The 142,565-nt window shown below is 36.9% G+C and overlaps 1 protein-coding gene across 4 annotated transcripts; it reads left to right on the forward strand.

Moving 5' to 3' along the window:
• Window positions 1-5,799: 5,799 nt before the first annotated feature.
• MUSK (muscle associated receptor tyrosine kinase) lies at window positions 5,800-103,810 on the forward strand. 4 transcript variants are annotated; one of them, XM_069474540.1, is made up of 15 exons: window positions 5,800-5,878; window positions 13,547-13,673; window positions 16,925-17,076; window positions 21,396-21,523; window positions 23,787-23,928; window positions 54,481-54,605; window positions 67,740-67,899; window positions 73,284-73,290; window positions 80,853-81,116; window positions 86,087-86,262; window positions 86,933-86,956; window positions 89,876-90,077; window positions 90,552-90,743; window positions 91,860-92,008; window positions 103,128-103,810. In XM_069474540.1, the coding sequence occupies exons 1-15, from the start codon at window positions 5,800-5,802 to the stop codon at window positions 103,808-103,810; spliced, it is 2,610 nt and encodes an 869-aa protein (XP_069330641.1). The 4 variants fall into 4 exon arrangements, with proteins under 4 accessions (XP_069330641.1, XP_069330643.1, XP_069330642.1 ...); XM_069474542.1 differs by lacking the exons at window positions 80,853-81,116; window positions 86,933-86,956 and adding an exon at window positions 48,778-48,807; XM_069474541.1 differs by lacking the exon at window positions 86,933-86,956.
• Window positions 103,811-142,565: the final 38,755 nt, after the last annotated feature.

Consider the following 142,565-nt stretch of genomic DNA (forward strand, 5'->3'; position numbering starts at 1 on the left):
TCCCTCCTATTCATTCTTCAATCTATACCACTCTGTTTTCTCCCCTCATTTCCTATCATTTCCTAAGACTTCCCTTTATCAAAGTCATAACTGAGTTGTTTGTTGGTAAATTCAATAAAAACATTTCAATTCTTTCCTATTTTACCTCTCAGTACTACTCAACATACTCCTGGGAGTCTCCCTCTCCTGGAAATGCTCTCTTTCCTTCTTTTAACTTTTATGACATTATTTTTCTCTATCTCACTAGTCACTCCACAGCAATCTCTCTTTCCAGCTCATTCTCAGGATGTTTCCTGACTCAGTTCTAGGGCCTCCTCTCCTTCTACGTCCTCCTGTTAGACTACAGTATTCATTTTTATAGCTTTAATTGTAATCTACTTGGTTTTTCATTGCTCTTAAAGTGAAGTTCTTGCTAAGATGTACAAAATAACTGAGTGGCTTCTCCTACCTGCTTGTGTAGTTTTTACCCTCATTTTCTATACCTCAAACACACTGACATCCTTTCATTTTTATCATATCACCATATTCCTTCACACCTATAGGCATTTCCACATTCTTCTCCTACTATTTGTTATGGTCCACTCCCAGCCTGCTGTCTGACTCATAGACTCAGTTCTAGTGGCACTTTCTTAGAGAAGCATTTATTGAGTTCTCAGAATAGATGAGGTTCACTTTTTACATAATTTCATGGTAGAGTATATTTCTCCAAAGTATAATTTAGTTACTTACTTGTGGAATTGTTTAATATTTACTCCCTCACCAGACATTAAGATCCATTGGTTTATAGTGTTCATTGCTGAATGTCCAGCATAGAGTAGGTATTCAATATAACTCATTCATTCACTGAACATTTTCTTTGAAGAGCCCCTTCTCAACCTCATAGGTGTAGGCCACCCAAAACATGGATATACCTCTCTGGTTTCTACCCCAGTATTTCATTCTATCCCATTCCCCCTCATCTTACTCTTCCTAGTTTGCTGAATTTTTGTCATGAAAGGGCATTGGATTTTATCAAATGCTTTTTCTGCATCTATTGATATGATCATATGATTTTTATTCTTTAGCCTGTTGATTTTATGGGTTACATAAATTGATTTTCAAATGTTGACCCAGTCTTTCCCACCTGGAATTAATGCCACTTGCTCATGGTGCAGTTATTTTGAATTTTTTAAAAATATAATTCCAGAACATCTTTTTGACTCCCTAGGGTTTCTGGAATGGATGATCAGTGTGGCATTTTTAACCCACTGTCTATTGACCAGTGAGGCAGAGAATTATGTCATTGCCCTTTACAATAATAGGAGATGCTCCTTGTCAAGCTTCACCAAATATATGAGAACATGGTGTAGCCCAGGAGCCCTAACTTGGTGATGTGCTAACTCCGGCATGAGTAGGGCTGGTCTCATCAGCTACTGTGCAGCTGAATTCCAGTGTCAAGTTCAATGTGGCACAAAAGGGTGCTACTTGCCCTATGAGTCTACTTCCCAGGAATCTTGGCCAGCTTCTGAGATGAGAAAGCAGAGATACCAGGGGTGGGAAGGCAAACTTAATTGGCAGTGACTGTATTATATTAAAGGAAAGACTGGCCATCAGCCCCGTGTACTCCCAACATGCCCAGAAAGAAGCCAAATAACTGGCTGACACCCAGTCTCCACTCTATGGCTGAGTGAGCCAATGATTATAAAGAATGCATTTGCTTGAATGTAGGATAGAAGGCCATTTTGTATCCAGCTTTCAAGAACCTGCTATAAGGCATATAATTAGCTAACAGTCCCCAGATGGTAGTGTTCACCCCAAAACTACACTCTTCCTGGGCCTTTCCTAGCCAATGACTGAGCAGGCAGGAGATTTTGGAGCCCCACTTTTCCTGCCCAGTACAGGAGTTCCCTAACAGATAATCTTTGCTTGGCAGCTCCCCATGGGCATGGATGAGACTTTCTCTCAGCTGCACTGAAGTGTGAGTCTTTTCCTGCCCAGGCTTGATTCCTTCCTCCTCTCCTTTCACAGGCATCAGACCTGCTTTGCAGTCTGAATGTTCTTACCTCCCACATATGCCCTCTCTCCTCTTTATTCTTCACAAACATTTCCCCTGAAAATCTTTGGCCTGTGATTCTATTTTGGCATCTGCTTCTCTCAGTATGTGAACAGATACTTGCCGGAAGGAAGATATGATTCAAAAAAGTCTTGCTACAAAGCACAATATATTTCTGCATGTACATGTATGTATATAAATGCATATGAAAAGATCTGGAAGGATACATAACAAATTTAAAATGATAATTACCTCTAGGTAGGAAATTTAGATTGGGTAGTGGTGTGGTTATTTGAATTAAAATGGGTTATTTATTCATATGTATGTTTGTATAATAAATTACTTCTGGAAGGTTAAACAACAACAAAAATGAGTAATTGTTGCCACAGGGAAGGAGAATGGAGTGCCTAGGGCAAGCTTGAGATTAATTTTTCACTACATACCCTCTTACGTTGTTTACTGTTTTTTTTCTTTTTATACCATGTATACGAATTACATTTTTAATTACTTTTAAAAGTGGAAGGGGGGAGCTGCAGTTTTGCCATCATCACTATGATCACTATGGTATTCATACATTAATTAACATTAGTTCACCACCCTCTTCCCAAAATTGCTTCCCTCTGAAAGATCGAATGTATCCAATTCTTATATATTTGGGAGCAGGAGGTGGCTAGAATCTCGCGTAGTTCATCATATGTGTGAAATGATGACTGCCTTCCAATCAAAGCCAGGGCAGCTTTGGAACAGGGCTATATTCTTTCTACCTGTTTTCTTCCTACTACATGTAGAAATCCAAGAAAGACATTCTATAGGACCTCATTGTTAGAGTATAGTAGCATTATTCTTGGGTCCTGGAGATTTAAAAATTAATTTTCTTTTTTATTATAAGAAGAACATATCTTCAGTATGAAATATTTAGAAAATAAATATACTTATAAATGAATATGTTACTTTATATTTGTAAGCCCATTCACCAGATATAATAACAATAAACGTTTTGGGACTTATCATTTTAGATTTTTCATGTATAGTAACTGTCTTAGTCTGTTTGTGCTGCTATAACAAAATACCACAGACTGGGTAATTTATAAAGAACAGAAATTTATTTCTCAAATTTCTAGAGGCCAAGAAGGCCAAGATCAAGGTGCTAGCAGGTTCGTTGTCTGGTGAGAGTCTGGTCACTGCTTCCAAGATGGTACCTTGAATGCTATGTCTTCCAGAGGGGAGAAGTGCTATGTCCTCACATGGCAGAAGAGCAGAAGAGAGTGAACCTACTCCTGCAAACCGTTCTTATAGAAGCATTAATCCATTCATGGGGGCAAAGCCCTCATGACCTAAACACCTCTCATTAGCCCCCACCTTCCAACACTACCACTTTGAGAATTAAGTTTCAACACGTGGATTTGAAGGGACACATTCAGACCACAGCAGTAATATACATATCCATACTATTTCCCTGAAATGTGATAATAATATATGTACACTTTGTAACTTGCTTTGTAAATTCACTTTTTATATATTAAAATTATATACAAGGGCTATCTGCAAAGTATCCAGCCATTGTTAATATAACAAGAATGCTTACCTGGCTGGATACTTTCTGGACAGCCCTCGTACATACATATTTTTAAAAGTCAATTCATTTCAGATGTCTTTTTATGAAAAACAATACCAATGATCTTTTCTTCCCCTACTTCCTGCTTACAGGAACCACTTTTTTTTCTTGCATGTACCTCTGTATTTCTACATAACATGACTATATTGCTATTTCTTAATTTTTTTTTTGAGGTAGTCTTGCTATGTTGCCCAGGCTGGTCTTAAACTCCTGGGCTCAAACAGTCCTCCTGCCTCAGCATCCTCAATAGCTGAGATTACAGGTGTGCATCACTGTGCCTGACTCGATTTTTTATAATGCAACATGTACTAATCTAAGTTACTTCTAGAGGAGAAGAGAGGTATAAAAAAGATAAATTCTTGTCTTCCATAGTAGGAAGTCAATAGTTAATGCCTAAAACTGAAAAATCAAAAAGTAACATAAGTACACTTATTTTGTTAAGCACACTTATTACAAAAAAGAATCAGCTAAAAGATTTGAAAGTTTCTGCCTTTGATGCTTCTAAACAGATCATCCAACACTCTTGTTCTTTAGATTTATTTTTACCCCCACTTCCAGAGGTATCTGATATACCAATTCCTGAGCCCTTTGAAAGTTCTATAATATAAGCTGGGTTGTTTTTCTTCTTTCTCCAATGGCAGCTCACATTTCCGCAGTATCAGTTCTGCTGAGTCTGTTACTACGCAGCCATGCTCTTGCTAGCTTTCAACAGCACTTCTTTGCTGTTGTCTCCTCTACTGTTCTGTCTTTGTGAATTCATGACTTAAGAAAAAAATCTTTTTGTAATTTTAATCAGATTTCAGAAAAGAAACACATTCAAAACACATTCTGCACCCCTACCTAGAAATAATTACCTGGTTTTTATTTTTCAGTTAACCCCTTATTGTGAACATCTTTCCAGGCTATTATATATTTTTCTGCACCATCACGTTAAATATTTTTATTGTTCCATTATCTAGATGTAATATAATGTACCTTATCTATCCTGGTTGTTGGATATTTCCATTCCAATTTTTGCTATCAAAATTAACAGTAAAATTGATATCCTTGTAACTAAATTTCTGTAAATGGACTCGCAAGGCCAAAGAATGAAGGAGACACCAACACAAGGAAGAAAAAAATCTTAAAACAATACAGTAAATGCAATGGTAGAGATATGCACAGTATACTACGGAAACCCAGAGGAGACAAACCTAATGCAATGCAACTTTGGGACAATATGGAATTTTTGTTCTGGGAAGGCTCCCAGGAAGGATATCATGATCAAACTGAGATAGGTGTGAACTGGGTAGAGAGGAGGGGAATAGCATTCCAAGAGGAGGGAACAGTATGAGCCACTGCTGGAGGGAAGAAAGCTGTATACAGGGAACCATGAGGTTGTTGAGTATTATAATAAGAAGCATGGATTGTTAAAGATGAGGCTAAAAAAGCAGACAGATTCCAGTAAGTCCTCGTATGTCTTGTTAGGAATGTTGGAGTATATTTTTATGTGATGAGGAGCCACTGGAAGGTTTTTGAGCAGGTGGGGTTATCTGAAAGGAGATTGGAATATGGTAAGACATAAGACAGGGAGAAGGTATAGGAGGCTATGGCTGTCATTCAGAGAAGATGAATGTCTGAGAAGATTGAAAGAGGAAGATATAGTTTGAATAAAAGAAGGGAAGAATTCAAGGACTATTTAGTTGCTAAAATCTGTAGGAATTGGAAAAGGTTGAATGTGGGGGTGGGGTGAGAGACAGGGAGGAGTAGAAATGAGAGAGAGACCCAGGTTTCTGGTTTGAGTGCAGGGGAGGTGCGGGGCTGAATCAGAAGGTCAGAAAATCTATACCCCAGGGAATACAGTGAAAGGCATCTGGTATTGTCCTTCTGCCACTGTCTTAAAAGGGATTCTAAAGGGATTTTCTTTCCCTTGTTCCTCCAGCCCTACACTTGCATGACTGGCCTAAGTGGATACGCACCAGTTGGCTGTGTCCATCATTACAGCCAAGTCTGAGAATTCCTGCTTATACTTAGAGCCTGTGGAGCTGCTGACACTAACAGTCATTAGCTGACGACCCTTTTGTAAGAAACTATGCTTTAAAATGTAAACGGTGGAGACATTCTCCTTGCATTGTCCAGAAGGAACTTTCTCCTGCGTGAGCCTGGATTAATCATGAGAGAGCTCGTCAACATTCCACTGGTACACATCCTTACTCTGGTTGCCTTCAGCGGGACTGAGAAACTTCCAAAAGGTTGGTTTGAGCAATTTTGTCTTCTTGTTGCCTTGTTGCAGTTCTAAAGTGTGTGTGTGCCACAATCAGGACTGATTCACAGTATGGTGGGCTTGGGTTTTACTTAGTGAAGTAGGCGTAGGATGTGTGGAGAGGGAGGAGGAAACTATATACATAAGCAATTAGCTGATGGCCTCTCTACTAATATTTCCTTTCTAAGTTCTACGCTAAAATGTTTAGCTGTACAGTGATGCAGAGCCCTCACTTCTAGAGGAAACGTTAGCAGGTAGACTGCAAGTTATCAAGGACTGTTTTGTTTATGCGTATGTCAAATTTCAGGGTGGTCTAAATGAATGATGAAAACCTTTTCACATCAGGTTTCCCAGAAATATAATCAACCCCACTCCCAGACGTCCAGAGTGTTTGCTTCTGAACAAAATCATTTCCATTTTCAGTTTCAATTTTATCAAATTCCTAAAAAACATTTTAGTTACTAAAAAATCAGAAATATAGAAAGACGCACACCATTGGCCTATATAATAAAACCCTGATGACAACGGCTTCTCAATAACTTTGGGGCTGGAGTCATGATTTGGCTTGGCAAGAGACTGCCCAAGTTTTTTTCAGAGCCTTTGGAATGTACCGGAAATAACACCACCTCAGGGGAAAGGAAAGCAACTTAAGAAACTGACAAACACCTGTTGCAGTAGCAAGAATGTCCACAGTGAGATGGTTTCTGGCCAGTGTATTATGAAACTGAGACTAGTGTATTTCAAACGAGGAAGACTAGAAAATGTGTGATTCTCAAAGTGACTGAGGGCTTCACTGAAATCTTTTTGGAAAAGGACACAAAAAGCAGATTGAGTGGTATCAATTTAAGTAAAGAGTTTTCAAACTAAATGTGTTGCAATAGATTAAAAGAGTTCTGTATCTCAGGACACATTCAAATTAATTATTTTCATTTTGTATTCCTTTATCAAAGCACTGAAACAGTTTGTATTGTGTAAATAAGAGAAGGTAGTATCTGTATGTAGATAAGAAACACATCTTTAGATGTTGTGGTTCACTAAAAATTCTGGAGCCACAAGTTCAAGGTTCACAGGCAAATAAGATATAGTTTTCTTCCCAATCTTATTTTATATATTTTTAGGGTTATTTTTGTTGTTGTTGCTTCTCTTTTTCCATTTTATTTGAGCAGAACGGTATCTTTAAATGTATTTAAATATTTAATTTCCAACTAATACTTTAAGGTATCTTCAGATAAAAGAGAATCTAGATTTTTCAAACAGCTAATAATAGCTAGAAAGACTTAACATTGGCTTCATATTATTTTAATACTTCCTGATCACACAACGGATGTCCGGCAAAGCAGCATGTGAATGTTTGGACTTATGGATTCTCTTAAGTCTTATTTGTGTTATTTTAAACCATGCAGTTACATTAAAATGATAGGCTTAAATACTAAAATTTACTAAAGTCTAGTCTTATAAGGAGCAGGACAATTGATTTTGATGGTCCAAATAGGAATTTAGTGCACACACACACACACACACACACAGCCCCAAAACCTCTCTATCTGAATAAGCCCTAATTTATATTCTAGAAAGAAATGATTTTCAGTTTCCAAACTTAACAAATAAAGCCCTTAATTCAAATGCACACTACCTCTATGTTGAAAACTTCAGCATATAGTGGCATAGAGGTAACGAATCCAAATATCCTGGCTCTTAAATAAACTAATCAGATCATTAATATAACTTTGTTTCTTATAATTTATTTACAGCTATAATTAGGTTTTTAAAAAATTAAAACTATTTTTTTTCTTAGTCTATTGTGTTTACTGTAAAATCTAAATCAACATCAACCTTAGCCCAAAACACCATGCCTAGGAAAGCAAATGTCCATTTACTATCCACACCAGTTCTGAGAATAAATGATATCATGAAAACATTTGTCCTGAAGATTTTAAATGTTGAAGTGTGAGGAATATATTGGTAGATAAGAACCGTAATAATATGTTATCATTTTAATACTATTGAAACTAAGGAAAATGTTCGACCCAACCAGCTTCTCTATTCTTGAGAGAAGGTAATAACAACAAGCATTTTTTAGGTGGGATACTTTTTCCTAAATCCTTTATCATGAGTGAATCAAGGAGACTGCACAACAGTATATTACAAAATAAATTGAGATATTTAAAATGCGTAAGAGTATTCAGGGGATTCTTTTCATATTCCCTGCACTCCATTTCCTCAATAAAGTTAATACCCAACTTTATAGAATTAATAGTCTATTGTTTCAGTTTTAGTTTAATTGAGACTCCTGATGTTCAAAAATAAGGGGAAATCCTAATATGCAAAGATAAGGGTAAAGTCCTTGGCTTTCTGAATTATTTCAACTAGTGATATTTTCAGTGATGAATTCAAATTCATAACCCCAAGCAGGAGAATTTTACAAACTGTTACATATGAAAGTAGCCAACATTTCATTGAATACTTGCCTTAAGCACATACATCAATGACATTTAATGTTTTATCAGAGAGTATTAGGTATATGATGGGATGTTAAATTCTGCAGGAGCACTAGATTTATTTAATATGCACAAAGAGCTCCTGTCAAAACCCCACTTTCAAAATTGCCTCATTTACTACCATATCTTGAAGTTTTTGAGTCTAAGTGATATATCTTTAGGTATATTTGAATAACCTCCTCCTTTAACACGCATGTATACAGGGATGGGATTCACAGATTTGACCTATGACTAAGTCAGTACCGGCACAGCTGTCATTGAAATCCGGGACACCAAGTCCTGGCTGAATGTTTTATATTGACGTACATTGAGAGAATTCCTCATTGCATGTTTGGATCAACACAGTTTCTTTAAATATTATGGACCTTGAAGAACAGAAAAAAAGAGAAGTATCAAGATTTCTTTAGACTCTACGTTATTTTCAAAGGCAAAGTAGGCAACTTCTCAGTAAAATAGGACTTGAAGTCACTGGGAGAGAGTGACAAGTGAGGGGTGGGAAGGGGACCTGGGAGGAGTGGTCTCATTCAGGAATTACATGAACCGTGCTGAGGACCCAGCTGGGGCTTGGGACTGCAGCTTTCTTTATGGTGCACCTGACCTGAACAGTTGTCCCGCTTTATCCTGCAGTGCTATACGAACATAGGGGCAGCGAGGACAGATGGTTGGATTAATTGAGGATTGACACTTTCCAGGGTCAGTGCAGCTAAAGAACTAGAGAGTAAAGGAGTTGACGTTATATAGCAACATACCATGGGGTACGGTTGTATAGTGCAGAAAGTGAAACAAGGACATTAAAGGCTTGAAAAAGAATGTTGATATCAAGTTTCTTTTTCCTAGTCCCCAATATCTTTCTGTGTATCTTTAGGGAAAACACACAGTCTCTGTGAGCCTCAGAGCCTTGATAAAATGAAGAAGTGCCTACCGATGCTTGACAAATAAGTTTATGTATTATCCTGAGAGTTGTCAATGATTGGTGTAATGATCACTCCTGGGTAATGTGCATGTTTTAGATGAGTCTCAAAACCCAAAGGAATGCCCACAGGAGAGGCAATTTCAGAAATTCTAACAGGCTGAGAAGAACTTCTATCTGCCTGTGCCCAGTGCCATTCCTTTTTTTTTTTTTTTTCCTGAGATAGGGTCATGCTCTGTTTCCTAGGCTAGAATGCAGTGGCAGGATCATAGCTCACTGCAACATCAAATTCCTGGGCTCAAACAATCCTCCTGCCTCAGCCTCCCACATAGCTGGGACTGCAGGCATGCCCCAGCACACCCAGTTAATTTCTTTTTATTTTTTGTAGAGATGGGGTCTCACTATGTTGTCCAGGCTGGTCTCAAACTCTTGGGTTCAAGCAATCCTTCCACTTCAGCCTCCCAAAGTTCTGGGATTATAAGCATGAGCCACTGCACCCAGCCCCAGTGCCATTCCTGAAGGCAAGGACCAAGACATTTTTCTGTTGCAAAGAATTAATGATACAGCATTAATAAGTGATTATTGAGCATTATTATTAATGAAACTTACAGAGCCATCATAACAAGAAATAACCTTTACTTTATTATATCTTCAGTTAAATAAATGTTCCAGGCCCTAAGATAGTCCAAATGGTGAGCAATACTGAATATCCTCTCTGGAAGATTTAAAAAATTTCCAACACCAGTGTTTTCTCATACTGGAAAAAAAAACTGTATTCATAATGTTAGAGAAACATGAATATTTTCCAAGTCTGAGCCCTAATTTTACTGAAACAGAAAGGAACAAATATCCCTTGTTTCTTTGTGTACCGAATCATTTGGTCATGTCAATTAGCAAATAATCAAAAGTTGGTTAGTTAATAGCCATGCGCTGGAGCCCATATAATCCAAAGGAAGGGAAATATCAGATCCTTCCCATCAAGCAACTAATATTCAAGTTAAGTTATTCCTTGGGTGCAGGAAAGAGTTGTGTTCATTTTCAGGTATTTGTTATTCATGTAGTCCTTGGATTGAGAGAAGAAATAGTGCCCTAATTTAAACGGTCTCTGGCTGAGATGAAAGCTGGATAGTAGAATGAAAGTAAACAAGAGACAGTCTGCTGAGTCAACAAGTGTCATTAAATACAACTATGTGATTGTGTCAGTAAAAATTTGAAAGCAGATTGGGATAATTTGGAAATATGGGCAAAATGGACTTAACTACATTCTGTCTATAGAAATTGATATTGATATAAATCTTTCTTTTTTCCCTTTCTGTATATTATGAGTACTATCTTGAAGACACAATATATTTTAGAATTAAGAGACAGGACCTTTAAACCAATTTTAACCCTGAAGTTGAGCTCTATTTCCTCCTACTTTTGTGATGTTTAGACAAGTTATTTAACCATTCTTAGTCTTCATTCCTAATCTGCAAGTGGGAATATTAATAGTACCTACCTTTATGTTACTTGTGATAAGTGAGATAATGAATGAAAAGTACAATACATGGCACACAGCAGGTTCTTAATCAATTTTAGATGCTAATATAAAAACAGAGTCAAACCTTACGTAAGACTGCCATGTCACTCACTGAACCTTAGAGGAAAGTGTTAACTTAATAAAGTACTTGGTAACACCTCACATATTTCTCCACATCTGACTCTTTTAAGACATTCTAATACTACTTTGATCTTAACTGATCTCAACAGAATTTTGTGTCACCTCACTGGAAAGATAACATTAATAGTTTACCTCTGCCACTTCTGCATCTGTGTATTGCGTGAGAAGAAACTGATGAATAAAATTTCTTTTTTAATAAAAATAATACATGGTATTTAAGATTGATTTCGAAAACACAAAATATACAAAGTTTAAAACAGAGAGTCACCCATACTTTCAGGACTGTTAACATGTTGATATATTTCCTTCCATTGTTTTATATGTATCTTTTTTTAAAAGTGCAAATGTATTGTTTATACAATTCTGTGTCTGCTGTTTTCACTTGGCACTAAAGCATAAGCATATTCTATGTTATTAATACACCTCAAAACATCATTTGCAGTAACCGGATAAATAATATCCTATTTAGATAACAGTTTGCTGGTATATGTTTAAGAGCCCCTTCTCTGAGCAAAAAAAAAAGGCCCTGGTTTGTTACACTTGTTGACTTCTGTATTGTAAACACTCCAAACCATGGCCAGTTTTAAGCTATCAACAAACGCTGTACACTGAGTTGGGAAATAGCATGTGCAGTAGCAGCCTTTATAACTATTTCTACCATACAGATAGATTTATGTAAATAACCTTAAGAACATAGATAATAGTAAAATGTAGTTAAATAATTAGGAGGTGATGAATCTTGAGTATTATATTACTTTTTTTAGTCTAATTTATTTAATTATAAATGTATACAATTTAGTTTTTAATAATGGCTGTATTTAGCACAGAATTCCTGAAAAATTACCAGTTGGCTCTTGCAAGCCTGTATAAGCCAGCTCCAGCAGACCAGCATTAGAAGACAAAACTGTGTGCCTAACTCTTCTTCCACTCTACCACAATTAGTACAATTTAGTACAATTAATCTGTTTTGTGCAGTGAAAGTCATCTATATGCCTTTCTTTTTTATTATTTATTTCTTTTTTTTTTTATTTCAGTGTATTACAGGGGTACAAATGTTTAGGTTACGCATGTTGCCTTTGCGCTACCTGAGGCAGAGCTTCAAGCATGTCTCTCTCTCAAACTGTGTACACTGCACCCATGGGGTGTGAATATACCCATCCTCTCCTTCCGCCTCTCACCTGCCTGACACCCAATGAATGGTATTACTATGCGTGCACTTAAATGTTGATCAGTTAATACCAATTTGATAATGAGTACATGTGGTGCTTGTTTTTCCATTCTTGTGATACTTCACTTAGTAAAATAGGCTCCAGCTCTATCCGGGATAATATGAGAGGTACTAGTTCACCATTGTTTTTTTGTGTCTGAGTAGTACTCCATGGTATACATATACCACATTATATAATATGTGGTCCTTTGTGACTGGCATCTTTCACTTAGCTTACAATTTCCAAGGTTCATCCATGTTGTAGCATGTATGCTACTTCATTTATTTTCATTGTCAAATAATATATCATTGTATGATTGTACCACATTTTGTTTATCCATTCACTCATTTGTGGACACTTAGGTTGCTTATATCTTTTGGTTATTGTGAATAATGCTGCTACAAACATGAGTGTACAAATATCTGTTTGAATCCCTACTTTCAATTCCTTTGAATATATACCTGGATGTGGAATTGTGGGATCATACTGTCATTCTGTTTAATTTTTTGAGGAGCCACCATATTCTTTTCCACAAAAGCTACACCATTTTACATCCCACTGGCAGTGAACAGGGTTCCAATCTCCCTACATCCTCATGAACATTTATCGTTTTGATTATAGCCATCCTAGTGGGTGAGAAGGGATAGCTTGTAGTTTTGATTTGCATTTCCTTAATGGCTAATGATTTTTAGCAACTTTTCATGTGCTTTTTGGACATTTATAAACTTTCTTTGAAGAAAGGTTTATTCAGATCCTCTGCCCATTTTTTATTTGCATTATTTGTCTTTATTATTGAGTCTCTTTCTATTCTATTAATATGCACATGTGAATTCTCTGTAAATCAGATGTAGCTTAAGCATCAGAGACTCTCATAGACAAGAGCCCCTTCTAAAACGCTCCGTGGGCTCTAGCAGTGTGTTCATATGAACATATATTTTTATAAAATTTGAGAAAAATTGTTCTTAAACAACAGTTGTTGAGATTGCTATTCTTTTCTACTCTGACTTCATTTCAGACTCACTTCCCTTGATGCGGATGGCATTGAGGTAGTCATAAAAATTTTATATCCATGAATTTATATATATACTTTTAAAGGGAACTCAAGTTATACAACTTTAGGCTCCGCAAAACCTGGATCTGCCTCTACTCATATATAATAAATTCTAAGTCCTATTCCCCTGAGAGCCTTCTCTTTTAATTCTCAAATCTCTATTTTGGAAGTAAAAACATTCTCTACATTAAATCTTCCTTTCTTGTGGCAAATTTCTGCTCTGAAGAGATACAGTTCTTATTCAGGTAGTTGATGGCATCTGACTGCTTAAGGAAGGATTAGTAAATAACATTCTAGAATGTTCTCTTTTGATTTCTCCTTTCCTTTCAGCTCCTGTCATCACCACTCCTCTTGAAACAGTGGATGCCTTAGTCGAAGAAGTGGCTACTTTTATGTGTGCAGTGGAATCCTATCCCCAGCCTGAGATTTCCTGGACAAGAAATAAAATTCTCATCAAGTAAGTATTCTGCCTTTTTTCTGGTAGGAATGTGCACTGCTGCCTTGCAGTTTATCTCTGACATAAATGCAACCACAGCTCTTGGCTGTAGTAAAGGTTACCTTCTGGAATTTATAAAATGCAAATTTCTTCATTTTATAGATGTAAGATCTGAAGTTCAGTGAGCTTAAGAAAATTTCTTAAAGCAAAACAGTGATTTAACTGATGTGGGAAAGTCAGGACTGTTTTGTGGCTTATTGACATGGAGAAGTCAGATAAGCCCCCAGATTAGAACCTAGAAGAAAATTCACAGTAATTGGGAAACTCCATGATACCCTAAGTCTGAGGGCACGTATTCCAGGACATGCTGGGGAGTTAATAGGGACCAGCCTCATCTCCTGTGCTTCTGATATCCCAATAGAGTGAAGTCTCTTGTCTAGGAATCTGACCTCTAGGTCACCATCACCTTTTGTTGTCGTTGTTGTTGTTGAAAGTTAGAAGGGATTCCTAATACATAGTGAAACAAGTGAAATTCCCATTTGGCCTTTTAAATAAGTGAAATTCCCATTTGACATAAAGATTATGCTATCCTTTCCTCATTACCTCTGATCAAAAATACTCTAAAATCTGTAACAAAGTGAAATCATAGGTTTTCTAGTAGGCAATATAGGTTGCATTCCAGCTAAGTGTATGTTAATCCATTTGGGCTGCTATAACAAAATACCATAGACTGGATGGCTTATAAACAACAGAAATTTATTTCTTACAGTTTTGGAGGCTGCTAAGTCCACATTCGAGGTGGCAGCAAATTCAACGCCTGCTGAGGGCCCACTTCCTGGTTTATAGATGTCCATCTTTTCTCTGTGTCATCCCCTGGGGGAGGGGGTGAGGGAGGTCTCCTGGGTCTCTTTTATAAGGGCACTAATGCTTCTCATGAGAGCTCTACCCTAATGTCCTAATCACCACCCAAAGGCCCTAACTCTAAATACCATCACATTCATTATAGGTTTCAACATATGAATTCTAGGGGGATATAAACTTTCAGTCTACAGCAAATGCTTACTCTAGTATCCATAGTCTAGGATCCGTGAACTTGGATGGGGAAAATGACATTTTTAGTTTCATTTACCTTGAACTGAAATTTAGTGTTTCCTTCTATTATACATGTTGTAATATGGGAAATTACCCCGTGCTGTGGTAGCCTTCAAGTACTCTATTAAGCAAGCTATCTCAGAACTTCTGGAACAGGAAGGCTCACAGATTAAATTAAGCAATTTAAAATAGTTTTTAGCATCTTGTGCAATCTGGATAGGCTGAGAATTTCCCAAATCATCAAGTCCAAGTTCCATTTCTACTTAGTTTTTCCCTCAAATTATCTTTCTCCTCTTGAATTTTACTACAAGCAACAAAAAGAAACCAGGCCACAGCTTCAACATGCTGCTTGGAAATTTCCCAGCTAAATATATGAGTTTATCATTTACAAGTTTTGTTTTCCATGTAAGTGCGGGACACCATTCAGCTGAGCTCTCTGCTGCTATATACCAAGGATCCCCTTTCCTTCCTTTTCCAGAAACATGTTGCCCATTTCCATCTGAGCCCTCACCAGTAGTGCTTTTAACATCCATATTTGGCCGGGCATAGTAGCTCACACCTGTAATCCTAGCACTCTGGGAGGCCAAGATGGGAGCATCACTTGAGGTCAGGAGTTCAAGACCAACCTGAGCAAGAGCAAGACTCCTTCTCTACTAAAAAAAAATAATAATAAATTAGCTTGGTATGGGGATGCACGCCTATAGTTCCAGCTACTCAGGAGGCTGAGGCAGGAGGATCGCTTGAGCCTGGGAGTTTGAGGTTGCTGGGAGCTAGGCTGACACCACAGCACTCCAGACAGAGTGACAGAACAAGACTCTGCCTCAAAAAGAAAAAAAAAAAAAAAATCCACATTTCTACCAACAGACTGCTTGTGGTAATTTAGGTTTTCTCTAAGATGATTTAGCTGTTCTCCGCCATGCTACTCACTTCCTTGTAAGTCCTCAGCAGTGGGGTCTTTAACATGCCTATTTCTACTGACAGTCTCTTCAAGAACGTCTAAGCTATTTCTAGTGTGCTCTTCAAAATTTTTCTCTGTTCTACTCATTCCTCAATTGCAAAGCATGTCCACATTTTTAGGTATTTGTTGCAGCAGCACCATACTTCCAGGGAACAAAATCTGTATTTATTTCTTATTGTTGCTATAACAAATTATCACAAACTTAGTGGCTTACAACAACATACATTTATTATCTTTATAGTTCTGGAGGTCACAAGTATGAAATGAATCTCACTGGGTGCAAATCAGCATGAAGTGTTGGCAGGGCTGAGTTCCTTCACAAGGCTCTAGGGAGGAATCTGATTTCTTGCCTTTCCCGGCTTCTAGAGGCCACCTACATTCCTTGGCCCCTTCCTGCATGTGCGAAGTGAGCAGCTGGTCACTTGGGCCTCTACCTCCATTATCATTTCTCATCCTCTGACTCTTCTGCCTCCCTCTTCCATCGTTTAAGGATGCATGTTATTACACTGGGGCCTCTGGACAATCCAGAACAGTCCATTTTACAATTCTTAACATCTGCAAAATCCCTTTTGCCACGTAGGGTAACATGGATTCACAGGATCTGGTAATTAAGACAAGAATCTTTCATGGACTGTCATTCTGCTTACCACACACATTTGGCATAAAAAACCCGTATTTGGTTTAGAAAAACTCACTTCTATATTGATGATTCCCTTTGAATTTCTTTCATTGTTCTAATTCTCTTCTCAACAAATAGTTTGTGTGTAATTTAATAGCCAATATATGTAAAGCACATATTTTTGCAATTGAAGCCATTTGCTTCCTTATGTATCCCAAGTAAATAGAACTGTGCCTGCCACTTGTTAGCACTCAGTAAGTATTTGTTTAATGAAAGAATTAATATTCAATTAATTGTTAGTTATGTCCAGAAATATTTAACTCTTTCTGCTCATCACACTTAAGTGTGTGCATGTTCATTAACTAGCTGCTACTTCCCAGTAACTATGGAGAGAAGACACATCTTGGTTATGATATACTTTCCTGAATAAAGTAAACTTTACATTTGGTCTTATCAATAGATATCACCCTTTGAAAGAATTTTTGGAGGCCTCAGTGGTGCATTCTACTTCCTCATTGACAAGTCATCAGTTTGATCAATTAATCATAGCTGGAAAAATCACAGATGACACGCTAATCTTCCATTTTCCTCTGTGACCTGCAGGCTCTTTGACACCCGGTATAGCATTCGGGAGAATGGGCAGCTCCTCACCATCCTGAGTGTGGAAGACAGTGACGATGGCATTTACTGCTGCATAGCCAACAATGGCGTGGGAGGAGCTGCGGAGAGTTGCGGAGCTCTGCAAGTGAAGATGAGTGAGTAGGAAAGAGAATCATCTGTTGATTTTAAAGTTGATGTGGTACACTTTGAAACAGCCAGTAAATAGAGACCCCCTCATACCTAGAGGTTCAGCAACAAGACAAGGTCAAATTCAAAGCACAAACTTGAGTTCAGTTCATTTCACACCTCTTATTCCTGCCAGCAACTACCACACTAATGCAAGTCTCTTAGTTCTCTGTCCTCTCCCATTTTCTTGCCTTCATACAGCTCTGTGTTTCCTCCACCCTGACTTCTTTCACTGGGGAACATCCCTCTAAAACCTTTACCCTGTGGCTTTTAAGCATAGCTCTATTACAGCCAAACGCTCTTTTTATCTCTAACCCCTTTGCAGACACTTCTTCTACCTTTTGCCTTATTTCAAACTTGATTTTCTTCTGAGTGACTTTCTGCTTAAATGGAGGCTATTCGATTTCCCCCTCTCGTGTCTACATGACTAGCAAGTGCTGATAGTTAATCTCCTGGCCCTCATTGCTGCCATTAAGCCATTATATTTTTATTCCTGTGCAAAGTCTTTCGTCTCATGAGGGCTCATGCCTTTCTGTCCAACCTCTTCTCTAACTCTATTCATCATGTCATGTGACTTCTAGGTACTCCCCTGTATTTGTCAATGACTTTGACTCTGGGCTGATTAGTTTTCTACACATCCTCACTCCTGCCAACATCCTAAGAGATTTTAAGAGCCGTGAAATAGCGCTACTAGCCACTTAATCTTCATAATTCCTTGACCTCTACAAGTCCAGTGACATTTATCTTAACTCTTTATTTTAACTACCCGATCAATGAGCCACATTTGGCCTGGTCCCCTCCTGGTAATGGTGTGCATTTAAAAATCTTAAACTGCAGTATATCACTCTATAACCATGACACTTCTTTGTGCAACTTTGTCAGGTGAGGAAAACAGTTTCCCACACTCATGACTTGCCTCCAAGTAGAGTTTGTGGGTACAGATTCCCACTGTCTCTTTCTCAGCTAAGCGTGTCTAAGCCCCTTTATTCTCTTACTCACACTACATACTGTCACCAACACAGTCACCTTCTGTCCTTGATTCCTCTCTGTTCTCCTTTCCATTGACCCTTAATTGGGATTTTATTTCCTTCCGTACTTAGTTTTCTTTTTGACTTGGTGGTATATTACCAAACCACTCCCTTCCTAGCATCTTCAAATCTCATGACCTCCTGTGATGCAAGCATCTCTGCTTGCCAACTATCAACCTTGCAATAATGTAATCTTTCTCTTCTCTTCTCTTCTCTTCTCTGACACTGCATTACTGATGGGAAAAATCATGTAACCCTACACATTGGCACCACATAAATTACTGGAATCTAGGTCCACTTGAGACCTTTATTTGTTAGGTTTCTGTGTCGTCTTTCATCATTATCCTTTGTTGTCATTTTTCTGAAGGAAATTATTTGGTACTTTTTCTAGAATGTGAGCATGTGAGATAATTTCTGAATCTTTGCAAGGCTGAAAGTCTTTACTTTGCCCTCATTCTTGGATAATAATTTTGCTGGGTGTAGAATCAGAATTTTAAAAAGCTATTTCCTTTAGCTTTTAGTAGATAATTATTCATTGTCATATGACATCCTCTGTTGCAGATGAGAAGTCTTTTTCTTCTTTCTTTCTTATTTAAATCTGATGTTTATCCTTCATAAAAATTCTAGGATTTTTCATTTTATTTTTAGAGTTCAAAAGTTTCACAAACTTACAAGAACATGTTAGGATTTTTTGTTATTATTACCTCTGTTTTAGGTGGGGTTTTTTGATCTAAAGACCAGGTTTTTTTTTTTTTCAAAATGAGGTACATTTTTTTCTGTTCTTTCTCTTTATTTTCTGTTTTCTCATTTTTGAACTCTTAATTAAGAAATATCAGATTTCCTTTTTCAATTTTTTATGACTTCACATTTTTCTCCTCCTATTATCTACACATCTAGATAATCTACCCTGTTGGAGATTCCTCTAACTTTTCCTTCTCCATCTTTAGTCTTTAGTATGACCATTCTGTTATTCTGAATATTTTGATCTTAAAAACCATATTTTTAATTTTCTAAGAATTACTCTTTCTTTGATGACTCTTTTTTTCATAGCAAACTCTTCTTGTATGATGCAATATTCACTCAAGCTTCTATAAGGATATCACTAATGCATTTTTAAAAAAAAAAAAACACATTTTCTTCATTCCTTGCTTCATTTTTGTTTCCTTCAGAATAAATTTTGATTTTGTTTTGATTTCTTCCTTTTATGTTTATAGTTTTTCTCAAATTGATCTTTTATTGTTTGACCCTAAATGTAAATGGCGTCTTCAGTTAATTAGAGTAGGAAGCTAATCGGGATTGTAGGCCTTTGTGGGAAGGCTGATTTGGCACTCACTGTGTATACGCAGGTGGGGATATGCCTGTCTGCATGCTTTCCTTCAGCATGTGGAGTAGTGAGAAAATCAAGTAAGGATGTTGGAATGCTCTCATTTGCTAGATCATGAAGGCTTGATTCTGAGGATGAAACACACTTAACTATTTCACCACTTTGTGGCACTTTCTTTTGAATGTTTCTCATTCTCTCTGGCACTAATGTTCTTGATCTTGGTTCTATGCCAAATCCTCTTTTCTTTTCCTCTCTTCTTTTTTCCACCCTCTCCTTAGGAGAGCTCACCCATTCACTTGGGTACACTCTGGTGTAGCTAACCCAAAGGCTCAAATTTTGGAATGCTTCCTTGCTGCTTTGGAAGAGCTGCTTCATGAGACCCTCGAGATTCCCAGCCCCCATCACTACTCCAGCTACCCTATCCCCTCCCTCAAAAGCTCCCTCCCCAACTTCCCTGTGGTCCATCAGCTAAGGTCTCCATGCTGGCACAGCAGGATACTCCCAGCACCTGCTTCAAGATGGCCGGTTCTGATTGGTCGGTACTCATGGCTCCACCCTGAATCGTGTTCCCTTAAAGTGGGAATCCAGGACTCCACATCACTGCTCGACTCATTCCTAGTTTCTATTCAATTTCCAACAAGGGTTCTTTCTCCTCACCCCTCACCCAGCAGATGACTAAGACACCTATGTCACTGAGAAGATAGGGGTTTTTTGCTTTAAACAAAAATCTTCACCTAAGACGTTATCTGCGCCTTAGGTTTACCACAGGGATCTCGTTCAGGGAACCCATGGAAGGAATAGATAACGTTCTCTTTGACTGTGTCATAGGAGTATCAAACCCTAAGCTAAGCTTTTGCCAACAACTGTATGACAACACAACTCACAATTGAGGTACTTGGCCAGTACTATATTTAAATGTAGATATTCACTGTTTTTGGCTGGAATGAGAGTTGTGTGCTCTAGATAACAGGAAAAGTGACAAAGTTGATATTTTCCCATAACAAGTTTCAAGGCCTTTCTTGTGTTTTTGCAATAATGCAGGATCACAGCAACTCTAAATGGCAATGAATGCCTATATTAAAAATGAATAGATCATAAAATCTTTGCAAATATTCCTAACAGACACCACCAAACTCCCTACTCCTCTCCCACACGTTGAAGTAGGAGGAAAAAAATCCTTATTTCACACTCTCCTCTGTCAAAGTAACAAATTAGTTATGGCACATGTCCTGAAAGAAAAAAAATTCATCCATTTCTCAGTAATCTCTTCTGCAAAGACAATCCTCTGTTCTGTATCTGTAACAAGATTACTAAGGACATAAGTACAGTTTTATTCTATGAATGTTTCAAGTACTAAAATAACTGGCATTCCAAACTTAATTCTTCTCTGTATTGGATTTAATAACTTCTTCCTTTGAAAGCTTCATATTTGAGAATAAAAATTAGCTGACATAAACTATTTCTTCTGAAAGATTAACTTGAGTGTTTGATAGCACAATAAATTGCACATTTGTTTTGCAGAATTGAGTCCCATTAAATTGTACGACAAAATTTTTTTCAGATTACTAACATAATAGCATCTTGCTTACTTTCTAGAGGATAAATGTATCTAATTAATTATCATCAGATTTAATAGTCAAATTAAGATGGAAACTACAGGGAAAATAGGTCAAAATTCAAAGCTATACAAAAATATACTTATACCAAAATTTCATTTTCAAATTTTTGCATGTCTATAGTATGAATTAAATAATGTTGAATTGCTATAATGGCAGCTTATGTTAATCAACTTGTCTTAGAATTTCATGAATTTTATAATGTAATATGCCTAAAATGATTCTTAAAATGGATGTTTAGAATTAAATAAAAAGTTAGAAACTCTACATTTCATGCAGCCATATTGCCTTATTAATTTTGAATTTTCATTTTCCTTTAGAACCTAAAATAACTCGTCCTCCCATAAATGTAAAAATAATAGAGGGATTAAAAGCAGTTCTACCATGTACTACAATGGGCAATCCCAAGCCATCAGTGTCTTGGATCAAAGGGGACAGCCCTCTCAGGGTAAGTGATTATTATGTTAAAACATGTATATAAAACATACTTTCAAATACATTAATTCTTTGCACACTCACTTACACACTTGCAAACTTCTAGTGTAAATTTTTTTCCATATATATTTCAACCGAATTTGTGTGTGTGTGTGTGTGTGTGTGTGTGTGTTTGGTTTCTTTAATTTAGTATAATATTTTCTTTCTTTTCTTTTTTTTTTTTTATTTCAGCTCATTATGGGGGTACAAAAGTTCAGGTTATACATATTGCCCATGTCCCCCCATCCCCCTGAGTCTGAGCTTCAAGCGTGTCCATTCCCTAGACAGTGCACATCGCACTCATCATGTAGGTATGCACCCATCCTCTCCCCCCACCCCCATCCCCCCCAGTCAGAACTTCAAGCATGTCCATTCCCCAGGCAGTGCACATCGCACTCATCAAGTAGGTATACACCCATCCCTTCCCCCCAGCCCCCACTTCTGTCCCATACCCAATTGGTGTTATTCCCAAATGTGCACTCAGGGAAACCAGTTTGCTGGTGAGTACATGTGGTGCTTATTTTTCCATTCTTGGGATACTTCACTTAATAGAATGGGTTCCAACTCTCTCCAGGAGAACCAAAGAGATGCCATATCACCATTATTTCTAATAGCTGAGTAATATTCCATGGTATACATGTACCACATTTTGCTAATCCATTCATGAATTGATGGGCATTTGGGTTATTTCTGTTTACATATAAGCAAACTCTGTGGCATTCCAGTGGGGCTGTCTAGGAAAAAAACAAAGATGGGAACCAATAACGTTAGGGATCGGGAAGAAGGCAATGCAGAAGCAAAGCTGGAGTCTTTTTTATTTGTTAGCTGGTTAAATCATTTTTTTTTTAACACTGAATCTCTGAGACTTAGGGAGTAAAAACAGCTAAAAATAAACTCCAGGCTTTAGAACTGACAGTTTCTGGGAGGAAAGACAGAGACAGAAATGAGGTTTGAAAGAAAAGAAATGAGAATGCACTGGAGAGAAGTTAGAGCAAGAATATGCAACACTGATAAACAAACACCTTGACAAATCCTCTTTAGTCATGACAAGTAGTCAAATTAAAAATTGATTATTCATATGCTTATTTCATACAGCTTTTGTATCTTATCCCTACATTTACTGATCAATTATTATACTACATCACTATGGTCTCTGTCCATCTTTATATCAACTAACAGTGGGATAATAGACTGTGTTTGTCACCTTACTGTGCCAAGCATATCCCATGGGGAATATGTATGTGTCACTGTATGTCAGTTAATTGAAATAAAGTATCAAATTAATTAGCATTGTTTTATTTAAAATAAAATAAACAATGCTAATTTTTAATGATAATCTATATACTTCTCTAGCATTTCTTTTTTTTTTTTTTTTTTTTTTTTTTGAGACAGAGTCTCACTCTGTTGCCCAGGCTAGAGTGAGTGCCATGGCGTTAGCCTAGCTCACAGCAACCTCAAACTCCTGAGCTCAAGCGATCCTCCTGTCTCAGCCTCCCGAGTAGCTGGGACTACAGGCATGTGCCACCATGCCCGGCTAATTTTTTCTATATATATTTTTAGCTGTCCATATAATTTCTTTCTATTTTTAGTAGAGATGGGGTCTCGATCTTGCTCAGGCTGATCTCGAACTCCTGAGCTCAAACGATCCGCCCACCCCGGCCTCCCAGAGTGCTAGGATTACAGGCGTGAGTCACCGCGCCCGGCCTAGCATTTCTTTTGTTATAAATCTTGGTGCATTTTTTACAATGAAAAACAAGAGTGATTCTATATATGTTACTGAACTTGGACCCAAAAAGAAAACATAAATGTAATGTTTTAATTCTGAAGAGTAATTTTTATATTATTTGTGGAATTTTCCGATTTTTCAAAGGACATACATATATTCTTTTAAGGATACCATATATGGTACATAGTAAACAATGTGGTTAGAAGCAATACTTTTAATCAAACAGACTTGGGTTTGACTTTTAGGAAGTCAAGCAAGCCCCCATGTCCTCATGTGATGAAAGAAAATAAAAATAAAGTATCTCGTGGGATCTTTGTGAAGGTAATTTAATTTGGTAATCTTGCACTATCTCATTTAATACTATGTGGTATATATAATAAATGCCCAATAAAGATTAAAGATAGTATTTTTGATCATAATAGTGATGACAATGACTTGACGAAATACAGCAAATGTATGTTTTTTGATAGAGGCACAGATTTATTCAAATTCGTATCCCTTTCTCTGGCAGGAAAATTCACGCATTGCAGTTCTTGAATCTGGAAGTTTGAGGATTCATAATGTACAAAAGGAAGATGCAGGACAGTATCGATGTGTGGCAAAAAACAGCCTTGGGACAGCATATTCCAAATTGGTGAAGCTGGAAGTTGAAGGTAAGGGGCTGCATTCTTTCCCACTGCAGTGTCATCGGGGGACCCCACATTTTACTGTGAAGGCTGTACCCGGCTTGAGAAAGAAGAGATCTAGGTAGCCCAGTTCCCTCAAGTGTTCCACACGTTAGTCCATGAGGTCAAGGCTATGAGAACAGAAAAGAAAAATTGAAGAAAGAAAGAAATTTTCGTTAGCATAAAAGGTCATATTCCATCTATTGTCCACAATCACTGGTAATTTTGACCAAAATAGACTAAATTCACTACAATAGTAAAATAACAGGACACTATTTTAGAACTCATTTATAAACTTGGACACAACAATTTTAATCTTTTTCAGCATATAGAATAACTTTTAAAAAGACATGAAAAGGGAAAAAGTAACTTTTTTCAGATTGTACTCCATCACAAAGAGTTGAGAAAAATAAAATACTAAATCAAAATGTAGAACCAAAAATGAGCCTAGTTCTATGAGTTATGTTGTCAAAATATTTTCTGAATTATTTTTAAAATCAGCTAATTCAACAACTTGTGAATGGTCTTCGCTGAGAAATCAGAATCCAAACAGGTCTAGATATTCTATTCATTTGTTCATTGGGTTCTTCTTCACCTAAAATGATATCTCAATTTGCTTAAAAATAGGAACTACCAGCACACCTTTACTAAGGGACAAAACCAAGTGCAAAACCTTTTCCAGCTCTTCCTGTTACATGCCATAGAATTAACTTTTCTCATCTATACAGTGAGGTTTGTTGTATTTAATGAAGTTAGGTATTGACAATATTTAGCAGAGTGTCTGATCCTTTGTACACACTCAATAAATGTTGGCTATAAGAATTATCACCTATTTTTCTGTTTTTCTCTTATCTGATGGATAAAGTGTGGAAGTATCATATACCTGCACAAATTGTGCTCCAATCAGGAAAGATTTCAAGAGTTTCTCATATCTTATTTAAATTCCATCCTGCTCTCCTTAGGCCAAAATCTATCCTTTCCTGCATCTTTCCCTTCTCATGCATGTAATTTTCTATTAGCTACTTTAAGATTATTTTTACTTCCTAGATGGACCTTCCTTTCACAGCTTTAGTGATCTCATTTCCCACATTTGCCTCTGATTGAAGTAATATTTTTATTATGTCATTGCATCAATTGCTCATAAAATTTCCATTAACTTCTCATGGAAAAGAATGAGATTGGTGGGACTAGTGACCGTCAGAATATAAATAGATATATTTTTTAGTATGGTTGTTATAATTTAGTATATCCTAAATTATCAGTGCTATTAAAAGCTCAGTATGCAACAATCAGTTGATACTACTTATTCAGTAAAAGCTAAATAAACACACAGCACATTTGGCACACATTCAGACTCATTGAATATCTACCTACCTAGATTCAGTGTTTCCTTGAACTATCTGAGGAATGATGCAGAATTAATGCTACCTATTTGTATAAAATACCACAAAAAGTTAAAAAAAATCTGACCTTTTGATATAGCCCCACCTCTACTGCACTCAAACCAGAAACCCAGGTCTATCTAATCTCCACCCCTCCCCATCTCTCACCCCACTCCTGCCCCAATATTCAACCCATTATAATTCCCATAGGTTGTAGCAACTAAACAGTCCTCGAATTCTTCCCTCCTTTTATTCCAACTAGTATCTTACTCACTCAACCTCCTTCTCAGACATTCATCTTCTCTAAATGACAGCCATAGTCTCCTGTATCTTCTTCCTGTCTTGTGTCTTACCATTCTCTAATTTCTCTTCAGATAGCTCCTCCTGCTCAAATGCCATCAGCATGGATGTCTTTCTGAAAGGGTGTGCAATGGGATAGCTAACATCTTAAAATGTGCCATTGATGCTAAAGGCTTAACCTGGATTATCTTGTTTAATCCTCACTAACAGTCTGTGAGGAAGCTCCTATATTGTGCCATCTTAAGAAACTGAGGAACAGAAAAGAATACTTAATGTACACAAGGCCACACAGATAGCAGTGTTTAAGGAATTGAATAAGGCTGAATACTGTGTATTCTATTAAAGAACAAGAAAGTCCTAGGTGACATTGTCAAGAGAAGTATCAGAAATGAAAGTGAGGGAAGAAGCCAGAATTCTGTAAATGAAAGAGAGAGTTGGAGCTGAAAAAAGAGACAGTGGGTGTAGACAAGTTTTCAATAAATTTGGCAGAGGAAGCAGAGGAGTTAAAAAGGGGAGTAGTGTTATTTTGCAAGATTACGCTTTTACAAAGATTTAAATGTTTTTTTTTTTTTAAATTGAAAACGTTAAAGTATTAATGCGAAGGAACCCAGAGAGAAGGAAAGGAAAATCTGAACATGCAGGAGGGAGGGAAATGTCCAGGGGAATGTGGTGCTTGAGAATGCTCTAGGGTTGCATCCAGGGGCCAAGTGGAACGATACGCTTTATACGGGGGATGACCACATGTCCCAGTTTTCCCAGGACAGTTCTAGTTTACACCTGTTGTCCTGGAATAATTATTAATAGAGTCTCTCTTTTACTTTCAGAAGTATCCAGGCTTCTATGATAAATTATATGGTCACTCTCCTTAGACAGGAAGAGAGAACATCCTTCCTTGTAACAGGAAGAAAGAAGAAGGGCTTTTTCCAGTATAAATCAGGTCATAAGTTTGGCAAATGGAATTTGAGAAAACTCTGTTGTCGTGGTCTCTATTTCCTCTAAGGAGTAGAAATTAAGGTTATCTTTTGAAAATACTTTTGTAAGTGGGCCAGGGGAGGGGGGGGGATGGAGAAAGATTTTAAAATAGCTGTGGGATGGGAGCGATGACTCACAAAGGAAACTAAGATTGCGGGACCATGTTAAGGCTTTAGTAGAGAACAGGATGGTGACTATGGAGTGGCACCCATCTGCATGGTCGTAGGGTTTTCCCCCCACTGTTGCTCTGCTGTACAGGTGTAGGTTCAGAAAAAGAAAAGTAGAAAGCTAAATTGAAAGGCAAGACATAAAGTGTTGGAGTTTTGCCAGAAAAGAAAACGGGGCAAAGTATTTGAGAATATTGCAAGAGAGAGATTGAAGCAACGAATCATGGAATCTTTATGGACCAAATACAACTAGGATTAAACATCTAAATACCAAATATCCTAGGATTTAAACCCAGGATTAAACACTATAGCTCCAGCAATATGACAGACAAGATAATATAAAAATATTCCTACTAAAAATACCCAGAAATGCTGGGTTAGTTGTATAACTCATAAGAATGAAATGTAAATCTCTAAATGTCAGAAATAAATAGGAATTGAAAAAACAGAACGGTAAACTCATGAGCTGGTTCCCCATCATCCTGAAGGTAATAGGAGAGGTGCCCACCTCTATAACCTATGAGACTGGTTTAAAGACCTTTAAAGGAGCAGGAAACAAGGTCTTGGGCCCATGTGAAGTGGAGGTTTAACATTGAGACCCTTGTGAAAGCTGAGAACCACAGAAGAAGAAAGATGGGCCAGAAAAATTCCATCCATGGGCACAAAAAGACAACACAAAGGCTTGTCTGGATTCTAGTTGTAAGGGAGAAATAAACAGGTCTTTGAATAAAAATTCACCACTTAGGACTAGACCTTCCATGGGTCTGATGTTGACTTTAATCCTACCAGCACAGACTGGGATCCGCAGCTGGAGCAACAAACATAAAAATTGGTTCCATACAATTTACCTAAAGGAATATTTACACAAGTATATGTTGAGGATAAAAACTTATTATAAAGCTGCTTATAATTGTAAAATATTTAAAAGAACTTAAATTTGCATCAATAAGAGTCCAATTAATATGTGATGAAATTCCATGCAGCTATTAAAAAGAATGAGATAGATCTATATGTATTAACCTCTAAAAATATCCACCATATATGTGTGACTTAGGCCTGTTTCCCATCTCTGAGCTTCAGTTTCCTCATTTTTAAAATAAAGATAAAAGCAGCACCTACCTCTTATATTGTGATTATTAAGCAGTTAATATAGGCCACAGTAAACACTATATAATTATCTGTTGTTTTTATTTGTTTCATTTATTTAATAAGTATTTGTATAGTGGTTACCATGTGCGAGGTACTGTTCTAAGGGATTTTGAAATATTAATTCATTACCAGTATAATATATTCATAAGTGAAAAAATAAGTTAAAACACAGTATATCTTATATATTACATAAGAGTATATGTATATCAAACTCTTAACAATCATCCTCTCTGCACATACAATTACATGTGGGATTAACTTCTGTTTTATACTTTATATGGCTCCAAACTTTTTGAACTCTTATAAAGAGACTTTTATGTAATAATTTAAAAGAATTAATACATATAGTTATGCTTTGGAAAAAATATTTCTTCTAAATATAATGCTAGTTTGATACAGTGACGTGAACCTTTCTGTTAACTGGTTTGATATGTTATTTTTGCAGTTCTGTTGCTCCATTGTTCTCTGGGACAAACTCAGGGATGGGAGAAATTTTGTCAAAGACAATTGGCCCCTAAGTCCATTAGGTACTCTCAACACTGGGAATTGGCTGAAGAATTTTGAGAGTGGGGTCCTGATGAACACAACATGGAACATGCCATTTTTTTAGGGAAGGAATCAATCCATAAAGACAGTAAGCTTGAGGTCCACAAGAGGAAGTAAATGGGGTCACCTAAATGGAATTCAGTGCATGGGGTCAGAGAACAGTAGCTCCTGCTGAATTCTCACCTATCTGACTCTTCCTTCTTACTTATGGGCAGAAACTTGGAATCTATGATTCTCTAGCGGTTTGGAGAATCGGACATGAAAGTTCAGTTTGGGTTCTGATTTCTCAGTGAACATTTTCCACACTTTGTTGGGTGTTACTGATTTATAGCATACAGGGAAAGGTAAAACAGAAGTAAGTTCCCACAGAAACGTGAAGCACGACAGGTGAGCACTATACAGGTACACTGCTTTGAGGGTGACAAGGAAGTCTCTGTGGTTTCTCAAATTCCATAATCTGGAATGAAGAAAAGAGTTGTCAATCTCATGACCGTGGAGGCTCTTCTTTTGGAAGGGTGAACCCCAGTCTCAGGTACCTCTGTGATAATGGGCTTTAGAACAGGTTTCATGGCAGGATGTGACCAGAAGACATCTTTTTGTCTGATTTTCACCAGAGAAACCTACACATCATATTTCATAGATTCTAAGATGCTCATTTTTCATATTTTATCATATCTTTGTTGTATCTCAGAGTCATTGGTCTCTTAAAATCACCATTGGCTAAATTTTTATTACTTTGTTGTATATTTTAATATCTCCGAAATTGAGATTTATCTTACTGATGTGGTCACACCCAGTGTGTGGCTTCTGCCCTCTAGCTTAGCTGTCTCCAAGTATGAGAATGACTATACAATGATAAAACAAAAAATAGTCAATCATATTGGCTCATAAAGCTTTCCTTATTTTTAACTAGAGATATTACTCCTGCTTGAGATCACTTCTTTTAATTAGTTCCTCACAGACATAAAAGTGTAATTTTCAATAGGACGATTCCATGTAGCCATTTCCTCTCAAAAAATATCTATTTGTTGCGTATTAGTATAGTTAGGTTGAAAACAGAGACTAAGGGCTTTTCAGGGCACATAGAAGGAATTTCTCTTCTAAGGGACTGTCTTGTCTGTTTCTCCAAACTGCTTCACATGCTACTGTTGGCATGGTGTGTATCCAGAGAATGACCCATACCCTTTCTCTCACATATCAGAAACAGTTTTCTCCTGAGTTACCTCTAAAGGACAGAAAGACAGATACTCAATAGCGGAAGAATATGACACTGGAGTGTGCTGATTTGAATGGCAGGGCTCAAATTGTCAAGGACAGGTTGCTACTGTGGTGACTTTGAACGACCTCTGAAGTACAAGGTTCTGATTTCACTTTCCTGTTCTTGATCAGAGGTATATGCCCCCTTTTATAAAAAATTTTGTTCAATGAACACTATATCACAGAAATTGAATCTGTTTAGTGTAATTACGTAATAACGTAATTCTTCTTGTTTTTATAGCCAAAAGGTCTTTGTTATACATTTCTTAATCATTGGAAAAGATGCATTTAAAAATTTATAAATATCGAATTTTATTTCTTCCCTTATATTCTTTGACTTAACCATGATAAAAAATTTATTTATTTGAAGCTGCATGTGGATCCTACTACATTTTGTGAATATCGCATTCAGACAAATCCTGATTTCTGTATAGAAATTGGTTGACTGTAGAGTCCAAATTAAAATGGGTGGATGTTGGAGTATATAAGCCTCCCTGCTGATTGCATTTTCTGGTATTACCTTGTTTACCCTTGGAACTTTAAGCCATTAAGAAAAATGGGCAGATTGGGCAGAAGTGAAGCTGGAACCAAGAGAGGGCTATCAGTCAGCAATCACTGGAGGGAAGAGGCAGCTTGGCATCTACAAATAAGAGGCAGAAAGGGTCTAGAAGCAGAACAAAAAGGAGAACAGAGTCCTTCTAGGTAGAGGGTTATTTTAAGCTTCCCTCATGTTTAAACAACTCCTCAGTTCCATGGGGCTTCAATAAGCAGCCTCCTGTCTCAAAACATGGGAGAAGTATTTGGGGAAGTGGGAGGGGGAGGGCAAGCTATATGGAAAATTTAACACATTGACTGCCACACTACAAAAAAAATTTTTTTTCCTTGTGGCCACGGTGTTTTATTAGGAAAACAGAATAAAAACTTTGAAAACAAAACGATCCTTTCTAATTTAATGAAAAATTTGTTTTTTTATTGTTTTCTGTGTGTGAGTTATATGCAACTTGAAAAATAGTTCTCGTGGCTCCCAAGGTAAAAAGATGTGTAGTTACATATATTTCATGAGCCCCTGAGCTCAAAACTAGCATGAGTTAAATACAACTCACATGGCAGTTAATGTGTTAAGTGGCCTCAGTGCATGAGTTTTTCCATTGCTTGTCAGGGAACCTGGGTGCTGTCAGTCCAGTTTCTTTGCAGTCTAAAAGGCTTTACCATGAGCACTTAGGGCTGACCACATCTATTTAGAAGCTTTTTTTCTGATGATTTTTTTGCAGAAATATGCAGTATATAAGACCACAAGTAGAATTCCAGAAGACCAAAACAAATCATAATTCCTATCTATCTATCTATCTATCTACCATATCCCAGAGGCAGATGTCAATAGATATAACTGTAAGAGATCAGCATTGTTTTCAAAATATTAGCCTTCTTCTGGCTGCCTTCTTTCCTAAAGATCAAATTTCTTGTTGCATCTACAAAAGTGGAAGCCATCATGTAATGTTTACACATTTTATTTGTTTTTTTCTTTGTTTATGCTGCAGCTCTTAATATGACAAATGCCACAGAGAGAGGTATTTAAAACCCCAATGTGTGCTGTGCTCTCAGTGATTGCAGTTTTAATAAAATTTGCAGTGGTCCTGTTCCGGCATCAATCCAACTTGTTCGATGCCACTAACAGGTTTGATTTGCTGTCCTGAGTATATTGTGTATTTTAAAACCAAACAAAAGAAAAAAAATCATAAACCTTTGATATCCCTGAGGGCTATCATTGGGAAAATTAAATCTGCATGATTTAATAGGGTGCATGCTCTAAAAGAAGAGTTTTACCCATTGATTTTGACTTTAGGGGATATTATGTTACAGTTTCATCTAAAAAGTTCTGTAGGGCTCTCAGAAAAGAATGGTAACATTGTCCTTTAGTTGAAGAGTTGTCACTGAAGTTCTCTAAGAAAAAAAAAGTTATGTAATTATTGTAGCACTGAACAGATAATGTTTCAAGTCAAAGGACAGTTAGGCTCCCTTAAATTGCAGTATTGAAGAAAATATGCTTTAAAATAATTAGTATAATGTTGACATTATATTATTTGAAATAAAAAGTTATTGTGACCTGAAATACGTATACTCTAATTGAAGTAAGTTTTTAATTTCATTTTTCAGGTACCAAAATGAGATGTACAAGTTCAAACATATTTACATAGAAAAGGAAAATTTCTTTGTTGGATAAATTAAATATGTTATTTTATCCAACGAAGATTCATTGAGCAATGTTCCATGGGCTATGTGAGACAGAGAAGGCCATGCCTCCCCTGGGCTTAATTTCAAAATGTAACTATTTTTACTTATACAAAGATGTCATGGAAAGTTATTAGCATTCTATGGCAATATGGAGTTCAAATAATGTTACATTCAGTTATTTCCTTCAAATAACAAATATATGACTTTAAGATTTTAATTACTATATTTATTTCCATGAACGATGAACTATATAAGGGATGGTCTTTGGAGGGAACTTATATTGTTTAATAGCACAGGCTCTAGACTCTTGAGAAAACTGCATGGGCTCTAGAGTCTAGAGTCAACTTCCAGAGTTCAAATCCTGGCTCCCTACTTGCCACCTGTGAAACTTCTGGTAGGTTGCTTAATCTCTCTGTGCCTCAGTCTCCCCACCTATAAAATAAGGTTAATCATGCTATCTACTTCATAAGTTGTGGAACTTAGAGGCAGATAATATGTTGATATTTCTAGCTCTTACAAGAGTGATTGGGACAGAGTATTTACTCAAATAAAAGTTATCAATGTTAATTCCAGGGCTAATATAACTTCTATGCCACAGACACAGTGACTTAAGCACTTGTGAAGACAATCACAGCTCTTTTTTCCAGGTGTCATCTTTCTCTTTGAGGTAGAAGAAATAAAGTCTAATGGCAAAAACTAAATTCCTATTTAAATTATAGAGTTCATTTTTATGAACATTTGTTCTAACAGAAGAATAATTGTAGACTTTCAATCTGGAATGAGACCTCAAAGTCATATAGCTCAATTTCTTATTTTGCAGATAAGGAAACGTGAGACCAGATAAATCTTTACTTTGCCCAAGTTAGCAAAGGAACTTCGATGTCTTGATTCCTGGACCAAGACATCTTCCTTTACCTAGTCTTGATCCTTTCCTTTGTTTTTATATTTATGCCATGTAGCTAGTACTCTGCTGGATAGTAACATGCTTTAGCATCAGATAGACCTGGGTGTTAATCCTGACTGTGCCACTGACTAGTTATGGGAGGTTGGATAATTTTACTTGACCTCTGCAAGTCTATTTCCTCATTGTGAAATAGGGCCAATATTACCTATAGCAAAGAGTTCTTAAAATGGACCAAGATAGCATATACACAGTGTCTACAAGGAAGCTCTTTGATTGGTACTGGCTGTTGTTGGTGGTGTTGTCTGTTGTTTACATTGCTATAAAGCTGGATGACTTCTATCCAGAGAATATTGCTGGTTAGACTTCTCGAATTTCAAAAATAGAATGTCAGCATTACCAACTGCTCATCTGGGCTCCAAAGAACATAAATCTACTCTCAATCAGCAATGCTTTGTACCTGCATTCTTGGTACTTGTTAGAGATTATAACTTCGGTTCGGCCCCACTGTGATAAGTGATGAAGGGAAGTTTATCTAAGGAGCTGTATGAATGTATGCCTTTAATGGCAAACTGGAAAAAGGCTATTTTGAGTCGGCATGCCAAAAAAAAAAAAAAAAAAATAGTACAACAACATAAAAGAGAAGGTAGCCTTTATGTGTAGCTCAAGCTTACCTCATATTTTATTCACTACAGAAATAGACATTTGCCAAAAATCTTGTTGAAAATATTGATCATTGTATCACTCACTGCTCCCACACAAATCCCAAGAGAGAAATTCCTTTAAAAATTTAGTGCCTGTGGGGAAAAAATGGTCTCCCCGGGGAAACTGGCATTTTCTTTCCTTTTTGTCATGAATACTGTGTACTTTACTTTCTTTTACCTTATTTTTTTTTTTGCCCTGCTTGGCATAAATCTCTGAATCCAATTTGAAACTTAGTCATAGTATCTCTTACACCAAAATGACCAGAAGTCACCTTCTCACTAATACTAATAAGTTATTATTCATTTAATTTGTGGTCATATCACTGATTACACCCACCTCAAAATCTCTATGGAGAGAATGAAATAACTAAGTTGATGGATTAATGGAACTCTTCTTTCAAGTGGTTCTCAAACATCAGTGCACACTAAGAGCATCCGCAGACCTTATTAAAAGGCATAGTTTCAGGATGCATTCCCCAGAGATCCAGATTTGATTAGGTCTGTGTTAGTGCTTTTTAACAACACCCCAAATTATCCTTAATGCAACTGATCCATGAACCACACTTTGAGAAACACGGACTTCAGGCTTTCTACTGAGAATATCTTTATTCCAGATGAATCTTTAAAATTTAAGGAGAGCATTTTGAGAGGCTGAGGCAGGAGGATCACCTGAGGGTAGGAGTTTGAGACAAGCCTGGGCAGCACAGCAAGGCCCCATCTCTATATAAATTAAAATGATTATCCTGTGTGATAGCATCCACCTGTTGTCCCAGCTACTTGAGAGGCTGAGGTGGGAGGATCACTTGAGCCCAGGAGCTCAAGGCTGCAGTGAATTATGAATGAGCCACTGCACCCCCAGCCTGGACAACAGAGTGAGACCTGTCCTAAAAAAAAAAAAAAAAAAAAAAGTTTAAAAAAGAATTTAAGGAGAAAGTTAGTTATCCACAAGTCGTAGAATGTAAATGTTAGGATAGCTTCAAGTTTATTCATTTGTTGAGTGCCCACTATATTCTACGTAATGAGGTAACTCCCAAGGCTGCAGAGAAAAGTAAGACATGGTTCATTTCTTGAAAAGTTTTCTGATTTAGTAAGGAAGATGGACATGCAAACAGGTAGTTACAATAATTGAAGTGGTATATTTGCAATGATAGAAGTTTATGTAGGGTCATATGCACAGGACAGAGGAGGTAATGAAAGGTCAGAAAAAGCTTCAGTGAGATGAGGTCCAACAGGGATTTGACTGATGAAGAGCAGCTCATGATGCAGATGTTACAGTGAGGGAGGAAGAAGGAAATACAGGGAAAAAAGGCAGATTTATCATTCAAGCACAGCCTGATGCTGCCTTATAACTAGGGAGTAAAAGAAGGACTCGAGTGTTTGGGGACAGTATCTTTAAAAACCAGAATGAACTGTGATTTGACTCACAGGCTAACACTGAGATTATCTCCAATGGTATCCTCTCTTGGACATGATTTTTAATGGTTAAATACCTACCATCTTGTCAACATGAAAACCTATAGTTTGGAGGCCATGACCCTATTTGGCATCCAGAATCTCATCGAAAGCCACAGAAATGTTTGCAACCCAGGCTACTTTAGACAACCAGGATACTATGGTGTTATTTAAGATTAAGGTTATGACTCCTATTTATTTTTCCAGCTAAAATTTCTTATTAGCTAAAAAAGAAATCTTGTTTTGAATAGACTTCAGTTTATTTGCCTGCTGTCAGAACACAGGTATCTTCCTGAAATTAGGTTAAAAATGTTTTTAAAAGTAAACTAAATTGTATATACCACGGTTATATAAGATGCTAGCATTAGGGGAAATATGGGTGAATGGTACATGGAAACCTTCTATACTATCTTTGCAACTCTTTTGTAGATCTAAAATTATTTCAAAATAAAAATGTTTTAAGAAGGTAAACTAAGAAAGACTTCTGTCCTTGTAATTAAGCAATGTAGCATCTCCTCCCATCAAAAACAGAAACTGCTTTTTTTTTTAAAGAATGAAAAAGTGAATCAGAACTGAAGTCCAGTTTTTTTATTGGCTGATGGCTAAACTCCTAATATATTTTCAGAACCAATTTAACAGAAATATAATTGCCCTAGCTCCATCTAAGACTGACATAAAAATAAGAAAACTTCACGTGGCTCTCGTCTGATTTACTTGATAAGCATTTCTTGTTCTTACTCACTATTCACCATCCATATTTACAAGTTGGAAAAATGTTATTATCTCAAAGGCCACAGAAATGTTCCCATACCAAGCCACTCTAGAGAATCATGATATCACAGAGCAGGCAGCCCTTTGAGGACTTGGAGAAGAGAGTCACTGTTCTAAGGATAATGTGTATGTTTTCTAAAGGAGCCCACCTTCTGATTCCTTCAGAGATGGAGCCACAGTGGATAATACTCCTCTGCTTCAAAGGAGACAAAAATGTAAACAGTGGTAGCACACCGGGATCAGGTTTCTTTGCTTTAGCTACCGAGAGTCAGGAAAGAGAAGCCAGGTATTTATTTAGGTTTGTCATTATTATTGCCAGATTTTCTTTTAATGGTTGGGGGAGAAAAGAGGAATCTGTTCAGAAACAAAGTACCACAGAGGCTAGATATGATTACCTTTCAACTACCCATGGGCCAATTTTTTTAAAAAACATAAAAAAAATAAAAACAATTGAAGTGACCCTTTTTGTTCTTTGTAGCACTTGTCTTCTAACAGGCATCTCTGACTCAATAATTCTTAAAATGTAATACTAGATGAGCCACATAGTCTATTTCAGAATAGATTCAAATAATCCATATAGATTAGTATTCAGCTTTTAAAAACAGTGACTAAAGAATGAATTTCTCTTTCTACAGAGCGATTCCTCTCTTCTCGGATAATTCGATTTAAGAATGGAGTTAGGCACATGCTTTTAACTCCTGGAAAAGAGGTAGTCAACATGATCAATATCAGGAATGCAGCCAGCTAAGGCAGGTTGACATTAAAAATAAAATAAAATAAAATAAAACCCTCTCCCTTTGAAGTCAGTAGAAGGAATAGCTTTCATGAGTCAGACAGATATCCTAGAGATCAAAATAGCTCTGGGGAAAAATAAAACTAGAAGACCTGGCTTTAAAAGTTGCCTCCAGTACTTTGTAGTTATGTGTTAGCTACTATATTAACTGCTTTATACAAACCATGCCATTTAATTTTCTCCACAATTCTGAGTTGGGAATTAGTAACTACATTTTCTGGATGAAGAAACTGAAGTTCAGTGAAGTTGAGCAACAACCCAGATCAAACAAATAGTAAGCAGTGAAGAGAGGGTCCAGATCTACCATCCTGATTGTTAAGGGCGTTGTATATGAATATAAGGAAATTATCCTATTAATAAGATTTCGATTTCCTAATTTCTGAGTTTGTCCTTATAAAAAGCCCTGGAATGATGTTCTAAGGCAGTTTATTTTATTTAATTTTTTAAAATTTTGGAATGGTATTCTTAGAGTTCCAGAAGATCAGAGATTTCCTTAAGACATTGACTATAAAGAAAATTATAAACAATTTATTATGAAACAACTATAAAAATAATCTTCAGAAAAGAGAGTCTATTTTTAAAGGCAAAAAAGAGAGTGCTTTATATAAATGGAGTACTTTTTACATTTTTTCTTGATACATACTTTTTACTTCCTAAAAATTTTCAAAAATCATCTTACTCTTCAATGCTGTCACCAAATGAATTGTCACAAAATAATGAAAAGCACAGAAAATTTATATCTGAAAAGTAAATTTAGAGGCCAGGACAATTCAAACTGAGAAGCATTTATAACTTTCTATTTTGAGAAGTTATTTTGTAGCATTTGTATACTTTCTACTTTAGTTTTCTATTTCAATAAATTTATACTGTGCCAGAAAACTAAATTGCATTTAGAATTATATGTAAGAGTATAAGCAACAGTTATTTTTCTCCTTTATTTATGTTTGAAAACAAATGTTACTTTCTCTTTTGAATGTTGACCCTGCCATCAAAATAGGTCATTTGCCCTTCACAGTGCACAATCATAGTAAACTCTCAATAAGCTACTATTTGGGAAAAAACAGTACTGTGTTAGTAGATTCGCTTATAACATCTCTTGTTAATTCTATCAGTTTGGACTTTATGTGTTTTGAAATGATATTGTTAAATGCATATACATTTGCTATTGTTGTAGCTCCTCCTTTGTGGATTGTGTTTTTAACCTTTGGGCGATGTTCCTCTTCATCCCTAGGTATAGAGTTTTATTTTGGGGTTCTCTATTCTGTTCCATTGATCTATGTGTTCACTTTTATGCCAGTACTATGCTGTTTTGGTTACTATAGCTTTGTAGTATAATTTGAAGTCAGATAATATAATGTCTCCAGTTTTGTTCTTTTTGCTCAGGATTGCTTTGCCTACTCAGGCTCTTTTTTGGTTCCATATGAATTTTAGAATTGTTTTTTCTTATTCTGTGAAAAATGATGTTGGTATTTTGATAGGAATTGGATTGAATCTGTAGATTGCTTTGGGCAGTATGGTCATTTTAACAATATTGATTCTTCAGATTCATGACCATGGGATGTTTTTCTATTTGTTTATGTCATCTACAATTTCTTTCATCAGTGATTTATAGTTCTCTCTGTAGAGATCTTTCACCTCCTTGGTTAAATTTCTTCCTAGGCATTTTAATTCTTTGCATCTATTGTAAATGGGATTGAGTTCTTGATTTGATCCTCAGCTTGGACATTGTTGGTATATAGAAATGCTATTGATTTTTGTATATAGATTTTGTAACCCGAGACTTTGCTGAATTCATTTATCAAATCTAGGAGTTCTTTGGAGGAGTCGTTAGGGTTTTCTGAGGTATAAGATCATATCATCAATGAACAGAGATAATTTGACTTCCCTTTTTCCAATGGAAAGCTCTTTATTTCTTTCTCTTGCCTGATTGGCTAGGACTTCCAGTACTATGTTAAATAGAAGTTGTGAAAGTGGTCATCCTTGTCTTGTTCCATTTCTTAGGGGGGAATTCTTTCAACTCTTCCCCATTCAGTATGATTTGGCTGTGGGTTTGCCATATATGGCTTTTATTATTTTGAGATATGTTCCTTCTATGATTAATTTTATCAGGATTTTTATCATGCAGGATGCTGGATTTTATCAAATGCTTTTATGCATCTATTAAGATGATCACATGGTTTTTGTTTTTAATTCTCTTTATGTGGTGAATCACATTTATTGACTTGTGCATCCCTAAGGTGAAACTCACTTGATCATGGTGAATTAGCCTCCTCATATGCTTTTGGATTCTGTTTGCTAGTATTTTGATGAAGATTTTTGTGTCTGTGCTCATCAGAGATATTGCTCTGTAGTTTGTTTGTGTTGCTGTTGCTTTCTTTCCTAGTTTTGGTATCAGGGTGATACTGGCTTTGTAGAATGAGTTAGGGAGGAATCCCCCCTTCTTGATATTTTGGAACAGTTTCACTAGGATTAGCACCAGTTCTTTGTACATCTGGTAGAATTTGGCTCTGAATCCAACTGGTCCTGAGCTTTAGTGGAGGAGGTGGTGGCAGAGGTCTATTATTATTATTATTGAATCAATCTCTCTACTTGTTATTGATATATTCAGGAGTTCTATTTCTTCCTGGTTCAATCTCAGGAGGTTATATATTTTCAGGAATTCATTCATTTCCTCTAGGTTTTCTAGTTTGCAAGTACATACTTGTTCATAATAGTCTCTGATGATATTTCACATTTCTGTGTTATCAATTGTAATGTCTCCTTTTTCATTTCTGATTGTGTTTATCTGGACTTTCTCTCTTCTTTTCTTGGTTAGTCTAGTTAGTGGTTTATCAACATTGTTTATCTTTTTGAAGAACCAACTTTTCATTTCACTGATCCTTTATATTGTTTTTTAGTCTCTATTTCATTTAGTTCTGCTCTGATCTTTGTTATTTCTTTTCTTCCGCTAACTCTGGATTTGGTTTGTTCTTGTTTGTCTAGTTCCTTGAGATGTGATTTTAGGTTGTTAATTTGTTATCTTTCTACTTTTCTTGATGTAGGAATTTAAGGCTATAAAATTCCCTCTTAACACTGTTTTTTTCTGTATCGCACAAGTTTTGGAATGTTGTGTTTTTATTTTATTTCTTTCACAGAATTTTTTAAATTTTCATCTTTATTTCTTTGTTGACCCAGTGATCACTCAGGAGCATGTTGTTTAATTTCCATGTATTTGTATAGTTTCTGAAATTCCTCTTCATCTTGATTTCTAGCTTTATTCCACTGTGGTCTGAGAAGATACTTCGTATGATTTCGATTTTGTTAAATTTGTTAAGACTTGTTTTGTGGCTTAAAATGTGATCTGTCATGGAGAATATTCCATGTGCTGATGAGAAGAATGTATATTCTGTAGCTGGGTGAAATGTTCTGTAAATGTTTGTTAAGTCCATTTTGTCTAAAATCTAATTTAGGTCCAGTGTTTCTTTGTTGATTTTCTGTCTTGATGACCTGTCTGGTGCTGTGAGTGGGGTTTTGAAGTCCTCCACTATTGTTGTGTGGCTGTCTGTCTCCTTCTTTAGGTCTAGTAATATTTCTTTTATGAATCTGGGTACTCCAATATTGACTGCATATATATTTAGGATTGTTATATCCTCTTGCTGAATTAATCTATTTATCATCATATAATAACATTCTTTGTCTTTTTTCCTGATTTTTATTTAAAGTCTGTTTTTTTCTGATTAAGTGTAACTCCTCCTGCTCACGTTTGGTTTCCATTTATGTGGAATATCTTTTTACATCTCTTTACTTTCAGTCTATATGTGTCTTTATGTGTAAAGCGAGTTTCTTGTGAACAGTATATAGTTGGATCATGATTTTTTTCTCCATTTACAAATCTATTTCTTTTAAGTGGAAGATTTAATCATTTATATTCAAAGTTAATATGTGAGGCTTTGTTCTTGTCATATTGTTAATTGGTATCTAGTTGTTTATAAATTCTTTCTTTCTTTTTCTCTTTCTTTTTGTATTGTGGTTTGCTGAACTTCTGCCATGTTGCTTAATTCCTTTCTCTTCTTCCTTTGTGTAATTATTCCATTAGATCTTTGAGTTTTATATTTTGGTGTGTTTTGATGATGATATATACTGACCTTCAATTTCATGTTTGTGACACTTTTGAGCATTTCCTGTAGAGCTGGTCTAGTAGTGATTAATTCCCTCAGTGTTTATTTGTTTGGGAGGGACTTTATCTGTCTTTCATTTATGAATCTTATTCTGGTAAGTTATAAACTTCTTAACTTCTTCACTGATGGATTTTTTTCTTTCAGCACTTTGAAAATGCTACCTCATTGTCTTCTGGCTTCTTTTTTGTTTGTTTGAGACAGAGTCTCACTCTGTTGCCCACAGGCTAGAGTGCCATGGCATCAGCCTAGCTCGTAAGAACCTCAAACTGCTGGGCTCAAGCAATCCTTCTGCCTCAGCCTTCTGAGTAGCTGGGACTGCAGGCATATGCCACCATGCCCGGCTAATTTTTTCTATATATTTTTAGTTGTCTGGCTAATTTCTTTATATATATATTTAGTAGAGACAGGGTCTCACTCTTGCTCAGGCTGGTCTTGAACTCCTGAGCTCAAACAATTCTCCTGCCTTGGCCTCCCAAAGTGCTAGGATTATAGACATTAGCCACTGCATCCGGCCTATCTTCTGGCTTCTAATGTTTCTGATGAGAAGTCTTCTGTTCATCTGATGAGGTTTTCCTTATAGGTGACTTGATGCTTTTTTGTTGCTAATTTTAAAATTCTGTCTTGCACTTCAACTTTAATCATTCTGATTATAACATGCTGTGTTGAAGTCCTTTTTGCAATGTATTTGTCTGGGGCTAGTTAAGCCTCCTATATCTGAATGTCTAAGTCTCTTGAAAGTCCTGGGAAGTTTTCCCCAGTTATTTCCTTAAATAGGTTTTCTAAACTTTTTGATTTCTCTATCCCCTCAGGAATACCAATAATTCATAAGTTCAATCACTTTAGGTAGTCCCAGATGTCATGAAGGATTTGCTCATTCTTTTTTTTCCTTTTTTTCTTCATTTTTATCTGACTGGATTATTTCAAAAGGCCTTCAAAAGTTGAAGACATTTGTGATATGATGCTATAATTCTGACAAAGTTTAAAATCATGTAAAATCTTCTCCATTCTTCTCAACCAATGCAAGAATCTTATCATTCTTTACCATCCCATCGAACATCACCTTCCCTCATCCCCTGCCATCTTCCTTGGTATTATCCAAAAATTTTATTTGTCTTAAAGCATTGAATTGTTGTTCCATAGTAAAATAGTTCTACCAACACATGCCACTAATTTCTGTGGTCATCATTCCTTTCTCATGTCACTTTGTTGCTTTGTTTCCAATTTCTTATTTCTGAAATACATTCTTCATTCATTCTTTCCATGAGATCTTTGGGCAGTAGACTCTCTTTGTCTTTGTTTTTGTATGTTTGAAAATGTCAGTATTTTACTCTGATCATTCAGGTGAATATTAAAATCTAGGTTGATGGATATTTTCCTTCAGCATTATCCTATGTCTTCTTATAAGGATTGATGACAAATTTTCTGTCGTTCTAACTATAATTCTTTGATAGGTAACCTAGTTCTTTTTTCTGGCAACTTTTACATTTTTCTCTTTACCTTTGACAATCAGCACGTTTACTGTAATTTATCATAGTGTCTGTTATTAGTTACCTATTTCCTTGTAACTAATTACATAAAAACTTAATGGTTTAAAACAACAGTAAACAATTATCACTTCATAGTTTCTACAAGTTAAGAATTCCAGGGTGGATTTGCGGGGCCACTCCCTGGATCATGTTTATAGTCAAGATGTTGGCCACTTCTGCAGTCATCTGAAATATTTTCTGGGCTGGATCAAACGTGGTTTACTCACAAGTTGTTGCAAGTTGATGCTGGCTGGTGCAAAGCCTCCATTCTCCACCATGTGGGTCTCTCCACAGACTGTTGAATATCCTCACAACATGGTGTCTTGCTTGCCTTATAGTGGACTTCTTCCACATTCTATTTGTTAGAACTGAGTCACTAAGTCCAGCCCACCTCCAAGGAGAGAAATTACACTGCACTTTTCCAAGGGAAGATTTGTACACACATTTTAAAACCACAACAGTGTCAAAGTATTTTTACTAATGCTCCTCTGTACTCATTGCCACAGTGGTTTACAATTCCACTGTCTCTTGAAAACACTAGGCAGTTTTCAAGTACTTATGAAAAATACTGATCCCCAGGCCCTAGACCAGAAATTCTGATTCAGTAATTTTAGTTGTGTAGCAAGCATTTAATTGTTTGTTTGTTTTAAGCTTTGTAAGTGATTCTGATCAATTTCAAGTTTTAAAAGCCACCACTTTAAATCATATGGGGATTCAGATATTTCTTCAAATCTAGAAAATCTCAACCATTATCTCTTTAAATATAATCTTTTTGCTCTTTCTTCTTTTCTCTGTCACACTCCTGTAAGAGCTTTAAATCTGTTCTGCCCGTCTCTTAGTTAATCTGTCACATTTTTGTTTCTTTTTCTCTCTGGAATGAGGGCTGTATAATTTCTTAAGTACCATCTTCTGATTCACTAATTCTTCATTTGATCTTCTCCAAGCTTGAGTTTATCATATCTGTTGTATATATGTTTAAGTTCAGTTATTATATTTTTAAATTCTAGCATTTCTACTGTTTTTATGATTATTTGTTTATATTTCAATTTTACTTGTTTCATAATTTCATGTTCTTTTTTTAAGCAGAAATATTTATTAATTTTTTGAGGTTCTTAAACTTTCTTTTTGCACTGCTTTATTTTCTTCCAGAGTAAGTTAATCCCCCAAATACTGAATTCATTGATTTTCTTAGCATTTGTTTTGCTTTGCTATCTGTTTGTGCTTTAAAATTATGATTTGCAACTTCAAATCTTTTATCATCCCTCTGAAATAATTTCTCCCTTTTCCAGTAATTTTTGAGGTTGCATTTATGAAGGCTTCCAGTTCTTTTATTCCAAATAAGGTGATACAGAGTGAAATTTTAGGGCCCCCCTTCTGTAACATTTTGTAGTTCAACCCAGATTCGGTCACCAAGACAGCTGAAAGGTTATCACACATTCGAGCTATAAGACTATGACTGCTTCTTTCTTCTTTCCTCTTTCACAAATAAGGAAGCTTTACTCCTGCCTTTTGGTTTCAAGCAATGAGCCTCCAATCCCCTACCCTAGGTGATACACTTCTAGTTAAATCAAATCCCTTTCCCCGTTTAGAGAACCCAAGTTCCTACTTATCAATTGTGTTTGTCTACTTTCTTATATACTGAGATATTGATCTTGTTTTTGAACATGGCTTTGTCTTTTTAGGTAGCAAAAAATTATATCTTCTTTATTACTGCTATGTATTTATTCTAGCTAGATGACTTTGCATTGTGATCTCGTAGCACCATCTTGATTAATAGTCTTCATGCTATAATTATTATAAATAATTATATAAATTCTATTAGTAGGACATATTAAAATATATACATTATTATTTAAAAGAAGTGAAAGGTATTGATATTTAAAAGTGATATTTTTATGCATCTAGAAAACACAAGAATATCAACTCCAAAATTACTTTAATTAACATCATGACTAATACTATTTACAAATAAAACACACACATGCACACATATCAATAGCAGAGATACCCTATTAGAAATTAATTGTATATCAGTACTTCCAACCAGGCAGCCTAGATCCAGAGCCTGTTCTATTAACCTTTATGTTATATGCCACTACATGATTTATTACTTATATTGAGTTGGTCCTAATCATTGAGATAAGAAATGGACTAATATATGTGGAAGCTCTCTGGAATGCCTACGTTCAAAGGAACTCTTTCATACATATCTCAAATTCTTTCCTTTCATGATTTTAGTATTTGATTATTGCTCAAACCTTTCCAAAACACCTCTCCAACACCCTCCCAAGGGAGAGCTAACCAGATCTTATTTGGCTTAACTTCCAAATTCTGTTTGCTTTATTTGCATTTTTTTCTCATTATAATAACTCCATTACCAGAAAGAGGAGGTCCCAATGCCATCCAACAAAGACCAAAGAATGTGTGATTTCAGCTTCCTCTGAGACCTCAACTTTATGTAGCCAAATTCCTATTATCTTCTTGGCTCCTCTCTTGTGGTGAAAAGAATTCAAACCTTCCTACAATTCTGCCTGTTTTCTGGTTTTGTCTCTTTCCACAAGGTCTATGTGTCCTGTATGATTTTACTAAGTATATTCCTTTTATTTCTATCAGGGAATCTTGATAGCTTTCCCTTCTGCTATATAACAATAGAGTTCCTCTTCAAATTCCTTCTCTAATTAACTAGTAGAGTGAATTGAGCAGGAAAAACTTCTTTTACCCTTCTTAGAATTAAATCACACACACACACACACACACACACACACACGCACACATTCACATTCAAAATTGGGGAGATAGACCTTAATAAGAGCAAGAGTAACAGTGAGTGTTGGATATTCATGATTTTCAATGGAATTAATGAGCTAAATGTATTATATGACTGAAAATAAAAATTTTTGCAAATTTATATTCTTAACAGTACAGTATTTTGAAAGAGTCTTGCTATTCTTCAAATCTGTTAGCCTTTGTGTGTGTGTTAGTTTTAGCTCTGAGTACCACAAGAGGAACTGATAAGTTCAAAAGTGAGCAATCAGAACAGTGTACAATAGCTATCAAGCTTAGAAACATGAAATGTTTGATGGATTTTTTTTTTTCATTCTTGGGAATAGAAGCAGGAAATAGGTCTCATAAACGGTAATTATAAGGAGGCTGGTTTTGGTTTGGTTTGATTTAGAGAATATTCTTGTTCCTTTTTTTTTTTTTAAACACAGTTGATGGAACTAGGTTGTTGCTATGGTACTGAGTTCCCCATAAATAAAAGTTTTCAAGAAAATTGTGGATTACTATTTAACTTAGGTGTTGAAGTGAAGTGAATGGATTATATCTCAGACTATTCCAATAAGGGCAGTCATTGATTCTCTATTCTAAATGTTCTACTAGACAATTCCAACAAAGTAGAAGTAAAATGCCCCATTAATCCAACTGGTAATGAACTGTTTTTTAAAATAAATATTTTCTTTTTTCTGCAAGAGACTCTGCTGAATTTTAGAAGGAAAAAAAACCCAACAATAGAAGTCTGATACTAACCCCAGTATGATTCTAACCTTAATCCCCCTAAAGAAGATTACAAATCAATTTGGAAGACAAGAACAATGCATTATATATAAAGCAGTTAAATGAGAATTTAGCAATTAAGTGGGAGTAAAGACTATGAGGCATAAGATTTAAAAACCAATACTCGTACTTGATAAGTGGTGATTGATATGTGATAAATAAAAAAAAACACTTAGTCAAGAGGGATCATGGTAGGCTAGGCAAGCAGGATACATGGAAAAACTAGTACTACCATTTGACCTTGAAATGACTAACAAGCTCATATACCGAATAAGTGTACCGAAGTTTAAATATTAATAGGTGTTACAGGTTTTTCTTGCATAATTTTCTCTAATTTAAAGTAACCTCAATTATGTGTGCACGCATGTGAATGTGTGTATATTAACGAATAAGCATATGCAAATATGTATGTATAAAGATGTACATTTGCATTTATGCATAGAAAGAAATTTTAATAGTGTATAAATGAAAGGATAATTTCTGGTAGAAATTCTAAGCTTCCTCCTAGGAAAATGACAAATCTTAGACTTTCATTCGTCTTGAGTTGGTTCCTATATATCTGCAGGCAAGGCAATAAGCATATCTTTTTAAAACTTTGCACTGCTTCCAATCCCAAACAAATCAGCAAAATGACAAAAAGTCACAACAACAACAACAAAAATGAAAAATATCAAAGGAAAATCAGCATTGTCCAAAACTGGGCCTATTCCCAAATATAGTTCAAGTATAGTCCTGTATAAATCAGTGGAGCAAAACTGAGAGGAGACCCAGAATTGACCTGCACTGGCTCTGGAACCCTGAAAAAGAGTAGTGTACAGGAAGAAAATGGCAAGTGAATAAGAGTCCCAAAATTTACTCTTTAACTTTAATGATATAAAATTCTGGAGATACAACAGCCAAGGAATAGAGATAATTAGTATTGCTGTAGGAGTCCCATGGCCATCCCAACCACTCTTAAGTGTTACTTGGCTGATAACAACAACAACAACAACAACAAAACAGAATGGAAGAAAGAAAAAAACCTTTTCCCCAAGCTTGGAAACACAAGCACATTGTTCTGAACAACTAGAAAGGCATGCCCATCACAAAGGCATTCCAGTGCAATTTTTCAGGCCAGATCTGGCCTACCTATGGACCTATATTTATTTCTTCTGATTAAGGTCTGTGATGCAAACAGGGAATTTGCTGTTTCCAAATATCCAGATGACCAATTTTAAGGATGGGAGAAACTAATATTTACCTAATACCTATGCTTTACCAGGCACTGTTGGGAATGTTGTGAAAAACAATTTCTTCACTTAGAGGTACGCTTGACAATTTATAAATCTCCTCTCAATCATAAATGCATTCAGTTTAGAGGTTTTAAGTAGTCTGTAACCATGATACTTAACAAAACAAACAAATAATGCCACTGACTGGTTAGTGGAAATGGGGCAAGTTCAGATGGTAAAATCTAAATAAGAAATTATAAATTCACTTAAATTTAAGGGGACTGGGTGGTAAGTATGAAAATGAGACCATTTCACTGTGACACTAGGTTAGACTAGGAGACTCAATGTCTGAAAATGAGGTTGAATTCCTGACTCTGCACTTGCAGCAAATCTCTAAGTCTCAGATTCTTTGGAAAATGGGCTAGTTTTGTGTGTGTGTGTGTGTGTGTGTGTGTGTGTGTGTGTAGGGGGATATTCATTATTTATTAATGACAAATATTCCACATCCATAATTCTCTCATGTCAGAGGTTCTTTTTGAGATGGTACTGTCAGCCTTGGCCAGTTGGAGAAGGGAGTCATCTGACTCCCCCATCGTGTGGATGGCCCCACAGATATAGCACAGGTTTTAAACTGGCCATTAAAACTGCCTGTGGCCTTGTCAACTGCAGCCACCATCATCTGGATGAACACATGGTCCTTGGCACCAATAATGTAGTCGTTGGCGGGACATTTCCGCTAAATGTACAGGTCTACAAACTCAGACTAGATGATATCAATTATGTCCAATCACAGAGATATGGTGAGAGTTAAATGTATAATGTGCATGAAAATATCCATAATCTGTGAAGAACTATGGAATTGTATTCTTGTCATTAAAAATTGTTAACAATAGCATCACCATGTTTTACTTATAAACAAATATTGCAGTTGGCTTATCAGTAACTCTAAGAAAGTTCTAAATTACCATGAACAAATGAAACTTTAGGCAAGAAAAATAAAGCTCCATGTGGGGTCTACATCTGATAGGGTTATATTAAACATTCTGGAACAATTACTTTGGTTTTTGTTGTCTCTCTTCTTGGATTTTTAAAAATTTATAAATTCTCAATCCTTTCTATCCAATTTTAGACATTTTACATGGTCCTGAGTATTTTGCTTCACTGATATGTTCCTACAAGATAATGATTTTCTCCTCTCAGCTCTCTGAGCGGCCTCTCTGTTGATACAGAGTCGCAGATCTCTGTTGGTGGTAGGTTCTGTTCTGCAGAAAACCCCTAATCCTCTGTTTACCACAACATGAGTCTATTGCCATAGAAATGATAGCTGAGATCCCAGATTCAACGCACTGACTTCACAGCAGGGCCTGGTAAGAGGAGAAGCTAAGTTACAAGGGGGAACACAATGTATGAGAATAGTGTGCACTCTGTTGCCTTAGGAAAAAAAGGGTAATTGTCAATGTTAATGTAAAAATTCATGAACGAGCTACATCGTTGGGTATGCTGTAGTTTATTTTCTGTATAATACTGTCTGACTAAAAGTAATAATTTGAATCTTATGCCATTTAATTCTCTGCTTTCAAAAGGTCAGCAGTTTCCCTTGATTGCATTTGTTTCTTATTGAAATAAGAAACAAGCAGCTTCTAATTAATCTTGTTGCACAACTGATGTTTCTGTGGCCAAAGATTTCTCTTTTTATGATGTGTTGTTTTGTTTGCGTGTTTATTGTGTTTGTTTGTTTGTTTTGTCTTGTTTCTATTAATAGAAGAAAGTGAACCTGAGCAAGACATTAAAGGTATTTGTTTTTTTCTTTCTGCATGGCTTCTTTTTAAATGTGTGGTTCTTTTCAGTTGTTTATTTTGTTCTGACCTTATAAACAGTTTAAGTGCCATTATTTTGTTAAGAAATAACAAGCAACATATGAAGACTATTAAATCATGGCATTTAACAGAGTTATTAAATGATCTACTTTATTATGTAATATGCTTAGTGACCATTTACATTTCTTAAGGCAAGACTGAGCCAACAGAGATATTTAAATATGGTGTCCCGAACTCTGGAAATACAAACAAAATAAAATAACATAAATCAGTATAAATCCCACATAGATGGGAAAAGAAAGTCACCCTTTGATTAAAAGACTCTTTGGCTAGAGGGATTTACAATTTTTGGAGAAATGTTAAAATGTCATGGTGCCAGCTTAGGTTTTTACTGTCATTATTGCAAAAGCATGAGGAGTATTATGCAGTTGCTCCATCAATAAAAATTAAGTTATCTCATTTAAATTGCACATAGACATATATATTTAGTGGAATATATTTAGAGGACAGTAGCTGGAAATCAAATTTGTTTGGGGAAAACCCTATTGTAGGAAAACAGTTTTCCATCAAAAAAAGTAACTTGCATCCTGATTAAGCCCCCCGCCCTTTGCACTCTAACCTAAGCTTTGATAATTTAGGGATGAAATTCATAGTGCTCCTGTAATAGAGTTTGACTCTCGAAGTTAATCTTAGACTGGTATTATTTTAAACAGTACACCTTTATCTTGGTATCTTATATAAAGTACTTAAAATGTTTTCCAATTTCTAAATACTAGGTTGCTTACAACTAAAATGCAGTTAAAAGCATTTCACCTGGTCCTGAGTGAAATTTTTTTTTTTTTTAGTTTTTTTCTCCAACTTATTCCTATCAGTCATTACTGATTTGAACCATGTAACATAAAAACCGTCTTTCAGGAAAACTAGAAAATAATAAAGAAGCAAGAGAACATAAAGTTCCATGGGAGCTCATTGTGTCCTTTGAAATAATGGCTCAGAAAATAGAAATTGATAAGAGACTTAAGTATTCCCCTGGCACTGTTCCCTTGCCAAGAAAGGAGAGGTAGTTCATCTCAAGCCAAACTACTCATTAATTTCAGGAAGTAATCTGGGTCCCCTGTCTCTTGAGATTTCTATTACACTCCAATGCAATTTCAGAATGAGTAATGCCTTTATCTCCTTAATATATAGGACCCCTTACGATGACAATCAGGAATAAAACTGATTATGGATCTGAAAGTGCTTTGAAAAATGGAGAATGAGAGAGAAAGAAGGAAAGAGAGATGGAGAATATAATATGGTTATGTTGTAAAGGGCTTTGCAATTGCTGGCTGCTTAAGATTCTCTTCTTGCAGTTAGCACTGCAAATCTGCCCAAGAGAAATGAAAGCCCAAAACTCATGAATTCATCCCACGAGAGAAAACCCAGAGATCAGTATATTACCCATATCTATTTTCCATATTGCAGATGAACAATAATTTGCCGGCCACACAAGAAAGGCAAGTGGCAAAGAGGTCACAGTGAATTAGAGAATGGTGGATAAGACTGTGTACAGAAAGAGGAGTTGGATAAACTTTTTTCTTTAAAAATCCATATAAAACCGGTTATGAACATTTTCCAACTTACTAACTAATTTCATACCCCTTTTATTAAGTAGTTTAATTGTTTATGTGACAAAAACACTTTTATGTTTTCTTTCATGCAAATAAAATGCAAAATAGGGACTTTCAGTGCCCATTTTATTTGATAAGAAGCATATCACAGGCCAGGCGCGGTGGCTCACGCCTGTAATCTTAGCACTCTGGGAGGCCGAGGCGGGTGGATCACTCGAGGTCAGGAGTTCGAGACCAGCCTGAGCAAGAGCGAGACCCCATCTCTTAAAAAAAAAAAAAAAAGAAGCATATCACGTTACTTTTTAAATTGATGACTTAGAAACGTATTTTCAGTTTGTGGCTACTACTAAAATAATGGGATTTACTGTTGACCTATATTCAGGCTTATAATTGTAAATGCATTATTGTGTATGGAGGTTAGTCTGGCATTTATTTTTAATTGCAACTGATTTTATTGTTTTCAATGCTTGATAAATGTGTTGGGATTTCTTTCATCACCATTTCACCTTTCATATTTGTGAACAGTAACAAATAGAGATGGGTAAAAATATATCAGCTTTATTGCTGATAAGGCTGGATTGAAACATAAAGATTTCTACTCCACGTAAGAATGAGACTAACATAACTTCTTTTTCTTCCTTCTCCTCACTGCCTCCCCACACTTTCCCCTTTCACTCCTAGTTGTAGGATTAAGAAGCACTGACCTGGTGAAATTTACTTACCACACGTCAACCCCACACCCTTCTATAGAAGCAGGATGGCCCAGAGAAGGGCTGAGATACACATAACATCTACAAGTCCCTTCCCCTCAGTCTCACCAGAGAAGTCATTTATTCATTTATTCATTCATTCAGCAAATATTTATTGAATGCCTACCACGTACCATGCAGAGGTCTGGAAATAGATACAGATACATAGATAGATAATCAGTCAGCCCAGGTTCCTGAACAAAGCAAGCCTTGCCCTTGTGATGCTTACATTCCAGAGAGGAGAGACATTCCCAAATCAGATAAATAAATAAACCAGTGGTTACTAAATAAATCAAAGAGTGATAAGTGCTATGAAGAAACATGAACGAGGGTAAGGGGAATGAGGATGAGAAAGCGTTTATGATAAGGAGACATTTGAGTAGAAACCCAAAAGCATCTGCAACCTGCTTTAAGAAGAGAAAGAAGCCTGGGCAGAAGGGTGGAAGCTATCTTTCAATAGTGAAAAAAAAGGGAGTTGAGTTTCTATTTTGTCTTTTGGAGGGAACGTGAGAGTGCAGGAGAAATCGGCTGTTCTTTTTTCCCTCTTTACCACTGCTCTTAACAAAATCCATGATCAGCCAGGGGTATATATGCCCCCTTCTGGGAGGACACCAGCTGTTTATCAGCACAGTCTCACATTCATGAAGCTACCTACATGCCAGCTGTACTCCTTTACATACCCTCCTGGGCCCCACTGAGCCCCCAGAAGATTCCACTACAGGGCAGAGTAGTATATTAATGAAATTAACTCCAAAGTCATGTCGACCTCTATAGTGATAATTTACTCTCTGTTTTAATTACTCTTCCACATTATGCTTAGCTGCGTTGTGCAATATGGATAATCAGAGATTTTGCAGTGAGCCCAAATGATATTCTAAATAATGTAATACCAGCCAAAAGAGAAAAAAAAGCTATAAATTAGAACAAAATTAAAGCTCTCTGATTACTAAATTTCCAAGAAGAATTTAAAGTCCCCAAATTAAAACTCTTGGCTTTATAAATTAAAGCAACAAAAAATAATCTAGATTTTATTTTTCTCAAATTTTTCATTCAGCTCATCCTCAACCAGAAAGCTTTTGTTCAAGTTCAAGGGTGCAGTCAATGTTATTAGAACACTCTTCTGGCACATATGAGATTGAAATGATCCAACTCCAAATCTCTCAAGGATCCTACTTGTTTTAGGTTCTGAGGAAATTGCAGTAATCTCACAAAAAAACTTAGGATACACAAGCATAGCCCCAACCCCTACAAGAGTTTGTCAGCTAAATGATGCATGTAAACTCAAATATCTCTATTGTTGTTACCAGAAAACATTAGAAAAGAAGAGTACCTGGATGCACCCTTGCTAGGATGCAAGGATATCAGTCTGTGTTAGTTGTCAAGAGTTCACAGCTTGTGAATTAGACTAAGTTGGGAGGATAAGAATTCAAATAGAGCACATATTGTATTTGGGGTAATACGCTTCTTAAGTCTCTTTTAATCTATAATCGTTGACTCTTCCTTTTTTTCCCCTCATGCTATTTATTTGTTGAGGAAACTAAGTTAAATTTTCTATATTCTGAATTTGATTGAATTCCATCTCCATGGTGTTCTTGAATGTACCCCTCAACCCTCTAACTTTTGTAGATTGGTCATTAGACCCTAGGACTTACTTAAAATCAGGCTCAATTTTGGATTTTGGGGGGCAGATTCAGCTGCATATTAAACACTTGGTACTGTTTTATTTTTTGTTATTTGTTTCTTTAAACCACTGGTTGCCTTGAAGATAGCACCTTTCTTGCTTTTCATTTCTCCTGGCTTTTGGGCCCAACATTTGTATATCTGTTAAATAAAATGTTCTAGATTCCATCTCTTAGAGTCTTCAATATAAGAAGACAGGAAGTCAAATTAATTCAAATCTTCAGAAAGCATCTAGTTGTCAAACAAATCATTTCTTCCTTTATCTCTTTGAATTATGTCATCCTTTTTGAGAGGTATTTAACAATCAGGCCAACTTCCAACACAGCTCTGGGCTTGAACTATCATTGTCCTACATATCTCCTATCTAGTATATACTATATTTCCACACTTTACTTTAGAATCCAAACTTCATGTAACTAGAAGAACTAAGCTTCAAAGCATTAATTTAATTTAATTGAGGCTTTAATACTCTAATTTTATGTTCTGTGCTTAAGTCCTAGAAATCAAAATGTACGAGCACAAAATACGATATTTACAGGATAATAGCCTATCATAAAGATTCCACAGTAGTTTGAAAGAAAACTGTATTTGCAGTGAGAAGATCTGAGTCTGGGTTCCTCACCCATCGCTTTTATTACCTTGGGAAAGCAACTTAAATTAACTGGGATTTGGTTCCCACATCTGTAAAATAAGAGCAGGAATCTAGTGTATCTCTGAAGTCTCTTCCAAATTTAATGATTCTATGATTCTAAATATATTCCAATTTATTGTATGTTATGAGCCTCAAAGCCACTATTTAGTTAAAGGTAAAATTTCTTCTTACATCAAAAGAAACTCCTTTTATTTAATCAGTGGGGATTTAGCCTCAGAAAGGAATATAAATTACTCATTCTCTGGCCCACACTTTACCTAAAATATTCTTTTTCTTTTTTACCCAATATGTCATCTTACTATCTGAAAAATTTGACAAATTTTGTCTGTCCTCCCACTCTGATACAGCTGAGGGTGTAAAGCATTAATTAATTATTTTATTAATTAAATAAAATAGCATCTTGTGCTTACTTCATTCAGGAACTCTGCTGGGTGATGAATACAACAGTGAACAAAACAGGCAAGGTTTCTGGTTTCAGACAGTCTAACAGGGAAGGGAAATAATAGACAAGTAAAAAAATAAGTCAGATGATTTTAGACAGAGGCAAGGTCTGTAAAGACAGTACAATAGGATGATGCAAAGGGGAATGGTGGGCAGGGTTACACTTTATGTTAAGTGATTAAGGAGAGCCATTCTGAGGACTGTCACTTAAACAGACACTTGAATGATACAAGTAACCTGCCACATGAGGACCTGGGGGATGAGTGTTCTAGGCAGAGGAAGAGCAAGAGCCAGCTCCTAAGTTGGGAGCAAGCCCAGTGTGTCCTGGAGTGAGGTAAGGTCATGGCATAAAGGGCTTGGAGGCCAGGCCATGGCATCTGGTATTATCCTTAAGACGGGGGAAAGTGCTGAATAATTACACACAGGGAAACATGGTCTGATTTGCATTTTGAAAAGCCACCTTAGCTTGGCCATTCCATATTTGAGGGTCACTCACCACTTCTGTCTTCCTAACAGTTTTTGCCAGAATACTACGGGCTCCTGAATCCCACAATGTCACCTTTGGCTCCTTTGTGACCCTGCGCTGTACAGCAACAGGCATGCCTGTCCCCACCATCACCTGGATTGAAAACGGAAATGCTGTGAGTGTCATATGTGTGGGGACTTGTCTGGGGAAGACCCATTTGTGGTGAATTTCAGGATAGACCATATGTTTGTTATGCCCTGATCTCCATCATCAGTCCCACCTACACCACCTTTTAAGCCTTCCAACATCTCTGTCCTAGGACCCATTGCCATAGAAACTGAACTCCAGTAGTTTGCTTCTTTCCTTGTGTCATGGGGGAATAATAGAAAACCAAATTCTTTCTTTGTGTTTTATTTCCACAAAATATTTTTAGTTGGCTTCTTAGCTCATGTACACTACTTCTTCCCTCATTTCCTAGCTGCTATTGTGACTCCTACAGGGTTGAGGTGGGAGGAAGGAAGGAGCAATAATTGGTGCAGGAAAGTCCTAATTTATCTGACGTTCTTGTAAATTGGCTTTAGACCCTCTGTGCCTGCCAGGTATTTAAAACTGACTCTTTCCCTGTGGATACATTCATGATTCTTCAGAGATCAGGGAACATTAAGGATGACATCAGTGATGCATTCTTCTCAGTCTAACCACCTTCTGTTTAGCCCCCAATTTGTTATTTGATGAGAAGTGTCTGTTGAGGTCTAATCAATCCCCAAAAGGTCCTCTTGGGAGGATGGAAAATGACTCCAAATCACATCTTCTATAAAACTTTTGTATCTACAAACTCTGGGAGCCCAGACCGTTGATCAGAGCTACCTCCTCTTTATTCATTCCATTGGAGATGCTAGGCAGCCTGACTCTGCCCTTTGGATTTTACAGATGGGAATTAGATACTTTTCCACCATGCCTCCAAACTGCAGGTGTGCTGGGGTACCCAAGATCACATTCATGTTTGATGATTCCTTAGAAGGACTCACAGAAATCAGAAAAACTATTGTACTTATGGTTACAGTTTATTCTAGGGAAAGGATACAGATTAAAATCAGTAAAGGACAGTCAGTTTTCCCCTCCCAGTGAAGTTGCACAAACAGCACTTCATGCTCCCAGCAGTGATGTGTGACAACATGTATAAAGTATTGCCAACCAGGGAAGCTCACCCTAGCCTTGGTGTTCAGAGTTTTTACTAGGGCTCAGGTACAGAGACATGGAGTGCTCAACATGACTAATCTTAGCTAGTGTTCAGCCCCTGCAAAGGTCAAGTTGATGCAATACAGCTTAGGATCTCAGGTATTCACTATAACTCACATTGTTAACGTGAACTATCTGGCATGGCCCAAAGTCTCAGATATACAAAGACACTCTTATCAGTCAGGATACTGCAGGGGATCAGAGGTTATCTCTCAGGAGCTAGTCAAAGGCCAGACCTTTCTCTGGAATGAGCAGAGTTTAAGCACTTCAAGTCCACTGAGTTAACCCTTTAACCTTTACTGCACAGCAAGGGACATATAACACCTGTCCATGTGGGCCTATCAAGGACTCTTTTTACTTTAAGGAGACGGGAGAAGGTCCAAATTAGTCTTTTGGGTGGGGTTAGGATGACTCTGAATATGACTAAACAACCCAAACCTTGATAACTCACATAACTGGTGCTCAGCTATTTTCATTTTCCACATCCTCCAGCATAGTCTCTCTCCAACTTTTTGGTATTTTGGCTATAGTGAACATATATTATCGTATTATATTAATGGTAGCACTTTGAAATCAAATGAGTGTCCCAAATTGTGTTTAATGCAGGCATCACAACAAGAAAATGGGGGACTTTTTTTTTTAAAGCAGACAAAACCTTATGGTATAATTCAAAACATGTTAAGTGTTATTTCTACCCAATCTGAGGCACATTCCTTCATGGACTTGAACTATTGTATATCCTCATGACTTTTTCTTCTCCAGGATTATATTAGTCTGCTAGGGGTACCATAGCAGAATTCCACAGTCTGGGTGGATTAAACAAGAGAAATTTATTTTCTAATAGTTCTAAAGGTTGGAAGTTCAAGATCAAGGTTGGCTTGTGGTGAGTCCTCTCACCCTGACTTGCAGATGGCTTCACGCAGCCATCTCTTGTGTCCTCACATGGTCTTCTCTTTATGTGTATTCACCCCTAGTGTCTTGGTATCTACAATTATGAGCACCAAAAATCCCATAGTGTTTTTTCATAACATAATTTTTATGCCTAAATGGTTTTTATTCCTCTCTTTTTTAGACCATTATAAGGTTTCCTCCACTGAATTAAACAACAGCAACTAAAACTAGGGCAAATACTCTGAAAAGCAAAACAAAAATAAAAAACAGACTTTAAGGCTGGATTGTTATCATGCTGTTAGTGCTTGGCATTCCATAGATTTCAGAAGCATTTTGCAGCATGCAAGAAAGATAACCTTGAGGCATCTCCATATAAAAAGTTAATTTTAATACTGTTTTAAGTAAAGTTAAACAACCTAAAATTTCATAAAGAGAGAAGGGAAGAGGGATCAGAAGATTGGGAGTGAAGTTGCCTAGATTTGTCCGCTTATTCAAAGGCATCTTGACACGGATGAACCTTGAGAACATTATGCTAAGTGAAATATGCCAAGCACCCAAAAAGACAACTACCAAATGATCTCACTTATATGTGGAATCTGGGAGTCAAACTCATAGAAGCACAGAGTGGAATGGTGGTTACCAGGGGCTGGAAGATGGGGAAATGGAGAGATGTTGATCAAAGGGTACAAAGTTTTAGTTATGCAAAATGAGTAAGTACTGGAGATCTAATGTGCAGTATGGTAACTAGAATGAACAATATTGTATTACATACTTGAAATTTGCTAGGAGGGTAGATCCTAAGTGTTCTCACCACCCACCCACACACACACACACACACATGCGCATACACACACACACACACACACACACACCGGTAACTATGCGAGGTGATAGGTTGACTATCTTGATTGCGATGATCATTTCATAATGTATATGTATAGCAAAACATCAGCTAGTACACCTTAAATATATACAATTTAAATTTGTCAGTTATACCCCCAATAAGCTAAAAAAATAAAGAATTAGAATTAAAATATTTAAATTTTTTAAAATGGCATCTCAAAAAAGTAATGTCTGCTGTGTACTTGTACCCGGTCCCATCCTTGTCCCTGCAATTCTCTGTGTCCTAAGAAGACTGACCAGCTATAGCCTCAAATTATGGGAACTAGGAAGAAGACAAGGGAAAGGGAAGAAAGGGAGGAAAGAGAAGGGTGTGGAAAACAAAGCTTGTCAGTGTGTGAAATTTTGGAGGATGTGATAAAATAGAGTATCTTATGGCAAAACTTATAATTCACTTATTAGTGTTTTCACTGTTGTTTCTGCTGAAGGTTTTTCTTTTCTGATACCTGAACAAAACAATTTTTCTCATAATTTTTTATTAAAATTGGGTTCATCTTATCTGTCTAACCCTACATCCCTTTGAAATATGGGTAAATCAACATAATGAATGCCACTTTTCCAGTGTGTAACTGAGGCGTGGTAAAATGAGAATTCGATGGGGAGCTGGGAGACTTAGGTCATAAATGCTCCTCTTCAGCTAATGTGATTTTGGGGCAGTCCATTTACCTCTCAGACATTGATTTTCTCATCAGGTGGCTGTCAAAAATGATCTCTAGTGTGACATGAGAGCTAATGTTCACTAATTTTGTTAAGTTACGATAAAGTAACTTTTGGAGTTCCTTTTCTTCTTTACCTCCCTAAATTTCAAGTGTCATTTAAAATTTCTGTTTGGCAACATGTTATGTGGCTCTTCTGTGGAAGCTGCTGTTGTCATCGTAAGCCTCTCAAGGTAGTATAAAGATGCCTAAGAAAATTGGGAGACTGGCAGCAGAACTTTACTAATTTGTCTTACTATGTATAATAAAAACAGTAATAAAGAAGATGCAAAGACACGTTTCTAAGAAGTCAGTGTTTTCAAAAGTCTCATATGAGTTAAGAACTGGAAAATGATTATTCTCTGCTGGAGTTCAGGAATTAAAAAAAAAAAGACCAGGCCGGGTGCGGTGGCTCACGCCTGTAATCCTAGCACTCTGGGAGGCCGAGGCAGGTGGATCGCTCGAGGTCAGGAGTTCGAGACCAGCCTGAGCAAGAGTGAGACCCCCGTCTCTACTAAAAATAGAAAGAAACTATATGGACAACTAAAATATATATATACAAAAAATTAGCCGGGCATGGTGGCACATGTCTGTAGTCCCAGCCACTCGGAAGGCTGAGGCAGTAGGATCGCTTGAGCCCAGGAGTTTGAGGTTGCTGTGAGCTAGGCTGACGCCACGGCACTCACTCTAGCCCGGGCAACAGAGTGAGACTCTGTCTCAAAAAAAAAAAAAAAAAAAAAAAAAAAAAGACTTGAGTTGGTTTTGGTCATATGGAGACCCCCAACTTAATCATTCAGATGTGACACACCAACAGTAGAAGGCAAAGTAGATCCATCACCTCAGCTTCTAAAACAGGAATAAAACAAACTAATAGTGACTTTCCTCCAGGAAGAAAGCAAAAGTACATCTGCAGTTCTTATGGTCATAGGGTATGTACTGCTCTTGCAGCCAAGTTTCATTCTTGGTAATACTACCCACGTCCAAAACGAAATCAGGATGACTTTGTCCCTGCTGACGCAAATCACAGGAAATGGAGGCAAGTGCAGGCATTTGATGTTGTAACAGTAGCAAACCAGAAAGTCCATTGAGGAGAACATGGAGGATCTCACAGCTCTGATATCATTTTTGGTGAACTGGGTGAAGACTAATGCAGAGCTGGGAAATAAAACAGAGTTTGGCACAGAATAAAACAATTTGAACTATGGCTGTTTGCTAACTGCAAGTTAGTAAGCTAACATCACAACACACTACAAAGCACAGCAACGGGTACTCTAGAAGCTGTGACTGCTCCTTTTCTCCCTGTCTGTGAACATGGCAAGAAATGAAATCTTGAACAGTTAGAGGTTAAAGACCAGGAGAAATTCAAGAAACATGCCCCAAAGTGATTAAGAAATATTTTGCTTTCTCCCTATGGAAATGCCATTTATTTTTCATGGGAATTTATAGTCGCAGATGAACTTCAGAGTGAGTGGTTATACTCCTTCTGTTTTACAACATTGGAAAGAGTAGTTTGGTGTGGATAGAGCAGAGCTTACTTTTTGAAAAGAAAATTCTTTGTATTCCATCATCAGATTTATTTACAGTTATATCGATAACTCTCTGTTATTTTGGCATTTGACCACAAAATGTGGAAGAATTGTATGTCTCTCTTGCTTTGTTCAATAAATAAAATTTCTGAAATATTTATTAGAAGATTTTGGTAAAATAAATGGTCAAATAATCTCTGTTAAAGATTATATTTTTGAATTTTTTAATGGGAAGCTTATCTATATTTTACACATATTTTTAAGAGGCAGTAGTTTGGGCTAAAAGTACGTGAGCTTTGAAGTCATTTTATCTTACTAGCTGTGTGAACCAAACTAATTACATTAACAAGTCTTATGTGGAATACTTCAGCAGCCAGTTTTGAAAGAGACCAATATTTATGGCTATGTTAATCAGAAACAATACAGAAAGGCCTCTTAGTCTGTTATCCCTTTTTCTACGATGCATAGACAGACATCATTACAACTCCAAGAATATGGACCCCACTGGACCACATTCTAACAGTCCCACAGGGTGCTCCCAGCCAGCAGGAACTATTGGCAGGACAGGGCCATTGAGGCAAGAACATCTTTTAGAAGTCTTCCTATGCTAAGGTCAAATCATAAAGTTACCAGATTATCCATAGCTGGGAGTAGATTCTCTCAAGACAGCATTATTAATGTATTAATGATGTATAAAAAATACTCCACAGGTCTTTACTGCTTTACCGCCTTCAAAGAGTTTTCATACACATTATATCACGTGTGATTTAGTATGCCTCTTTGATATAGCTTCCTATTCTACTGCCTCTTTTCATAAAATTTATTTTATTACTTTTATTACATATACTTAAGGCTTAGATATGCATGATAGTGAAATGATTACGACAGTCAAGCAAATTAACATATTTATATCCTCACATAGTTACCACTAACTCAGAAAGACAGAATACAAACAGAGCTGCTTCTCCAATTCCTTCAGGTCCCTGCGCCTGAGCAACTTGGAGAAAATAGTATATTTCCTATAAATACCAGGTGGAGTCACCTTAGTTAAGTACTCCGTTTTGCTTAGACATACCTTGGTCAAAGCCCACAGTAACAATATGAACTCATCCCTTGGATCTTTCAAACCTGAGGGGCAAAGAGATCAGAATGGAGGGCAGAAACTTTTTTTTATTTTTAGACCATCAAAAATACTAAACTGTTGGTCAGGATGATCCATGAAGAAAGAAAAAACAAATTCAAACTATGACTAACAAGGCCTGCTGTGCATGACTCACAAACTGAATCAAGCAAGGCCTCAGGAAACAGGAGGAAAAGCATTTAGGAGCCACGTCGTATTCAAGCCATGAGCCTCCTCACTTGGTCTCGTCACTGAACTATTTCGACATCTGGATGAAGTCCAGGAGAAGAGCGGTCAGGCTGTTTAAAAATGCTTTTCTTTCCTACTAAGGATGTTTTCAGTGACCTTGAGGAGGTGTTTAGGAATGACTTTCTTAGGTGTGAACATGAAAATAGTGGAAGTTTAAGCAACATTGGGGGATTACTTGTTTCTAAGTTGTCTACAAGGCATTGCACAGTCCTCCTTTTTCTATATTAAACATATGTATATTTATTGTTTTCTTTTTATTTTATTTCAAAAAATTAAGGGGATACCAATGGTTTTCTTACATGGATACCTTGTATCATACTTAAGTCGGGGCTTTTAGTGTGCCCATCAACATAATAGTGTTCATTGTACCCAATAGTTTTTACCACTCATTCCTGTCCCATCCCCCCTTTTTGTTCCCCAATGTCCTTTACAACTCTTTGTGCCCACTGTGCCCATCACTTAGCTCCCAATTATTAGTGAGTACCATGTGGAGTTTGTTTTTCCATTCTTGAGATACTTCACTTAGGATAATAGTCTCTGGTTCTATCTAAGTTACTGCAAAAGACATTATTTCATTCTTTTTTATGGCTAATATTACATTTCTTAATCCACTCATGAATTGATGGGTACTTAGGTGATTTCACATCTTTGAGATTGTGAATTGTGCTACAATAAATATTCAAGTGCAGGTGTCTTTTGGATAAATGATTTCTTTTCTTCTGGGTAGATAACTAGTAGCGGGATTGCTGGATCAAATGGTAGGTCTACATTTATTCCTTTGTGAAATCTCCATACTGTTTTCTATAGAGTTTTTACTAATTTGCAGTCCTACCAACAGTGTGTAAGTGGTCTTTTATCTCTACATCCACACCAGCATCTACTGTTTTTTGACTTTTTAATAATGGCCATTCTGACAGGGGTGAGGTAGTATCTCACTGAGGTTTTAATTTGCATTTCCCTGATGATTTGTGATGCTGTTGAACATTTTTTAATCTCACTGCTCGTTATTTGGTCTATTCAGGATTTCTATTTCTTCCTGATTCAGGCTTGTGCGTTTCCAGGAATTTATCCATTTCCTCTACATTTTCTAGTTGGTGTGTGTAGAGGTTTTCATAGTACTCATGGTTGATATTTTGTATTTCTGTGATATCAGTTGTAATGTCACCTTTTTCCATTTCTGATTGAGCTTGTTTGAGTCCTTCCTCATCTATTCTGGTTAATGTGACTAGTGGTCTATCAATTTTTTTTTATCTTTTCAAAGAAACAACTTTTTGTTTCATTGATCCTTTGGTTTTGTTTGTTTGGTTGGTTGATTTTTGGTTCCAATTTCATTTAGTTCTGCTTTGAGCTTAGTTATTTTTTTTTCTTCTGTTGGCTTTGAGTTTGGTGTTCTCTTTTTCTAGTTCCTTAAGGTATGACCTAAGGTTGCTAATGTGTTATCTTTCTGTCTTTTTAATGTAGGCATTTAAGGCTATGAACTTTTCCTTTACTGTATCCCATAGATTTTGAATGCTTGTGTCCTCTTTGTTGTTCAGTTAGAGGGATCTTTTGATTCCCATCTTAATTTCGTCATTGACCCAAAGATCATTCAGCAGCAAGTTGTTTAATTTCCGTGACTTTGTGAAAATTTGAGTGTTTCTCTTGGATTTGATTTCTAGTTTTATTCCACCATGACGTGAGAAAATACATGGCATGATTTTCAATTTTTTCAATTTGCTGAGACTTGTTTTGTGGCCTAAGATATGATCAATCTTGGAAAATGTCCCATGTGCTGATGAGAAGAATGTGTATACAGTAGTTTGGGGGTAGAATGTTTTATAAATGTCTGTTAGGTCCATTTGTTCTAGAATCCCATTTAAGTCCAGTGTTTCTTTATTAATTTTCTGCTTTGATGATCTGTCCAATTCTATTAGTGGGATGTTGAAGTCCCCAGAAATTATTATGCTACTGTTTATTTTTTTGCTTAGATCAAGTAGATTTTGCTTTATGAATCTAGGAGCTCCTCTGTTAGGTACATATATATTTAAGATTGTTATGTCTTCTCGCTGAGTTGACCCTTTACCATTATATAATGACCATCTTTGTCTATTTGTACTATTGTTGATGTAGTCTATTTTACCTAACATGAGAATGGCTATACCTGTTTACTGTTGCTTTCCATTTGCATGGAATTTTTGTTTTTCATCCCTTTACCTTGGCTCTATGCGAATTCTTGTGAGTCAGATGGGTTTCTTGAAGACAGCATACATTTAGGTTGTGGTTTTTCTTGCTTTCAGCCAGTATATGTCTTTTCAGTGGGGCATTAAGAGCATTCACATGCAGTGTTAGTATTGATATGTGGGATACTGTTCTGTCCATCATGTTGGATTATATCTCCTTGTTTTGTTTTCCCTCTTGTACTATTGTTTTATAACAGCTGTGAGCTTTAACTTTCAGTTTGATTTTACACTGGTGGCTATCTATTATGTTGTTCCATGTATAATGCACTTTGGAGTATTTCCTGTAGGGCAGGCCTAGTACTGACAAATTCTCTTATTGTTTGATTGTCTGAAAAAGTCTTTATTTCTCTATCCTTTAAGAAGCTTACTTTTGCATGATATAAAATTCTTCATTGGCAGTTTTTCTGTTTAAGAAGACTACAAATTGGGCCCTAATCCCTCTGGCTTGTAAGGTGTCTGCTGAAAAGTCTGATGTCAGCCTGATATATTTTCCTTTGTAGGTTAGTTGTTGCTTTCTTCTTGCAGCTTATTGAATTTTCTCCTTCATTTTGACTTTGGCCAGGTTGAGGACATTGTGTCTTGAATATGTCCTATTTGCTACTAATCTCTCTGGTGTTCAATAACCTTCTTGTATCTGGGAATGTGAATCTCTGGTGATACCAGAGAAGTTTTCCTCAATAATTCCCTTGAATACATTTTCCATGCTTTGCTTTTTCTTCTTCTCCTTCAAGGATACCTATAATTCATATATTGGCTTGCTTCACATATTCTCATATTTCTCTGATTAGTTGTTCATTCTTTATTATTCTTTTTTCTGCATCTTGACTGACAGGGTTAGTTCAAAAGCCTGAGATTCTTTCTTCTGCTTGGTCTAGCCCATTGTTGAAGCTTTCTGCTATATTTTGAAGTTCCCTAAATGACTCTGATTTCTTGAGTTCTGTTATATCCTTTCTTATGTTGTCTAGCTCTTTAGTAACATTTTTTTCATTGATGTCCTGAAATATTATTTTTGGGTTCTTTGTGTTTGTTTGCAACTTTCTTTTCAATGCCATTCATCTTATTTGCCATCCATATTCTGAATTCCATTCCTGACATTTTGACAATTTCCTTTTGGTTGTGGTCTATTGCTATAGATCATTTTGATCCTTTGGGAGTGCCTAACTAGCTTGTTTTTTTCATGTTGCCAAAGTTCTTTTGATGGTTTCTTCTCATCTGAATCCTACTCTGTCAGCTCAGGGCTTATAGGTTTGTGGCATATCTGTTCTCCCTTGCTGGGAACTCTCCTACTTAGTGAGAAGAAGGAGAGGTCCCTAGATGGCACCCTTTTGACTTATTCAGAAAGATTGACCTGGCAAGAGAAGGGTAGATGCACTGAGAGCCTCTATGCAGCTGTTCTGTGTTGTCCCATTCCCCTGTGATTGTCATGGTCCAAGCCAGTACTGGAGGATCTCCATGGAAGTGGTGGGTTGTTCTCTGAGCCACTGCTGGAAGCTCAGGCATGGAGCTGAGTGAATCTCTCTCCACAGAGCCTGGCATTGCTGAGGATTACTCTGCCTGGGTCTTCCCACGGCAGTGATAGTAGCAGCTAGGCAAGGCTCAGGGCTGTGGGAATTCACTCCACCTAGGTCCAGGTGTGATGGTGGCTTGAAGTTAGCAGATACCTGGCAGAGCATTGAACCACAGGGTCAGTTTTGGCCTAGTGGTGGCTGAGAGCTTCAGGGATAGAGCCATGGGGCCCAGCAGCACAGAAGCTTTGGGGAAGTAGCCTTGGAGGTGGGGGCATGAGACCAGGCCTCCAAGCAGCTGGAGCTCTCCCCCTGCCCAGGACCTGCTGAGGCAGTTACTGCAGGGCTTCTCAGGTGGCATACGTGGTGGGAGTCTGCTAGACTCCCCCATGAGGGGGAAGGGTGTCTGGCTCCCAGTTATAGGGGCATGAATACATTTGGTCTCCCTGCTCCCTTCCTAGCCTGGCCAGGGAAGTGCAGAGGTGGCTGTAGCAAAGCCAAGTCCTGTGTAGACCAGATGCTCTGAACCTGAGAGCTCAGAATGGCATCAGCTTTAGTAACCTGGGAATAGAGCTTACCACTTTTGTGCTATGCCTGCATTCCAGTCCAAAGTAGCTGCACAGACTTCCAGATCAGTCTGAAGGTCTGCAGTCATGGTAGGGGCCCCCCTTCACAGCTTGGGCTGCAGTGTCCACAGGGGGAGCATGGAGCTCCAGGGTTCTCTCCTCCTGTCCTTCTCCATGTGTGGATGCCTCCCCAGGTACCTCCTGATCTTGCCAAGTGTGTCACCCTGTCACCTTCTCCTTCATTCTGAGTGTCCCCCATCACTTCCATGATGTGTCACAATGCCCTCTCCAAGAAGGCCCATCCATAGGTGGGCGTCCACCTGCAACCTTCAGTCCTCTCCTTGAGAGCAGCACATGGGCTAATCCTAGTCCACCGTCTTCTGTCTCCTGTTTCACAGCCTTCTTTCTTGAAGGAGAGAACCAAACTGCTCTACAACTTCACTTACCTGAACTGAAAATGGGTTATATTTATAAACAAAACTCAAAATAACATCAAACATACTAATTGAGCATAGAGGTTTGAGTCTTTAGCTTTCTTCTAATTGCTGCTTTGTATTAAAATTCAAGGAGAGTCCAAAATTATATTCAAGTTGTTCAGTCCTTTCAATCAACCCTGGACACTCATATCCATAAGATGTTGCTGTTCTGATAAATATGATAATAATGAATTTGGTTTGAATTCCCGACTGAGTGTATATCTCTTAAAGATATTTTTCTCTCTTCACATAAACCAGTTTTTATCATAAGGATTGAGACTGGGAGTGAAGGTAAAGAATAAAAAGACAAAGAAGCTACCTGGACAAATTTTCACTGCTTAATTGCTGCAAAGAGTGCTTGGGGCCAGGGATATCCAGCCACCTGGTGGCTAGGAAGAAAGCCGGTCTCACCTTGGGGCTTCCTTCCCTCTTGGTAGTCTAACTGTGAAAATCTTCCCTCGCAAAACAGCAAAATAACTGGCTCCAAAATTTCTCATTCCTAGCCTTATTTCCTACAACTGGACAGAGACATTCTTTCAAGGCAGCCAAGCTCAGGCTGCCATGGTACCCACCTCCAATCCTCCAAGAATAAGATCAGGGCATACCATGGGCTGATTCCTTGTCATTCTATTCCAATTTCCCTCAAACTGTCATCATTTTCCTGTTATATAGGTGCTGTTAATTAAAGAATAATTATTGAAAAGATAGTATAGTGCTCAAGAAAACAGTGAAGAAAGACCCTTTAAAAAATATCACCACTAAAAATGATATTTGTCAGACATTTATTTTGTTTATGGTTGGTTGATCCATTAAGGTTATTGTTGCTAATGCTCTTATTTTCTAATGACTATTCATTTGTTCTTTCTTCTTTTGACTAGGTAAGGCACTGTAACATAATGGTTAAAGCACAGGCTTTAGTGTAAGATAAGCTAGGATGCAAATTCTAGCTCTGCAACCTCATAGAATGTGCTGAGCAGCTGTCTTTCCCATATAGTTGGAATGATGATGACTAATAGATAAGCACTTATAAAAATTAGCCTGTCAATTTTGTGCTAATATTGCATTTATATCCTGGCTCATCAAGGACATTTGATTTTCTGGTTTAAGTAGTTCAGCATCATGTATATCATGCCTCAGAAACATACTTGGCCAACCATTTTTCTTGATAACTATCAAGATCCACCCATCTGATGTGAATATGTGGGGAATGGAACAGATGTTGTGAATGTAAGTCAAGAAGTCTGCAACCCCTCCTACTTGACTGTCCTTTTCTTCATGACATAGAGGACACATCTTGGTGGATCCACATGGTATTTCATTCATACCTTGCCTTAGATACCAGTTGCTGTGTCACAAACCATCCCAAAGCTTAGTGGCTTAAAACAATAACCATTTATTAGTGCTTATAAGTGTGTGGGTCACCTGGGTGGTTTTGCTGATTTGGGCCAACAGGCCTGATCTTGGCTGGTTGACTGGGTGCAAGTTGGTCCAGAGTTGCTGTACTCATATGTCTGATGGCTGTTGCTGGCTCTCACCTGGGGCAGTGGGGATAAAGGGACCTTGTGCATTTCATCTTCTAGCAGGCTGGCTCTGACTTGTTCACTGGAGGCCAAAGGTTCCAAAGGCAACAAGCAAGCCACAATGTGCAAGAAATTTACACGTTTCTGCTCAATCATTCCAAAACACATCACAAGGCTAATCTAGATTCAAAGTGTAGCGAAAGATGCTACCCCTTGAGGGAAGAGCTACAAAGTCACAGTGCAAGGACATGGGCATAGGGAGGGCAAATTTGGGGACTATTTTTGCAATCTATCACATGCCTTTTGATCATAATCTTAATTCTTTTCCCTTCACATCTACTGATGCAGTATATTAGGAAATCGTTGACCTAGTTTTATCTTTTATTTTCCCCTACTCCATCAGGTTTCTTCCGGATCCATTCAAGAGAGTGTGAAAGACCGGGTGATTGACTCCAGACTGCAGCTGTTTGTCACCAAGCCAGGACTCTACACATGCATAGCTGCTAATAAGCATGGAGAGAAATTCAGTACTGCAAAGGCTGCAGCCACCATCAGCATATCAGGTAGGACGGCCTTCACAATTGCAGTGTCCCAGGAGAGGAGATAGTTGGCACTATTCTACAACTGGTGGCATTGGAGAAAATCTCCCTTTTCTTTTATATCTTACCTTTGTCCCCTTTGGGCTATTTCCTCCTCCATGAAGACACTCCACAGGTGACCTAGATTTGGATTTTGGCTGATTTGCTGCCTCAAAAACTAAATCCTCAAAGACCTGCCCAAGTGAGGGATAATAGCATCCAAGACCTCATTTATTTCTTTTCTCTCTTTCCTTTCTCCCTTTCTTCCTTCTTTCCTTTTTCTTTCTTTTATTTCCTTTCCCTTTCCCTTTCCCTCTCCCCTTTCTTTCTTTCTCTGAGTTAATAAAACTTTCCAAGGCTCCCAAGCAGTAAGTGGCAGATATTTAACATGGTGGTGCCAATTTCTGCATGGCTATTTCTTGAGGGCATTTTAACCAAGAGCCTGACCCCCATGGTCTTTCCCTCTCCTGTGTCACGCAGGCGACAGCAGGACTTACAGGTGTTTTCAAGGAAAAGAGCTGACACAGGAATTTCTAGGATATTTGTGTTGAGTTCTAAAGGTTTATTTTTAAAATGTAAACGTCCCAAAGGCTTCTGAGAACATTAGTGGAATTCCTAGAGATGGACATAATCCCTGTATCAGGAAATGCCAGGCGTGTTACATTCGCAGTGTGCCTACTGCCCGAGGGTCGGCGGAGAGGTGTTTGGCCTCACATGTAAGGCGAGCACTGGTAGAGCCTGTGCCCGGGGCCAGCTCCCCAGAGCCTGCTGTTTTTTATTACTGCGCCACTTCTTTGATCTTTCCTGCTGGGGAACTTTCCAGTAATGTCTATGATTTTTAATATGGGTGAATAGAGGCCACAGAGAAATCTATAGTGAGCACTGGACAAGGCTGGGCCTCTGGGGTATGCCCGTGGAGGAAAGAGAAGACTGCAAAACTAAGGCTCCCTCTCCCTTCTCCTCTAGCAAAATATCTGCCTACAGTGTCTTGAGACATCAGCATCATAGTGTTGCACAATGTAGGGAGTGAAGTGATGAAATGAGAGTTGTTATTCAAAAACTGAGAAATAAAAAAGGAAAAGACTAAAGGAGTCTAGAGTGGATATGATCAATTAGAAACCTGTCTATTAGTTGGAAAATTGCTACATATCTAGTATTATTCCCTGCTCTAATTCATAAAAACCTACAAGACCCTTTTGTTCAACCCCTGGTCTGTTTTTCTAGTTGGTTCTATTAGGGGACCTGAGCCTCCCCCACTTTTCCCAAAATTTACCCAGACAGATCTTATGAAGGGTGTCTTGTGAGTGCAATTGTATAAGACCTCTGAACCCCCATGAGACATTTCCAATTTTCTCTTCCTCTCTTTGCCCTGTTCTTATCAGTTAGATCTGCTAGATGCTTCCCAAAGGTCCCTCTGTAATCATGGAGGAAACTACTTCCCAACCCTGCGGTGCTCCCTGAGCCGGTGAAATGAGGCCACTTTGGTGAAACTTTAATTTAGGATCATTTCAAAGAAGTGTAGTCTGATGCTCCCCAGATCTCCCAGAGCTTGGGTGTGGCACCTGCTTTTTCCATTTCTGCTTCCAGCCCCTCCTTCTTTTGTCCTCGGATGAAGCTGTCCAGAGGTCCAGAGCTTCAAGTCAGGCATGGTGTCACCCTTGCCATTCTGGCAGTGCTGCTTTCCTCCAAACTCTGCTGTCGCATTTAGCCATCCCCATCCTCCCTAGTGTTCTAGTAGCGCTCACTAGCGTGACCACTAGTACCCCCAGTAGGCATCAGCCCCCTCCGTCACATTCCTGGTGTTTCCCTTTGAAGCATTTACTCCATCTGTTTATTTACTCTTCCCAGCAGGAAAACTGGAAGTGGAAAAAGCTGGGTCTAGTGCTTAGGATTATGTTTAATGATATTTCTAGTGTTTGAAGGACAACAAAAAATGAAGATCAACCTTCATTTCTTCAAAACCCTTCCATGTGTCTGCCCAAAGCCTTATGCATTGTTTGAGAAATGTGACATACTTCTTTCTGACTCATTTACATTTGCTGTTGGTCATCAAAAGGAGTAAAAAAAAAAAAAACACTTTTAGAACCTCTCTCTATGACCCAGGAAGTTGCATTTCCCTTCTACTCACAACCCCAAAAGGTTCAAGTTGCAATTTAAACTCACCAGGTTGCCTGGTATTTGGCAAGATGCCTTCTCTTTGTCATCGTGGTAACATAGCAGGAGCACATGGTTTGCTTTACCATTAAGTGCTTCAGCCACTATAGGTAGACAGCACTCTTATCGACAAAACAGACACCATCCCTGGCATGTCAGGTGGCTTTGTCTGGTTTTACATTAATTAAAAGTGTTTTGTTTTTGTTTTTAATAAAATGGGAAGGAATAAATGAGTAGCAGCCAGTAACCACATTAAATCGTTACCAGATGTTCTGCACTTAGGCATAAAAGGTATGAATGCTTTTACAATCAGGCACCTTTCTTACATTAGAGCAGTTCTACATTTCAGAAGAGGGCCAAAGTTTTACTGACATTTCTAGATAATTTTAAAGATACTACGAATATTGGTGATATTAGATATTTTTGGAATTTTTAAAATTCTAGTTTTGAAATAAGAGCACTTTATAATTGCAAGTTTCTTGGATCCCTTGCTCATCTCCTAGCCACACCTCCCCCCTAAAAGAAAAGAAAATATAAGTGGGGAAATTACCTGTTTAAGATTAGCTCCTCCCAAGTACTATGGATGGATTCTCTTTGGCATTGGTTCATCTTCATGATATTGGATCCCCCTTTTACTTATTAAAACAAGAGCTCTTTCACATATATAACCTTGGCCCTTTGTGTTTCAATAGGTCTCCCTGCTCAGCTGCTATTACCATGAGGTTTGGAGCACATGGGTGCTTCTTTTTCGAGTTCAGCAGTGAGATAGAGCTCTGCTCATCCTATTTCATATCCTTTGGTCATTTTAACGATTAAGGGATCTCTTCAGGTCTCTTTCCCAGTTCACTAAAATTTAAATTATAACTCAAATTTGTAATTTGTGGACATCATTGGCATCATTTCTTAGATGATCAAAATGATAATCCTACAGCCCAACTTCCCTATCTCAACAAAAGAGAAAGAGAACCTATTTCAGAGTGGAAATAGGTATAAAATCTATGATGTTGGTTTAGCCATTGACCAGTGACTTCTCTGGCAACTGGAGTCCTGCAAATCTTGGGCACCTCTTGGTGTTTCCTTCATAGTCATTCGAGTCTGTCAGTTCTTATTTGTGAACATAGTTGGGAAAGTATCACAAAGGAACCCATCCAGCTTTTCTTGCTGCTAGAAGGATGTGGCCTTCTGTCCCTAAGCAAAGTGACTCATGTGGGGAGGGACAACATTTTGGAGCTCATTTTCGGCAGAAATCCTGCTCTATATCAAAAGTTTGTTTTTAAAGTCCATTGTAGATTTCAGAACAACTTTGAATGACTCATAAATTAAATAGGAACCAGAGAGGTGAGATTACATGTATAACAAGTGTATATTGAACCATATAAATTTGACAGGTACACAGAGAAAATGGTGTTTTCTCCAGCCACTGGGGACTGAGAGATCATGCTTTCTAGAATCTCCTTGTCCCTCTGGGAAGCAAATCCTTTACAACTTTTTAGGCAGACTCCATAATTTCTAGGTATTGTTTAGAGATTAAAAACCACAATCTGATCTAGTTTAAAACTCCACTCTCTTCTATAATTTAAACCTCATCTGATTCCCTCTTCCCACAGCCAGTCAGTCATTCATTCAGCCACTTGGAGAATAGATGAAATGTAGTCTGTTGCTGCTGTATACCCGCCCCTTCGTCTTCTCTAATTTCTCCGGCATGCCTCAGAAGAAGAGAATTTACAGGGAAGGGGGCAAATGTCTTTTCCTGAATAGGAGATGTTTTAGCCTTGTGATTGCAAAGTACATTCCCTGTGCCAGTGCTATATGTATATATGCATATGTGTGTGTGCATGTGTGTATGAATTTATTTAATCCCCACAATTCAATGAGATGGGTACTTTTATTATCCCCATTTTACAGATGAGGAAACTGAAGCTCAAGGAAGTGTCCAAGCTCACATAGCTAGTAAATGGCAGAGTCAGTATTAAAAAGCAGCAGGTGCAGTGTTGGGGCTTTTAATGCCTTGATGGGCTATTCACACCTCTGTGTTGCAGGCATCCACTCCTGACTTTCTCATAGGACATACACGTTCTTTGGAGAGTCTTTCAAGAACCCTCTGCATTGCACGGTGCCCTGTTGTGGGAGATACGTTTTACTAGCTCAGCCTCTCATAATCCCCAGCTCATTCAATAAAAGGTCCACAAAGATTTTAAAATGTCACATACTCAAGGTTACAATAGTCACCAACTCTTGCAAATTTAAAAGGGAATGATTAGAAATGCAAACTCATTCTATTTCAAGAAGATTGACTTCTCAGAAGAATGCATTTTAAAGTCCTTAAAATTACCAAAAGAAAAACATCCAAATGGATCTAAAACCTTCAAAAAAATTAGACCTCAATATTAAGAGAAATTCCAATACAGCAAACTGGTTTTAGACAAAGTATATATTTGACTTTTTACTTTTATAAATGAGGGTGGGGAGGGGACAAGGAGGAAGTACCCATAAAGTGCTTGGTAAAGAGTGTGAAGTTTTTAATTTGCTATACAAAAAGAAGATAGAATAATTCAGAAATGCTGGTTGTATCACACCCTTGCAAGGGCCCTCATGCCTTGCGGGGGGGGGAATCTGAGTTGGGGCAGTTTGTGCTGGAAGTCACATAAACTCTCCAGAGGAGAAGCGCAGTCTCCTCAGAGCCCTAAATTTTTACCTCTGCGCATCTCTGGCTGCACACTTTGCAGGGCTCTGTGCAAAATGAAGATGCGGGGCCCCTTGTTCAAAAGATACTAAAGATTTCAAGAGAGTGACAGCTGAGCATTAAACTAAGCATGGGGCCCTTCTGAGTGTGGGACCCCACGTAATACACAGGTTACACACCCACCCTCCCCTCTCCCTTCCACTCCTCTCACTTAGCCGCCTCATCTTGCTTTCTTAATGCAAAGTTCCCTGGTGGCTACTGGAGGGAAACTCTGAGCTGAGAGGTGCCGATGGCTAACTCAGTTTTAAAAGAACGCACTCCCTGGAGACGCTAAGTATTCTCTTAATCTCCTCTGAATATGCCTGTGAATTCGGTATCTGGCTTCCTAGATGAAGCAGAGAATTTTTCAGAAACTTCAAGATTAGCGGTGTCAAAACTGTCTCTTCCAAATTGTAAGATGAAAATGTACTAACTTTCTTTTCTTTTCTCCTCTAATTTGATTTCCTGTGGGAACTTCCTTTCCTGTTAATAGAATGGAGGTAAGAAATGATTATGATACTAATGTTTTGTTATGTGTTTTTTTAATTTGATATGCCATTTATTGAGTGTCTACTACTTGCTGAGCACTGTAACCATTGAGAAACCTGCTAATTTCTAATCCTTTTGGTACTCTTACAAGATGATGAGGGTGAAGATAAAAACAGATAACATCTATTGAATACTTACTATGTATCAGGCACTGTGCTAAGAGCTTTACATGCATTACTTAAATTCATCCTCAAGATGTCCCTATGAAATAGGTACCATTATTGTCTCTATTTTATAGAAAAGAAGCTAAGAGTTACTTTGAACTGGAGAGTTCAAGTGGCTTACATAGCTAGTGAAAGATGGAGCAGGAAATGGAAGCCAGAACTGACTCCCAAGCTCCCCCTCATAGCTCTATCCTGTAGATAAGAAAGTATCACCTATCATATAACATTTTACAATATATAGTGTTATATTTGCAGTACTTATTTAAATTGACTTTCATAAAACTGTGAAATGTGATAACTATTTCTATCTAATTTTGTGAATGATGAAACTGAGATTCAGAATGATTAATTAGTAAAAATTATTTATACTATAATCAAGTTGACTTTATAGTACAAAAAATAGTAATAATGACAATTGCAGCTAAGATTTGTGGTTCATTTATGAGCCCCACTTTTCTCATTTTAACATTTCAGTGACTTTATGGGGGCAAGAACTGTTATTGCCCCAATTTTTTTATATGAAGAATTTAATGGGACAAGAGTTGCCCAGACCACATAGCAAGCAAACTACAAAGTTTCAATCTGAGTTCATGTAGCTAGACTCAAGAACTCAGATTTGTAACTACTGCACTAAACTGCCTTACTCAGGAAGCACAGTTAACTGAACAAGACCTAGAACCCCAACCATTGATTTGAATTCCAGGGAATGAAATAATTCATTGCATGACAAAATTTAGTTTGTTCTAAATCTTGGCCCAATTCAAATTTTGATACATTAGTTTACCTGATGAATCGTTATTGATTTATTATGTGGCTATCACAGTTCTAAGAGACAGAATATTGACCATAAGGACTCTCCAGTGAAGCTGAATATCTACTGAAGAAATATACAACGTAAACGAGGTAAAAGTTAAATTAAAATACAGGCTACCAACAAAGAGATGCCTTCTTTCATTCCCACACCACTCAGCATACCTGCTCTGCATTTTTGAACCAATCACTCTATCCCTGCCACTATATTGGAAAGTAGAGAAACAAAACAAATTGTACATATTCCCCTCCCCAAACGAATTTATATTTTATTAGGGTACACACACACACACACACACACACACACATAAAGATTAATTACAATACAACATAATAATGGAAGCATGTGCAAATTCCAAGAGTTCAAAGGGCAGACATACATGCAAGTAAACTCAAATAAAAAAGTTTAAACTCATTAGTAGTTAAATAAATGCCAATTGAAGAACAATTCCATACCATTTTTTGCTTATAATAACATAAACGCTCTCAACCTCTACCGGTGGAGAGAAAATTGTTATAACCATTCCATAGAGCATTTGGCAATTTTTATTATGCTCACCATTATTTAAATGGTTGTATTTTAATGCAAGTGAACTAAATAAGTCATATTTTAATATAACTGAATGAATTCACTTTTAGTAATCTATCCTAAGGAAATGATTAGAGTTATAAACATTATTCAAAACAGCCTTATATATATTAGTGAAACATATGAGCAATGTAAATATTTACCAGTAAGAAAAATTGATATAAGTGATTCAAAACAAAAACATATTTTTGAAAAATAATGAACGGCATAGGCAAATGTTTATAATACCATGCTAAGTAAAAATGTAGGATACAAAAATACATTTATAGCCCTGACTCAAGCCATGTATCAAAAACATTTATACCCCCTTAATGCTTTAAAATTTAAAAAAAAATATAAAACATATAATTCTGATTACATTTTATGTATATACTGATTATAACTGATGTATTTACAAATAAAATATATAAAATGTTTATATGTTTTGCTAATATTAATTTTAGAATTAGTTTAAATTTTTTTCTTTACATTACTCTTTATTTCATATAATAAATATTAATTTTAATCAGAAGAAATGCAAGAGGATTTTCAGAGGAGGTCATGTCTTTCTTATTGAGGACATTGGGTTTAGCATTTCAAAAAAAATGATACTTGATCTGTGTCATAGAGCAGGCGCTGGCAACCTTCTTCTGTATAGGGCCAGATATTAAGTATATTTAGCCTGTGGGCCATACAGTCCCTGTTGCAAAGGCTCAACTCTGCCGTTTTAGTGCAAAAGCAGCCATAGACAGGTGTAAACAAGTGAAACTTTACTTATGGACATTGAAATTTGAACTTCACAGAGTTTTCACCTGTCATTAATTCTTTTGATTTTTTTCAAACATTTAAAAATGTAGATACCATTCTTAGCATGCAGGCTGTGTATAAAAACAGCCAGCAGAATACAAAATTTCAGTTAGCAGGAATATGTTCAAGAGAACTATTGTACAACATGTTGACTACGGTAAATAATAATATATTATATTCTTGAAAATCACTAAGAGAGTAGATTTAAAGTGTTTGCACCACACCAAAAAAATGATAAATATGCGAGGTAATGTATATGTTAATCAGGTAAATTTAGTCGTTTCATAATATATACATGTTTCAAAACATCATGTACAGGATAAAATATAGACAATTTGTCAATGAAAAAAGTTTTAAGAAGTATCATGTGGATATACATGTATGTATTGCTCTGAAAGACAGTGAAAATCATGATACACATTGTATGAAAATTTAAGCTACTTTTAAGTGAATGTGATAGTGATTTGTCATAACTGACCACATTCCAATGTTTTGATAAGTATCAAAAACCGTTAGTTCATTTTTATATATAAATATTGCTTTAAGAATTTTTATGACAATTTTAGGAGCTAATGGTTCAGGAGAGTAAAGTTTATCTAAATTAAAATTAAGAAAAATGTCATTTAATAAAAACTAAAAACAAAAAAAAAAAAAAAAAAGCAGCAGGCCAAATTTGTCCTGTGGATTATATTTGCTGACCCTTGCCTTAGAGAAGGAATTATGTACAAAGACACTAGTCATGAAAGAATAAAACAGTTCCAGTTTGCTTTGGAGGTTGGAAGTGACGTAGAACCTCGGTCATCTCCTTTATTGGGAAAGTTCAAGGGGAGATAAGGCAGTTTGCTATGTAAGGGAAGAAGATTTGTCTATACCAGAGGTACAGCTATCAAATGTGTCCGTACTTGGGAGGCAGGGAAGTAAGGTGTGGAGTCTCCACTAGGGTAGTGGGGTTGTCATAACACAGGCATGCCGTGGCTGCTCATCTGCTGTGCCCTTGGGCAAAGTATTATGTGTTCAAAGGAAGTAGATGTCTCCCTCATAGAAACTGGGAGATAACATTTAAAAATGTTCTATGGCATGTGATTCATACATAGGACTAAGAAGCATAGTAAGAATCCTTTAAATATTTCATTTGATCACATTGAGTTGTCTGTTATAAAAGAAGTTAAAAGGGGCATTTGGGATCAAATATCCATTGTTGCCTCTAAAAAAAGGAACTTTACATAAAAGGAGGTCAATCAGGTTTACTTTGTCAGGAGGCAAGAGAGGGACTGGCTCCATGTGCAATATTAACTAGCATTTTTAGGACATAATCCGGCAGTTCAATCCAAAATAACCAGCATTCTGTGAACAGATCCCTGTGACCTCTGCCCTACTGTTCAAATGAGCAACAAACAGAACCAGCTGCTTCCAGTGTTGCTCCATCAGCAGTCGCAAGAACTGCAGGCAAAGAAACAACTTGAGCTGGACATGGAGGGGTCTCGTCACTTGCAAAAAACAGAAGGCGCCAGTGGAAATTATTTGCATTCATCTTGTTCCCCAGTTCTTGCTGTGAGCTCCTTTTTAAAGCTTTTTTTTAAGTGATAAGTTCAGTGGTTTGAGGGACAATATGGCCCCATTTGTCTTCATGTCTTGCATCTAAAATTTGATCACTGTGTAAAATTTGAGATTATAAATAGCTGCAAAAGAGGAGAGTAAAAGGAAAAGGAAGTGGTTCAAACACAGAAACTGTGACTAGGGAGTTAATAGATAAACAGATACAGATATACAGATATAGATACGGAAATATAGATATATGGTCTTATATAGCCCCTGTGGATCTAATTCAGGCATAGATGTGCTGCCAAAGCAAAGTCCTTAATATTCCCAGGGACATGATAGAGATGTAGACAATTAACAATAATCACACACTTTGTATTTGTATGGTTTTTCCCAGCATGTAAAGGGGTTTCATAGGCTAGTGGTCATCAAGCTCTTTGAAAGAAAAACCAAAATTAAAACCAAGATCTTCCAATTTCTATTCAAAACCTTTCTCTTTTTTTTCTTTTGTTTTTTATATTTCCTTTTGCATTATATACCTAATGCTCAAAAGTTTTTAAAAAATCAATTTCTATTCAAAATCTATTCTAATTTCTATTTGAAAACTATTCTCCTTTTTTATTTTGTTTTTTATTTTTTCTTTTGCATTATATACCTAATGCTCAAAAGTTTAAAAAAAATCAATATTATTAAGCCACATTGAGGTTTTTCTAAAGATTTTCTAGGGCTTTTATTAAAAGAAGCAGCAGAAATCCAGACAGACAGAGGAATTGATTGTTAGTGATAGTTAATAATCCTTATCTCTGAAACTATTTTTTTTTCGAGACAGGGTCTCACTCTTTTTCCCAGTCTGGAGTGCAGAGGCACAATCATAGCTCACTGCAGCCTTGAACCTCTGGGCTCAAGTGATCTGATCTTCCTGCCTCAATCTCCCAAGTAGCTAGGACTACATTCTTTTTATGTTTTGTAGAGACGGGGTCTTGCTATGTTGCCCAGGTTGGTCTTGAACTCCTGGGCTCAAGCAATCCTCCCACCTCAGCCTCCCACAGTGTTGGGATTATAGGTGTGGGCCACCATGCATGGACTTTGAAGCTATTTTCATTAATTTTTCTTTTGTATACTTTCTTTCTTTCCTATTTTTTTTTAAATGTGTTTTGCTGGTGTAATTAAGGGAAACATCATGAATGTGTTTTATTTTTGAAAAATACTCATGGAAAAAATAAAAAACAACATCATTCAATAGTTAACACATGACAGTAGAACCTGGATGAATAATTCTCAGCTCAGAGACGCTGTGGGAAATGTTTAACTTTTACATGATGCAGTTTTTTTCCTAAGTGAAAAGGGTTACACATGCTCTTATTCATCTTCCCTTTATAACGAGATATTATATCAATATGTGAAACCACTTGATAAACCAGTTTGAGCTGTTTCTGGTTATTACTTATTATTCAGTTTCTTAAAGCACAGTGTAGGGTGGGGAGGGAGTGATCCCTTTCCTCCCCAGCATAAGGGTCACGGCCCACATCCATGTAACAAAGACGTCTGGGTTAACAAGAGAAAAGCATAACAAATTTATTTGATCATAGTTTTACCTGACACAGGAGCCTTCAGAATGAAGACTCAGAGATGCAGGGAAAACTGTCCATTTCCATGCTTAGATTCAGTGCAGCATGGACGGCTGTGTAGAAATACGATTAGACAAAATGGGTCTGATCTAATCTAACAGACTGAGTAGGGACACCCAGCAAGGCCCGTCTGTCCAGATTGTGCTTGGCCTCTCTGTGCAGCATTCCTTTCTCCAGAGTAAGGAGTAGGACCCTTCTGGAATGAGAGTCTTCATTTCTTGACAGCCAGCGGTTACACAGAAAAAGGGGGAGGTTAGAGTAATATTTTTAGGTTTTATGGCTGGCTTTGGGGCAAAGACGTTCTGGTTTCTATGACCAGCTTGGAGGAGGAGGGATTCCAGTGAGAATAGCCTCAGGGAAGAAGGAGGGAGAGACAGACAGGCAGGAGAAGGTCAGAGAGATTTTGCTTCTCCGGCTCTTCTTAGGCCTTCAGTTGAGGGTATCATTTTCTGAGCCCCAACAACAGCATCCTTCTTTCTCTCTAACTTCCTAAGTGTCATCATAGATGGGATTCCCTACAAGTCTGGGTCATAAGTTATTTCTTTGAGTGTTTCCTCACCTTTACCTCGTGCAAGTTTTCATGAAGTTTTGAGTTTTCTTATTCAGTATTTTAAAAATTCACAATGAATGAAGTGATACCATAAAAAATCATCTTGGCTAATTAATAAAAGGTGAGTATGAATTAAAGGAAGAGTCTCTATCACAAAACATTATTTAAAAGTATAGCTATGTTTCTTAAAAGTTCATTGTTTTACCTAAAGCGTTATATCTCATTCTAATGGATTTGCTTTGAAGATCAGCCCATGATGATTTGTAATTAAAGTATCAATTTTTTGAAATTCAAATGGGGTCTCTAAATTTCCCTCAAATTCCAATTTAATTTTCTTCCTGAAAATCTTTTATATAAAGATAATGAAATGCTAAATTCTAACCACTGTACAAATGTAAATGAGAACACAACTTAAGAGTTTTCTGTCATTGTTAACGATACAGATCTGATGATAGTAGACATAAAAATATATTGAGCCCATAGTGCCTGCACATGATAAGTTCTCAATAAATGTTTTTCAGGTGAGTATATGAGTTATGATAATTCCCAGCATTGCATCAAGGGGGCAAGTGGATGTGTGAAAGGAGCACTAGCAGCATCTTCTGTTCTTCTAATTGTCTCCAGTTGTCATAGCAGATAAGCTTTTAATCTTATTTTTGTGCTAGCATAATAGAATTTCCAGGCTTTTCTGCTACAAAATTACCCATTAACAGACAATAATCTGAGTTCAGAATAATTACTTACATCACTCTACAGAGTAGGGCAACTGGGAAAAGAGTGACCAGTTGACTTTCCCCAAGACATGCGATGGGACAATAGCAAAGCTGAAGATGCTACTTAGCTCCTCGAAGCCATATCTCATGCTTCTCCTCCCTACATGACTTTCTTTGTCTTTAGTGGGCTTCTAGGTATGAGTGAGAGAATCTGAGTATGGAAAGTATTGCAAAGATGTATGTGTGCTACAAAACTATCATAACACATAAATGAGCTACGTTCCTAAAGCTGCAAGCTTTTCAGATCAGATTGTTAACATGCTCAGTTATTTGTTAACTATCATGATGAATATGTTTTTCAGATGCATTTCTAGAAAAACCTCAGCTTATTTGCCAGAAGCATGTGAGGCGGCTTAGTTAAGAGTAGTCAGATTCTATTTATAATGTAAATAATAAAAAAAAACCCACAAATCTATTCAGTTCTTGATCATTCCCAAAGCTTTCCACATCCATTGTCACATGTGGTCTTCATAGTGGCCCTCTGGAGGAGCTAGAGATGATATAATTGCAGCTGGAAATGAAGACAATATTCAGATAGAGCATTTCAACCCATTTGCTAGTATAATTTTCTCTTATTTCTGTCATGCAGATGTGGCAACCAAAAAAATAAAAAATGCAGAATGAGTGCCAAGAAATAGCATGTGATTGGGAATGTTGTTTGTTGCTTCTTTCAGTAAACCACAGAAAGATAACAAAGGCTACTGTGCCCAGTACAGAGGGGAGGTGTGTAATGCAGTCCTGGCAAGAGATGCTCTTGTTTTTTTCAACACCTCCTACGTGGACCCTGAGGAGGCCCAAGAGCTACTGGTCCACACTGCTTGGAATGAACTGAAAGCGGTGAGCCCGCTCTGCCGGCCAGCTGCTGAGGCTTTGCTGTGTAACCACATCTTCCAAGAGTGCAACCCTGGAGTAGTCCCTACTCCTACCCCCGTTTGCAGGTAAAATTTCAAAAATAAGTAAATGCAAAAATTCCATTTTGTGTCTGCAAACAGGAAGAGGTTTCAAAAGAGGAAGTTATCATGTACAATAGTAAAGACAAAAGCTAAGTTTCATCCAAAATAGGAGGAAGTCAGGCAAAATTTCTACCATGTAAATCACTAACGATCACTTACAATACAAGGGCTCAGAACTTCTAGAAAATATCAAAAACAGTACAATATTCTATTACTCTTGCTATTTTGCACATTATCATAATATTCATAAATATCCCTGCTTTCTACCAAATAAAAAGAGAAATCCTAAAATAACACAGACCTCATTAGTAAGCTAACATAGAGAAAATAAAGACTACACTTCAAGAGTTTTGACATTATTTGTCAGTAAATGAGATTATGATGAGCATTTAGAATATTACTTTAAAGTAAGTACATTGCATCCTATATTCTGAGTTCTGACACACTTACCTCATTTGGGTGGGGGAGTAGACTTTAAATAGATATTTCTTTAAAATGCCCATACTCTTTAAACATTGAGATTCATAAATGCATGTTCATAGAATTATCTTCGTCTTTATTTACTTCTTTTGTAGAAGAGACAAAAATCAGGCTGGCTTTTGAGCCAACTAGAACCAAGCTCAAATACTGTTACTTCTGCTTTCTAGATTTATGTGTTCTTGCCTAAGCTTTAGTTTCCTCATCTGCACAATAGAGTTGAGAGGATTAAAGGATAAATTGTACCATGGAGTATATTAGAAGCTGGATAGATATTGTTCTTCCTAAATTTTCTTTTGAAAATTTGAAAGCTACCAACACAGCACATTTCCACTTCTTTTGATAAAATCAGAAACTATTTAACTCTTAAAATGATTTTAGTGAACTTTGTATTTAGCATAAAAAGACTACAGTAAGGTCATTAAAATAGTGTGCTCTATTCCTCAACTTACTGCAAAGTTTGAGGGTTTGGAGACACTGTAACAGTACTGTAATTTTTTTCTTTGCCTAAGAAGATCACACTGTGATCAGGCATGACATCTAAAAATCTTTAGGGACTTCAGCACTGGAGGAATACAAAGGAAAAAGATAGGGAGGGAAAAACTAAAGCTATTGCCAAAAAGAGAATGGGAAGCGTGGCTGTGAGGAAGTAAAATGTCTTACAAGGAGTTAGGAAATACTAGTCAGCATTTGAACTGCACCTGCAGTTCTTTGAAAAAATAGTGCCCCTGTTGAGTGCCACTTCTTTAGTTTAGATTTTGGTTTCTTGGGCTTCTTTATAGGAGTCTCCAAAATTGTTTATTTGAGGTATTGCTCAACAGTGAAAATCCTTTAACTAGAAAATGTCACATGTATAACAAATAGATAATGTAACCAGCAAAAGAATGTGACAATAGAGTCTATCAGTCCTGTCCTTAGCAAGTCTAACATAATTTGTGGTGGCCACTGGAATAGTTATCATCATACTTACACAGTGACACTCAGGAAAATCAGCTCAACATTACAGACAGATGCTTGAGAGGAATAATAATTAGATTAGAAATATGTTTCCTTTTTTGTGACAGTCATTAGGGTTTTCTGATTACAAAATCCACAAGACTCCATTGTATAAAAAATATATAGAATATACAAAAAAAATCACAAGAAAATAAAATCTTAAGTGTGCATAGCAATTTTAGGTCTTTTTTGGAATTTTCTGCTTATAGCTTTTACTAATTTCTCCGCTAGATTGCTCATTCTTTTCTAATAAAGTTGTAAGATTATGATCACTTAACTATTTGCTTATTATATGTTTGTAAATTATTTTTCCCAATGCAAAGTGAAACTCTGATTTTGTTTTGGTTTCTGTTTTTTAATTACAAATATTTTCATAATTATGTACAAAGTAGAGACCATAGTACAATGAAGGCCCATGTACACATCACCCAGCTTCAACAATTATCAACTCAGGGACAATCTCATCTCATCCCTGCCCACTCAGCCCCTGCAATGCCATCCCCAGATTACTGATTTTGAAGCAAATCACAGACATCATATTAGTTCATCTGTATACATTTTGGTATGTGTCTCTAAAGGAGGAAGAACTCATTTATGTGGTTTGATTTTTGAGGCACAATTTGTTAATTTAGGTTAATTTTTGTCATCAAATCAATCTGTCTTTTTGTTTTTAGTTTCTACCTTTGTCATTTAAAACATGGGCCCTAATCTTGTTGTAAAGTTTTTCTTATGATTTCAGTTTGGGAAAAGTTGACTTTTTAAAATTTATGACTGACTATGGAGTTGGCCAGTTGTCCCACTGCCATATATCAAATTTTTCATCTCTTCTGTTTTGATTTAAAATAATGTATTTACATAACACTAATGAGTCATAACTCAGGTGCTCTCTTTATAATACTGTGTGATATATACTAGCTTGTTCTTAAATAGCTGAGTCATCATCGGCTCATGACTATACAAAATCAAGTTCTTCCATTGTGAGTTTTATGCTTAGCATTAGTTTTATGTCAAACTCTTCTCAGCTCACCATACTTTTGTAAGCTTTGTCATTGCATCAAACTAAAATCCCATCTAAAATTGGATCTTATTTAATAATACTTCCAATTTGCCTTAAATTGCACAGATTCAGACAAACCAGTGACATACATCAGAAATGATAACGTTTTATTTATATGATACAATTACCTACAGGATATAATGATAAATGTATAAACTTAACAGATTTTGAGCTTTCTTTTCCTTTAATCATAAGAACAAAATTGTTCTATTCATTATAATGGAAAGATGGAGCATATTTAAATTTTTCCCATTAGCAAAAATTTTTGAATCACTTATATTAGTGGAGTGAGAGTAGGTAGTGTGACCAACCATCTTCATGTGCCTGAGATGGAGGAGTTTCTCCGGACATGGGACTTTCGATGCTAAAACTGGGATAGTTGGTCACTGCTGAGAGATGTACTTACTTATATTTACTTAGATCTATGTTGCTGTACTTTAAATTCTATTTCATTGATGATTGGTCAATTTTTGTACTAGAAACATTAGGATTTAATTACTGTATCTTTACAATTAATTTTAAAATTTTGTACTATGAATTTCACAGGTTTTCATTTTAAAAAAAATATTGTTTACTTATGCAGTTATTTTAAAATATGAAATATAGAAAGATTTTGTCAATGTCAATGTGTAAATTCCACTTGGAATTTAATTAGAATGATACTAAGTTTATAGAATTAATTTAGACAGAATTGCTATATTTACACTATTGAGCATTCCCATTTAGGATTATGGTATGTCATTCCTTTTTATGCCTGCTAGTAAAGTTTGGTAAAAGTTCTTTCATATAAATCTCTTTTTTCATTAAGTTTATAACTAGGTGTGTTTTATGATCTTTGCTGTTGTTACAGCAATACTAATTACAGGATAGTTGTCACACACACACACTATGCTAGAATGTCCACAAAATGTACTTCACTTTTTCCTTATTTTAATAAAAATTGTTATTAATTTCCTTAGAATTTTTAAATTTTAGAGTTGAGCCATATAATTTTTTGGATTATTTTAATCAGATTTCTCAAAATGGCATATTCTTTTATTGTGGTATTTAGTTGATAGAAGTATAGTATATATACAATAAACTGCACCCCTTTTAAGCATATAGTTCAGAGTTTTGACAAAGGTATACAATGATGTCACCACTACCCCAACCAAGATATAGAATGTTTTCACCACCTAGACTGTTCCCTTAGGCTCATTTCTAATAAATTTCCCAGTATCCCCAAAGTCATCTATTCTAATCTCTCTGACTGTAAATTAGTTTTGCTTGTTCCTGAATCTCATACTCATGGAATCATACAATATGTACTGTTTTGTTTCTGATCTCTTTTGCTCAACATGAGGTTTTTGATATTCATCCATGTTGCTGCATGTAAGTGGCTTGTTCCTTTTTATTGTTCCTTTTATTGTTCCTTTTATTTCTTTGGGTGGCTGGGGTGGAAGTAGAGTAAGAGGGGAATAGGAAGGAGCAAGCTTCTTCTGGCGCTGCCTGTGAATTTGAATGCAATTCATTTCAACAACTGTAGTATCAAAAAGAAAATTATTGTATAAATGTCAGTCTACTCAATATTACTCACTAACGACAACAACAACAAAGTCAGATACCAGATTTAGGCACAAAGGAGCATACAAAGAATATATTCCTGCAATTCTTAGTCTATTCCAATTATGCTTAATATTATACCTCCTAATTATTTAGAGGAATCAAGTCTCATATATTATAATTCATTAATCCTTGTAAGTAGGATAATTTTTCCATTTTATTTGTTAACAAGCTATTACTAGTACACATAAAGCCATTGTATTTTATTATACATCATATATGTCCCAATTTACAGAATTCTGTTACAGTTTTGGTTGATAATCTTGTGGTTTCTCTGTCAGAAGTAATATGGTCCATAAATAATGACAGACCTCTTTCTTATAGCATCTCCTTTTTCTTAATTGAAATTTAGGAAATTTTTACCACAATTAAAATTCAATTTTATTTTTGTATGCTAGCACAAAATACATTTATTAAATAACTTTCCAACATTTATGTCCCAGATCGGTTTACATGCATGAGCCACAGATTTTTCTTTTAAACTCTGTGTACCTTATTTCTGTACCTTTGTAGTTATTTTAATATGAAGTTGAGAGAAGACATATCAGGGACTCCTAATCCAATACCTTTGAAATGTGAAAGTTCCTTTCCCTCAGTAGCATTAATTATGTTTAAGAAGCCAAACAAGATAGCATTTCATCTCACAGGATAATGTATTTCATAAACTCTCACATTACTTACAGTAAAAGGGTGCTTTCAAAAATGCTTTTGCAATAACAATGTACTATGATGATGTTTTGAAAATACACAATTTAGGTACTGCCACAAATTTGTCTTTAACATGCCATAATTGATCTAGTTTTTTCTCCATACAACATTTTAGAGAGTACTGCTTGGCAGTAAAGGAGCTCTTCTGTGCAAAAGAATGGCTGGCTATGGAAGAAAAGACCCACAGAGGACTCTACAGATCTGGGATGCATCTGCTGTCCATTCCAGAATGCAGCAAGCTTCCCAGCATGCACTGGGACCCGACGGCCTGTAGCAGACTGCCATATTTAGGTAAGAAAAGAGCTCTCCCAAGACTTCGGAGGTTAAGAGACATTTACTATTTTGAAGAAACTAAGGTGTGAACTTAAAGCTCCTAATATTTCTAGGCATTTCTAATTTTTCTTTTTTAGCTCTGCTTTCCTTAGATACCTAATAGCAGAATCCTAATGCTATCCTAATTGCACAGGTCAGTGTAAGGATTTATTTCATTTGTTCTAAAAGAAAGCAATTTTAACTGCTGCTTGAGATCTTACCTTCTTTCATAGGGGATCTTACAAGAGCTTGTAACATTTTCTGGAACGTGCAGAAAAATAGCTAAGAAACATCTCATATTTTGTCAGAAGAGTGGAATAAAAGAATAAAGTCCTCTTTCTTCGCTAATGAAGCAGATTTTTAAGCATGCTAAAATAAGCCACATGTTTGAAAACGCTGATCTCACAAAACAAAATTGAATTGCTGCATGTTGTTTTCATGGACTTTGTTTGCAAGGAACTGTGTTGTTATCCCTAACAGCTGGTTTAATTTGAAAGACCCAATTCTTTCACATTCGAATGCAAAGAATGTTTTCCAGCTGTATATTAAAAAGCTGAAAGAGAACTTGGCATTTCTTAGCACTCTCTCACAGAATATATGAGATATCTGGATGCTCACTTTAAACACATTTTTATCCTTTTCCCCTCAGATTATAAAAAAGAAAACCTAACAAGTAAGTAATTTTGTTTGTGCCCTTGAAATCTTACGTGTATGTAATTGGATTCATGCATGTGTATTTACACTCATACTTCCTTCATGTCCAGAACAGAATGTATGACCCCCTCAAAGGCTTCTGACCAAACTCACCCAGGGTAGAACAAGAAGGAACATCAGATCTCAGTTTATAGCTCCTAATTAGGCCATGGAGAGCCGCATATTTAGTGAATGATATGAATACTGTCTCCCAACTCAAGGTCGTTAGCCTATTTTATCCCTTATATGTCTATAAAGTAAGCCAAATTTTAAATGCTGCCTTTGATTTTGCCTTCATGACTTTGTATTATCTAATCATTTATAGATGAAAACAAATATTTATTTCTTCATTGAGCCAACTCATTATCTTCATTTGTGACACAGATCCTTGTTTTGGAAGACTGGTGTTTTTTTTTTTTTTAAAGATAGTCAATTTTCAGTATAAAGTTTATAGGGTCAAATCAATTGGCTTTAAAAGGACAATCACAAAATCTCTAGGAAAGAATTTAAGAAGATTGCTTGAAAAGGGATGTCCTAGAAACGAACTTGTATCAGATGGTACTTTAACCTGTCAGAATGCAGAAATACTCAAAATGAAATTAGAAAACTTTTTCCTGTAAATTAACTTCCTCTGATTTGAGTGTTCTAAGGCTTAAATCACACTTATTTCCTGTAATGCATGTTCTAGGCCTAATGCCCTCTGCACTTGGTGAAGTGCCAGGATTTCATTTTATCAGCTTTACTTAAAGGACTAAGATTTAAAATATGAAAAGAATGCTACTGATCCCAACGAATCACTCAGAGTTATTAAACAAGAGCAGTATGGAAACCCTAAAATTCTATTATTCTGGTAGCCTGTCAAATTGTTATTCCCAAATGAAGGAATAAAAAAAAAGGCTTTTCAATTTATTGTTACATAAGCAGCCAAAGATTACTTTGATTGGACTTTTAATTGATAACTGTGGTCTTTGTTTCCCTTCAGTTGTTTACTCATTCATCCATTCAAGCATTCATTCAGGGTTTGCTGTGTAGAAAGTGCCGATTTAATCTTAAATTAAATAGGAACAACACACACACAAAAAAATCCACATTTCTGCCTTTACACTGATTATAAGGGAATTTTGAGCAGCACAAACTAGCTACAAAACTAACTTCCTAGTCTTAAAAAACACAATTTTATGAACTCTTTGATATATGTAAGAAAATGAGTTCCAAATGTCATAAACTGACCATTTTATCTGAACCTGGGATAGAGAATGTCTAAAAGTATGTTGCCTGGGTTAAATGCAGTTATTATTAAAGAGATTGGCTGTATCTCTTCAGGTCTGTCAATAGTTGAGCAAAGGAGGCATCCTTATTAGGCAGAGTGTTCCATATTCTATGGAAATGTGCAAAGACCTCAAATATTTCTTGAAGAGTATCCTGAATTCTGAATAAACTCTAAAGAATATTATCAGTTCACTTTGAGGGGTGGCAAAGAATTTTTTTAAACCATTTGTTTATCTTTGCCTTATTTTGCTTGAACACAGGGACTAGAATTTTGGTAGTTTTTATTTTTTATGGCTTCTTTTGATACAGTGAAATGTCTTTTTGAGCATGCAATGCCGTTGTACTGTTGATGTTATTTGCTAAGCAGGCATTGCACTATTCCTCTCTTCTGCGGGACTTCACACACTTTACTACAAAAACACTCAGCGGTGAGTCTGTCTTCTATTACAAAGCTTCTGTGGAGAAAAGTATTATCTGGCTTAATTATTAAAATGATGATTTGCTTTTCTCTTTAATTCTTTTTTTCTTCCACCTTTAATATATTTCAAGAATGAACCAGTGCATGCCCTAATCCAGCACACTGATTAGTGTGTTATGTATATTATGTCTTAATACTCCCAATAGCCCTATGACATTAGGTACCATGAATATCCGCCATTTTACATTCAAGTCAACTTGAGAACAATATATTATGCAGCATTCCTAAGCTTACCCAGCTAATAAAGGGTTGAGCCAGGATTTGAATGCAAATCTACCTGATTATGGCTCTGTCTTCAGAGCCTAGTTTCTTAACTGTTACACCTAATGCCTTTCTGTTACCACCATTTTTTTTATTTCCAAGACCTCATGTATAATAAAGCTGAACTGATTGCTAAACTGATTCATTCTTGAATGGATACTACTATCTTTTCACATTCTATTATAATTGATTATTCTTAAGAAGGTCTAGTTGACAAAAATGTCCACAATTTTAAATCACCCAGGCAACTTGTTGATTTAACTTTTTGTCAACATTTAGATGAATATATGCTTTGCGTCCAAAACTCATTTTTCTATAATTACCAGCTATCATTGTGTACACAAATGAAACCATAAAGAGAGAAAGAGTGTGTGTGTGCGTGTGTGTGTGTGTGTGTAAAACTAATGAATTATATAATCATTTAGACTTCAATTTTTAGATGAATTAACTTCTGTTCATGTCTTAATATTTTCATTATTCATCTCCCATTATTTCTATTCTGTTTATAAACTGACAATCAATGTATATAAAAGCTCAGCTCCAGACAATATAATTACATGAAAATATTTTATTTAATTTTTATAATTATTGTCAGGTCATGAACAATATGATGCAGTATAAAGAGCACTAGCCCAGGATCTGCATTTATCTTAGAAAAAACTATTTCCTCTCCCCGAGTCTCATCTTTATAATTCTATGATTGTATAAGCTGGATTTACTTACAACGAGGTCTCACTGAATTCTTACAACTGGACTTTATAAATATATAACCAGAGAGAACTAGATACATATATATTCTTAAAATTAAATTTAGTTTACTGATTGCTTGAATACAAAAATTGCTTCTTAAAAGTCTGAGAATGAATGAAAAGAGTTACTTTTTATTTACAGCATTCCCACCAATGTTGTCCTCAAAGCCGAGTGTGGACATTCCAAATTTGCCTTCCTCCTCCTCTTCTTCCTTCTCTGTCTCTCCTGCGTACTCCATGACTGTAATAATCTCCATCATGTCCAGCTTTGCAATATTTGTGCTTCTTACCATAACTACTCTTTATTGCTGCCGAAGAAGAAAACAGTGGAAAAATAAGAAAAGGTGAGCTTCTAGTTTAAGCTAAGCACATGTAGCAATATTTTGAAACCTACATATTTAATATTAGAAGAGGAATATGTGTAACACTGCCAGTCTTTTAATGAATCCATAGCCCTACTTTAAAATTAAGCACCCCCACCATGATCTTTAAAAGTGTCAGTGATGTTTTGTATAGGATCACATGTCCTAAGGTTAAACCTCCACAACAGATAGAATCTAAACAATAAGTTGAAAGGAAATGGGTATTCCTGCTACCCATCTTCCCTGTCAGCTCCATTGCCACTGCCTGTTTGGACAGTGGCAAAATTGCTGAGTAAGTGTACCTTATACCAAACAAAATACGTCATTGCTCTGAAGGACCTTTGGCTGCCTTAGTAGGATTTGCTTTGTTTACTCTTAAGTGCCATCTTGCTTAGAATCTAAGTCCAAGCACAATGCCCCTGAGCTCAGTATTGATCTTGCCTGTCTTGCCTGCAGAGAATCAGCAGCAGTAACCCTCACAACACTGCCTTCTGAGCTCTTGCTAGACAGACTTCATCCCAACCCCATGTACCAGAGGATGCCACTCCTTCTGAATCCCAAGCTTCTCAGCCTAGAGTATCCAAGGAATAACATTGAATATGTGAGAGATATCGGAGAGGGAGCATTTGGAAGGGTCTTTCAAGCAAGGTAAAGTTTACCCATGGAAAAATAATTTCTCCATTGCAATATGTTACCAGACCATTAGCTTGATGTATATATACCATGTATAATAGTTACTATCAAATAAGTTAATTCTTTACATCTTTAGCTTTATTTGTGTTGTGTAATATACTTTGAATCTTAACAATTTCCTCTTTGCTGGAAAATAAGAGTTTATGGTAAGAATATATTTTATTGCATTTAAAAGAAGTAATTTATAGGAGATCTAAATGTATCTTCATTTATTTAGTGTTCAAATGACAAGAAATTATAGTAGTTCAATTATATTTCCTTTTCAGAAAAGAATCTGTCACACATTTTTCATCATAATTTCTTGCATTATTTTTTAATCATAATTTCTTACATTTTTTATTGTGTAGATATCAAGTAGATGCTCATGGAATAACAAAACAGAAAAGGAAAAAATAATGCAAAAATATAGAAAACAATGAGCTCAAGAAAGGAATATGTATTAGGGCCAACATTAGCCTATTTCTTGCCTTTGTGTGAACTGGAATAAAATACTGACTCTGCATGGATGCAGCTCCACAGACACATAGCTGGGCCAGAAAATGTGGACTTGGTTTTAACCACCAACTGTGACTTTGGCCTTGTGCTCTTGGGCAAGACACAACCTTGCCTTCACTCTTGGTATCTCTGGCATAGAAGTTACATGAATAATGAAAACTTCACACAAACACTTATTGAAAATCAAAATTTGCAAGGCACCAACTTAGGCTCTATGGGGGATATAAAAATGAGTAATCCATAGTCCCTGCCTTTAAGGAATTTAGATTCTGGCCAAAGATTAGGGGGTTAGGATGGCAATGATAATCCCATTGGGTCTATGTACTCTAGAATTCCAATAATATATAAATAATGGATTTTTGGAACTTAATCTATGTTGAAAATAACTCAAGTGATTTTTATCAATTGGAGTCAAGAAGTTTTAAGTGTGACCTACTGCTGTCATCTTCCTTTGATTCTGTGGCTCTGGGAAACGCTGCATGAGTGGGGGGACATGCATAAATGTGGGTGGATATAATGTGGGCATGTATAATGTTCCTGATCTTTGTTTTCTTTCTCAATAAATTTATCTCTCAGGGCTCCAGGCTTACTTCCCTACGAACCTTTCACTATGGTGGCAGTAAAGATGCTCAAAGAAGAAGCCTCAGCAGATATGCAAGCAGACTTTCAGAGGGAGGCAGCCCTCATGGCAGAATTTGACAACCCTAACATTGTGAAACTCTTAGGTATGAAACTACAAGTAAGACAACTTATTTCATCAGAAAATAGAGGCTTTCCAAGTCTGTCTTCCTTTATATTTCACTTATTTATGCTTCTTCCTTTACTCCTTAATCAATGAGTTGTCTCTGTTCCTTTTCATGGTTAGTCTCTTCACCTAGGTCTATCCCAACCCTGTAGGTCATTTGCTACTTAATAGATTATTCCTCTTTAATTTCATCACTTCAATTTTTCTTTGCCTTTGTTGCTTCCTAATTATTTGTAAAAAAATGTTTAAAATGTTCCCATAGAAAAGAATCTTCCATTGACACTGCTTCTCCATCACAGAATTTATCAATGTTGAACAGTCTATATATTTTGCTTCTTCTCTTTTTTCCCTAACTAGAATGTCATGAGGGCAGTGATTTATAGATTTTTTTGTTCATTGTTGTGTTCCCATCTGTTCACAGATTCATAGATTCAACAAATATTTAGTTTGTATTAATTATACAGCAATGAACAAAACTTTCAAAAATCCCTGCTCTCATGGCACTTACATTCTATTGGGAGAGATGGATAATAAAAATAAACACACAAGGGGGAAAAAAATGTTGGAGTGGAGGTAACCTCCTGGATTCCTGCTCCCAGAGAGGGAGGCATAGATCTCGGTCTGCTACACATGAGTGGATCACTCCCCCACAAGAACAGCATTGTGAATCGGCAGAGAATCAGCATGGGACATAAAAAGCAGGAAAAAGAAAAGGTGAAGAGGAGATAAGACTGGGAAATCTGGAGAGTGCGAGACAAACAATAGAAAGTAGAGCATGGGACGGCTGCACCTGCCTGGCCAGTGAGTGAGGTAGGATCAGACCCACAGGAGAACCTCTTGCTTCCCCACTGACCTTCACACCCACTCAGACAGGGATCTGCCTGAAGTCGGTGCAAAATCACCGTGGGAGACATGGGGCTTTGTGGAGAGAAGACAATAGTGGGAAGCATCTTGAACTCCCTGAGCTCTGTTGCAGGACTGCACTGGGTGGGGGAGGGACTGGTCGGGGCTACTGCTGGAGGCAGTTAGGAGACAGGTAACTTGCCTCTGCCACTCAGCGGGTCCAGATCAACAGAGGTGAACACTAAATGAGGGACTCTAACCTGGAAAACACCGCGGGCTAATAGGCCCACTTAAGGTGGATCAGAAAGAGCAAGAGCTCCTGCTGGACAGGCGTGAGAGTGCGGGAGGGCAACATAAAAGAGACAAGGGGGTATCCTGATGACTCAGCCCCCCAACCTGGCACCTGCCAACTTCTGATCAGTCACCCCCAGTGCTAGCGCTCTGCAGGCAGGCAGTCACCATTTTCAGGGTCCATAACCCAGGCACTGTGATGTGTGTTGGGCTCCTCCCTTCCCCCAGCCCGGGGACTCTCATGACAAGCTCTGCTCTTACATGACCTACGGTCAACTAGCCAGACCCATTTTGATGTGTGAACTCTGAGAGCTTCCCTAGTCATGGGAAGCTATCGCCCGTGGGACTTACAGGCACTGGGTGGACTGTGGCACCACCCCCTCCCCCTAGCCAGCATCTTTCATGCCGAAAGTGGAAGGTGCCACCTCTGGAGGTAGGGAGAGACAAGAAAAGCCACTCTCACTCTGTAGCTAGCACGAATCTGCCAGGCTTTGGCGCAGATCAAAAGTTGACAGCCTAGTGACTTCACTTGACAGACCGGTTTAGGTCATCCAGTAAGCTCAAAACTCTGGGGCTGGATTCCTTCCTCCAGTTGGCTGCCAACAGTGGAATCTGCAGTCAGGGAAAAAAACCCTGAGAAGAGGCCAAAACAGGCTCCCCAAGTAATGCCTCCCACCAAGAGCAGCCTCCCAACTGTGGTAGAAGAACCCTAAACAACATATTAGCAGCTCTCTCTAGTGGCAGATCAAGCAACCATAGAATTGCTCACATCCAGGCTGGTAGGCTGCAATCTGCCTGCTCCTACAGCATCTACTGGAACAGAGCCTGCACACGGTGTGTTACTTCCCAAATGAAAACTTAAAGGTGGGAAGCAACGGCTGACCCAGATGGGAAGGACTCAGTGAAAGAACTCTGGAAATATGAAGAATCAAATGGAAAACACACCCCTAAAGAGGAACACCAGCTCTCTAGCAATGGACATTAACCAAATTCAGAACACTAAAGTGACAGAAGAATAATTTCAAACATAGATTGAGAGAAAACCCAATGATATGCAAGAAAAAATGGATAACCAATACAAAGAAACCACAAAAAAAATCCAAGACTTGGAAGAAAAATTTACTAAAGAAATTGAAATATTAAAGAAAAATGAAACCGAACTCCTAGAAATAAAGAATTTATTCAGGGAACTACAAAAACACAGTGGAAAGCCTCAAGAAAGGGGCAGATCAAACAGAAGAAAGAATCTCAGAGATTGAAGATAACACCTTCAAATTAAATAAGTCAGTCACAGAGATAGAGCAGAGAAATAAGAGAAAAGAGCAAAGCCTGCAAGAAATGGGGGATTATGTGAAGAAGCCTAATGTGAGAGTTACGGGCATTCCTGAAGGTGAAGAAGATAATATACAAGGGTTGGATAAGCTATTTGAAGATTAACAGAGGAAAATTTCCCAGACCTTGCTAAAAATCTAGGTATACAGGTACAAGAAGCCCAAAGGACCCCTGGGAGATTCATTGCAAATAGGAAGACAACACATCATGCAGTCATCAGATTCACCAAAATGTCCACTAAGGAGGCCTTTCTACAAGCTGTAAGGTGAAAGAAACAAGTAACATGCAAAGGAAAGCCCATCCAAATAACGCCAGACTTCTCAACTGAAACCTTACAAGTAAGAGGAGACTGGGGCCCCATTCTCACTCTTCTGAAACAGAATAATGCCTAGCCTAGAATCTTGTGCTCAGCAAAACTAAATTTTGTATACAAAGGAGAAATTAAGACATTCTCAGATAAGCAAAGACTGAGGGAATTCGCCAGCCCTCTAAGAAGTACTCAAAACAGAGTTGCACACGGATCAGCACAATTAAACACTCATGAATGTAAAACCACTCAAAATCTAAGGATCAAAGGCCAGATACCACAATGTCTAAAGAGAGAAAACAAAGCAATGAAGTTCTACCCAATAGGATGACCAGAAATTTGCCCCAGCTATCAGTTCTATCAACAAATGTGAATGGCTTGAACTCCCCACTCAAGAGACATAGGCTAGCCTTGATAAAAAAAATTCAAGCCAAGTATCTGATGTCTTCAGGAAACATATCTAATCAGAAAGGATGCATTTAGACTGAAGGTAAAGGGGTGGAAATTGATATTTCAAGCAAACAGAAATGAAAAGAAGGCTGGTGTGGCAGTTTTGATTTCAGATAACTTAGTTTTTAAATCAACAAAAGTAATGAAAGACAAAGATGGTCACTATATAATGGTGAAGGGTACAGTTCAACAAGAAGACATAACAATTCTAAATATATATGCACCCAACTTAGGTGCACCCAGATTCATAAAGCATACCCTACTTGATCTAAACAAAATGATAAACAGCAACACCATAATAGCTGGAGACTTCAACACCCTACTGACAGCATAGGACAGATCCTCCAAACAGAAAATAAACAAAGAAATAATGGACTTAAACAGAACTTTAGAATAGATGGGCTCCCTAACTGACATTTACAGGACATTCTATCCAAAATCCACTGAATATACATTCTTCTCATCAGCTCATGGGACATTCTCTAAGATTGACCATAGCCTGGGACACAAAACATCTTTTTAAAAATTTTAAAAAACAGAAATTATACCATGCATCTTCTCAGATCACAGTGGAATAAAAGTAGAAATTGACCCTAACAGAAACTCTCATTTCTACTCAAAGTCATGGAAGCTAAACAACCTTCTCCTGAATGATTATTTCATAAATGAGGAAATCAAGATGGAAATCAAAATATTCTTTGAACTAAATGACAAAGGAGACACAAGTTATCAAAATCTGTGGGACACAGCCAAAGCAGTCCTAAGAGGAAATTTTATTTCCACAAATGCCTATATCCAAAAGACAGAAAGATCACAAATAGACAACATAACGAATCGACTCAAAGAGCTGGAGAAAGAAGAACAGACTGACCCCAAACCCAGCATAAGAAGTGAAATTAATAAGATCAAATCAGAACTAAATGAAATTGACAACAGGAAAACTATACGGAAGATTAATAAAACAAAAAGTTGGTTCTTTGAAAAGATAAAACAAAATTGACATGCCTTTGGCTAGACTAAGAGCAGAAAAGAAAAATCTCTAATAAGCTCCATCAGGAACATAAAAGGAGAAATTACAGCTGATGCCACAGAGATATAAGATATCATCTATGAATACTACAAAAACTTTTATGCACACAAACTGGGAAATATGGAGGAAATGGACAAATTCTTAGAAACACACAGCCTCCCTAGGCTCAACCAGGAAGAAATAGAATTCCTGAACAGAGCAATATCAAGAACTGAAATTGAAACAGCAATAAAAAACCTTCCTTAAAAGAAAAGTCCTGGACCAGATGGCTTCACACCTGAATTTTATCACACCTACAAAGAAGAACTGGTGCCTATACTGCAGAAGCCATTCCACAATATTGAGAAGGATGGAATCCTCCCCAACACATTTTATGAAGCCAACATAACCCTGATACCAAAACCAGGAAAGGACGCAACAAAAAAAGAAAACTACAGACTAATATCCCTTATGAATATAGATGCAAAAATTCTCAACAAAATCCTAGCAAACCAAATCCAGGTACTTATCAAGAAAATAATCCATCATGACCAAGTGGGCTTCATCCCAGAGATGCAGGGATGGTTCAACATACGCAAATCTATAAATGTAATTCACCACATAAATAGAAGCAAAAACAAATACCATATGATCCTCTCAATAGATGCAAGAAAAGCATTCAACAAAATTCAACACCCTTTTATGATAAGAACACTTAACAAAATAGGCATAGATGGGGCCTACCTAAAAATGATACAAGCCATATATGACAAACCCACAGCCAACATCATACTGGATGGGGAAAAATTGAAAGCATTCCCACTTAGAACTGGAACCAGACAAGGTTGCCCATTATCTCCACTTCTATTCAACATAGTTGCTGGAAGTCTTTGCCAGAGCAATCATGCAAGAGAGCAGAATTAGGGCGTCCAAATGGGGGCAGAAGAGATCCAACTCTCACTCTTTGCTGATGATATATTATATCTAGAAAACCCCAAGAATTCAACCAAGAGACTCCTGGAATTGATAAATGAATTCAGTAAAGTCTCAGGTTACAAAATCAATACACACAAATCAGAGGCATTCATATGCGCCAATAACAGTCAAACTGAGAACCAAATCAAAGACTCAATACCCTTCACAATAGCAACAAAGAAAATAAAGTATCTAGGAATATATTTATCTAAGGAGGTAAAAGATCTCTACAGGGAGAACTATGAACCACTGAGGAAGGAGATAGCAGAGGACGTAAACAGGTGAAAAACCATACCATGCTCATGGGTCAGCAGAATCAACACTGTTAAAATGTCTATAGTACCCAAAGTGATCTACAGATTCAATGCAATTCCTATTAAATTATCAACATCATCTTTCACAGATATAGAAAAAATAATTTTACACTTCATATGGAACCAGAAAAGACCCCATTTAGCAAAAGCAATTTTAGGCGATAAGAACAAAATGGGAGGTATTAATTTACCAGACTTCAAACTGTACTACAAGGCCATAGTTATTAAATCAGCTCGGCATTGGCACAAGAACAGGGACATTGACCAGTGGAACAGAACTGAGAATTCAGATATAAAACCATCCTCATATAGCCATCTAATCTTTGACAAAGCAGACAAAAACATACACTGGGGAAAAGAATCCTTATTCAATAAATGGTGCTGGGAAAACTGGATAGCCACATGTAGAAGACTGAAACAGGACCCCCACCTTTCACCTCTCATAAAAATCAAATCACAGTGGGTAAGAGACTTAAACCTAAGGTGTGAAACTACTAGAATTCTAGAAGAAAAGGTGGGGAAAACTCTTATAGACATTGGCCTAGACAAAGAGTTTATGAAAAAGACCCCAAAGGCAATCATGGCAACAACAAAAATAAATAAATGGTACCTGATCAAATTAAAAAGCTTCTGCACAGCCAAAGAAACTGTCATGAGAGCAAACAGACAATCTACAGAATGGGAAAAAATTTTCTCATGCTCCACATCCAGTAAAGGGCTGGAAACTAGAATCTATTTAGAACTCAGGAAAATCACCAAGAAAAAAATCAAACAACCCTATCAAAAAGTGGGCAAAGGACATGAACAGAAACTTTTCAAAAGAAGACAGAACAGTGGCCAACAAACATATGAAAAAATGTTCAACATTTCTAATCATCAGGGAAATGCAAATCAAAACCACAATGAAATATCACTTATCTCCAGTGGGAATGCCTTTATCAAAAAGTCCCAAAACAATAAATGTTGGTGTGGATGCGGAGAGATAGGAACACTCATACACTGCTGGGGGGACTGCAAACTAGTGCAACTTCTGTGGAAAGCAATATGGAGATACCTTAAACAGATACAAGTAGACCTACTATTCGATCCAGCAATCCCATTACTGGGCATCTACCCAAAAGAACTAAAAGACATTCTATAAAAAAGACATCTGCACCGGAATGTTTATAGCAGCACAATTCACAATTGCAAAGATGTAGAAACAACCCAAGTGCCCATCAATCCATGAGTGGATTAATAAAATGTAGTATACATATATATACCATGGAGTGTATTACTCAGCTATAAGAAACAATGGTGATATAGCACCTCTTGTATTTTTCTGGATAGAGCTGGAACCCATTCTACTAAGTGAAGTATCCCAAGAATGGAAAAATAAGCACCATATGTACTCACCATCAAATTGGTTTTAACTGATCAACACCTAAATGCACATACAGGAATAACATTAATTCAGTGTCAGACAGATGGGTGTGGAGGGGATGGGTGTATACATACATAATGAGCGCAATGCGCACCATCTGGGGGATGAACATGCTTGAAGCTCTGACTCCAGGGGTGGGGGCAAGGGCAATATACGTAACCTAAACTTATGTACCTCCGTAATATGCTGAAATAAAATAAACAAATAAACACACAGAAAATAGTATGCTGGATATTAAGTTCTAAAGTCTTTTTTAAAAATTAAAGCAGAGAAGAAGTTTTCAGAGTGCAAGCTAAAATTTTTGAAGACTTTAGGGAAAATATGACATTTATATAAAGACCTGACAAAGATAAATAAGGGAATAGCAATGTGGATATCTTGGGACAACATTCCCAGGAGAATGAGAAGCATTTGCAAAGGTCCTGCAACAACAGCACATGTAGTGTGCTTGAGGAATAGCAAGGAGGTGAGTGTGGCTGGAGCAGAGTGAAAGAGGGGAGAGGTCTCAAAGATGAGAACAGAGAGATAAGAGAGGTGGGCAGATCCTGCCCGGCCTTATGAAAAACGTTAGCTTTTACTCTGAGTAAAATGGGAAGCAAATGGAAGTGACATGGCATGTCGTGACTCACATTTTTTTCAGAACTTCTCTGGCTGCTTTCTTGAGCATAATCTGAAGGGAAGCAATGAAAGCAGGGAGACAGTAAACAGGTATTGCAACGGTGCAGAAAGGGAAGATAGTGGCCTGGACCAAGTGACGGTGAGGAGGATAATGAGAAATGATCAAGTTCTACATGTCACTGAAAGGTAGAGACAAATAATTTACTGACAGATGAAATGTGAAATGTGCAAAAAAAGAAAGAAGTCAAGGATAGTACCAAGGGTTTTTGCTGTGCAGCTGAAAGAGGGGAGGTGCCATTGACTGAGTTGAGGAAGACACAGGAGGACTAAGGGAGAATGAGTGGCTGAAGTTGGGTAGAGGTCACAAAGAAAGGAAGTCAAGTAACTTAGAGGGCAAGATATTGGAAGGAATCCACATGGATGTTAAAATCAAGAATCACGATATATCTTCAACAGTTTCTGGCACATTGTAGGCAATATATAAATATTTGTTGAATAAATGAATAAAAGTTATTCAGTACATAGCAATTCATCTTGAAAACACTTCTATTTCCTCAACTCCCAAATATTCATTTATTCATTCCTCATAACACTACAATCTGAATCTAGCTTCTGCCCTTCCACACTTATTTTTCTCAAATATTATACATTTATTCATTCATCCATTAAACATATATTTTTCAAGATCATCAAGCAATTTCTACTTCAATAAAATAGTCTCTGCTCAGCCTTCGTCCCAAACAATTTATTGCAGGATTTGACAGTATAGGCTGGCCTCCTCCATGAAACTTCTATGACCTGTCTCTCTCCATAGCTCTCTTCCTCCCTTAATTTTGGTCAAGGGCTCCTCTTCCACTGCCCTACCTCCACCCCTACCCAAGAGGTAATGCAACTGTAGTTTCTGTCCTTCTTTTCACTCTACACTCTTCCTCCATATAACTCTTCTTGGGTAACTCCTGCCCTCCCCTTGTATTTTGATAACTCAAAAATCAAAATCTCCACCCTACTTTCTTTTCTGACCTTCAGACAAACTGTCTGCTGCTTGCTGGATGTTGATAGCTACTTCAAACTCAGTTTTCACAAAACCACACCTGATAGGGCTTTTTAAACTAGCTGTTTTATTTCTGGCTCTCTGTCTTAAACACTTACCCAAACATTGTGAGCTAGAAATACCAGGAAGAGTTGAAGATTCATGAAGAATGCCGAGTCCCTCCTAGCACACTGGTTTTGAGATGCCTGTTTAACATCTATCAGGCATAGAAAATATAGTACTAGAGCTTGAGCAAGATACTGAAGAGATAGGTACTCCTGCTTTTTGAATTTTGTGTAATTTGAAAACCTTTGACAATGATCTGCAATGAGCACCAAACTGAGAAATTTTCCTGTTGAAGAATAATTTTTATTGTTTCTTAAAGTGTTGATTCTGCATTCATATATAAGTATTTGCAATTTCCTAACATTCTGAATTCCTGAGATTGATTCAAACACAAACTATGTACAATTTACAGATTTATGGTTACTGTGGTATTATGTTTATACATCACTACTGAGAGTTTTCTATCATTTTTATTGCCCAACAAGAACTCAGACTTATATTATCATTTGTTAAATGCCATATCTAAATGTCATTTCAATGTCTTATGAACACAGGGTCTGTTTTTTATTTGAGCATGCATAGACAGTAATCATTCATGCATGTGATTCCACTACTCTTGCAGTTTCTTGGATATCAGTACCATTTAAATAAGACGACACCAGTGGAAGGAATGGGAATTGGAAAAATCCATAAAATTCACTTCTAATAAAAGAAATTTGCTTTGTTTTACACATTTGAAATATTATGTACTTACTTAACATGTATCTTAAAAATTGATTCCCTTTTATTGAAATCCTAGTGTATAATGGTTTTATAAATTGGAGAAAATGGATACGAATACAGAGATATGCAGAATTTTAGAATAGGAATAGCCATTAGAGATCACAGACTGTTACTTAATATTCTGGCAGTTGAGAAAACAGTAGAACAATGAGGTGAGATGATTTGTTGAAATGTCATGCTAAAGTTTCAAGATATGGCTTGGACTAGGCATGAGATTTTCTTACATTTAACCATCTACCCATCCATCTTTAAGTTTATCCATCCACTAGACTTTAAATCCATCTATCCATCCATCCATTTTACCATTCATCCTTCTATCCATCAACATTTCCTGAAAACCCACAGTGAGCCATGTATATAGTACTAGGCCTGAGATTACAAGGGTGAATAAAACAGTCCTTCCCTCAAGAATTTTATTCCACTTTGAAGTCCCAACTGAGAGTTGGCTTAGAGTTATTACAATATATAAGACATTTCAAGCTCATATATATGTGTATATATATTTTTTACATATATAATTATAAATTATATGAATATGTATGTATATGTAATTGTTCATAACCATCAAAATAGAAATCTTCCATATAATATTTTCTGTATCAAAGAGTGGAACATTTCATTAAATAACCTCAGTTCAAAAAATTTTTTTCTCTGAGTAACATATCTCAGAGAAATGTTACTATTTTTTTCCAAGATAAGAAAATCTTTTTAAGTCAACTCAACCAGCATAGCAGTGGTAAAGTCAGTTGATGAGAGAGGTAAATTCCTATTAACTAAAGAAGATCCAAAGAGGATTGTGAAGAAGAAATCTCTAAGTATGACTCAGCTAACATTTCTCTAATTTTCCCCTTATTATGTATAAATATGCTGATTGCTAAAGTCTCTGGAAGTAAAAACTAACACCAAAATAAATAAGCCAAGGTAACAGTATTCCTTATTTCTTCTCTTTTTCAAACAGACTTCTAATTTTTACCTGAAAAAAAAAAATAACAGATCTAATAATCTATTTTTAAGGTGATGTAAAATTGTGCCCATCTGATCTAATAATTCAAGCAGGTTCTCCAGTTTCTTTCTCAAATATATCAAGATTTTAAGATTTGCAAATGCCCTCCTGGTATTAAATCTAAGATTCTATTGATATTTACATTGTTTTCTTTGTAGAATGAACAGTGTAAACCTAAATATCAAAATGTTTTACTGCAGCAACCTAAATACTTCGTCTAAGAATCTTGGATTGTTTTTGTTATTCTTTCCAAACTTTATACAACTTCTTCCTAATTATCATTCTCCAGAGAAGTAAACAGAAACACTGAGTGATTCCATTACATACCCAGAGCAAGCATCCATTCATAAATTCATTCACCAGACATTATCGGGCTCCTACTTTGCCAGACGCGTGGCAGAGGTGGGGAAGTTAAAGAAAAATAAGACATAATCTCTCCTTTCAGTGTGTTAAAATGTTGAAAAGAAACCTCAAATAAACAAATGATTATAAAATAGGATGGGAGGCACTATGTTAAAGGATGGTAGAAGGAAAATCTAATTGATCCTGAGCAGGTGAGGAGCTGAGGCACCCTAGGGAGAGTGACAACTAAGCTGAATCTTAAAAGGTAAATGGGAGAAACCCAGGCTAACGGAGGACGCTCTTCTGGTTCCAGGTGTATGTGCCGTCGGGAAGCCTATGTGTCTGCTCTTTGAATACATGGCCTACGGGGACCTCAACGAGTTCCTCCGCAGCATGTCCCCTCACACCGTGTGCAGCCTCAGTCACAGTGACTTGTCTACCGGGGCTCAGGTCTCCAGCCCCGGCCCCCCACCCCTGTCCTGCGCTGAGCAGCTTTGCATCGCCCGGCAGGTGGCAGCCGGCATGGCTTACCTCTCAGAGCGCAAGTTTGTCCACCGGGATCTGGCCACCAGGAACTGCCTGGTGGGTGAGAACATGGTGGTCAAAATCGCTGACTTCGGCCTCTCCAGGAACATCTACTCAGCAGACTACTACAAAGCTAATGAGAACGACGCTATCCCTATCCGTTGGATGCCACCAGAGTCCATTTTCTACAACCGCTACACCACCGAGTCGGACGTGTGGGCCTACGGGGTGGTCCTCTGGGAGATCTTCTCCTACGGCCTGCAGCCCTACTACGGGATGGCCCACGAAGAGGTCATTTACTACGTGCGAGACGGCAACATCCTCTCCTGCCCTGAGAACTGCCCGCTGGAGCTGTACAATCTGATGCGCCTGTGCTGGAGCAAGGTGCCTGCAGACAGACCCGGCTTTGCCAGTATACACCGGATTCTGGAACGCATGTGTGAGAGGGCAGAGGGAACCGTGAGTGTCTGAGGTCGGAGATGTTCAAATAAAATGCTGCCGTCTCCTCTCAGACTCCAGGAGCTAGAGGAATCCTGGACCAGAGGCCCAGCGAGACCCGGAGAGGAAAGAAAAATAGTAGACATGAATAGCCTGTTGTTCCCCTCCCCGCCCCGGAAAAGCAAAGACATTGCACAACCCATGTGGCAGACAGACCCACTGAAAGTCGGGGATGGGAAACACAGGCTAGGAAATGTGTCAGATAACAGGAGATAAGTTCTTCCTCACGGGGAAAGTTTGCAACACACATTGTACAGGGAAGAATGGCATCCTATTCAGTTCCCGCAGTAGCAGGCCACAGAGCAAGGTTCTGCTGAATTAAATTTCAATTTGAAATGGGACTCAGAGCTTCGTTTTTTAATAGAGTTCATTCCCTGTGCATATCTTCATGGGAAGACCTTTAGGTAAAGTACAGAAAACTAAAAAGAACGAAAAACCGTTCATTCTCTCCCCACCCAAAGACGGGTGTTAGTTTTTTGTTAAATTCCTTTCTTGCAATTTAATGCATAGTTTTATATTTGTTTGTAGTCTACAGAGTTGTGCTTATACTTTATTGGTAGAGAGTTTCTAAGGAATAAAATGACAAATCAGCAAGGCTATATTCTTACTGTGGTTTTGAGTTTGCTTCTCTGTCTTTGTGCTTTTCCTTTACAAGTTTTTTCTTTGTGTGCACTTGTCATAAATTTAGTCTGCTAATTTTATTCCTCCAATTTTTCTGAAAAAGAATTTCTGTATGTTATCGATTCACCCTCTTCTTTGATAATTTTATTAGCACCTTTTCCTTTCCTTTAAGCTCTATTTCTTCCTCCTTCTAACCCTTCTCTCCTTTTTCAGTTATTTAGCTATATTTTCCCTTTTATTTCATACTTACAATACACCATGGAAGAAATAATATTTTAACTGACACCGTAGATATATATATATACACACATATATGCCTTTTGCAAAGGATTAGTATTACCATTTTCCTCTGTATTTGCCTTTGAAGCCACACATTTCAAATTTGTCATCTATTAATTTTGCTGCCATAGTTTTAAGCCTCTTAACCATAGTTTATTATATGAGATTTCACAAGATGCTCTTGTGGCTCCACGTTGTTTCAAATCTAACATTTTTGTGCATTCTGAAATTTTTTTCCTTTTAGAAACCAATTCTATTGGCTATAGAATATAGTGCTGCTTAACAACTTTCTGCATGATATATTAACATTATCTTGTTGTATTTTATGATTTTTAAAAAAACCTCTGGAACTCAGATTCCTGGAGCTTCATATTTCTCAGTGGAGTACCATAGGATATAACTTTATCTAAGTCCAACATAAATGATATGAGTTTATTCCTGATATAGCACGAACCCCAATTCTTCTGACAAATAAACAAACAGGAAAGAGAAATTGGCAGTCTGTCTACTCTACATCAGCTTGCTTTAATGCAAACTAATTAGTATTTAGGGCAATAGAGAAATAGTCTAATTTTTGAAAACAGATTTTCAGCTGTCGACTGGAAATCTCTACCAGAAATCCCCAAATCTTCCTTAGGCAACAACTTGATATCTTTGCTGGGAAACTGCCATTCCTTGTTCAGAGTCTCTCTAGGCAACCAAGACAAAAATGTGGAAATTACCCCAGACTTTGTCCTCTCCTTCATCCCCAAGATTCTATCAGTTTTACTTCCTAAAATCCTCCTGCTCACATCCTCTTCCCTTCAGCCCGTCAGCCAGTTACCCAAGCTCACCAGTTTATCATCAGAACTTCCTCTCATTTCAGGCCTGAGCAGATCCCATAGGCTACAAGGACAGTAAAGGGGCAGTCATTCACTGTTCTTATTCATAAGTAGGGAAGTCAGAACTTAGGACCGAGACCTAGGGAGTCAAAGAGATGAAAGTCATGATTGTAAGTCCAGAATTGATACTGTCATCCAAAGGGCTAGATGAAATGAAGTTGCAGCATGAGCCCAAAACAGAAAGAAGCCAACAAAGCAAAAAAGTTGAGAGAGGGCCACCAGCAAGTCTAGAACTTTAGTGTGGATATCCAATGCATATTTTAGATGGTTTACATATGCATGTCACATATGCTCTGCAAATCTCAAAGAGGGACTTGGGTTTTCTCAACTGCTAAAGTTTTATTGTAAAAGAAAGACATGGAAGTCGGGCCAACAGGAAATATAGTAACAGCCGTAATAATTTTATAATATCAACTAGTGTTTATTGAAAGATTACCATGCATATTGTAAGGCCTTTAAACATATGAACTTAAAAATCAGAATATCCCTGTGATGTAGGTACTATCATTATGCCCATTTTTTAGGTGAGGAAATAGTCATAGAGAGACTATTGTGTAACTGGCCCAAGCACAAAGAGCAACAGAGCCTTAGTTTTTGACCAAAAAAGACCAAGCTCTCAACCACCATATTGTGGTGCCTTCGTACATTTATAGTTACGTATATAACTCTGTGGAGGTGATTTGAAATCTGCAAGTAGTTTCAAAGCACACACTATACCCCTTATTGTATTAATTTCCTATCCAAGGCTTTTTAATGAATAACAAAAAATGTCTATTTTAGCACTGTTAAGTTAACCAAAACGTACAATAGATGGCATGTTTATTTTTTCATGAGTTCTAATTGCATTTTCAAGTGAAGATCACTAACTTATTACCGTAGAACTCACACTAATGTTCTGGATCACAGGAATATGGATGCATTATTTACCAGTATTGTTTCCTTTTTTTAATAAAGATTTTTCCCATATTAGAATCATTATATAAATTCAAAAAGGGAGAAGAAAGAGAGATACTCACAGTGCCACTGTTACCAAGTGCCAGGGTAGACATCAGTAAGGTATCTGCGGTCATTTTAAGTGGTCAGATGCCAGACATGGCAAGATACCAGAGCATTTTGCACATTACACAAAAAACATATTCTCTTTTATTGTGGTAGAGCAGAAAAAGAATACTTCCTTTTTACTTTATAGTCCATTATGAACCTTTTCTTCTAAAAATGCAATTTAATTTCTGAATGATATTCCATTTTGTATGGAATATAAAATGGAATATATTGTAATTTGATCAATATTTAAATATATTGTAATTTAATCAATCTTTTATTTTTGAACATTTACACTTTTTCTAATTTTCATCATTACAAACAATACTGTAACAATCATTTGTGAATGTCCATATTTCTCTTTATGAAAATTCTGAGAAAGGGAATATCTGGGCCAAATGGTGTGCACAATATTAACACTTTTGTTACATGGCTTCATATTCACTAGAAATATCGCTCCTATTTCTGCATTGTACAAGAGATCTCATAGCCTAAACATTTGTTATTATACAGAATTAATTCTCTGTTTTTTAGAGACCTTTTATCTGGTTATTAAAAAAGGAGAATCTCTTTTTAATTTCATTTTTTAAATTACTAGTGAGGTCAAATTTTTCTTGTTCCCAGGTCATTAATAGTTTTTATTTTGGTAATTGCCTACAGCCAGTTTTCTATTTTGTTCATATTCTAATTGAATTATAAGATTCATTATTTAAAAAGCATATTAAACCTTTTGCATTCTTTACACAAAGAGAGAAAAATATATATATACTTTTACCTTAAAATAATATTTGCTTTTTTTCTTGCAAAAGCAACACTTTATTTTTTGAAGAGAAAAAATACAAAATATATAATGCCCAATAATAGACAATAAAAAATTTTAAAACACCTATGGATGATAATTAACATTAACATCATGATAGTCTCTCCACCTTTTTCAGATAGGTAGGTAGGTAGATAAATAGATAGATAAATGATTGATATTGATGTAGACAGATAATTTTAAACCAAACAAGATTATACTGTTACATTGTTTCAAGCATTGCTTTTATCACTTAATTCATCTTAAACATCTTCCATATGAATAAGTATTCATATGCAACACTAATTTTGATGGTTGAATAGTATTATATGGATTAATCATAATTTTTGTAACTATTTTCTAGTGATGGACATTTGATTCATTTCTATTTTTCCATTATAAAACATAATGTTTTGATAATCTTGTTGCTAAATTTTGTGAGCACTTATGTTGTGATATTTTTAGATATAACTCCTGAAAATGGATTTCTATATCAAAGGGTCTATGTACTTTTAATGCTTTTTAATATATTGAAAAATTACCTTCCTGAATTATTTTATCAATGTATGAACAAACTTCCAGCCAGAGAACAGAGCTCATTTAGTTCAACCTCACCAATACTGAGTATAAGCATTTTAATCATTGCCAATATCATATCTTAAACTGTTTATTTTGTGGCCTACACTTACATTTCCTTAAAATGCTGATGAAGTTGAACATTGTTTTCAATGGTTGGGGGATAACTGATTTGTGATTTTCCTCCTAGTATTATTTTTCTATTGAGTTTATCTTTTTCTTGTTGCTTTATAAAAGCACTTCATATATGAAGGAGTTAAATTTTGTCATACATGTGTTAACTACTTTTATCATGTTAAAATGTATACTTCTATTTATATTTTACTATAGGTTTTATTAATCAGGAAAGAATGTTGAATTTTCTGTCTATTCAGATGACTGTGGCTTTTTTCTGAATTGATCTGTTAATATGTGCAATTGTATGAATTGATTTCCTGATGTTGAGATATCCTTGTGTTGTGGGAATAAACTCTCTTTGGGTGAGTCACATCAATCTTTTACTTAACTGCCAAATCTGTTTTATTAACATTTATTTACATCACTATAAGTTCATAAAATTAAAAGTTTATCATTTTCTTTTCTGTTAGCTTTTTTTATTAGCATTACGATAGTTTCATAAACTTAGGAGTTTCTTTTTTATCTTAGTTTATTTAAAAATATTTGCTATTTATTTATAAAGTCAAGACATATACATATGTTTAAAAAAAGAACTCCTAAGAAGGGTACAAATAAAAATAAATAAAAGGTCCCCTCTTTCTATTCATCTCTAGTCTCAGCCTAAGTGCTAACCACTTTATATTTCTAGTTTTAGTTCTTCTGGTGATTACTGCTGCCATTCTAACAAATATACTTGCTTATCTCTTTCTGAATCAATCAATTTTAGTATAAAATAGTTCACTTCATAAAAAATGAGCAGTTGAGAGCACTTTTATTCAAACTCTCTGTCTATTTCCTGAGATATGTAATTAACTTCTAGTTATGTTATAGTGTTTTTCATAACTTTCAAAAATATACAAAGGTTACCCATTGATTATAGACTATGTAAGATAAAATTAGAGCTTCCAGATTTTTCTATACCATTTATCCCTGCTGTCTACTCTCAACATCAGTCAGCTACACACCTATTTCTATGCTATCAGGATCAATATTTGCATTTTTTGTTCTGCAACAAGTTAATATTTGAGTGCTTTGACTATAGGTTGATTTTAAACATGAAAAAAACAAAAACAAAATATCTACAATTAAATTATATGATCATATAAAGATTTAAGCATTGGCAAACAAATGATGGTATTCTATTATTTTAGTTTGATAAAATATTTTAATATACATTAATTCTTATTTCCTCTATTTTATAGATGAAATATTATTTAAAATATCACAGAATTTTTACATTCTCTTCTGTTCTTTACATTGTTTTATTCTTCCTCTTTCTTCTGCCTCCCCTCTTTTATGTTTTTGTTTTCCACAAATATCTGAAGATCTTTGATTTACCATAAATAATTAACAAATGAAGAGTTGATTTGATTAGTATTGGTATTAGGAATGGGGTTCCTTTGCGGTTTCGTTGGTGTATTTACCCAACATGGCCTCTCTTCAGTGGGATGGTCACCTCTGGGCTCTGAATATGCAGTTCATGGGGAGGTATAGGCAGCCTGAGTCAGAACCCCCACAATTACCAAAGTGATGAAGGACTCTACTCCGAGGATATAATACTTTGGTATATTTCACTGCTGGAGAAAACTGCTATTCCTTCACTGCTTCCATTCCCCAAGAGAGTCTATTCTCCCCATATTCTACACTGCCTCCCTACTTAGACTCAACACTCACACCAATGTCCTTTCTCAGGCAAATCTTCTGATCTATTCAGAGGGCAGTTTATGGGGATAGTGGCAAAGCCTTTCAGACTACCTGTCCTGTACCCAATCCTCTAGTTGACCATCCTGATTGACAACCCATAGCCCATCCCTGTCTCTGTGTTTGCTGACTCAGAGCATGGAGCCTTTATACATGTGAAATCACTTCTCACTTCCACTGACTCTTGGCTTTTGTGTATTGCAAGCTGCAGTTTACTATTTCCTGTGCCCTGTGTTATCCACGGATGAGAACACTAAGATACTTTCTAAATATCTGTCAAAGTGATGGCACTTAGATTGTTTTCAGTGTTTACATAGATTGGTTCTTATTCCTATACATTCACTGTCATATCAATGAAATCTTGGGAGGAAAGGAAAGGTTCAGTCGACCATCTTGATCAAGAAGCCTCTCTGGAACAGTTGGAATAGCTTAAGAAGGAATCTCAGAACCTCTCCAAAATGAGCACATGATTGCAGTGTCCTGGTGCTGCTGTCTTACATACTTATTCTCAAGAGGGTAGATTTTGTCCATTCTAATAGCTTCTAATACCCTAGACCATTCCCATTACAGGGGGCAGATATTCCCCAGCTGCAAATGTGTTGCACTTATCTGTTACCCATTCCTTATTTGCAACACTGATTGGATGTTTTCTTTTTAATATGGTCTCTATATCACTCTATGAGAACTGGAGAGAGGAGAACTCAATATTGGGCTCATCCCACCATTTTAACCAATGTCTTCCTTATAATGAAGAGGAGGTTGCCCTGTCCTTCTAGATTCAAATCTTATTAGGTGTATTCCAGGTCACTGTTCTTTTACTTGTCTCAGATCTATTTATGTAGCACAGCCACCAAGATATGTGTACTTATAAACCTTTACTTTGGTAAAGATCACCATAGAAATCATGCACCACTCATATCACTTTCAACACTGAGTCATTACATAGTGAAAGGATCAGAAACCACATTAATAGGAAGGACCCATAGTGTGAGGATATGATTAAAAACAAGTCTTCCCCAGTGCATTTCTTATTATTATATAAAAAAATATATATGTGTGTCTAGATGTTTTCCTTGCCTTCCAAAAAAAAAGATCATGTCATCTGATTATGAAGCAAAATAAAGGTGACGGAAAATCATTAAATGACTTCTAAACATTTACATGTCTTCCTTACTAGATCCCTCTTAATTAAAAATTTCTAAGAGATTCAACAGGGACAGTTCTTCTAAGCTTCATCACCATACCTGTAATTATGCAACTGACCGTCATTACTCTCCTTTCAAACCACAGCCTCTGGAAAGTACATACCATATTTAGAATTTTGCCCATAAGAAGAAAAACCACCTGCACTATCTAAGGTTATGTCAGAGAGATGTTAACCACAAAATGTGCCAGACTTAGATATACACCATCATTTTCTGGGTGTGCTCTTGACTATTTAGAGCTATGATTAAAATTAGAAATGTTGGCATGGCACTGTTTTCTGATCTTCCTTTTTAGCAATATTCACACTGTGGTGGTTAGTATAATTCTCCTTCTCATTTCAATTGATGCTTTACTCAAGTATGGACTAAACATGATTTAAAGTCAACTCCACTTTTGCTATCTTGGTTTTTTTTTTTAATTATTGGGATGCATTATATTTAAAGATCTTAAGAAAGTCCATTGAGCGTCATGACATTTTATCATTTAAGAGTGACTTAAAGAGCATCTTCTGACTCAAAGGGCACCTTCTCAGGAGATTCTCAGAATCATTCTATCCCACATCACTCTGCTCAGGTTGCTTTGGTCACGGCAACTTAAAAAAGGAACCACCCTAATTTCAGTCCATTTCTCCAAAGTACTCTCAGATGTGACAGGAAAGAAGGAATAAAATAATGGAAGAAGAGAGAAAGATTTACAGAGCAGTGACACTGAGAGCAAAGAACAAGTAAATTCCACTTCTAAGAAGAAAGCAAAGAAGACCAAGAAATGGCTGAGAAGACACAATTTTTAAAAATAAGTCTCCAATATTTTAGGGAAAACATCTTTATCTCAGTTTCTATAGCTGACAAGCCCAGTTTCCAATTATGAGATCATTTTTGCAAAGCTATGTGAAAAATAGTTTTACATTTTTATGCTTAAGACAATTTTGGAAGAAAGTAAGCATCTACTCAGCCAATTTCAGAGAAATTTGGAGAAAATTCAGTTTTTCCTCATGAAATATCTCTTTTCTTATTGCAGTAAATGCGAATTTATCTGGCACTTGCCCAGACTTACCATTAATAGGTAATTCATTATATTTATAGCACAACCAACAAGATGACTTCAAAAGAAATAGCTCTAGAGGAAAAATCATTAATTCTTTAATATGAATTTTTTACACTTAGATTCTACACTTTAAAAATCTACACTTGTTTTTCCAAGATTGTCTTGTATTATTTATTAACCTGACAGTTTTCCATTAACAATAAATGTAAATTTGTTTATATTTTAAATACAAGCACGTACAATATTATTTCAGTGACTATATACTAAATCATTACGTGGCATAGGTATTATCAAGACAGGCAGCAGATAGCATGGTGACATGTATGGACCCAGGAGCCCACTCAAATCCCAGCAATTTACTTAATCTCCCTATGCCTCAATATTCCTCATTCATAAAATGAGACTAATAATGGCACCCAGTTCATAGGTTATGGGAAAAATTAAATGGTTTACTATGCGCAAAAGGCTTTGACAAGTACCTGATACATAGTAAATAATTCCAAGGGTTTTGCTAATATAATTGTATCCAATTATTTACTATGATATAGAAAAAACTGCCATGAATCATACCAGAGGTAAATCATTACACAGATCTTTTTACTATTTCCTACAGATACAGTAATAGAGCTAAAATAATTGGATCAGACTTAATAAACATTTTTAGGAATTTTAATACATGCTGCAAAGTGACCCTCCAGAAACCTTGCAAGTTACACAACCAATAGCGAATGTATGAAAGTACCTATTTCCCAGAATCTGGCTAACTTAGAATACCATGAAATTTAATTCTTAGCCAGTTTGAGAAGGTTGATAGGAGAGAAATTTTAGCCCTCTGCTTAATTTGATTTATTTTTAATTCCTGGAGATATTGGGGGGTTTTCCACAAATGTTTTTTTTTCTATTTTTTTTTTTCCACAAATGTTTTTATCAAGGTTTTTTTTTTTTTTTCATTTTGTGAATTGTCATATGTATTCTACTATTTCTCTTCTACTGCTTGTCCTTCATCCTCTCTGGTCTAGTTTTTTTTTTTGGAACCCCTATTAGAATGTATGTTCTGGGTTTGCCTTTCATATCCATTATCTTCACTCTCATTACATTAATTTTATATGATATTCTTCTGAGATAGGTAAATGTCTTCATCCAATTTTTTCGTTCATTATGTCTCCTATCCAAAGGATGTAATCTGTTTTTTACTGTTTTCATTGCATTATTTTAATTTGTATTTAATCATTTTTAATAGGTAACATATTCACTGGGATTGACATTCAAAGGTTATAAAAAATCTATACAGCAGACTTCTACTTCCAGGGAGATGGAGCAGATATAGTTTTCCCTCTTATTTCCACTAAATACAACTAAAAACCCCAAACATTATATATAAAATAAACATAAGAAGACCATGAAAGGTAGAGAGAAGAAGGCAGATCCTTAGGAAGAAGACATAACCAGCGAATGACATGTTGTTTTCTTTCTGCCTCAAATATCTCAGACTTGGAGCTAAAGAAGCCGGCAACACAGACATGCCAATGGGTACACACCAAAAAAGCCCCAACTAAAGCCTGTTATCTTTAGTCAAAAGACAAGGAAAAGGGCAGCCTAGTAAGAGAGAAAATTTTTAGACTGTAATTGCTCTCTTCTAGCCAAACACCAAAGAAAAAAATGGCCTCACCTCCACCCACACCAACAAAGGCTGAGCAGCGATCCTAGACACCTCCCTCGACAGGTGTAAGGAGGGGCTCCAACTCTCCACAGGTGTGGAGTTAGAAAAGTCCTCTCCCAGAGCTGAGATTTTCATTCCCTCCCTGCACTCCAAAGGTGAGTAGAGGAAATATTTAAGGCAATTATGTTATAAATAGCAAGGCTAAAGAGATGTAAAAGGAGAGGTCATTTCTACACTTTCTTCGAACTGATAAAATGTCAAAATTAGTAGACTGTGGTGACAGATATACTGTATAATGTAATACCTACAATAGCCACTCACAAAGATCCACAAAGAGATATAGTGAAAAACATTACATACAAATAGAAATGGAATTCTAAGAAATGTTCAAGTAATCCAGAGGGAAAGCAGGAAAAACAGAAATAAAACACAAAAAGAACAATTAACAACAAATAACATGGCAAACAAGCCCTAACAGTAATAATTACATGAAGTATAATTATTGCAGGATTTTAAATGTTTAGATAGGCTTCCAGTCCAAGATAGATGGAGAGCACATGTGTTTGCCTCATCACCTGGGGACTCAATGAACTTAGATTTGAATAAATTTCTGTAAGATGGAAAGCAGATGGAGTCATGCTGGCAGACAAAGAGCACAGGAAAGAGGGAGAAACCACTCTTTTTGGTTAAACCCTTGAGAGGCTAAATGGAGGCTATTTCCATAGATCTACTAACTAAAGTGCTATCACCAGGCTAGAGGGGGCACTCCTGGCCCTATGGATGGTGACCTTTCTATTGTCAGTGCCTGGGCCATATCAATAAATACTTTGACCACCACTCCTAATAACCAATCTCTTTTTCAGTGATTCCTTCCTTAAAACCATCCATTAAATTTTTATTCGTCCATTTGACCAATACTGCCTGATTAGCAACTAAATGTGAGGCACTATCATAGATGCTAGGCAAATACTAGTGAACAAGATGGACAAGGTCTCTGATTTGGTGAAGTTTCAATTCTAGTGGAGAACAACCAGTAAACATGAAAACAAAAATATAAATGAGACAATTTCAATTAGCAATGAATGCTACGAAGGCAAAGACATTGCACATATTAGTGCATATCCTTCCACCTGCTCACCACAAATAAATTTACTAGCAATTGCACTGTTATAGCATGGCAAAGGTCGATATTCCACCTACCCCAAGTGGCGGTGTTCTCATTGCTGTCAGCGAGTGACCTGACTCCAGAATCCCATCCTTAGAGTATGCTTCCTAGGACCACTCGTAGGAGACTGTCGCAGATCAGGTTTACTAGAAACAAGCCTGAGATGAGGATTCCTGGGTAAGTGGGAGTGGCGCTTCCCTTATTGAGGGAGCGCTCTCAGGGGAAATTCATTAGGGAATGAGGGAAGCAATAGCGGGCAATGAAGGAGCTGGGCAAAGGTGTGGTTTCAGCTGAAGTGTGGCCTCAGCTTGACCTCACAGGGAGTTCTGAAGTATGAACTGCACCTAAGAGGCTGTCCTACCCAGAGGCATAGGAGATTGAACTGTTACACTCCTGCTTTATTCTCCCCTGGGTGTGAGCTACCCTGGGGTGGGGAGTGGGTAGTGGTGGCAGGTAATCTCTCAGGCATCTCCACGTGAGGCAGCTCCTGTCATTCAAGGGCAAACCTCTAGAGAAGGGTGTAACCTGTTAGCAGCCAAAACCTGTAGCAGCTGAGGGATGGGTTTCCGGGCCTGCAAAAGAGGATCTGGGTAGGGCATGAAAGCATCTGGTATACCACTGTTGTCTTCAGCTCTGACATTCTGGGGTAAAGGATTCTAGAGATTTCTGTTGTATGAAGGTCTTTTCTGTCTGCTTCCTAGACAGTCTTCCTTCATGTGCCATTAATCCAAATTCACCTACTTCTATCTTATTTAAGAAAACCCCCAAATCTCTGATATATGGATGACACCTTTCCCTAGTTTGCATCAATAATATAATGCTCCCTCTTACTGGATGTTTTGATTGATTTCATTGGAATTTGGAACAGAGGAAAATGTTAAAGAGTAAAGTATGCTGAAATTACCATCTTAAATTCAAAGTCTCGAGTTTCTCGACTTCCAAACTTTCAATTTGGAAAGATTCCTTATTGTCTGGCTTATTTTTACAGATGAAGTCATCTAGTTGTGGACTAGTGACATGCTAGCCTTGTATGTTGAAGACCTCCCTTCACATTGCTAGCAAATTTGGCATAAATCATGGTAACAAAATTAATTCTTTTTGCTTGGTCCAGGATCTTGCCTTTCTTCTTGGTAAAGGAACTGAACTTCAGAGGGAAGAAAAAACTTTCCAGATTCAATCTGAGCTGGCTACAAAAGGAATGAGATGGAAACTGCCTATTCGCTCTTTTCTCTATACCATAATAACAGTACACATTTACTCCATTAATTAAGTCTTCCCTATAAGAAGCTGCTAACCATTACTAAAAATACCTGCCTTTTTCCCAGGTTTTTTGAGTTCTCAAAGTATCACAAATGCTGAGAACAGACAAGAAAAGAGGAAGAAAAAGAAGCAGGGAAAATTTTCTATCCTGGTTAGTATTTACAAGTTATAGCATATCCCTAATTTCTCTTATGGTTCCAATCGGAGTTCTCAGCATTTAAAAAGAAATTGAGGATTTTCTGTAACTCTGATGGGAACATTCCTGGAGGCCTATGCCTCTATGTGCTGGAAATGAGAAAGGGGAAGTGTCCAGTTAGAATTTAATAAACAATAATTCTTCCTGTTGTCAAGGATTTTACATCTTCACTCACACTTGGGAAAGTTCTCAAAGCAGATTTGACAATATTTCACAAACACCACAAAAGGACTTGCTCAGCAAGGAAAATTCCAAGCTTGGCATCAAGCAATGTAATCCATCAACTGGCACCAGTGAGTCTCACTGGTGTGAAAAACCCACAGCACGGACCAGTACCAACCTTAGACCTGGGCAAGAGAGGGCCCTGACGTGAGCACTATGATTGAGAGGACTTCACTCTGGTCCTTCTCTGGCCACAGTCCTCCTCATGGGGTGAGGGTACAAGGGAACAAGGGGCTATGACTACCTAGAGCCTCTATCCCTTCTTTTAAACCACGTTTCAGATTTGAGGAACCCCAGAATTTCAGCTCTGGCACAGACCTTTTGCTGAGTCCCTCCAAACCAGAGCACACAGTGCCCTGGTGGGCACACCTCTAGGCTGGGGGTTGGCCAAGGAGCAGCTGCTATAAGGAGAATGGACACAAATTGTACACGAGGCCCTTCTTGTGTTAGGCAGACCCCAGGGTGGGAATAAGAAGGAGAAGGAAGGGTCATGGTCCAGGGCCCAGGTCGTCCCACATCACCATATTCCCACAGAGAACTCTGAAGAGTCCTGGAATTCTCTCTATAAATATAATACTATTGAGTTCAAGTAGTAACAGAGTTACCATGTGGCAGGCACTATCCTGAGCACCATATATATAAATGCACTTAATTTTCACAACAATCTTATGGGGATATATGCTTGCAGGGAGATTATGTAATCTAGATCAGGTTACACAGTAAGTGATGGGTCCAAGATTTGATCTTGGTTCCAAAATGTATACTCTTAACCATTTTACCATTCAGATACAATTTTGCCTCCCTCTGTGAATGTCCACCTTGGATAAATTTGATATGCATCAGAATCTTCTAGGGAATTTTTTTTTTTTTAGTCATGATTTTATCAGAGAAGACAAATTGCTTAGGTATAATAACAGGGTGGACCAGGTGCTATAGAGCAGTTTGCTGCAAGAGCACACAGCAAAGGGAACTTAACTCAGGCCATGGAGTCGGGGAGGGCTTCCTGAGGAAGGTAATTCCTGAAATAAGTTTTAAAGGATCAGTCCAAGCCAGGCAAGCAAATGAGATGAGAACAAGATAGTCTATTCTAGCCTCCCATAAGAGAACAAAAACAAGTAGGGAATAGGGCCCTTTATCCATGAGTAACTCACTGCAAAGCAGTCTCAAGACAAGAATGAAGGGAAGGTGAAGAGGTCAGAGTTGCAAGGTTTATCATATCTCTAAGCCCATGGCTTTTATCCTAAAAGTATCCTCTGAAAATATATCCCGAGGTAACGAAGAACCTATTTTACTCCACTGAAAATTCAGAGAGAGAATTATAGAAACTCCGTAGTGCGTGACCTCACTTTGTGGGCAAGAAAAATGATTCTCACACATGACAAAAGCAGTAGTTGGCAAAATCATGATCCCTTGACTCAAAGCAGAAATTCATTTTTATTATTAGTCTTTATTGGGCCCACAAACTCCTGTCAGAGTGGTTAAAGCAAAGGCTCTGAGGCCTTAAGCAGAGTGCAACATTTGGGAAAGATGTTCTAGATTTTGGGTTACACTGGTCACAACTGAGACGCCCATCGTTCAAGTCTATATAACCACTTGAAGTTTGGGACTTGTGCCATGTCTACACCACACTTGGACATTCCCATCATCATAGAGTCAGTATAAGAACTCCTGTGCCTACAGTCCAGTCTTAGGTGCTCTAAGCAACCATTCACCCTGGGGGTCATGCCTTCCCACCAGGGCACCTAGAGAGTGGGTTCCCACCACCACTGGAACTCAGGGACCTCTGTCCCCTTCTCAGCCTTAGAGAGTCTTCTCATTCTCTTGCTGCCTTCCTACCCCACTCCTCAAAAAGGAACATTTTCCTTTCTACCCTCCCTTCAAGACATTTAACATAATTCCTCCAATTGTTTTAGGCTTTCCTAAGTGCCAGGGAGAAAGCTTGTATTCAACTTAGGCTTTAGGCACTGCAAAAACATCTGTGGCAAAGGAGAAACAAAGGCCTTAAAATTGGGAACAAATTCCAGAGGGAAAAACATCTCAAATATCTCTAAATTTTCCATCAGCAAAAGGAAAACTCAAAGTAATATTTTAATAAATGATCATATAGGATATATGAATTGTCATACATTTTGCATCATTTTAAATAACACTAAAAAAATATTTTTGTAGTATTCTTGGGATAAACTTCAGGATATATCACTGAGGGGCCCTGATAGTTAAGCAAATGTAGGATGAGGTCATTAATTTCATGACTGAAGGATAAAGGAGAACCTTTTTGTCACTTGTTGGAGTCTGCTTTTCCCATAGACATCTTGATATATCTTGAAGGTGGGATAGAGTAATTTTCAGGAAGCCCGTGGTTTCCTGGAGGAAGCTCAACTCCTTATGCTTGAGATTCAAAGTTAGAAGATCTTGTTAGAATGGATTGTAATGGTCTAGCCAAGTTTTTCTAACAAAAAAAAAAAAAAAAGAGTAGCAAAGCCTCCTCTGCCCCCCAAAAAACACTCACCAGAAGGAAAGGGAAGTTTGAGATGGTCCTGGAGCTCAATGCAAAGTATGAAAATTAGAAAGAGAGGCTAGTTCTGCAGCAACATGGGGTTGAAGTGGGAAGGACCTCTGGACCAGTGACTCAGAGAGATCACTGGGACAGTACCCAGTGCGCTGCACACGACAGGTCTCCAACAGCAATAGTGTCACGGAACAACTGCAGCAGTAGAGCTGAAGGAATGATTCCCCCTTCTAGTTCCCTGTCTCTTCTAGAATGTTGAAGCAGAGCTGGTCCCTTTTGGTTGGGGTCCTTTGACAATTAAGGATAAAGAAGGAGGGAACTCAAGAGGAAGAATTTGTGGGTATTTGATTTAGTAATTTAAAAAAATGAGAAATGTGAACGTGCTTGTATCCCAGGCTGGAAAAATATCATTAAATACATATACTATCAGAGTCACAGGTTTATATACAGCAAGAGAAAATAAAGAAAATGTAGTCTTTATTGCTTCCTCAAGTATTCCCACCTGCTGTGTAGAAAGAAAACCTACCTTTTAGTTTACTATAGTAAACTTGGTCCAATAACATTTAAACAGTCCCCTTATATGAAATTCTGTGGCCCTCAGATTCTCAGATGGGTTGATCCATCCTCTGTCCTTCTTTAGGACAGGATCTGGGCAAGTGGTAAAAGGACCTGATCTTATTAAAGCAATGAAAGGGGATCCAGGAGTATTAATACTTGCAAAGTCTCTGCATCCTTGCTGGTCCCTACAGCAGAAAGCTTATCTGTGTGTCTCCCAGATTGTGACCACTGAGGCATAGACATATGAGGCATGGTCACATCCTAGTGTGTACAACCAGACACCATGGTCCAAGCTGTTTTCCATTCCAAAGGCTCTACCTCCTACCTAATGTAAACGAGCAAACAAAAAAGTTCAATTGAAATAAAATAGTTTAATTAAAAATAGACCAAATGCTCAGAGATATGTAGGGTACAAGAGTCCCCACAGCAGTATTGTAATTACAATGTGCATATGAAGGGCTAATTGATTTAATATATATTCTTTTCTTCTTTTAGTATGTACTAGTTAATTGAAGTTAACAGATTCCAAAACAACCCAAAATATTTTCTGCTTAAGTTCTAGTAATTACAATTATACACCTTTCATGATTCAATGGTCAAACAAAATGCCACAGATAAGTTTTCCAGTGTTCAAAAAAAAAAAAAAGTCATGTTAGTATGAATGTGTTGAGAGCCATTTACAATGACATTGTGCATATGTAGTCAGTATTTTCTTTTTATTTCTCCAAGCCAAGCAAAAGGGAGAAGCCTCCCACCAAAACTTTAAGGCAAAGGGATGAAAGAATTACTCCCCTCCCTAAACCTTAAACTCAAAAATGGGAACAACTAAACTAGAGCTTTGTGTTCTTGGAAAACCCCTGACTGCAGACCAGCAGGGCAGGGTGGGCAGTTTGCCTAAGCATTTGTGAGCCTGGAATCTCTTGGGCAGAATTGTTGGCTTGAGAACAGTTTATCTCCAGGAAATTTCTTTGCTGGGGGGAGATGGGGTGGGGGTGGGAGTTTGGGAGGGGAGAGAAGGGTCTACTGTACTTGAGATTTTTTCAGTAGGAGGGTTTCAGAAAAACCCTCATTCATATATAAAATATGTCTTTCCTAGACAGATTAAAGAAGGTTTTAAGAACTCAGCAAAGTTTTAAGGAAAAGAATGTCCAGTTAAAGTTAGATTAAACCTATAATTGCTATGGGCTCTTTGCTCCTGGAATAGTTAGCACTAAAAGGCAACCGACAATGGATTTTATGGGTGTGTATCTTTTGAAAGGAAATCTTTAAAATTAATCTTCTTTTTTTTTTGTTTAAAAGGAAAAAGTGAATAGTAAGATGCTATAAGCGATACAAAATGGACAATGTTAAATATAAATTGATTTACTTATATTCCTTAACTTTTGCATTTAATGTCTGGTGATCTTAACTTGGGAGGGGTTGTTGTGGGGTTTTAAGTTTCATGGGAGCTTCTAATTCAACATGGAAGAGGAAATACATGTGTCTGTCTCATCACCTGGGGCCTCAGTAGACTACAGATATGAAAAATTTCTGGAAGATGGAAAGCAGATAGGGTCATGCTGACAGATAACAGAGTATAGGAAACAAGAGAATGAGGCAGGGAAGGGAGAAACCATTCTTGTTAGCTAAACCTTGAGAGGCTTTTAGCTGGGCAGAGGCGGGTATAGAGAGTGGAATGGGAAAGAGAATAGAAATTTCTTTCAGCCAACAGAACAGCTGCTCCTCTCAGCCATTCACTCTGTTCCCAGGTCCCTGACCATGCAGAGCAATGGGTGTAGCCAACTTTTAACCCCAAATGAAATATACAAGCTATTCTCTAAAGTCTCAATTAATTTATCTGGATAGGATCAGGGTTGCCCTTGTGGATACTTGCACCTCAGAGTAAAATAAGAGGGGAGCTTATTGCATCCTTGGTTTAGTTGGCAGGTTCTAATCTAGAGAGCAAAAGTGACAAGCACACAGGCAAATACTCATACGGAAAACCCTATAGAAAAAGCTCACAGCTGCACCATATGGTGATCAACCCATTCCTTCACGAAAGAACAGAGAGCCAAGCATTAGCAGACATCTGACACAAACCACAGCACCAAGGAGAGGGACCAAAATGCTCAAAGTACAAAAAATAATATTGACCCCCAAGGAAAAAGCAATTATTTGCAGAACTGAGAAGATTGAGGGGGAAAAAATTCTAATTAGCATTCTCAGAGAAGTTTGAGAAGATAGTGAGATATTGCATCCAAAACTATTAATACAAGAACAGGTTGCTATAGAAAAGGAGAAAAAAATATAAGGTTTTTAAAATTTAAATATTTTAGCTAAAAGAGGAAAGTCAATAGAAGAATATATGGTTGGTTGATTGTCTTAGTGATCCCACTTCTTCACCCTTCACTTTATCCAAGTCCTTCGCCATTTAACTGTGTGGTGCTTTCCCTCTTTGCCTTGAGGCTCATCCACATGACTTTGTTTAGCCAATGATACTAGCAAACATGACACAGGCATAATCTGGAAAAATGTGTTTCTTCTCTTTTATATTACTCCTTGGATTCTGGACATAATGTGAGAGACACACCGAGTAGAGCCCCAGGGGCAGCCTGCTGACTCTTAAAAACACTATCAAGCCCAACAGAGATCAGAAGAACTGCCGATTCAAGTCTCGGCTAAATGTTCCTCTTCTGGAAGGCCTTCCTTGACCCCGCTACTTAATGAACCCTTCCTTGGCAATGATCCCATTCACTTTATACTGCCTTCATAGTACCCATCATTACTGAAATTATCTTGTTTCTATCGTTGTGTTCATGTTTATTGTTTGTTCTCTCTACTAGAATGAATGCGTCACTGGATCAGGGACCTCATCTATCTTATTCACTAGTGATTCTTTAGCACCTACAGCAATGCCTTGCCTTTAGCAGGTAAGCAGGAAGGACTTGAATAAATGAATTAAATACAAATGAATGGATTGGCAGGAGGAATAACTGGAAAGAAGACTGAAATTAGAAGTGATGATCAAAATATTTTCTAATTGACATGGCCCAAACATGGATGGATTTGAAAGATCGCCATCCATAGGAGGCCTGGAGGCCCCTCTGTTGCCAGATGATAACACCTGAGTGGACCCAAGGAAGATCCAGAAGATTCTGGAAGTATGTCAACATTTTAATAACTGGTTTGGTTCCAGGGCATACCATTTGAACACCAGTCTGCTGGCTAGGACAGCCATGTAATATGCTATGGTAACAAAGACCCATAAAGACTCATTTTTGAGTGCTCCATAGCATCATCTTAGTGACCCCAAATCAAGCATTGCTCTTGTTGGATTCAAGGCTATATAAAAAGAGGATTGATCAGCTTGAATGTCAAGCTCTCAGGCATCCTTTTTTGCTTTGTGGGATTGAAGTCATTTAAGGCAAAGAATGAGATCACTTACACTTCTTAAAGACTGAGGGACACTCTGAGCTTCCCACTTCTCCCACCAACATTTCTCTGAAGTCAGCGAGGCACTACTTCTGCTTGGCAGCAAAGAAGCTGCCTTCTCTTATTTCCCAAAGTCCCCCTTCTTTGCCAAGATAATCTTTCCCAGACCGGGGCATTCAGGAGAAATAGAAGTCTCCAGAAATGGGGAGGGGAGAGGGAAAATCACTCAGAAAAGGCCCTGGCAGTGCTTAGTCAAATGAGTTCAACGTTTGGATAGGAACCAGCAGCTGACACATACATGAGAAGATTAGGAGAGTATGTGTACTGAATAGCTCACCAAAACCAAAAAAAAAAAAAAAAATCAGGCTATGGAGAAGAATGCTAGTTGCAAGAATGAAGCAATTAATTTTCCATACAAAATATCTGTTAACCACAATTTATAAGTTAACTAATAATCAAAATAACCAACATTATAAAATTTCACTTGCTTCGTTGAAAAAAAGGAGAAAGCCTGTTAATCACAGCCAATTTTTAAAGAGGAGGATGGTTTATTTCTCTAAATGCCTTTTTATTGAACAAACAAAGGTAACTACTAACAGTCTTTTGGAAAACTATACTCTCAAGAATGAATAAAGAACATTTTTAATGACTTCAGATTGTTATATATCCAGTTACTTCTAGCATGCTTAAAAGTAGATGATTACTACTGTATTAAGTATGTTGTCTTGTTTCTTAGAAATATTTTCTCCACACATTAATATTTAAAACATCAGCTCACACAATCATTTGATTAAAACCATAAATAGTTTGGACAACATTAATTTAAGTTTTCCATTTTTAGAAAAACAAAATTATCTCAGAAAGGCTTTAAGTGCACAGCTCTTAACTCTACCTGCCCAGGGGATGTTAAATATTGGTAAATAGAAAGCAGCTATAGAAGAAAGTCTTTCTGCTCAATCGGGGCAAATCTTTCAGGAAACATCCAACTTAAAAGATATTCTTTTTCTGGCCTGACACCAGAGAAGCCTCTAACCCTCTCCCACCACAGCTTCAGTAATTTTTTAGATGGCATTGTCCCCTAGAACCATTAACATTATAGAACAGACAAAATTCCAGCCTTTATACATTTCACAGATAGCAAAAAAGAACACCCCAAATCCCAAAATAATGGGAAAAGTTGATGAAATCATAGAGTCACAGCAGAAAGTACCTTAAAGACTAAACTTGGTCTATTATGGACCAGGAATTTCTATGAAGTAATTAACATGGGATATTCTGTGTGACATGTTGTCCAAGGAAGACCAGCCTAGTAGTGATCACTCCAGGATCAAGATGTAACCAACAGCCTGTAATAAGAACAGGTAGCTAAGAATAGAGACATACTGTAGCTATGCATACAGAGAGAAAGGGATAGGGTGGGCTGTGATGACTGAGGTTATGAAACATAAGTGCTATACTTTATTCCTTAGTTTGGGTTGACTCATTGTTTTATAAAATCGCAAGCTGAGTCATTTGTTATTACAAGCCAAGAAAGCTGAAATGAGAGACCCAGCTGGTTTTCACCCTTACTATCCTAGGGCAGAGACTGGCAGCCCCAAACCACAGTGATGCTGAACAAGTCCTATTTCTCTTTCAAGTAGACCCCATACCCAAAACAGTATAAAATCTCTGTTCTAACACTTATCCTAATTACAGGAGATTGCAGGGGAGGGTGTCAGTAATTTATTTTGAGAAGTACTGTATAATAAAAATTAAAAAATAAAAAATGTTTTAAAAGTCACTTATCTCCTTATTTAAATAGTAGTTTTAGATGTTTTAAGTGGTGATAAAATGCCAATTATAGCTTATTGCTAAACCAGTAGGAACAAAGCCCAAAACTAAGGTCAGACACCTGGGAGAAGATAGACAAAATATAAATATTGACCAAAGCTGAGGACAGACTGAAGCCAAAAATTAAGAGCTTAGAACACCAAGTGGCCATACAGGGATCCTAAACACCAGGGTCAAAGAGGAACATATAAAGGACATAGAATTTGGAGGAGTGTATGTTACGTATCCATGGCACGAATAAACATGAACAACAGACAAGCACAGATGGAAGAAACAGATACACTCAGGGGAGAGACATGAAACTCAAGGACTGAGCTCTTGACATCTCTCCTATTCTGGTTCTAATACTGTTTTAAGGCCCAACTGCAACTCTGCTCTTAGATTGCCTGTAATACTTCTGTATTCTTACAGTAAATTCCCCAGCCCCTTTTCTTCATTGCTTCCTGTTACTTGCAGCCAAAGAATTTTCATTAACATAGCATATGCACATTGAAACATATTGCCAAATAGTTCTCCATAAAGTGCATGGGATTCACTTACTCAACAACAGGTGCTTATTTCTCTCCACTCTTACCGACTCTGGATATCTTCACTCTTTTCAGAAATAGCTTTTGCACATGATGGCTTTGCCACAGAAATACCAAAGGAATGAATATCAGGAAGAGATCTGGACTCAGAGAACAGGGATTCCTAGTGATATAAATTTGGGTTATCTTCCATTGGGAGAATGATCAGACCATTTGTGGCTAAACATGGAATAGTAAGATCATGCTAAGCAAGGGAATCTTGGAATGAACGGACAGAATGGTGGTAAGTATATGCTGCGTCACAGTCAAAAAGGAATGGAGTGCAGCAGATACCTTTTGAGAACCAAGGAAACTGCCCAGTCCATGAGGATTTCCTCTTCTTATGATCCCACTGGTGTCCAAAGCTGATGCACCAAAAGGGTAATCTACCACACTGTGTTGATCATAACTTTATACAAGATGAGATGCAAGTATTTATATGAGATGACATGTAAGTATTATAGAGCAGGAAACTATCATTTTACAGATAAGACTGATTTCTCTGATAGCCTGTGAGTAACTGAAAATTATGAAACTTGTGAAAGAGTTCAGGGGGTAGATAGTTAAAAATTTAAACATGTACAAATCAACATAGTTCTAGGTAAAACTGGTTAAAATATATACTACAGATGTTGTAACTCTCAAAATTACAAGCAAAAATTTGGGAATAAGCATAAAAATATATATAAGATGTATATAAATAGCAATGACAACAAAAAAACTAAATTCTATTTTTAAAAATAAACTGTTTAAATGGAGAGATGTATTTTCAGATTGGACTATAAGATGTAAGTTATGTCCTGAATTCAATGAAGACACATTTAAAACTTGACAAAAGTATTCATCTGAAAGAAAAGCCCACGAGGCTTATAAAATGTTGAATTAATTGGGGACACTTGTCTAAACACATATTAAAGATTACCATAAACTACAATAATCAAAAAAGTGTGGCACTGGCAGTAGAATGAACAAGAAAAAAATCAATTATAAAAAACAGACTCAAATATATAAAAGTATTTGGCACATGATACAGGTTACACTTCAAATCAGTGGGAAGAAGATAGATTAGTTAGTGAATTATATTTGGGAAAAATAAAGTTAGAACCATTGTGTATCTGTCACATATAGTTGAAAAACCCAGTATCTTCATTAGCTAGTTTAAGAAGAAGAGAATTTATTACATGGTACTAAGGGCTTACAGAATCATTAAGGGAACTGCAAAAAAGAAAAAAAGACTATAGGCTGTACTCCCAGGAATAATGCCCAAAACCACATGGCAGGTCTGGGCAAGAGGAGTTAGTGTCAAGTTGCTACGTTGCTTCTACAGTGGCCAGATCTGAAACCATACAGCCTTTGCTAGTTTCTGCATCAGTGAAATGGGTGTCTTTTCACTTTCTCTCCACAACTCACTTGCAAAGTCAAGTCTCATGCAAGTACATTCAATCAACAAAACCTAAATCACAGCAGAAACACTAGTTGCACAGATGTGTGGGAACTGCAGGCTTGAGCTTCTCAGCCTGCGCCATGCAAGGAAGGGCATTCATTAGCAGAGGGAATAGAGGTGAGCAGACCAACTCACATAAATCAAAATAACCCTCAGATAACGTACACGTAAAAACTAAAGGGTAGAGTAGAACAAAATGTACATATATTTATTTTAAGTACTTAAACTAATTTAGTATTCTAAGTATTAATATGCTATGTATTATAGTGTATTAATATATTTATTCTTTATAATGACCCAAGAGGTAGATATTATTATTATTTTCATTTTTTCACTGAGGGAAATAACACACATAAAAGGTTAAGTCACTTGCCTGTTACACAACTAGTTAGTGGTTGAGCTGGGCAAGGTAATCCTGTCATAAAACCCAAGCTCTCAATGACATCATTGAATATTGTTATCAACATCAATATTTTCAGCTAATATTTATTAGGCACCAACTTTCAATACAATGCAGTCAGTTTTTAAGTATACAATTCAATGTATTTTAGTATAGTCACAGAGTTATGCATTAATTGCCACAATCAATTTGGGAACATTTTCATTATCTCAAAAAGAAATTCCACTCCCCTTAGCTGTCACTGCCCACCCCCATTATCCTAGGCATCATACCAATATGTCATTTGCATAATATGGAGTATCTTTGCAACAATCCTATTCGGTAGGAGCTAATATCCCCAGTGTACTGATGAGGAAAGTGAGGTAGAGAGAAGTCAATAAACTTGCCCAAGTTACACAACTAGTAAATAGTGGGTAACGTGTTCTTCAGAACACATTCTCTTAACTACTCTGCTATGCCACCACCTTATTATATTATATTATATTATATTACAAAAATGAAAACTCAAACTAGTAGCAATTATTCCAGGAATGTAAAGATGGTTTAATTTGAATAAACCTAGTACTATGATATAGTATACCAATAACTATAATGAAAAAAATCATATGCCAAAGAACATTTGAGAAAATTTAATGTATATCTCTAGGAGAAATAAAAGATGGATAAAAAAAAAACTCTTAGTAAACAAGAATAGAAGAATCCTTACACATCTGTCTCAAATAGCTGTAATACTTAATAGTGATACGAGAAAGACATACATAAGTAATAAAGAATAAAACACATCTGTTTTCATTAACCTAACTTAAATCCTTTTACATGTTTTAACCAATGCAATGAGTAACAGGGAAAAAAATGAGATTTCTCTTGAAAAAGAAAATGAAAAATAATGATTTCTATATAATAGATTGCATAAATAGAAAAATACAAGAAAATCATTTTCAGTAGTACAATGTTTCAGTAATACAAAAAAGGGAAAGTCTATGGGAAAAAACCCAACAAGCTAAATGTGTGTGGGGGTGGCAAAGGGAGTGGGACATTAGAACTCAAATCTGTCTTTCAGGCTGAACAGTCCCTATAAACTGGAAACCATTAAGTCCTGCTTCACCTCCCAACAATGCATACCAGTTAAGATTCTTTACATTCTTTCCCTTGCCTATTTTGCCTGGAAAAGTGCTTAAAACCACAATGTTGGACAGATAGTTTATTTTTGTGTGTCAGTATTTTAACTGGAAGGAAGAGGAGAGGAGTTTTCATAGATCTTTAGATTATGGTGATTTGACATTTTATTAGTTACAAGATTTATCACCCATGTGGAAACAGAAAGAACTCTTGGAAAGGACGAGTGCAAAAGCTAAGGGCCAATATTGTGTATTCCCTTCTTCCCTGACCTCCGGTAGTGTGGAGTAAAAAGAATAAACCCGGAGTCCTTTGAAGTCTATGTGGTTTTACGGAAATTACAGAGTGACAATGTCATGCAGCATCTTGCAGACTGCTGGAGTCACCAGGGATCCAGGCTGAAGGGATCCCTCAGCTTTGCATATCCAGGAGCCCAGAGGTATTTGGTCAACTAGGGGCTTTCCTAGGATATCCAAGAGCTTTAACTTAATGAACTTACAAGGTAATTTTGGATAAACCATCTATTTAGGCATCTTTACTCTCTTCCCTCCCACAAAAGCTTTGGCGGCTGTCAATCAATTAATTTATCTTTAGAAATATATCAGTAGCTGGGTGCACCAGATAAAAACAGACTTAAAGTCAGAACCTATGGTCTGAGTCCCAAATCAGCCATTTAAATTTATTTATTATGTGTGAGCTTGGCTGAGCCACTTCACCTACCATTCCACTATAATTAGCCTCATCGATGTCACCAAGAACCTGCTGGTTCCCAGGTCCAACAGACTCTTCATAAACATCTCTCTTAACCTCTCCATGGCTTTGGAACCTGCTGATCACCTTTCCTCCTGGAGCTTTCATGGCACCACCTTGCTGGTTTTCCTCCCACCTGTCAGCTGATTCTTCTCCTTATTCTTTATCTCACCCCTTGCATCTAGGATCTGTCTTCAGTACTCAGTTATTTGGGTTTAAATCACTTTCTCTGGGTAGCCTCATCCAAATCCACAGATTCAAGTCCCAGATCTTTATCCTGAAACCCAGAACTATAGACTGGACATCCTCACCTGAACAAAGCATGGAGGCCTAAACTCAACAGGCCCCACCTGCACTAACCATCTGCCCCTGTACCTCCCCACACTGCCCAAATCAGAAAATTAACTCCTCAGGTGAAGTTGATGCTACTGGGATGCCACTTTGCATATCAAGTGTGAGAAGCAAGGATTCTTTTCATACCCCAACAACTAGATCATCAAGTCTTGTGGGTTCTACCTTGTTTATATCCCTTCACTCCTCCTCATCCCTCCCTTCACTGCCTTAATTCAAGACTGTGTGACATCTCCTTCAATAGCCTCTCAACTCTCTCTACTGAGCTTCTGACACTTTTCTGGACCATGCCAATTTTTCTTACATACTCCTCCCATGATGACCTTTATCAAAGGCAAATCTGAGACTTTTAAGTGGCTTTTGCATGACTCTAAAGTCATTTAAGCCCCTTTGTTTTGTACACAAGGCCCTTCATGGTCTGGCTTCATTTTACCTCTAGACTCTCATCTTCAGTCTCCCTCCCATATCCCTTGCACCTTGATTATTACCTCTATTTTTCCCAAACACGTCATGTATCCTTGTATCCATGTATCCTTGCCTTCCTACTCTCTGTTTCTCCTACTGGAATGCCATTCCAAACCCCAAGGCTTTCTCTCCTCTCATCCTCCTAGGAGCAGTCCATTTGCCCTTTCACAAGAAGTCTTCTCTTTTTCCCAGTGTGACAGATTCATTAGTGACCCCAATTGTTTACCACTCTCTGAATTTACATTTTTGCCATGTCCTCATCATAACCAAAGTATAATTACCCACATCTTAACTTTAAGATTGGCTTTGTGCCTTGCTTTGGCCAATAGCACAGAAGCAGAGATGATAATGTGCTTGCTCCAAGCCCCTTTAAATAAACTTCTGACATCACTATAAGAAGAACACGTCTGAGTCTGTCCCAAAAGAAGCGTAAGAAACACATGGAGAACTTCTCCAAGGAGCTGACCTGAGTCTACCTTTGATCAGCTGACCCTCAGAGGACCAACAGACACATGAAATAAATGCTTACTGTTAATGCAACCCAGTTTTTGTGATTGCCTGTTATAGAGCATACTGTAGCAATAGATTAATGGAAACATCCGTGCGGTTTATTTGTCCCTTGCATGCCTCTGTCCAGCTTCTCTCCAAGACAAATTAGAAAGCAGAACTGGCACCTTGACCTGTTGCCATTACTATTGAGCACATCATAAACTTCAGTCAGAGGGGGGAAACATCTTCTTTTCTTTCTAATAAAGTTTCTTAAAACAGTAAATACAACCTGCCTAGCACTGTTCTCCCAAATAAATGAAGTCTGAGTCCCTTCCTGTAAGTTGTTAATTCTCTAACCAAAACAATTTTACCCTTGACTTTTACAAGACTAATACCTGCATCTATATGGGAACCTTCAGTTACAGATAAGACAATTATACAAAGAAACATCTGATTTTCAGCCATGAACAAACCAACTTTAACTCTGGTTATTCAGAGAGCCCAGCTCTCTTGAAATCTGGAGTAACTTGAAAAGCTTTGCAAGTAGAAATACTTTTATTTTTCCAGTGCATTTATCTGAGTTTTTCTTTGCCATAAACAAATGTTTGGGGCATTAGTTTCCATCAAGGGCTCAGTATTCTAGAAGCCTATGTCTTGCAAGGGTGATGGTAGGTCAGGGATTTTTGCCAGTGAAAGAAGAAATCTGAAAGGCACTGTTTTGTGGAAATGCTAAATTTAAAAGACTGGCTCATAGTCCAAATTTATAGCCAATCCCAGAGAAATAAGCAGGCAGAGAATCCTGGTACAAGTCTAGAGAAAGGCACCTTGAATACTGAATTCTTACACTCATGAAAAGCTATTGTTGTCATTATTTAGAGAGCCATGCAGCCTATGGCACAGGTGACAGAGAGCTGTGCTGGCATGGACGACTTCTATCAAAAAACTTTTCACATGGTGACACAGAAAGTTTGTATTTAAATCTTTTGTGCTGTATATACAAGACAAGCTTTTTGGTACTTGTGTGGAGACATTACAAATGATGATTATAAACAAGATTTAGCTACATGGGACATGCTTATGATATAATGTTAAGCGAAAAAACAGAAAGTACAATTATTTGTGTATATTATTGTACAACATATCCCTAGAAAGCAGATTGGTAGAAAATACATGCCCAAAGTGGTTATTAGGTAAGTGAAATTAAGAGATTCTTTTAAATGTTTCTATTTTTCAAAATACTTCATATAAAAACACAACTTTATGATAAAATAATAAATGTTTCATAAAATAGTACATACAAATAAAAGCTGCAAATTTAAAAAGAAATGTTTCCTTGTGACTGCTGAATGAGAACAAAGCATTTTATCTCAGTCTGGACATAGAAATTAAAAAAGAAAGAAAGAAAGAAAAAGAAAAAAAGAATGGGAACAAAGCAGTGGGAAAACCTCACTGGAGTATTCCCACAGGAATACCCTACTAAGGGTTCACTATGTATTCCAGTCTGTTATAGCCACATCTCCAAACTGGATTGGAGACAAATGAATCACTCTTTGGCTCTAGATTTCTAGACTCCACACAGACTACCAGTCCTTCTGATACATGACAATTGAAAAGATTACTGTTTACTTCAATTATATGTCAGTTATATACTCCTGACTGGTTTTCTTGATTCAACATGAGGCATACTTTGGTCTTTTGCTGAAGACTTTGAAATATTTCATCAGCAAATGCATTTCACTTTTTGATTGAATGCTTATATGCATAGAGAGAGGCTCATTTTTATTTCATTTTCAGAGGATGAATTTTCAGACCCCACCTCCAAATCCAAGGTTTCCAACCTATTTGGTAGCCCCACGCACTATCTACAGCCTGTTCTGGCTTTTAACAAACACGTGTGAAAGCAGCTGATCCCAATCGTGTTCATAATAACCCTTCCCACCCTTGATGTTACAACTGTCCATCAGCTTTAGTTATTCAAATTAACTCACCTTCCCCAATTGACTTTACCTCTGACGTTCTATTTTCCAGGAGAGAAGTAAAATTTTTTTTCTGGAAACCTGAGAATATCTCCCCATTGGTATTAAATTGAAGATACCTAAAAAGAATACTCTATAGTGGTGCAAATATTCCGAGCATTGCCTGTACCGTAAAGCAGAGTGTAGGGGGAGTGGGGCAGGGAGAGGAAGTAAGCAAAGATATCTTTCTCAATCAAGATCAATTCCTCAAATAGGAAATCACAAATACGCATGATTTATACAATCAATACAATCTGTGTTAATAGAAAAAAAGGTTTAGAATTAAAATTAATCTGTTTATGGGATGACCAGCTTGTAACAACAAAGAAATTAGTACAAGATTCCTGTAGGAGTAACAAAATGGCAAGAGTGCTGTTTTGAAAACATTCTTTTTAGGGACTAATGAAAGGGAATATAGAGCTTTACAAAACAGTAGGACAGGAACATGCTCTTGTTCTACAGAGCTGACAGAACCATTTGAAGAGGAACACTGGGAGTAGCATGGGAAGAGAACATCAGGAACTGGATTTGTCAGGAAGAGTTTGGAGATGGGCTAAGTTGATAAAATGGGGAGTTAAGGGTTAGGTCCATTCTGCCACAGAAGCAGGGTGATCAGAATCAGATGTTCATGTGCAGGAGCTTGGAGAGTCACTTCAGGTAAAAGCCAGAATTCTGAACCCAGGTTAGAAGTAAGCAGCAAGGGGGATATGGCAGCCAGACTGACTCATGACTTATAATCATGGATGTAAATGGACCTGGTTGCTGTCACATTCAAAGAAACACAGTCAAAAACAGCTGGTAAAATTCACTTGTAAACACTGAACTCTCAAAAACACACCAACAAAGAGTGTACATGGTACTGAATTAAAAACCCTTCCTTGTCTTCCCTCTGAGTTACTGTAAAGATTAACTTCATATCTCTCTCCCCCACCACAATATTCCTCTCCTGACCCAGGTCTTTCTGGGGAAGATATCTTTGCCCTTTTTCTGTTTCTGGGACCTGGTGGGGCAGAGAGAAATGTATGTTCCTCAGAGGGTGGTGGACAGGGAACAGCCAAGGTGAGAATACAGCTTTCTCTTGGGGAAAGTGGGTTGCTAAAATGATTTACATAGATTAACAATTTTTATTATGTCTTCCTGCCCCTCTGGTCTAAATTACCATCTCCCCCTCCAACACACACACACACACACACACACACACACACACATACACACACGAAAATTCTTCTTTTAAGTAGGGATCCCAGAAATTCTTTTTATTTACAGTCTAACTTTCACACTTTCTTTCTTCTTCTGGAGATATCTATAAGTGTCCTTGTGACCTGCTTATGGACCTCTTCCAGGTGGACAACCACAGTCCCACTTGAGGCTGAGGGACAGGCAAATTCCTGGGAAGCAAACACAGTTGATTCCATATTTAATTGGCAGTCACTTCCCAAGCTCTGTTCCAGATATTTGGCACTTAAGTGGACTACCACTAGATGTCCCTCTTCCCTTCAACCTAAACAGAAGAATGCGTCTCTACCTCACTTGGAGCCTGGGACCAGTAGGGGAATGAACATCTGGATGGGCAGAGCCTCTTGGGGAGTAATGAGAAGGGGTTCTCAGTCAGAGCGTGGCTGTCTTGGAGAGTCCCCCAACACCTCTCTTTCAGGGGCTCTGTCTTGAAGGAGTGAAGGGGTGTCCGTACACTATCCCAGCATTAAGTTCTGACCTTCATTAGGAAAAGAACTCCTGCATCCAGAAAGCTTTTAATGTTGACTTCTTTTCCTCAACTCTACTCTTCTTCACCAAAGAAAGACTTAGAGGGTCTTCAGAGTAGCAATGAAGTTCAGGATGGTTTAATAATTCCTGACTGTAAGTTGACACTACGTGAATTTTATTTGGCTGCTTCTGAGCCTTCAAGTTTCAAATTCACTGGCCCCTTGGAAGGTAGCCCTGGTATTCCCCAAAATATTATAAATTAGCATATGAGTCCTAATCACTTTCCACGTTGGTCAAAGGCAACGAGGTGTTTCTGCTCAGAAAATGTCAGCTGTTGAAAGACTCTGAGTCCATGACCATTTCAACTGGGAAGCCCAGCAGACACTCACATAAATAGCAGCATTTCTCTGTCTCTGAACATGACTTTCCTTATACATTTCTGTGACATATGCTAACCACACCCTATTACATTACATACTGTCATATCTCAAGCTTTTGGAGGCAACTGGCCAGCACCAAACGTCTCCAAAGTGTGCTAAACTGCAAGTCGCATGGGAGCCATGCAGTCCGTGTGTGTGTGTGTGTGTGTGTGTGTGTGTGTGTGTTGCGGGGGGTGGAGGTGGGCAGTGGATCTAACTCTCCTGGATAAAGGCAGACCTAAATCTTGAACTAATCAAGGCAGGTCAGATTCTGAATTCCTCTCACAGTGGCTCACTGTAAAACCTTTCATGGATGAATCCTTGGTGGCCCAAAAGGAATATATTCCAAGAATATCTAAGAATATTTCAAGAATATCAAACTACTATCACAATTACCAAATTTAAAACATAATGAAGGCAGTAAACAATAGAAGAGATATTTTAGAAAACTCAAAGTCAAATTAGAAACTCAAGCCCCACATAAAAATGTAGCCTACAGCTTCCTCAGGCATGATTTTCAGTTTTCCCCAAATTTAACTGAACATGGTTTTCATGGAAATGAGGAATTGCATAGAGAGTTGACATGTGTCTTTTGGAATTTAGAGGATCCAGAAAGCAGAGACTTACTGCTGCCTGGAGCCCCTGTGATAGTAAAACAAAGATATAAGGCATATGTGAGAGTAGCCTGTCCATGAAGAATTTGGGCTGAGATTTTTCCAATGTGTTAACTGAGAACTTCAGACCTTATCAGAGTAGCAGTGAAGTTCAGTGAAGCTTGGCTTGGGTCATCTTGCAAGGTCTCTACCCAATAAGTTGGCCAGGGCAGGAGGACCTCAGTAATAAGAGGTTCTGCAGACTTAACCTGAGAACTATAAACTGATGAGAAGACATCAGCAATAGTAGGCACAGAGTGCATTACTTACACTAGAGAGTAGTGTTGGATCAAAAGTCCCCAGAGAATCTCCAAAAAATCCACAAAAGTGACCCAAGAAAGAAAATCAGTGTTTGGGAATCTGACATACAGGAAGCTCCAATGCCAGGTTATGAAAGCAAAAGCCACATAAGCTGTTACCCTTTTCTATTAACATCTCTTCCACGTCCACAATGCCCCAACATCATGAAATAGCAGTTAGAGAACACAAAGAGTACAAACGGTAAATACTCTTTAAAACTGTCAAGGCCATAAAAACAAGGAAAGTCTGAGAAGCTGCCACAGCAAAGAGAAGTCTAAGGGGATATGACAACTAAACAGTGTCTTTGGTAAGATTCAGGAACAGAAAAAGGACATTAGGGAAAAACTAAGGAAATCTCAATAAACAATGGGCTTTAGTTAATAAAAATGCATCAATATTGGTTCACTAATTATAACAAATGTACCACAGAAATGTAGAATATTAATACCAGTAGAAACTGGGTTCAGGGTATAGAAAGACCGTGTTATCATCACAAGTTTTCTGTAAATCTAAAACTGGTTTTAAAAAATAATTTTTCAGAAGTAGATGAAGGATACCAGTTAAGAGGCAGTTAAATTAATTCAGATGACTAGTGATAGGTTTTGGGACCAGAGAGGTAGCAACTGAAATGAAAAGAAAGGAGTTGAATTCAAGTTATGCTCTAGAAGTAGAGCAGGCAGCACTTGCTAGTGGATTGTGTTGTGAAGGAAGAAAGGAAAGGGAGGTACTGAGGGTGACTCTTAAGTGTGGGGCTCACATGGCCAGCAGGGTGTGTTTGTTGACATGGGCACTGGGAAAGGAAGAGGTTATGGTTATTGGGGGCAAGGAGGAGAATGGAGTTTAAGAGATCTCTTTTAGATGTATTAGATTTGAAATGCCTATTAAACAATTAGGTGAAGTTGTCAGGTAGTTTGGGACTCAGGGGAGAGCACAGGACTAGGCACATATATTTAAAAGCCATATTGGTATATTTAAAGCCCTTTATAATTGCCAGAAACCACTTAGAAATGTTATTTAGAAGAAGGCCCAGGACCAAGCCCTGGGGCACTACAGTATTTATAGATTGTGAAGAGGAAAAAGAACCAGAAAGGCAGACAGAGAAGAGCAGGCATAGAAGTAGGAACATGAAAGCATTTGTTGGACGCGTAATGAAGATATTTGTCAAACCCAACAGATGCTGTTGAGTAAGTGAAAGAAGAGAAGTGACCACCAAATTTCAAAAGATGAAAGAGCTTTTAAGAGAGAGATAGGACTGGAAGCCCAATTAGGGTGAATTGAGGAGAAAATGGGTGATAAGGAAATGGAAATAGTGACTACAAAATTTGAGTTTTATAGCAAAGCAGAGAGATAGAATAAGAGCTGTAAGAGGTAAGATCAAATATCTCTCATCTTACTTTTTTTTCCTATAGGCCAGAAACTTCAATGAAACTTAAAGAAAATGGAAAGTATAATACCAAAAAATAAATAAAAATTCAAATCACTAAAATTTTTAAAACACTCCTAAATACCAAAGAAATGAAGTTTTGCAATCTAGAGACCCACACAATTACCCACTTCTCTCAACCTTGGCCTCAATCTAAGCTTTAGCACTAAGCTTCAAAGGGAATCTCCACCCACTTACCGTACTCAGAGAAAAGCCTCTTCTTGAACTCCTGCAGTCAGTAGCTGGTCAGGTTGAACCACACTCAGGACACCAAACAGTGACATATGTAATTGCTGAAAGGGCTCAGATCAGTTCAACACAGATCAAGATTACCCTTAATTGATAAAAATAAAATATTCATCAAAAGCACCAAACATGTAACCAAAATGTTTGTACCCCCACAATATTCTGAAATAAATTTTAAAAAGCACCTTGCAATAGAGAGAATCACTAGCATAGAGTCAAAGCTCCAATAGCAGAAACAATAAAATAATTTTTAAAAGATTAGAATGTGTATTTTCAGTATAATTTAATAGTCTACAGGGAAACATAAAACTAATGCAGGTTGCTGTGAAAAAATGAGCAGAGAATAGAATCAGTTCTTAGGGGAAAAAATAATTTATAGAACTAAAAAGTAAATAAATAAAAGAGGCCAGAAATAGCAGAATGAACACAGGACTGCCGAAAAACATCCCAGGAATTCACTCACCTATTCGAAATATTATTTACATACCTCCTTCGTTCTCTGTTCTGGCTCATATTCAGGCATTGGATGTACAAGAAAGAAAGATATTTGTTGTCCCATGGAGCTTTCATTCTAGTGGGAATTATCACAGAATTTAGAGCAAAAAGAGACATTGATGTAAATGATAAACGGAATGTTCAGTAATATGATCGATAGATAAAGGTGATCCAATATCTGCATAATCAGGTTTTCCAGAAGGAGACTAGAGATTACACAAAAGAAATAATAGAAAAAAATCTCTCTGAGCTGATTGAAGTTTACATCAAAAAGGCTCACTGATTCCTCAGGAGAAATGGTAAAGGGCGTTCAATTGCATTAATATCAAATTTAAAAACTTTTTAAGTTAAAAGGCATTGTTACACGTAGCAAGTAACACTAGATTTAATTCATGAGGAAGATAATTTTAAACATGAATACTCCTAATAAAATAGCCTCAAAATATGTGAAGCAGAAATTCATAGACTTCCCAAGGGAAAAATGATAAATGTACTTCAAAGTAGGAGATCTCAACATGTCTTTCTCAATTGTAGGTAGAAAAAGCAGAAAACAGCAAAATAGAAAAGATTTTAAAACATAAACAATGTGATTGATCTAATGAAAACATAGGATTTTGCATCCAACTATTGGAGAATATTAGTTCTTAAGCATACTAGACACATTTAGAAGATAGATACGCAGATAGAAACCCTTGATTTCTGAATTCCAAAATAAAGATTAAATCCTTCACAATGTTAATGTACCAGACTGACATCATTTATCACTCATGAAACACTTAATGCTAGAAATGATTGAGCAATGGTCTAAAATTTCATGAAAGAAATATTATTACCCCAGAACTATAGACTCAGCCAAAAATATTCACATAAGAAGAAAACTAAAACATGTTTTCACACATACAAGCAATCACAAAGTATGTTTTCTGGTGGAAAAAAATAACTTATGTAAAACAAAAGAAAATTATTCGGCATAAAAAGGTAAGGAAAGAGAAGATATGATATTTCAAAAACCTAACAAGCAACATAACCAGCAAAGTACAGTTTTCTAAGGACTTGTTAGCAGATGTTAGCAGATGTTTCTGCGAAGAGAAACTTCATTATGAAAAAAATTATCTGAAAATAAATATGCAGTTTTTAAATATATGAGGAATTTTAGAGAAATGAGTAGGAAATAAAACTATGGTAAGTTTCTGAACCTGAAAAAGGGAAAAACACGCACATATATTCTCATTATTGATAGAGGTTAAAAAGTTTTTGAAAAACATTTTTTAAATATACAACTTCAAAGAAACTAGAAAAATAATTTCCAGATGGCATATTAAAACAAAGAAAAATAGGGATGTACAAAAGCATGAGAAGGAGAAATGAAAGAGAATCAACTAAATAACCCTATTGTGTAAGACCTCATGGAATTAATAGTAAAGCAAAATCAAGATTTCTGCTGTTTATAAGATACATGTCTAAAATAAAAAACATAGAGTTGGAACATTAATAAAGAAGATAATAGCAGTCTTGTAAATACTAATTTTCAAAGAAGTCTAAATCAAACAAACAAAAAGTGCTATTGAATAAGAATATGTTCAACAATGTCAATCTAAGTCATAAGCATTTAATTTGGCCAAAATTATAATCATAAAGGGAGATTATAGCAAAATTATCTTAATTCCATAACTAAGATAGAGAATAAGTTATGATATAGTAAACTAAATATACCAATCCTAAATTTTATAAAAAAGAAAATATAGATCTGTGTACCCAGAAAAGAACTTACAAATTTTTCAAGTTTTGAGGGATTTGACACATTAATTCTAAATTGTAAATAAAACAAATGTGTAAGAATATCTACAAAAATAATTGGCACAGAGGAATAGTATGGGTAAGTTTCTGTGTCTTATGTTAAAACATTTAACATTATAATAATTAAAAATAAATATTAAATTATTATAATGAATATTAAATTATGATACACAAATTGTTAAACTAAGAGTTGAGATCACCAAGCTACTTTTTCTCTTTCTTGTTCTGAGATTGAGTACTTAGTCACTAAAAGTAATTGAAACACAAAATAAGCAAAAGATAGTCAAATAAATTTATAAAATTGGGAATAAAAAGCATTTCTAGTCTTGTCACAAAATTCAGAAATCATAAATGAAAATAATATAGAATTGTTAAGGAAAAAATGAAAAATTTTTATGTAGCCAAAGACATAACACTCAAAGCTAGAAAAAAATTCATAATATATACAAAAGACAAAGAGTTAATATTTTAAATAAATAGCTTCCAAATTAATGAAAACAACAATTCATAAAAAATAAAAAGAATATGCAAAGAAAAAGGATAAACTTATGGAGAAAAAAACCTCAATCTCACCAATAAACACAGAAGTGAAAATTGAAAGTCAGAAATAAACACATACCACTTTGGCTAAGGATTAAAAGATTGCTCATGGCCAGTATTGATGAAGGCATGGGGAAATTGGCTCTCTAATAACGAAAGTCTTCAAGGCCACTCAGTAAGTAGTAACAAAAATTGAATGCATGTACTTGTATCAGCAATTTCACTTCTAGAAATTTATCTTAGGGAAGTAATTTGACAAAGATATAGGAATTTATCCCAGCACTTTTTATAAGAAAAAAAATTATAAAAACTTAAATGTTACATAACCTGAACTTTTGTACCCGCATAATAAGCTGAAATAAAAAAAAACTTAAATGTTCACTGATGAAGTATTATTTTAATTATAGTTCATGCACACAGTGGAATATCATACAGCAATTTAAAAGTTGTAATACATGTATGCATGAAAAGTTGTCCAAGATATGTAAAAAAGAAAACAGAAACAAAACAAAAACAGGTTACAATGCAATATGTATGCCAAGAACCAATTTTTGCCTGATGCGTTGAAATTTATAGTTACATCTTACAGGTACTAAAATGTAACTTTATTTCTTTATAACTGAATTCAACCTTCTTATGAAACCCTATTTCCATTTGGTGGTAGAAAAAAATCAATCTGACTCATGCAGGTTAACTTTGAAAATTATTTCAAAACTTGGTTTATTGAAGATTAACTGTTTCCTCTGGGAAACTTTGCTCATCACTCCATTTTCTCCTTTATTTTATCTTGGAGACTTCTCACTAGGGATGTCTGGGTACCAGGGAAATTCATTGATATCATGGTGTTGAAACAAGGAGGCTCTGGTGAGAAAAAAGGATGCTCCCAAGGATTACGGGCTTGTTCCATCTGGTTTCTGAGGATTGGACACCAACTTCTGCCTAGCTGCAGCAGGTCCTACCTTGCTGTTGGGTGTGGGAAGGATATACCGCTGCTGTCCGTCGTTCCTGACACATGTCCTTAGGCCATGAGTTTCTACAAATTCCACCTTTCCCCATCCCTGACACTCCGCCTCTTTCCACCCACCGGCTTTCTCAGCATTTGTGCAATACAACATGTTTTTGCGAGGAGATGACAGTGTTAGTAGGGGTATTTTTAAGAGAGAACCATGAATCTCATACAAAAATAAAATGAATGTATGTCACTTTATTTAGCTCATTAATTAATGAGGGAACCAGTAAAATGTTCCAATCCAGTTCAAAGGAGAATTCCAAGTACAGGACCTGGTATTCTTTCCATCAGTATTAAGCCTAACAGGGCAACTGCCACCAGGAGGCTCCAAACCACAGTTGGGAGGAGATGGTGTTAGCCCACACAGCCAACTCCAGGAAATTTCAGCAGGCTCACTGCCCTGAAGGTTTGCCTTAGTCCTTTCATTGACCTTTAAAGAATGTGACCCTGCATTTAATGTAATTGAATTTGCTGGACTTCACTTAATTGTATTACTGGTGGATTTTACTATGTTTGATTGAATATGTGTTGTTTCTCTTAAATCTAAACTTAGTATAGGTAGTGCAAACATCTGACTGCCTCATTCTTTCCTATAGTGTTTACTGAGAATTTACCTATTGAAGCATCATTTATTATAAATTACTTTTATATGTTTTCCATTATATTGTAATTGGTTATATTGATTTTTTAAGTTATAAATTTGGTACATTGCATTATCTATGAACCTCATTTCAGGAGCAATAACTTTTAAACAAAAAAAATTGTTCATAAAGATAGGCAAAAGCCACTGCATTACACCATCCTGCTTCTTAGAACCCATGCTCTGGTCACTAAAGAGAGAAAATACCTCCAGTAGAGCCAAAGCCTCATTAATATAGATAATGCTTGAAGTCTATGATATCACTTCTGCTCCAATATCCTTGTATAAATTAATGCAGGAAACAATTGGGGTGCTTCATAATGATTATTATTTTCCAAAAACTAAAATCTATTCACTTAATTTATTCACATAATTCTATGAGGATAAACCAAACCAAATAAATTCAGACATAATAAAACCATCAGTCTCGGGCAATACAACTGTCAACCTGAAAAACTTATGTGTAGTGGGCATTTGCTGTTTTACTGCCCACTATCCTTTTCCTCTTCTTGAAAATACCCCAATTAATCTTTAAAGAATTACCTTTTTCCTTCTGGACACAGACTGTAATCAGCAGCCCTACCCGGCCCTGTCCTCCTCCGGCCCAGGAGCTACGTGGCCAGAACAACTGGAGAGAGCTGGGCCTATTCAACTTGCGGCATGTGTCTGAGGGCTCACCTGATAATGTTTCTTATCACCACTTCTGACACTTCTCCCAACCACATATCCAACCCTCTGGTCACCAACTGGGTGTCACCATTCAGTTCGGTTCTGACATTAACTACCTAGGG

This window comes from Eulemur rufifrons, chromosome 7 (assembly GCF_041146395.1).
Source record: "Eulemur rufifrons isolate Redbay chromosome 7, OSU_ERuf_1, whole genome shotgun sequence".
In the NCBI taxonomy this organism is placed as follows: Eukaryota; Metazoa; Chordata; class Mammalia; order Primates; family Lemuridae; genus Eulemur; species Eulemur rufifrons.

Bases quoted from the DNA above. Each gene is read 5' to 3' on its own strand.
- MUSK (XM_069474540.1), top strand. From the start codon at position 5,800: ATGAGAGAGCTCGTCAACATTCCACTGGTACACATCCTTACTCTGGTT. The intron at 5,879-13,546 runs GTTGGTTTGAGC...CTTTCCTTTCAG, and splicing joins GACTGAGAAACTTCCAAAAG to CTCCTGTCATCACCACTCCT. The intron at 23,929-54,480 runs GTAAGGGGCTGC...TCTTCCTAACAG, and splicing joins GGTGAAGCTGGAAGTTGAAG to TTTTTGCCAGAATACTACGG.